Source organism: Anser anser (genome assembly GCF_964211835.1).
Source record: "Anser anser genome assembly, chromosome: 1".
NCBI lineage: Eukaryota > Metazoa > Chordata > Aves > Anseriformes > Anatidae > Anser > Anser anser.
The window spans coordinates 84645394-84761379 of NC_139720.1; the positions used below are offsets into that span (position 1 = coordinate 84645394).

General features: G+C 39.2%; 2 long non-coding RNA genes across 2 annotated transcripts; both read right to left on the reverse strand.

Moving 5' to 3' along the window:
• Positions 1–34346: 34346 nt before the first annotated feature.
• On the reverse strand, positions 34347–39798 carry LOC310885983. The gene is made up of 2 exons (XR_014575058.1): positions 39360–39798; positions 34347–36256 (listed from the first exon to the last, which is right to left on the reverse strand). It is a non-coding gene; the product is annotated as an uncharacterized lncRNA (long non-coding RNA).
• A 14476-nt stretch (positions 39799–54274) lies between these two features.
• Positions 54275–114046, reverse strand: LOC310885987. The gene is made up of 6 exons (XR_014575060.1): positions 113271–114046; positions 111983–112068; positions 97308–97402; positions 93677–93754; positions 85960–86062; positions 54275–54859 (listed from the first exon to the last, which is right to left on the reverse strand). It is a non-coding gene; the product is annotated as an uncharacterized lncRNA (long non-coding RNA).
• Positions 114047–115986: the final 1940 nt, after the last annotated feature.

Here is a 115986-nt window from a genome sequence, read left to right on the forward strand (position 1 = left end):
CTCTTTCTAGGCAGCTCAGAAGTGGTCCCTCTGTTTGAAGAAGACAGCATTTATCTTTTTGGACGTAACAGCAGTTGTGCCACTCTGTGTTTTATCACTAGTTTTGATACATACATTTCTGCTTCCCAAATTCTGAAATAGGTATTCCAGCTCGGAAAATCTTTAGAGAGAAAAGACACTGCAATACGAAAAATTTAAGGCAGAGAGAAGACAGTTGATCTCCAGTTGATCTCTGGTTTGTAGCTACCAATGGTAATTTGGAGCTGGAATAGCTTTGTACATGACAAAGTCCATACTGTTTATGTCTGTGATTCTTTTTCTGTATTCTTGCTAAACCTCACAGATATGACGCGATAACGTGACTGGTCTGTTCCTCTTTTTCCTTATTTTAATACTCAGCAGAGTTCGCTTACACATGACAACAGCTACAATCAAAGCACTGCAATAGTGAACAAACAACTAAAAATCTATGCAAATAATGCTTTACATTTAATTAGGTTAACCCCAGCAAACTAATATCTTCAGTATTATTCAGCATTTACAATATGTAATATCCAAATAAAGATTCTCAGCATGTTAGCTTCTGCCAAAAATTCCTAATACAAGGTCAAATCATATGGTGACTATAAACTGTCACAATCAGTGACTGATCAACGTATCAGTAAAATCAGTATTATATTCATTTTCAGTTCACCATATGGTTATTGTTTTCCTGCAACACAATACTACCTTCACTCAATGTGAATCACAGTCCAACAGCCATACAGTCACAAACCCCGGCATGGAGAAGGAATCAAAAATAAAGGGTAAGAAACCTAATATAACTCTAGCTTTGGTGTAGTCAGACTTCTGGTATTTGAAAATATTTATTCTTCTACTTGGCACTAAAGTGAATTTCTCTGATATCCTTTTACACTCCCATGAAATTAAACTCCCCCCCCCCCCCCCTCCAAATCTAGTCTCTGTGTAACCTACAGCAGCATACACATCTTTCAGATATTATTTATTTCTTTTACTTCGTCTTTTGTTTATACTCAGGCTGGTCCAGTTTATATCTCTGGGAGAAATGGAGAGACTCCCCTAGGTACTACAGCATAGTCTGTCCATAAAGAAAGGGAAGAAAAAATACTTTTATTGCAGGTGGCAGAACAAATGTTGAGAACTAAGGCTGAGAAGGGAATGACCAGGGCTGTTAATTTTTGGGGGGAATCTAAGGCAGATATATGCTGCTTTGACAAACACTGGCGCTGTGGAAAAGGAACTGATACTGAATAGCCGAGAAAGGGATTTAGAGAATTGCATCACAGTTCTGTGACAGCCCTGCCCTAAGAGGCGGGTCAAGAAGAAATGTTAATCAACGAAGAGCTCCCTCACTTGCAAGTTCTGAGGTCCACAACCGAACCTCCTGGTGGCCGTCAGAAGTGCCATTTTTTGCTCAGCTTCCTTGAGGGAGCTCTGAGGAGAGAGGTTGTAAAAACAACAAACAAAACCATTTGTAGCAGTAACTGTAAACCACTTTCTACCTACTTTGCCTTCCATTCAGTGAGCCTCTCCACAAGGAGGCTCCTCTAGCTCTGTGCTCAACTCCTATACTGCAGACCTTCCCTGTTTCCTAGCCCTCCCACTATATAAAATTATTTTGAAAACAGATCAATCTTGACTGTACTCAGTGTATTCAGTTAAATGCCAGATGGTAAGGCAGGGTATCTGGCCTTATAAATAAATCATTTCCATTGGATCTCTGAGATTATGGCTACAGTCCCTTTCTGCAATTGCTGCCTTTTGAAATTGGGATGCAGAATGGAAGTCAATAAGGTCACATTCATCACATAGCATTTGGCACGCAGCTATATGATGTTAGGTTTCTCTCAACAGCTACTTCGACCAAGACAAGTATTATCAAACAAAATGTTTTGAAACATTTTTCCCTGCCCCCAACCCTATCACATAAAAGCTTCTGTTTGAAATAGTTCCTGACAAATGTAAACCAACAAAGAGACAATATCACTGCATCCCAAACATAATGAAATTTGATACAGTTACAAGTTTTGGAAGATTCACATTTAATCCAGCCGTATTAATATTCATTATTTGCAATGGTTGAGACTTGCTATTGGGCCAATTATGACTTTTTTTTTTTTTACCAATACCACTGGAAGCTGATCATATCTTTTGCCATAAAGGATCATCAATCAAGTTTTAGTCTGAGTCTAGGTGCTCATGAAATCAAAGTTGGGACATGCCAGCCATAAGCACACAGAAAGGAGCAGTCCAGCTGCTCTTCCCAGAGTGGTACATGCTGACAAGGCAGTAAATGTAAATATTGTTGTGTTAATGTAAAAAAAGACATGGTTTTAAAGTGAGAAGCTGAACCAGAATGTTTGAGTTTCAAGAGAAATACCTCATTGCTCTTCCTCTAAAATCCTGTCACCTTGGTCACAGCTGTCAACAAACTTAGCAACAGCATTTCTTTGCCTGGGAGATACGCATCTGTCCCAGAGCTCTGCCACACAACCTCTACTATCTTTGCATTCCTTTTGATAACAAACCTTCCAAAAAACCTCACAATTCAATAGCCAAAGCTGAAGGCAGCCTAATAGTCACCAAGACTGCACAGCAGTCAAGTATCAGCACGCTGGGTTCTGCCCTCCAGACCAGGGACACTCTCTGTGAAGCCAGAGGTCTGCAGGTACATAAGAAGGAAGCAGGGAAGTCTGCAACCACTGAATGCCCCGTGATGCCACTAACTACATGAATGCAGTTCTAATGCTGAGGAAGAAAACATCCTGATTCTGAAGTGAACAGTCACTGCCATTTCCTGAGCTGAAATAAACAAATGGTTTTACAGACTCTTTTCAAGTTAACATCTTCCCATTGAAATATTTTATTTGAGGACTATATCTCACCATTCTTAACTGCAAGGTGGCGAACAAGCATCTCCAGAGGACTGCTACCACCACTGTGATGGATGACATGGACCAAAAAGCAAAAAGACAGAAAGCCTGCAGACTTTTTCAAGATAAAACAGACACAAAGTCGTATGCCCCACGGATAGGTGGCATACAACTGGTCAACTCAGGAACAGAATTCAGGTCACCTGAACCCCTGGTGCTGAACAAAGCTTCTGCCTTCAGCTTTTAATTGCCTTTCTGAAAATGTGCAATAATAAATTGTATTTTAGAAAAACAAAGCAGCCTCCTGGACTGGGAAAAAACAACAACAAAAAAGCCATGCCCCATTTACTTTTGAAGAAAAAGGGCAGTGAGGATTTTTGGTTTCATCTGAGTTGATATTACAACAAGCATAAAAGCTCAGCAGTAATTGCACAGTTTTTTGTATTCTCTGTGTGCACTGTGCATGGATTCTTTTTTATTTTATTTCATATATAATTTATAACCTGCTGCACAGAATCTACTGAGTTAATGCATATGTTTAACACAAATAAAAGAGGAAGTTTTAGTTAAAAGGAAAGCTATTTCCCCCTCAGTTGAATAGGTGCTATCCAGTGCATGGCTGGTCACTTTTTCCAGCAAGCTAGCATTTACTTTCCTACCATAAATCTCATCCACAAGGGGGGGGAAACAGAGTATACCATTATACATTATATATATACATATCCTTTCTTTTCTTTATTTTGTGATTGAAAATCTACCCTATTGGGACTCTGAAGATATATTAGAAGTAGAATTCATTTTTTTTCACTGTACTGCTAGCATCTCTTGTAATAAATAAATACGTTACCACAAACTGAAAAAAGAATTAAAATTAAAGACTTATGCATAGGTCACCTTTCCCAGTACATGCTGGATTTGATTGCCGTTACAGCTTTTCATAAAGCCACTCCTGCAGCTGGTGGCTGGCGCAATGACTTGCAGCAAAGAAATTAATTTAGGGACATATTCTTTCAAGTCATTTATACAACCTACAGGGAGGTACCACAGCACCTTTGAGTTACTAACAGATTTTCCTTCACCCGCCTGCGGGTGGCTGAGCTCCTGCCACGTAGCTGCCAGATGGCTGAGGATCAGCAGACCGCCGATCTTGCCCATGGAGACACAGGAGCTAGGAAGCTGCCGTGTGGGCCCCCAAACACTGCCCCTTTGCATACAAATTGGGGACTTTTCACACTACAGAGTGTGAAACAGCCAGACTAGACTTTGTGGGTAACTTGACAGGTTGCAACACGTAGGTGACCTTCAGGTTTGGTTCCAGCTGGGGCATATTTAAGGCCCCAGCAAGGGAAGTCCAAGAGCTAGACTGCGAGAAAAAACATTGGGATTTGATCAGAGAACACTGCAATAAGAAAGCATATGCATAGATAATGATAATATCTTATCTAAGAGGCATTCTTCCGTGCAAGAATAAACATGCTAAGAAGTTTAAGACACTAGAATATCGTGAGTTTTCCATATATGGGATTGGTCAAATCATTTTTCCAAGGTTTCACAGGAAGAAGGTAGCAAAATTAACAACGTAGGCCAAGTTGCTCTACTCTCCTGGCAAGAAAGCCATCTTTTCTTTCCTAAGTGGCAGCTGATTTACTCACAGAGTAGCATTTTATGGGTAAGTCCTTTTGAAGTCCAAGTGAGTACAGACATTAGACTCTGGCTCTTAAATAGCCTCTATAATACATTTAGTCCACAGCGCGTCTCATCTTGCAAGATACCATCACAACATTATTATTACAGTGTTTCACATAATTCCCTTTTTTGTACGCATTATCCCTGTGGGAAACCTTATTTTGCCAGCCCACTGATAGCAGCCAGAAGTCTTTAACAAAGCTCCATTTTCAAAAATGTCAGTGATAATGAAAAAATAAAATGAGGAGTGACCACAGTCATTCCTTTGGGGTTATTACACACATTATTCCATTTCTTCCAGCTCCAATTCCTTGTCTAGGAGAGAAAGGACATGTAACATCCACCACGGATTTACTCATCTCTGCTATGTCATCATTACTTTGACAACAACACGTTATCACTATCATTCTGAGCCATAGGATAGCACAACACTAAACAGCTTAAGGACTTGGGAGAAAATAAAGTCAGGGTGTAAGCTTTGCTAAGGAGAAAAAACAGGAGAAGTGACAACTTACTGATTCTGAAATTTCTTGGCTTGGGACAAAACTGTCATTAAAAGAACAAAAATTGCTAGACCACATCTTAATGTGACTCCAGCAATACCCTGCTTTTTATTATCTGAAATTCCAGCCAGCCTTAGATTACACACTATATAGTATCAAAGCTGGCAGCAAACAGGAAAGGATGAGCCTTTAACATGCAAGGACCATTCCCACAACCTGACACCAGAACACCAAACAAAAGCATTACAGTGACCTTGTCCAATGCTTCCATTCAAGTGATTCTTGCATTATGTCTCCTTTTACAGGTGGGAAGGGGATACGTGGATTCATATGCAGAAACTGAAGTGTATCACACCTTTGAATCCAGTCTATTCATCTATACTTTTCTGTGCTGTATTTCTGTAGAGGTATTTCTAAGGGTTGTTTTCCTTGTTTCAGGTTTTGCCCCCAGACTCTGGTGCAATCTCCAGCAGACACAGGCCTATAAACCTTGCCTCAAACAGGAGCACATCCTCAGCTGGGGAAGTGGCATCGAGGGGCTGCGGTGTGTGAATGTGACCATGGCAGTCTGGATCCTGTGGCCTGTGTTACTCCTGCTGGGAAGAGACACCCCACTAGACCTCAGAGAGGTTGGGAAACAGAAAGGAAACATTTCCTGAGGACTCAGAGAGCACTGCATAGACTTCACTGGCACTCATAATTACCTTACCATAATTCCCAGACTGAGCAGAAACCTTAAGAAGAGTATCTGCTGCCAGGACGCAGTGAGCAGGGAGAAAAAAATTGTATTAATAAACCTGTTTATTTCTGTTCCTCTCACCTTCCATTCTCTCTTTGGAAAGTTCTGCCTTTATAATTTTAGTTTAGTTTATTAACTCAGTAACATTTTAGTTTATTATTGACTCAGTATTTTCCCTGTCTCAGGGACCCATTACCTACCTTCAGATGGATTCCTTTAAATGGTAGACAGAAACAGTACCAACACTGACAAGAAGGAAAAAAAAAAAAAAAGTCCTAGTAAGTGTAACGGTGTAGTTCAGGATTGCCTCAATGGCAAACTATTGTAAAATGTTACTTCATGGGTCCAAAATTCAGACCAAATACGCATCGCAGTCCTGGCCTCACACTTCGTTTACACTAAGGGACATGCTGAAACACACTAAAAACTCTTCATACCTACCCTTCCACTGGAAAATTGGGCTTGAGGGAGGATCAGGGAACACTGGGATGAGACCTTAGGCACCAGGAGGTGCCCAAGATACACAATAGATCCAGGTGCACTCACAAATCCTGGGAGTCCCAGTTTAACTCTATCTAAAGTTAATGCTGTTACAGACAACCATCATCTTATCAGAGAGCACAGATTATCACGTCTGCAGAGAGGCAGTGAGTATAAAATTTCTTCCTAGCGCTATTATCAAAGCATCCAAAATCTTTGTAGATCTATAAGAATGTAAAAATTTCACACTATCGAGGTGAGGATGTGTATACTTTATTTAAAAGAATAATAATAAAAACCACAAGCAACAACAAAACCAGCGATCTTTGGTTCCACAGGAACTTACCAGCATCCATTACCACATATCTCAACTGGGTAAGCTCTATCTACTGGACTATGTAAGCATGAATTCAACAGAAAACAAAAACAAAAACCAGCTTAGTGCTTAGATAATAAAATGCTTTTCATGTCTGTATTTTTCGTGTGAAAATACAAGCATCTGAAAATATAAACAGCTGTACACAAAAAAAACACACAAAGAGCCTGTTGGATGTAGTTTAAGAAACACATTGCTCTCAATGAATAACACAGAGATTGGGCCCAGGGGGAACAAGGACATAAGAAAATGTTTGTTACCCTGACTCCCTGGTACCTGCCTTGGCTAGCTGGAGTTGCATTATAACTTCTTTCATCAGCAGAAGTAGTTATACGGAGATTTGGTTAAAAAATAAGTCTTTCTGCTTCATGAAAATTTTGTCCTGATGTGAAATTCTCAAATATCACAATATTGCAAATTTTAGATGTTGGAGTCTAAACAATATTTTGATTAATGTATTCTGAAATATTTATTATGAGTTTAAATTGTTCATACTAAGAATAAGGTTATTAAACAAAAAAAACACATTGTTCTGTGAAAATTAAAGACTTTTATAAATAAAATATTGAAACAGACTAATTTATTGAAAACATTCAAGCTGTTTTTAGTTCCATTGCTTTTCTGACATTCATTGAAAGCATTTCCCAATCTGTCTTCTACAAAGGTTCTCATTTGGTATTTTTTCCTGGTTGTTACTACTGCAGATCTGTGTGGGTAGCTGCAGGAAACTGCCCAACTTTACACCATAAAAACAGGGGGAGACTGCTTTTATTCAGGGAAGAATAATTAGCTGGACATATAACATGCAGGACTTGGTTACCCTCTACCACCACTGGTATGGTATTAACGTAGACAGACAGTACTATATTGATATACTCGGTGTGCAAAAAACTTCTGGTAACTGACAGTAACTAGCACTCACACAGTGCTTGCCTACTCCCTCAGATATTCCATCTCAGGCTAAAAAAAAACAAAACCACCACCTATTTCTCAATCTGTCTGCCTCTGTCATACAGCCCCATGCCACCACTGCTACCACTGCTTCTGTTGCCCTTTCCCCAACTGACTGCAAGCGAGGCTGGGAGCACCCTAGACTAGGGCACATTTCTCATGGCAAAGTGACATCCCCTTACATGCCCTGAATAGCTGCTTCCTGCGGCTCTGCTGATCCTTTTCTAGACAGGCATCCAATTCTTAGTAGAGCATCACAAAACCCCGTATCTTCATGAATTTTTACCTTTTCAGAAGAGGTGCACCAGTACAAATTAATCTCCAAACCTCTTATTTCAACAACAGTATGAATGGAAGAAATTTGAAGGAGAAAAAAAAAAAAAAAAAACTTTAGCAGAAAAGCATTTCCATGGTTATATGCCAAATAAGCGATATATAAATTGGAAAGAAGAGCGTTCAAGTCTCTGGAAATGTCAGAAATACAACTAAAATAGAACACAAATTAGAGAAGCTACAAAGTTGAAGAATATACAGTATTTACATACTTCACAAAGAGAACAGTAATCGCCATTCTGTGACAAAGAATAGAGCAAATAATGTGAGCTATAAGGGCTTAAAACATAAAAGGAAAATACCTTGAAATCACCTGTGTTCTCTTTCCTCCTTTATCATATAAAAAATTATGTTGCCTTTTCTGTCCCCCTCCTATCCGAAGAGTTATTTTTAAATAAGATTAGTAAATTGAATTAGCAAATTCATTCTATAAAAAAAAAGAGCTAGAGAAATCCCACTTTCTCAGGTTTGTCTCTTCAATTGCAATGTAGAATAGAATTGCTGAAACTACCAAGCTTCCCACTACTTTTAATCACATTACCAACAACACTACTACTGCCCTGAAACCTCAAATCACCAAGTTTTTTTCATTCGATTTTTGTGCTTTGGAAGTTCTGGGAAGCATCAAGAATTACAATCAAAGCCTTCAGAGTAAATAATTATCAGACATACTTCATTTTCTTGTTTTTAACTTCCTGAAAGAAAATTCTAGAATCCTCTTGCAGATTTTCCTTTCAAATACTATTCACAAGGCAACCTAAATCCAGCAGAAAATCTCCACCAAACAACCCTTTAAATGTCAAACAACAGTTTTAATGTTGTATGACTAAAACATTTTAGTTTTCCTAATGTCAATGTTCTTCCATGGAAGAGATTTAGATTCAGCTATCTGATATCTACCTTGGATACTCAGAAAACTCTCTCGAGTAAGCAAGAGAGGTTGTCAGTAGATCAGGTAATCAAGGGAAGAATCTAATAGAAATCACACAGATCAGTTCCCAGTGCTTGGTTTCTGCCTAATATGACAGAAGGAAGAAGAACCACTTGAGTGAAGAGCTAGGAAAGATTACTTGGCCAAGATTGAAATGGTGCCCTTCAAACTGTGTGTGCTCTATGTGGTAGCAGGGTGAAAAACCCTTAGGTATGTTTTTTTTTTTTTTTTTCCCCTATAGAAGTTTAGATTAATTCACAGTACTCATTGAACTCATTGAAGTGGAAGGTAATAAAGACCAGCCATATGAACAAGTAAGAAAAAGACACTTGAAAAACAATGGATACACTTTGTATAACAACTATCTGGTACCACATTTGAATGAATCAAGTACCTTTTGACATCTCTTCACTGTATACAAATAAAGATAAAATATATGTAAAATACAGAGGACATATTACGTGGATCTGAGTCTAAGAAAAAAAGGTTTACATAGATAAGTCACACAATAATAACTTGAACTTTGGAATATATCTTGTAGAAGCACACTTACAAAAAAAAGGAAAAAAAGAAAAAAGAAATTAAATTATTTCACCTGTTTGTTGTAGTAAGGGACACATTCTCTCCCACTATAACCAAGAAAAATTCTGAAGTCAGTTCTTCCGAAGTGACCAAAAGTCTATCTTGTTAGGCATTGGAATAGGCTGCCCAGGGAAGTGGTTGAGTCACCATCCCTGGATGTCTTTAAAAGACGTTTAGATGTAGAGCTTAGTGATATGGTTTAGTGGAGGGCTTGTTAGTGTTAGGTCAGAGGTTGGACTAGGTGATCTTGGAGGTTCCTTCCAACCTAGATGATTCTGTGATTCTGTGACTAACAGACACCGTTGCATCACTGAAGTGCTTTCTGTATGACCACAGAATCACTCCAAATGAATCATCAGCAGGTTTCCCAGACATGGTAAATACTGGAAAGTAGCACCCTTTCTGTTTGACCTGAAATAAGGACATTCTGCAAATGGAAAATGTCAAGTTGGGTTTGAGTACCAAGGGTGCAATGCTACTTCCATTAAAGTTGACTTTGCTGTTGTATGCCAGTCAGGCAGTACTGTGTGAATTTACGGGATATACAGAAATGCTTTGTGTTTGATATTCATCACAACTCCTGTTATGATATTGCCTTCCACTGCTGATATGCTTTATACCGCATTACCAAACACAGTATCTAGAATGTTTTCTTTTCTTTCCTTCTTTTCCTCCTCACTTTTTGGGTCTCAGGTATGCTTGTACTGACACGTACCCCACAGTCACAAGACATAACAGCTTGAATTGTCCTTCTTGTAAAGCTATAAACACACAGCAGCTAGTTTTTGGCACTTACCTTTATTCATTTTTTAAGAATAACAGTTTATGAGAGAATTAGGCAGACATTTTTCTGTGTGCATTGTTACAAAGCTCTGTGCAGTCTGATAATTGTTTCTTCTCTCCACTGTATCTCCTTAGTACTAGGTTTTGTCCTCAAGTTTCCTGTGATACAATGCAGAAGGCGCATAAACAATGATACTAAATTCTACTACTTGCCCAGATAGCAACTGCTTAACTATCTACTCTTTGGGTCAGTTTTACTCCTGTTATGTGGTCTTAGGAATAATAGGGAGACAAGGTATGAGTTACCAGCAGAGCAGCAACAATTGAACAACTCAAAAAGAGAAACATGGTTCTAAAAAGACTCATAACACACTTGAAATCAAACTTTATCCTGAGTTGCCAAAGACACAGCTTCCAGTGTGCCCACAGAAGAACTTTTGGGGAGAGCCTCAGTGCTGGGCTGGATATAACCTCCTTAATCTGATGGGTAACCACTTTTGCTTCTGTATTTACATTAAACACAATATCTTATAATTCTGTATTTCATGTAAATACATTATGTACTCTCTACATTGGTAGGGACTTTTAATTAGACACTTGGCATATACTGTAAATATATACAGAAAGTATATACACATTCTTATTACCTTCTAGGACACAATGACTACTTTTTAACCACTTACAGTATTCCCACTGTTTCCACACTGGAATTATTCCTATCCACAATTATTTAAAGAAATGACACAAAAAGTTCTCTGAAGTAAAAAGCACTGTTTCTCTTACACTTATGTCCTGGTTCCAGTTAGGACAGAGTTAAGTAGCTCATAGTAGCTGGTAGGGTGCTATGTTTTGGATTAGGATGAGAAGAGCGCTGATAACATGCTGATGTTTTAATTGTTGCAGAGCAGTGTTTACACCAGGCCAAGGACTTTTCGGCTTCTTGCTCTGTCCTGCCAGCGAGCAGGCTGGGGGTGCAGCAGGAGCTGGGAGGGGACAGACCCAGGACAGCTGACCCAAACTGGCCAAAGGGGTATTCCATACCATCTGACGTCATGCTAAACAATATATAGGGGTGGCTGGCCGGGGTGGGGGGGGCCGGCTGCTCGGGAATAGGCTGGGCATCGGTCAGCGGGTGGTGAGCAATTGCATTGTGCATCACTTGTTTTCTTACACATTATTATTGTTAATACTATTACCATTATCACTATTATTATTATTATTGTTATTATTATTTTCCTGTCTTAATAAACCGTCTTTATCTCAACTCACAGGCTTCACTTTCCCGTTTCTCTCCCCCCATCCCAGAGAGGGAGGGGGGAGGGTGAGCGAACGGCTGTGTGGTGTTTAGCTGCCAGCCGGGTTAAACCACAACAGTCTTTTTGGCGCCCAACGTGGGGCCCGAAGGGTTGAGATATCGACAAAACTGACCAGAGTGTGTTAAACTAAAATTGGTATAAGTATTGGACCTGCTTAATAGTTGCTAGTCACGATGTTGATTGCCTTAATCTCCAGTCTGCTGTACCTGTATTCCAAATTGAGTTTTATGGTGCGTTACTTTCTGTATGTGCTCCCTGTTGCACTGTTTATCCTTTCCGGACCCTGGTTTAAGATTGTTATGGTACTGTGCGGTGTAGCAATGGCTTATGAAATGATGAAATATCTGGTCACGACTTTAACCTGGTATTTGTACTCAGCACTGACGTCGACTCTATACTTTGGAACCCATATCTCGGAAACTATTAGCAATTACACCTATTGCCTGTTTTCGTTAGGGAGCCAATCTGTGAAGGGGACAGGGGAAGACATGTTTCCCTACCTGTTCACTCTCCCTTTCTCCTTCACCACCACCCTCTTATCCCCCGAGTTAGTTACGGTGGTTCTCCGAGATGTTGAATATCCTTGGGATACTCAGACCAGCCTGCTCTTGTTGTTATGTCTCCTGAATGCGCTTCAGATTTTGTGGAGGGTTAAACAACTACTTAGGAATCTCATCCGGAGATCTGTCTTGAGGCGGGATAGTTGCGAGTGGCAGGGAGTGTGGGAGGATATGGGCAGGTTTCTAGAGCAGTGGTCACCTCCAGTGTTTTGGACATTCACCCCTGAACAACTGCAAAATCCTAAAAAGCTGGCAGAATGCTTGAAAAAAAGGTGTCATGACTCTGGCAGTTCCAAAGTGACACAAATCACTGTAGCGTGCTGGGGTCTGGCTTGTGCCTATCGAGCTGCAATTGATGCTATTAGCAACCTAGCTCCAGCTCCTGCAGCCGTTCCAGCTCCAGCTCCTGCAGCCGCTCCAGCTCCAGCTCCTGCAGCCGCTCCAGTTCCAGCTCCTGCAGCTACTCCAGCTCCAGCTCCTGCAGCCGCTCCAGCTCCTGCAGCCGCTCCAGTTCCAGCTCCTGCAGCTACTCCAGCTCCAGCTCCTGCAGCCGCTCCAGCTCCAGCTCCAGCTCCTGCAGCCGCTCCAGCTCCAGCTCCTGCAGCTACTCCAGCTCCAGCTCCTGCAGCCGCTCCAGTTCCAGCTCCTGCAGCTACTCCAGCTGCAGCTCCTGCAGCCGCTCCAGTTCCAGCTCCTGCAGCTACTCCAGCTGCAGCTCCTGCAGCCGCTCCAGTTCCAGCTCCTGCAGCTACTCCAGCTCCAGCTCCTGCAGCCGCTCCAGCTCCTGCAGCCGCTCCAGTTCCAGCTCCTGCAGCTACTCCAGCTCCAGCTCCTGCAGCCGCTCCAGCTCCAGCTCCAGCTCCTGCAGCCGCTCCAGCTCCAGCTCCTGCAGCTACTCCAGCTCCAGCTCCTGCAGCCGCTCCAGCTCCTGCAGCTGCTCCAGCTCCAGCTCCTGCAGCCGTTCCGGCTCCTGCAGCCGCTCCAGCTCCAGCTCCTGCAGCCGCTCCAGCTCCAGCCCCTGCAGCCGCTCCAGCTCCTGCAGCTGCCCCAGCTCGTGCAGCTGCTCCCACTCCTGTGGCTGGGTCAGAGAAACGAGCTGTAGCAGTGCAAGTTGACCCCGCAGAGGGTATCCCAACCCCTGTGGCAGACCCTGTGTCTGGGTCAGAGAAACGAGCTGTAGCAGTGCAAGTTGACCCCGCAGAGTGTATTCCAAGCCCTGTGGCAGACCCTGTGTCTGGGTCAGAGAAACGAGCTGTAGCAGTGCAAGTTGACCCCGCAGAGGGTATTCCAACCCCTGTGGCAGACCCTGTGGCTGGGTCAGAGAAACGAGCTGTAGCAGTGCAAGTTGCCCCTGTAGACAAGGTGAAAAAATGGTATAGAGGCTCAGGTCGTTTAAAACGCAGACAGTCTTCTGCTAAGTCTGGGCGAAGTGAAGACGAGGCTGGGCCATCAAAGGTGCAGGAGACTGAAGATGAGGATGAGGATGGCGAAAAATCAACAGTAACTACCCGGACTCCATACCAGCCATCAAAGGTGCAGGAGACTGAAGATGAGGATGAGGATGTCGGAAAATCAACAGTAATTACCCGGACTCTATACCAGCGTGAGCTACGAGATGTGCGAAAAGATTTTGGTCGCTGTATAGGCGAGCAGCTTGTCACCTGGCTGCTCCGGTGCTGGGACACGGGAGCCAATTATGTGGAATTGGAGGGCAAGGAAGCCAGGCGGCTGGGATCCCTTGCTAGGGACGCATGCATTGACAAAGCAATTGGAGATGGAGCACAATCTCGCAGCCTCTGGAGGCGTCTCCTGTCAGCTGTGAAGGAAAGGTATCTCTTCAAGGAAGAACTTGTATGTTTACCAAGCAAATGGACCACCATGGAGAAGGGAATTCAGTACCTGAGGGAATTGGCCGTACGGGAAGTAATTTATAAGGACCTAGACGACGCACAAACATCCGCAGATCCAGATGCAGTCCGGTGTACACTACCCATGTGGCGGAAGTTTGTACAGAGTGCCCCATCATCATATGCCAGCTCATTGGCAATGCTAGCCTGGAAAACGGAGGAGAATCCCACAGTGAATGAAGTGACTAAAATACTCCGGCAGTACGAAGGAAATCTCTCCTCTTCCCTAAAGGCCTGTGTCTCAGCTGTGGAGAAACTCTCTGAAGAGGTCCACCAACTTAAAGAGAATTTATCTTCCCCTCCACCTGAACGAACCAGTGTCCACCAGCTAAAAGAGAATGCTTTAGAGAAACTTTCTGAAAAGATCCACCAACTTGAAGAAAGATTATCTTCCCCTTCACCTGAACGAACCAGTGTCCACCAGCTAAAAGAGAATGCTTTGGAGAAACTTTCTGAAAAGATCCACCAACTTGAAGAAAGATTATCTTCCCCTTCACCTGAACGAACCAGTGTCCACCAGCTAAAAGAGAATGCTTTGGAGAAACTTTCTGAAAAGATCCACCAACTTGAAGAAAGATTATCTTCCCCTTCACCTGAACGAACCAGTGTCCACCAGCTAAAAGAGAATACCTTGGAGAAACTTTCTGAAGAGATCCACCAACTTAAAGAGAGTTTATTTTCCTCCCCACCTGTACAAACCAGTGTCTCAGCTATTAGGGGTAAACGTTCATCTATGCAAGGAAGACAATATGGTGGGCACACACACCGCGCCACCCTGTGGTTTTACCTACGTGACCATGGAGAGGACATGAGAAAATGGGATGGAAAATCTACTGCGACCCTAGAGGCACGGGTACGTGAATTGCAAAGGAAAACAATTGGGAAAAAGGAGTTCTCTGAAAGGTTTGCTGCTCCAACTTCCAGCAGGCAGTCCTTTAAACACAGAAATGAAGATTCTGACCAGGACTAGAGGGGCCCTGCCTCCAGCCAGGGGGAGGAAAGGGACAATCGAGTTTATTGGACTGTGTGGATTCGATGGCCTGGCACGTCAGACGCACAGAAGTATAAGGCTTTGGTAGACACCGGTGCACAATGTACTCTAATGCCATCAAGCTATAAAGGGCCAGAGCCCATCTGTATTTATGGTGTGACGGGGGGATCCCAGCAGTTAACTGTATTGGAGGCTGAAGTGAGTCTAACCGGTAATGAGTGGCAAAAGCACCGTATTGTGACTGGCCCAGATGCTCCGTGCATCCTTGGCATAGACTATCTTAGAAGAGGATATTTCAAGGACCCAAAAGGGTTCCGCTGGGCTTTTGGCATAGCTGCTTTGGAGACAGAGGACATTAAACAGTTGTCTACCTTGCCTGGTCTCTCAGAGGACCCTTCTGTTGTGGGGTTGCTGAGGGTTGAAGAACAGCAAGTGCCGATCGCTACCACAACTGTGCACCGGCGGCAATATCGCACCAACCGAGACTCCCTGAGTCCCATCCATAAGCTAATTCGTCAACTGGAGAGCCAAGGAGTGATCAGCAAGACTCATTCACCTTTTAATAGTCCCATATGGCCAGTGCGAAAGTCTAATGGTGAGTGGAGACTAACAGTGGACTATCGTGGCCTGAACGAAGTCACGCCACCACTGAGTGCTGCAGTGCCGGACATGCTAGAACTCCAGTATGAACTGGAATCAAAGGCAGCCAAGTGGTATGCCACAATTGATATCGCTAATGCATTTTTCTCCATCCCTCTAGCAGCACAGTGCAGGCCACAGTTTGCTTTCACTTGGAGGGGAGTCCAATATACTTGGAATCGGCTGCCCCAGGGGTGGAAACACAGCCCTACCATTTGCCATGGACTGATCCAGTCTGCGCTGGAGCAGGGGGAAGCTCCTGAACACCTGCAGTACATCGATGACATCATTGTGTGGGGTGACACTGCAGAAGAAGTTTTCGAGAAAGGGAAGAAAATAGTCCAAATCCTTCTGAAGGCCGGTTTTGCCATAAAACAGAATAAAGTTAAAGGACCTGCACGAGAGATCCAGTTTTTAGGAATAAAATGGCAAGATGGACGCCGTCAAATCCCAATGGATGTGATCAACAAAATAACAGCTATGTCTCCACCAACTAGCAAAAAAGAAACACAAACTTTCCTAGGTGTCGTGGGGTTTTGGAGAATGCATATTCCAAATTACAGTCTGATTGTAAACCCGCTCTACCAAGTAACCCGTAAGAAGAATGCTTTTGAATGGGGCCCTGAGCAACGACAAGCCTTTGAACAAATTAAGCAGGAAATAGTTCATGCAGTAGCCCTCGGGCCAGTCCGAACAGGACCAGATGTAAAGAATGTGCTCTACACCGCAGCCGGAGAGAATGGTCCCACCTGGAGCCTCTGGCAGAAAGAACCTGGGGAAACTCGAGGTCGACCCCTGGGGTTTTGGAGTCGGGGATACAGAGGATCTGAAGCCCGCTATACTCCAACTGAAAAGGAGATATTGGCAGCATATGAAGGAGTTCGATCTGCTTCGGAAGTGGTCGGTACTGAAGCGCAGCTCCTCCTGGCACCCCGACTGCCGGTACTAGGCTGGATGTTCAAAGGAAGGGTCCCCTCTACGCATCATGCAACTGATGCTACATGGAGCAAGTGGGTTGCACTGATTACTCAGCGGGCTCGAATAGGAAACCCCAGTCGCCCAGGAATCTTGGAGGTGATTATGGACTGGCCAGAAGGCAAATACTTTGGGATATCACCAGAGGAGGAGGTGGTTCGTGCTGAAGAAGCCCCCCTGTACAACAAGCTACCGGAAAATGAGAAGAAATATGCCTTGTTCACTGACGGGTCCTGTCGTATTGTGGGAAAGCATCGGAGATGGAAAGCTGCTGTATGGAGTCCTACACGACGAGTTGCAGAAGCTGCTGAGGGAGAAGGTGAATCGAGTCAGTTTGCAGAAGTAAAAGCCATTCAGCTGGCTTTAGATATTGCTGAACGAGAAAAGTGGCCAGTTCTCTATCTCTATACTGATTCATGGATGGTAGCAAACGCCCTGTGGGGGTGGTTACAGCAATGGAAGCAGAACAACTGGCAGCGCAGGGGCAAGCCCATCTGGGCTGCGGCATTGTGGCAAGATATTGCTGCCCGGGTAGAGAACCTGGTTGTAAAGGTACGCCATGTAGATGCTCATGTGCCCAAGAATCGGGCTACTGAAGAACACCAAAACAACCAGCAGGTGGATCAGGCTGCTAAGATTGAAGTGGCTCAGGTGGACCTGGACTGGCAACATAAAGGTGAATTATTTATAGCCCGATGGGCCCATGACACCTCAGGCCATCAAGGTAGAGATGCAACCTACAGATGGGCTCGTGATCGAGGGGTGGACCTGACCATGGACACTATAGCACAGGTTATTCATGACTGTGAAACATGTGCTGCAATCAAGCAAGCCAAACGGTCAAAACCTCTTTGGTATGGAGGACGATGGCTGAAATATAAATATGGAGAGGCCTGGCAGATTGATTACATCACACTCCCTCAAACCCGCAACGGCAAGCGCCACGTACTTACAATGGTGGAAGCAACCACCGGATGGCTGGAAACATATCCTGTGCCCCATGCCACCGCCCGGAACACTATCCTGGGCCTTGAAAAGCAAGTCTTATGGCGACATGGCACCCCAGAGAGAATTGAGTCAGACAACGGGACTCATTTCCGAAACAACCTTATAGACACTTGGGCCAAAGAACATGGTATTGAGTGGGTGTATCACATCCCCTATCATGCACCAGCCTCTGGAAAAGTTGAACGATACAATGGACTGTTGAAGACTACACTGAAAGCAATGGGTGCTGGGACATTCAAAAATTGGGATACACATTTGGCAAAGGCCACCTGGTTAGTCAATACCAGGGGATCTGCCAACCGAGCTGGACCTGCCCAATCAAACCTGTTACGCACTGTAGAAGGGGATAAAGTTCCTGTAGTGCACGTAAGAAACATGCTGGGTAAAACAGTCTGGGCTACTCCTGCCTCAGGAAAAGGCAAACCTATTCGTGGAATTGCTTTTGCTCAGGGACCTGGATGCACTTGGTGGGTAATGCAAAAGAATGGGAAGGTCCGGTGTGTACCTCAAGGGGATTTGATACTGGGTGAGAATAGCCCATGAGTTGAATTGTAGTATGTTAATTATTATATAATAATGTATGTCATCACTACCATGATTGCTATATATCATAGATGAAAATGGTGATTAATTAGAATGTATTGGACAGAGTGTAACCTGAGCATGACATAAATGGTATGGAATAAGGGGTGGATATCTGTCCTGGTTCCAGTTAGGACAGAGTTAAGTAGCTCATAGTAGCTGGTAGGGTGCTATGTTTTGGATTAGGATGAGAAGAGCGCTGATAACATGCTGATGTTTTAATTGTTGCAGAGCAGTGTTTACACCAGGCCAAGGACTTTTCGGCTTCTTGCTCTGTCCTGCCAGCGAGCAGGCTGGGGGTGCAGCAGGAGCTGGGAGGGGACAGACCCAGGACAGCTGACCCAAACTGGCCAAAGGGGTATTCCATACCATCTGACGTCATGCTAAACAATATATAGGGGTGGCTGGCCGGGGTGGGGGGGGCCGGCTGCTCGGGAATAGGCTGGGCATCGGTCAGCGGGTGGTGAGCAATTGCATTGTGCATCACTTGTTTTCTTACACATTATTATTGTTAATACTATTACCATTATCACTATTATTATTATTATTGTTATTATTATTTTCCTGTCTTAATAAACCGTCTTTATCTCAACTCACAGGCTTCACTTTCCCGTTTCTCTCCCCCCATCCCAGAGAGGGAGGGGGGAGGGTGAGCGAACGGCTGTGTGGTGTTTAGCTGCCAGCCGGGTTAAACCACAACAACTTAAAAACTGGAAAAATACATTAAATGCGTTTTTCAAGTGTAATGCAATTACGATTGCAAAGTCTCCTTAAAATCAACATAATTCGTGACTTTATCATCAGGTGCAAGTCAATAAACCGAACATTTGGCAACTGCACCAGGCAATACGGAGGACACTAGTAAGAGCGAAGGCAGTATTAGAAACGCTAGGGCCAAAGGAAGCTTATTACACTGCACAAGTTTTGAGGTTACTGCAGCACCTATGTAGTTGGAGTTTTTGTCACCAGCCCAGAGCAAAGCATAAATACTCTGTCTGCTTAACATAAATGAAATACAGGACAACCACAGCAACTTATTTTGACCTCATGTGTCAGCCTAAACTCCCTTTTTACTGGAAATTTGGACATTCCTTGTGGCTTGTCTGGGAAAATAAAATCTTCAACTGTCTTTTTGTATTATGTACACATTATTAGGTTTGCCCATACTCATGTGTGAGCTGAAAATTTAATTTGCTTAGCATCACAAGGTTAAATGTCCATTGTTTTCTTGCGAATGCACAAGCCCTCCTGGAAAGCATAAATTGCCTCTGTTCTGCAATACGACCAGTTGATGGACTGACAACAAACCAAGCATGAACCTTAGGCTCCGAGGCAGTTAGTAACTAGTGCAGTACAATGAAGAACAGCTTGTTAAACCTTTGCTCAGCTGTAACTGGGAATGTTTACCTTCTGCCAGTGCTGAAAGTGACTTACATTTCATCTCACGCTGAGATGCACTAGGGTTACTGATCAGCAGTTATATCAGTGAGGTACTAGGAAGCTGCTTCTTCACAGCCTTTCATCTGCTAGCTGCTGCCTCCTAGCCAAGATGTGGTTATTGGCCTTGTGAAAGCCCCTTGAGAGTGTGAGATTTTACAGATTAGTTTCGGTAAACCTCAGTGAAGTTTAACTTTCCACTGGAATGGAGAGCAGAGCACCCATCCACTCACAAAGTCTCATCTGACAGACTGATATAATCAAACGCTTAAGATATCAAGTAGTATCTCAAGAAGAGTAAGTTCTTTTATAGATACACTAACTAAAGAGCGCTTTATGCTAGAGGAAAGGCTTAGGAGCAGACCTGCCACGGGCTCTGTGGACATGCACACCGCTCACCTCACACCAACACTCAGGCAACCGACTGCTATTCCTGCATGCCCCCAGTCTTTGGACGCTCCCAGCACACGATGTTTCACTTGTTGCCATTCTGCCAGTAATTGGTCTCTGCTCACCACAGCCTTACTAAGAGTACTCTTCAGCTTGAATACGTACCATAAACTTCAGAAAAACAGATGAGCATGGAGAAAATGTGTGCAAATACACAACCAAATAACTGAGACAGGAGTTCTCCGTTCTGACATAAGGGAGCATTGAGGTCACAGAGAGCAGTAACAGCTACCTTCCCTAGCTGTAGTTCTTCACATAAACTGAGCAATATGTCTTTTGTGGTAGCTTATTTGTTGCCTCTGCAGAACAATGTCCGCTGGTCAATTCACAGGGCAGAACGGCGAATTCCTTACCGAACTCACCAGTCCCGTGAGAGTTGCACAGCTGAGGTGCCTGAGAACAAGACCAAGCCCTGTAGCAGGGAACCTTTTCAGCCCTCCCACAATTTTCTCTGCTTGGGCAAGTTCCAGGTCTGCGCCATCTGCCTTGCATTTCTTCCACAAGGCTGCCAATGACTATGAAGCATGAGGAGGAGACAGACAAACAAAGAGAACATCCCCCCCACCACCAAATCCTCTGCAGCATGAACCCTGTCAGTCACAGACATTTTTTTATTACCTTTCGGAGAGGCTACCTGGCCTAATTCAAACCAAGTTACCTCACCCGCAGATACCCTGACAGCAGTCAATGCAGCCTCTTAGGTCTGGTGTTTTAATACCTGCCTATCTCTAGCTAATAATGCTTGTTGGCAAGTTTTAATTTCATTAGAGATATCACTGTAGTTCATGCTAAATGAACACCACCAAAAAGTAGCAAGAGAGTGCAAGAAGTCATTAAATTATTACTCCCAAAGTCTCATGATGATTATTGTTAATAGGGCAATCAAATCCTGCTGTATTGTTCCCTAACTACATGCCTGCTTAGTGGGTGGCATACATTTCCATTAAATAAAGACTTATGGTTAGAAGAAGAATGTAATCAACATTAATGACCTGAAGAGTAATTGAAAATACAGTCTCAGTCACCACCCCACCCAGCTATTAAAAAGGACAATCATTAAAAAAACTTCTAAACTAATTCCATTTTGTCTCTCTGCATGTTTGTAGAATATCATTCACATTTTCCTGGCACTGTTATCTCTTCTTCCATTCAAATTAATTTAATGTAATTATAATAAAATACATTGTACATGAAAATAAAATTTTGGCATTGACTACTTCCGATAACAAGTACTGCAAGGAAGAACATTATACTTGCAACATACATTCATTACAAGTCACCGTTTGTGCTAACTCAGTCACTTTGGGTGAAACATTTAACCACGGTGTACAACAATTAACACCCCACATACACCAGTTTTTACCAATTCTGTAAATTAGGCAAAAAATGTAGTTTATGTTTAAACAAAAAAAATCTGAGGCAAACAACCACAGTTGCTTCTCTCAAACTCACAAATTACAACATTCTCTTCTGCAATTACACATTTTTTCTTCTTTTTGCTGCTTATTTTACAAGAACTCAGTATAAGTGAGTTGTTTTTATGCAATCATAACCCCCCCCCCACGCAAAACAAAACAGAAAAAAGCTGAACACAATCGAGGGGTCATTTTAATTTCCCCACGAGACAAACGACTAGAGCCTCATGTGTTTCCTCAGTAGTCTATCAGCGGTTTGAAAGATCAACAATTCTGAAATACTTCAAGACTGGGGACCGACACAGCAAGGATTTAAAATACCCAGTAATTTCTCCACATAATGACATCTGAGAAATAGTGTCAATCCACTAATCAACTACTCCTTCTGCATTTCTTTTTCACTATGGGAAAACATTGTTTTTTTAGGGAAGAGCTTCAACACAGTTGCCTTCTTCCCCTGACTCTTATCTGTAAGCAGGCAGATGTTCCTGAATTAATGTGAGTCATTGACCATTTATTCTTTAGTACCGAATGAAATACATTTTGTAGCATTAAGTAAAAGTATTAGCTGGAACGTATAAAACAGTTTAATGATTTTTGTGAAACTGGAAAAGAAAAAGATTTCTATAACTACGCATTTTTCAAATTGGCTTTGTTTTAATGTAGATGGCATTAGTATCAATTCTTCAAAACTTTTCTCTTTTACGTAACTCTACTCGCACTTCAAGGGAGTATTGAAGATAAGAATGAAACATACATAATACAAGCAAAACTCATTCACTCGATTTAAGAAATAAATATACTGATATACCCAACAATCTTAATGATGATCCAGAACAACTTGAACTCAAAACATTAACCTTGCATTAAAAGGATCTAGTCTCATTCCAAAAATCAATGTAATTTTTGTTTTTTTCCCAGTGGTTAAGGATTAAGAATTAAGTGAAGCACTAGTTGAAGATAAATATCTGTGAAGGAAAGGACACCAGGAAAATACTATTTTATTCTGAACTTAACAGGTATGCTCCACTTTTGGAAGAATGTGATTTTTTTTTTTTCTTTAACCTTCCTTTATTTAAAATACGCAAATTTAGAAGTGGTATTCGTGCACTGAAAAATGTGAAAATTGCTCTTAGTTATACAGTATATCTGTCCTGTATAAAATATATTGGTATGTTATTCCACTGATTTTTTAAAAGAGGAAACGATTGCCAAAGCCCCTGAAAGATGCTGATGGCACAATACAGCCTACATTCAAGATTACAAAAAGCATAAACACAATGATGGTAAGGTAAATTTGTAAAAGTTACATGTTGAATAAAAATCCCTTTTGCTATCTGCCTGCACTCAAGAATGGCACTGCTGTGAAATATTCCCATGTCATTCAGAAATCTGGCATCGCATCCAAGCCTTCATCAGCCTTTCTCTGCAGTTGTACTTTTCTGCTGTTCTTTGTGGCTAATGGGACTGAGTATTTGCTCTTTTTTATTATAATCCAGGCAATTCTGTGCAGTAGATTCATTGTTTAGGCTCCTGTCCAGGGCTAGGCTATTTACAGCAAAAAAACAAGAGATCCCACACAGATCCCCTGCTGTGATTCCTAAAGGAAACTGTCACAGGATAAGTGATGAATGTATCAGTATCTCTTCTTTGCGACATAAGTGAGTGTTACCAATGGAATTTGCTTTCCAGCATCTGGAAGCACAAGGAACAGGTTATTGTATGTGTGTATCTAAAGAAGGGCAACACAAGCCACATCAAAGCAAGCAGAGATATGGATTTATAGCATCTACTCGACTTCAAAGGAGTCATCCATATGTGCACTTGTATATATACAACAGCAACAATTGCGTTTATGAAAGTGGAAAAGAGAGGTCAGTCAAACAACTACCATGGCCTAACTAATGCTGAGTCAGTTCAGACACTGGCTTACCTTACAGTAAGACATGTGCATAGCTCTGGTCTCAAAATGTCTCTCTATCCGTTACATCCACTGTCTGGGCATCACAGCACCAGGACTGGGCTGGAAGCTGGTGTTGGCTGCTCGCTTCACACCAGGAGAAGTGCCATCCTGCCCACACAGAGCCCAATGCTGCTGTGTACCACGCTAACACCAAGCTGGCAAAACCACGCAAATTGAGATCCAACACCTGCCCCACGCGCCGTGACATGCAACAAAAAGGTTGTCTTAGCTCCTGTGAAGGGATAGATTGAGCCTTGAGTACAATTAGCAGCTTTCCTCTAGAACTCACTGAAGTCCTATGAGCACGGAATCCAACAAAGACATTTTAATAGCATGCTTTGAAGTGTGAGTGCACTTCACAGGCCTGTTTTATTTGATCATACACTTGCTTTTATGGTTCAGATCAAGCATATACAGCAGGCTTAATATTTGCCATGCTGTCTCTGGGGAGCCCATCACATAAGCACATAACAGAATTTTTCAGTCTTCAGTCATCACCAGCAGAACTTGCAATTGCTAGAGATGGTAAGAATATATCACTGAAAACCTGAGATTTTTTCAAAAAAGTAAATTATTTCTGAACACTTACTGCTTTTCAAAAGTACTCAGTGGAAATATGACAAGAAGATATATATACCTATAGCTTGCTTATTTTTCTCTAAAAACAATCCCCAATACCTGCGCCTTTCATTTTTCTCACCCCAACTTCTGACTGGTCAGCTCTGCCATACACAGCTTGGATCCCTGCACCCCACCCTGGTTAAAAATCTTTTGTTTTAAAAGCTCCCATTTGAAATAAAATATTTGAAAACATTACTGTCATTATTAAACAATGAAAAGTGACACATCATTTCCCCCTGTGCTTGTCAGGGAATGATGAAGTTGAACGGATACTTGTAGGAACTTAATGAAAGCTTAAATTAGCACTTCTTTGCTGGTGTTACTAATATGATCTGACCTGCTGTACCAAAGGCCCATACATAAAGATATATTATAGCTATATAACATATAAATATTTCTGAGATAGCCAAGGGTACTCAGATTCTGTGGTAAGCCATTTTTCCTCCACTAATATTACGTACTGAATAAAAATAATACAAAGGAAAGTCTCTGACAAATTTTCTTTCCAAACGTCTAATTGGATTTCAGACATAGTAATCATAATTATGTACTTATATTAACAGAAGAAATGCATACACAACCCTTAACTGCCACATATTCTATTTTACTATATCCTCAGTACATGCTCATCAAAAATATCCATTTCTTTCCCTTCTCACTTACCATTATAGTTCATCTTATTATTTCTCTTTTAATTCTCTTGCATGTGTCAATTTATGAGACCAATTATGAGTGCTGACAGTATGTAAATTAGATTCAGGAGAATATAAGGAGAGATTTCTCATTTCTCTGTGAGATTTAACAGGGATAAGGAAGAGAGTGAAAAGATCCTTCTGGGTATCTGCAGAACTAAGATAACTTTTATTATGGTTAAAACAGTTTAACCTCTTAATACCAGATATGTTTTATTGCTCACACAGCTGTTCTAACAGATTGTTTTCCTGAGCCAAAGAGGAAAGTAGGTAAGATCCAGATATTTTAAGTGAAATTCCATTTTAATTATTTCTTAATTAAGAGGACATTTTTCAATTAAACAAAATTACACTGTAAAAAAATGGGATCAACTGGCTAAAGAGATCAAAACACAGCACTAAAATGGCTTTTAGAAAGATATGCCAATAAATAGAGTGCACTGAAAGAGTTGTAAAGAGGACAAGACAGAAGACACTTTTTCTCAGGTAGAAAAGTAGTCATTTTGGTTTACTGCTGTTCTGATATTAACTCTAAATGGCAGTTCTGCTCTCAGCCAAGTAATGTACTTTCACCAAGTTAGAGCACGCTACCCGTTATCCAACTCTTTCGTCACAATTTTGCTTTGCAAGACGACAACACAAAGAAGGAACAAACAGAAAACACATAAAACCTTCATCTATAATTCCAGATCAACCATATCAGTTTTTGTGAGCTTATTGAATTTTAACCTGTTTTTTTTTTTTATAATTTTATCATTAAAACTATGTGAAAGTTTGTGAAAATAGCACAAGAATGTTGATTATTGTTTTTTATTTAGTCAAGTGAGAAATACTTGAATTTTGCAAGGAAGTCTATGGTTCTGACTGATTTTCACACGCAGAAAAGTTATGCAAAGTTCATTAGAACCTTACACTGGAAAGCAAACTTCTCTGAACCAAAGCTCTTAATTACTCCTGCATCTCTGGGAAAACGAACGGTGAAGTGAAATCACCCAGCATTTGGGAAAGTGATCGAAGTGCCATTGATCTCAATGAGATTTAGCATTGTCTCAGTCCAACTTACGGAAATCTATTGAGGAAATCAGTTGCTTCTGAGGACTTAATATCCTGACTATATATATATATGTACTTACCTCAAATTAGCTCTAGTCTTGTCCTGTTGACTGAATGCCTGCCAGTGGCCAGTGAATGCTCTTGGAGTGCACCTTCCAATTTATTTTCACCTGACAAATGTGGTCTGCCTACTCCAAGACCACAACATGGGGAAATGATTTTGAGAGATTCACTGCTAACACACATTTCTGATCTGAACCAACGTGCCAATGAAGATATTTTCTGCGTATCCCAGTTGGTACTTAAAAAAGAACGTTAACTATGCTTTGTTGATCCTACTCATAAAATGTACTGGCTTACATTCCAGGCTGTATACGGATGCAAATATGGGCCATGGATATTTGCCCACAATCAAACATACACAAAAAAACAACACACACAAAACTGAAAGATTCGGCAGAAAAGACAGCTGGTCCCATGAGAAAGGAGACTCAAATTACTGAGTATGTTGAAATAATCAAAATTAAGTCATGGAGTTAAATAAGAGGCTTGTGCCTCTGAGGGGAGCAGGAGAGGTTAGCTGTTAATTGTGAAAAGGGAAAACCATTTGGCAGTTGATTTTGAAAATGAAGTTCAGTGGATTTTACTGTACAGGGACTGGTTCATTGCTAGTTACCCCCTGTGGACAGAACCATGGGATTCAATTCATGAGACTTCTCACCAAGTGTTCCTGTAGCTACAGTCACCATACTGTGAAATCCAATGTAGAAAATGCAACTATTCTGATTAAAAATGCAAAGACTGGTCCAGAAAGTTAATTATTTTGCCACTGTATTCTTGCAATTAAATTAAGGACACATATTGTTTAACGTGCAGTAAGGACTTGGAAAGGGAATTAGTGCAGTATAGTGAATAAATAGAATTGTGAAATGATTTCTACAGCTCTAACAGCAAAGCCTCAGTGGAAAGACAGGATTGCAGAGCCCCTTCCATAACAAAAAAGCATTTCAAAACCTGGCTCTAATCCTGCATTGTGGGTGGTGTCCAGTACAGTGATATTCTGCTCAGTGGAAAGCAGAAGGGAAAAAATCTATTTTTCTGCAGCTTTAATTCTTCCTCCTCCATCCCTTCTTTTCAAAGTGCATTGCAAGTGTTAGCTACAACTTTACACAGATTATTGTAGGCAAGTCATTTCAAACCTGTCATGCCTGGACAACAAGTCCACAGGGCCCCTTTTTGCTCGCAGACATGAGGCTGCCAGCGATGGGGGACAGTGGTATGGGCGTGCAACCTACTCACTGCAGCGGGCAAGCGCAAAGGAATGGAGAATAAGGCGTGGGAGAGGCCTAAAACACTGCCAGAGTTACTGGGACAACACCAGTTAAACACACTGCTCCACCAGGTACTCACTCCAAGGGAAGGCTTTTAGTTCTTTATTGCACTGCGCAAACCAACACCACTCAAACACATATTCCTGTCTCAAGTGTAGGAGAAATGTATTCCATATCCTACAGTGTATTCTCCCGTCATTCTTCATTGTTGGCAGCAAAAAAACAAAAGCAAATCCCCCACGTGTTTTAATTCTAATGTCTCACTTTTTACTGTTTTTAGATTGCTTGCATGCACTTACTGTCCTTATGTACAGGGGCTCAGAGACTTGAAAATGCTACATGTGAAAATCATCTAAGAACATTTTTTTTAGACTATAACTCTTCCTAGGTCTTTGAAAGGCCCTTCAATCCAAGCCTCAGGGAATGTATTTAAGGATAAGTGGATACCAAAGAGTGGAAAGAAGTGTACACTGGGGTTTGCACGAGGTCTTGAGCATACTATGTGAAATTAACCACGTTACAGTATCACAGATTTCTAGGTTGGAAGAGACCTCAAGATCATCGAGTCCAACCTCCGACCTAACACTAAGTACTCCACTAAACCATATCGCTAAGCTCTACATCTAAACGTCTTTTAAAGACCTCCAGGGATGGTGACTCCACCACCTCCCTGGGCAGCCCGTTCCAATGCTTAATAACCCTTTCGGTAAAGAAGTACTTCCTAACATCCAACCTAAAACTCCCCTGTTGCAACTTTCGCACATTCCCCCTCGTCCTGTCACCAGGCACGTGGGAGAACAGACCAACCCCCACCTCTCTACAGCCTCCTTTAAGGTAACTGTAGAGAGCGATAAGGTTGCCCCTGAGCCTCCTCTTCTCCAGGCTGAACAACCCCAGCTCCCTCAGCCGCTCCTCGTAAGACTTGTTCTCCAGACCCCTCACCAGCTTGGTCGCCCTTCTCTGGACTCGCTCGAGCACGTCCATGTCCTTCCTGTAGCGAGGGGCCCAAAACTGAACACAGTACTCAAGGTGCGGCCTCACCAGAGCCGAGTACAGGGGCACAATCACTTCCCTAGACCTGCTGGCCACACTGCTTCTTATACAGGCCAGGATGCTGTTGGCCTTCTTGGCCACCTGGGCACACTGCTGGCTCATATTCAGCCGACTATCAACCAATACTCCCAGGTCCTTCTCGGCCAGGCAGCTTTCCAGCCACTCATCTCCCAGCCTGTAGCTCTGCTTGGGGTTGTTGCGCCCCAGGTGCAGGACCCGGCACTTGGCCTTGTTGAACTTCATACAGTTGACCTCAGCCCATCACTCCAGCCTATCCAGATCCTCCTGCAGAGCCTTCCTGCCCTCGAGCAGATCGACACACGCACTTAGCTTGGTGTCGTCTGCAAACTTACTGAGGGTGCACTGGACGCCCTCATCCAGATCATCGATAAAGATATTAAAGAGGACCGGCCCCAGTACCGAGCCCTGGGGGACACCACTAGTGACCGGCCTCCAACCAGATTTGACTCCATTCACCACAACTCTCTGGGCCCGGCTATCCAGCCAGTTTCTAACCCAGCGAAGCGTACGCCAGTCCAAGCCCCGAGCAGCCAGTTTCTTGAGGAGAATGTTGTGGGGAACTGTGTCAAAAGCCTTACTGAGGTCAAGGTAAACCACATCGACAGCCTTTCCCTCATCCACCAAGCGCGTCACTTGGTCATAGAAGGAGATCAGGTTCGTCAAGCAGGACCTGCCTTTCATAAACCCATGCTGACTGGGCCTGATCGCCTGCTTGCCCTGCAAGTGCCGCGTGATGACCCTCAAGATAATCTGCTCCATGAGCTTTCCTGGCACTGAGGTCAAACTGACAGGCCTATAGTTCCCCGGGTCTGCCCTGCAGCCCTTCTTATAGATGGGCGTCACATTGGCTAGCCGCCAGTCAACTGGGACCTCCCCCGATAGCCAGGACTGCCGATAAATGATGGAAAACGTTATACAACTACACATTTTGCTGAGTCGATCTACACACTCAAGGCGAGAAATATTTATGTATTTACATACCATAGATGCCAACATTGGTGTCTCAGTGAGCATTCAAGGTGCAGGTACCCGGGCGTCTGGGGGCCGTTGCATGCAGCGATGCGGGGGCTGCCCTGTGCCAGCCCCAGCTGGCCCCAGTGGCCCCACCGCAGGGCACAGCCAGGCCCCGCAGCCAAGATGGCGGCGCCTCACCTCAGGGGCAGCCTGGGGAAGGGAGGGCAAACACCACACAGCAGGGGGCGGTGATGGGAATGGTGCAAGGAGCAGCCCTGAGGACGCCCAAGGAGAGGAGGAGGAGGGTGAGGAAGTAGGTGCTCCGGGTGCCAGGGCAAAGATTTTCCTGCAGCCCCTGGAGTGGCCACGGCCGAGGAGGGGGAAAGAGCGAGAGGAAGGAGCGGAGGGGAGGAGCCACCGTCCCCGGTCTGGGCTGAAGGGGTTCTCAGCAGCCATCTCTGAGGAGACAGCAGCTCTACCTGCCCCTTTTCCGAGGGTTTTGATGTGCTTACCCAGCGAAGGCAAAGGCTGGACAGGGCCTCTGAGCCTGATGTGGAGCCGTGCAAAAACTAGCACATCATGTACACAACAATTAGGAAACCAAATAAAAGCTAGACGTACATGCATTTGAACTCATCACAAAACACAACCAGCAAACAAACGAGGTTCCTAAAATACATGCCAAAAGTCCGTTCCAAAAGCAGAGGTAACTAGTTGGCAGAACGCATTATATGTTGCATCACATTATCAGTGTGTTATGAAGTCTAAAAATTGCAGTTAATTAATATGGCATTCAAAAAAAAAAAAGGCTCCCTGGTTTTAAATAAAGTTCACACGTGAAAGACGTACATTAATTTTAAATATAGGCAAACCATTTATGGCAGTGATAACAGCTTTAAAAGGCCAGTATGGACTAAATTGCTTTTCAGTGAGAAGAAGTTGTACAGTGAACTGGAAAATCCATGAGCTTTTAACACAACTTTTTACCATTTGATTTGAGAAAATTTCATCTATTTATGGCACCCGGGGCCTCTACGTGATGGAGCAGAATGCAGCTGCTTCAGCTTTTCCTGCTACTGTTATCAGAGCACTGACACAAGGAATTTTGACCTTTTATCCTTCTTCCAGGTAGGGTAAATAGCATGCCTAAATAATGCGTTCATTTCAGGAGGAATAGTACATCATTACTCATGTGGATATATATTTTGCAGAACCTGGTGAATAAGATAGCACCATGAAAATGCCGTTATGCTGCCTTGTTTCTCTGCCAGAATTAGTGCTTCTTGATGTGCCTGGGAATGTTTACAAAACCAAAGCGTCATATTCTAAAGGCTTGCAATAAATCAACGGACCATAATAGTTTTCAACCAGAACATTTAATTATTTAGGCATAGGCGATTCATTCAGTGGGTTTTAAATGATGTTCTAGTGGGTAGAGTGGGTAGAGAACAGATTACGATTGTGAGTGCAGTTAAACGATGCCAGTCTGTCATAAGTTCTTGTGTTACTGCAGACAAATCATTTAGGATTATATTTTCAAAAGTTCTTTGGCACCCAAAGATGCAGTTAAGCACACAGGAGAATTTTCTTCAACTATTGGAACAGTAACAATGAAGTCTCATGGATTTTAACAGATGCTGCAGAAAACACTATTGGCAACCTTTTTGTCAATAAAAGTTCAAGTATCTTAGAAAATAAAGCTCTTCCAACTATGAACATGTAGAAACTATTTTTTTCCAGTGATTTTGCAGCACAATCGCACAGCATAATGGTCAGTCAGTGTGTCAGAGCCCCACAATGAAGTTTTTGAGTGGTTTTACTTCAAAGTTAAAAAAAAAAGCAAACAAAAAAAACTATTTTCTCATCCAACCTACATTTTATTTTATATTGATTAATTACTAGGTCTCAAAAGCCTCCACATTCTATAAACAATATAATATTATACCTCAGAAAAAATCTAGCAAAAAAAAAATACAGTTATAGTAAAACAATACCCTCTAGCTCTTGTCTAATTTCATAATTATATAAAGTTGCAAAAGTCATCTGTCCTGTGGGGCCACCCATAGTGGTAGCAACTATTTCTACAGCTCGTGGCTTGACTGAATTCTCCCGAAACTGATAATTAATTTAGAAAAGAGGAAAGAAATAACAGATTTTGATTTTAGCAACTCCACACACTTTTAATAATCCTGATTTGAGCTCTAATCTTTAATGGGAACTGTTCAAGCTACCCCTCTCTTCCTGACTTTGCACATTTTTCACAGCAGCCCCAGCATTCAGACCAAGACTCTGTTTTGGTCTTCCCGTGGAGTGGAGGAATGGAAAAAAAGAGAGACAGACAGTGATCATTTGGTCATAACCATTTCACTTGGAAAGAGACTCAAGTTTCAGCAAATGAGGTATTTCCCAAAACCTGATCCTTGCGTTCTCCGGAGCAGTCCACATGTTCTCTTCCTTCCTCTTGGGGTCTACAGAACATAGTCTACATGGGTACACTCTTTGCTCTTCACTCCCAGACCTATGACAGTAGCCACTATCTTTTTTCACAATCCTTTTGCCTTTTGGAGAGCTAAAAGTTAAACCACACTCCTTAGGATTTTGAACAAAATAATTGCTTTGTTCAGCAGCAGTTAGGGCCTGCCACCGCCCAGCTCCATACACAGTAGAACCACAAGAAGGACTTGGTGCATAGCTAATAAGATCTCTTTCTGTGTCTTCTGAAGTTTTCCTTACACTAATGGAAATTTGGCTACTTAATTTAAGAAAACTTTTTGAGGTTTTTGTCTTTCAGCAGGGACAAATTGTGAACTAGGATCTGATTACTGAAGTATAACTGCTATTTTTGACTGACAGAGGAACAGCTAAATTATCATTTTAGGAGTTTATCTCAGCTGCAGCATTATAAATTTGAAAATGTTATGGCTTTTCTTTTAGCTTAGTATGATAAAAATGTGAATATCTCCATGTATTAAATGTTATCTTCTACAGAGCATTATTGCTTAATATTTCATCATACTTCATAAATTAAAGCAGAAATGTTAAAGTTAACTTCTTTTTCCTGAAACAAAGCTACCAGTGGACTTTATTAATATACAGTTGCTGTACTCTGCTGGGACTATGTTTTCCTTTTATCAGAGTAATATGTTCTGCTTATGCTTTTGCAGCCACATAGATTTATACATTTTGCATTTTAAGATAATATATGGAACTTAATATTGTTATGCAAAATGTGTGCTTAAAGTAAAGTAACTCTTATTCCAGACTCCAAGAGTAAAATGCACTGAATTTGCATAACATTTAGCAAAGTTAAATTTAGGAGTATCTCTGCATAGCATAGGTGTATGTGGGGAAAAAAACCCACAAACATGCATCTCCAAGCCTCATTTTAAGTTTAAGTAGGTCACAAACCAGGAAATAAAATTATCCACCAAGTTATTCTGCACAGGTCTAATAGTAAGCTGTGCCCGGATATGCATGCTGCTAGAACAGAAGTCTTAAAGTGATTTGGCAGAAAATGCATGTAAAAAATGCATGCCGCATAAAGAACATTAAAAAATGTTAGCGTCTCACATGGCAAGTGTTTTGCTTTCCATGCCTGCAAACAGATACCATGTTTGCTGGGCTACTTACAGAGACCCCAGCACACTCTGGGCACTGTACAGATTTTTTTGCTACATGGTAGATTTGCACTTGTAGCAAAGACTATGGTGAATGTACACAGAAAAAAAAAAATAAGTAGCAAGCCCCAAAAACATAGAGTGAGTCTCTGTAAATACACTATGAGCTTTCTTCTTTTGTGCTCATCTTCCCTTATGTAGCTTTGCATAATTCTGTCCCTATTAAGTAGATGCACTTCTCTCTGCAAATTGTCTTGCTACGTTGCCAGCAGTGCCATCCAAGTTGAGGCCCATTCATCTGTTTCTATTATTTCTTTCCCATCACTTCTATAATTGTTATCTATGAAAGAACAGGCCAGACATAAACATCAGTGATATTATCAGTACGGTTCTTGTGAATATCTTCGCAGAAGGAGTGAGAAGTGAAAAGATGATAGCTACTAACTTGTCTTTATCCTGGAGATGCCCAAAAATGTATCCCTAAATATCTTTCCCAATGTAAAAAATGAAATTCATTTTTTTCTTTATCTTCATTTTTAGAAATGTGTCAAACAAAATTGTTTAAATACATAAAAGTCCCCAATACTTACAGTAAAGAAAGATTTTCCCAATTGCTTGAAATACCTAAAGACATTTAATCTCTTGTCCAATCTCTTTAAGTCAGCCAATGACTTTGTAAATTAGTATAATCAGATACGCAGGCTACACTTTTGAAACAAGCTTCAGGCCAAAAAGAAAACATAAAAATTGAGAAGTAGAGAATACACTGGACACAAGTGAAATTCCTCTAAATTCAGCAAGTATTTCAAGCACTTCTGGGAGGGGATGGGGAAACAAGAAAGAGAACGAATTAAGTAACTTATAGATACAAGGAAGAGTAAGAAAACTGTGAATTACAAAAAAACGAAAGCTTCCATTAGTAAATGACTAGCAGTCATTTACTAATGCAGGTTTACAACCTAACACCCTCACCGATCAAGTTTTGTCAGGCTCAAAGCAACATGTGGATACTATTCAGCCACCATATCACCATCCAGGAGAATCTGTGCTTTGTTTCACTGAAACATAGTTTCCTTGCTTGTGGATGGAACATGTATGCCTTTAGCCACCTACACCGTTAGGAATTCTTTATGGCATCATACAATCAAACTGCCCTGGTGCAGGCTTTGCAGTGTTCATATTAAAGTAGGAAACCATATTGTATCTGTATTGGAATCCTGTGGGACTAAGGGGGATAACATATGATAGGTGCAATACTATGTTCAAATTTTTGATGTTATCCATCATCCTTTGTTTTCAGCTCACTTACAGCAGCAAAGGTACCAAGTACTGTGTTTTGTGAATAAGTATGTATGTTACTGTTTCAGTCTGACAAGGCAGGTTTTGTCAGTACCTTTCAGGACTGCAGATATGTGTGAATTAAGCTTTTTGTATCACTGTAACAAAGCCAATGTGTATACCTGTACATCAGAGTTCCAGTGAGCATTTATGAGCATCTTCAAATTAAAATTTTATAGATTTTTATTTACATATACCATACAGATAGTTAACCTGCAATGAAAAACACAGTGGTAGGAGTAAAGAATGTAATAAATTCAGGTGCCCTACTTCTACATTGCAGGTGGATTTCTTGGTGCTTTTGTTTGTATGTTTGTTTTTGTTGTTGTTGTTTTGTTTCCTGGAATGATAAAAAAAAAAAAAACCAGCATCAGTGCATTGTTAAACAAATGCACACAGCTGTACCTTCCTGATTGTCATTAACATCAACAAAGTTCGAAAATTTACCACAACATGTCCAGATAACACAATGAAACTGAGAACACATGCAAAATTGCATACCAAAATAAATTAAAAAGTAATTGATAGGCTACTTTGCCTGAATTTACAAATTCTTGTTCAGGTAATCAGGTCTTTGAGTTTGAGACATTGTCTTAACTGCAGTCTTTATCGTGATGGATCCTACTACCTCTTTTATTGTTTTTCTTTCTCATTAATCATGGCTGAATCTAGATGTAATCCTTTCTTGGTAGTCTCTGACATAATGGGTCAAATACGCAGTGTTAACTACATTCATCATTTGTTTCTTCAGAAATCACTTAGAAGTGCTAAAAGCATCTTAAAAAAAAATCGCTTTACTAAGGAAGCTAAAACAATCCACGGTTACAACCTTTTGCTGAGGATTTTACATAGCTTCAGTTACCTGTTACATATCATAGTCCTGTTTGATCTCTATTCAGGATCACAGGTTCTTTGAGTGACATAATCAGCCTATTTTCACTGATGTAAATGATACTGGTCTCTGATTTGAAGTCAGAGGAGTGTTTTTCAGATCTGCTGCAAATCTGAGCTGTATCAAGTTTCTCACTGTTACACTGACTTCATAAAAACTTATTAAAACTATTCTGCCTATAACTTGTCTCAGGAGGATAAAAGTAGTTTCAAGTAAGCAAATATTATTGAAGAAATACCAAAACCTAACGTAATGTTTTGGGGTCTTCTTGGAGGATGTAAACATGTAAAAAGCCCTAAACCCATAGGTTTTCTGGATTGTTCTTTTCCCATTTGTGAAAATATCCTACAAAACAAAATAAAACACAGACATGCAAAGAAAGCCAGCTATGTTCTAGCTCACTATTCCCCTTTCCATAGACAGGTTCTGACAGAAAAGGGTTTATGCTGTTATGAGATCTTCATAATTACTTGACCACTCCGAGATGCACTGATAGTGATGGCTGGCTAATCTGTCCTCTCCTCCACTGACCTCTCCTCACAATAAGAATCAACGACAACCATCATGCCCTACTTTTTACTGTCACTCAGCTGCTTATTTCCAGCTCTAGCTGGCTGGATAAATGCCACTTGACCACAGGATAAACGCTCCCAGGAGAATTCAGGGTTACCGATAGAGCAGAAGGAGAACCTATTTTTACTGTTCCACCCACCCTTTTCTTCTACTGTTCAACTCATAGTAGCAGCTAGCATACAATAAAAAGTCAGATTTAGCTACTTTGGACTTGTGTCTTTCCAGCAGAAGCCTGGGCTGCTAGTTCATATTACAGTGAGCACTTCCACCAGTCCGTAATGCACTCAGCCAAGACTAGAGAAGAGTAAGGTACACTGCTCTGAACTTCAGCCGCTGTTGTTTCCTCCTTTACTGACAGTCCCAAGGCTTGCACAGGGGAAACAGAATGATTCTAAGGAGAAAGGTGTAAGGAGGAGCCACTTCTACAGAAAGTGCACACGGCATGCCAATCCTTGTCATCTCTTGGTCCAGCCAAGTAGTCATCATGCGTTGGTCCAGCAAGCCATAGGAACGAGTGTGCCACTGAACGCACTGCTCAGCAAAAATCCCTGGTCAGACTCAGACAGAGCGGGGAAACAACTGCCATTGCATCTCAGGAGCGATACTTCCTCTGGAAGAAAAACAAAAATCAAAATAAAACACAGACAAACAAAAAACTTTAGGTTTAAGACCTTGAAAATGTTTATTTCAGACAATGATATGAAAAACTTCGGGCAGTTTTTGTTTTGCCTGATCAGCTTCACCTCATTCTAATGAAAACGTGGAGCATTGCTGTGAGTTTAATTATAAGGAAAAGCTAGAAAATGAATGATTCAGTTTTAGAAACAGATTTTTTTTTTTACATCCAGCTACTATTTTCAAAATAAATAAATAAATAAAAATAAAAAATCACTAATCTTGTATGTAGTTCGTGATGCATATTCATGGTTGTAAAATACTCAACGATATTTGAGCCCCTAAGTACTCATTAGTGCTTATTAAGCCAGTCTGCTTTTGCAAAAGCCCAAAATGTAAACTTTCATTCCTTAACTTATTATTTTCAATTTACAGTGCCATTAGTTATGCAATTTGGCATGTCTTCATTTATTATTTGATAGGTTAGCACCTGCCTGTATTTGTTTTTTTTAAGCCAACATTAGCAAAGTGACGGAGAATAAACTCTATGGGAACTGTCATTGTCTACCAGCACAATGTAGAAGTAAAAACTATTTTTTATTTTTTTTTTTTCAGTAAAATTAAATTTAGTCTGTTCAGTACAAAATATTGTTCTTTAAACATTTTTTTTTTCTTCTGAAGTTTTACTGCAATCTGTTTTTGTTTATTTAACTGGATTTTAGCCAAAGATTCTATTAGAGGATTTGTTCTTCCTGTCTCAAATACAGATGTACCTTCTGAATTGTGACTATACCTCACCTTTCTGCATGGTTGCTGCTATGGAAAAGATTCTCAAGAGATGGCATAATACTAGTGCAGACTGCTCAGTTAGAGAAAAACAGTCCTATGTTATAACAAACTTGTAAAAATATTCCTCACAGATGAGCAGATTGCTTATGTAAGGACAGTCTGTATTATTAGCCTTGTAAGTACTTTGAAGCCTAGCTAATCTTAGCTAAAAAACAAAGATTTTGCAGTAGGTAAAATTACTAATGCAATGCATATCATAAAAGCTTGAATGACAGACAGAGGATGGATTATTTTCACAGTTTTGCCTATTTTTATCTAAATGAGTGAAGAAAAAGTAAAAAGAAAAGATTGATCAAGTCAGGGAAAAAAGGGAAAAAATGAAATTATATAACAATAAATAATTACTTTTAAACCTTGGCACACTGCAAAGGACACTTTATTATTTCAAAGCTAAACTTTCTTTGTTTGCAATGTATCATTTTAGGAATACTTTGCTACACAGAAATACAGAGAAAAAACAAAACTCACTTTTTTTCCCTCCCCTCTAATTTGATACTTAAATACAGTGGTACGAACTTAAAGGAACAACTTGAATTGTTAGACTTCAGGACACTTTGCTGGAATTTTGAACTCAATGCAGTGGTATAATTTGAGTCCAGTTTTGATAAGGTCTGTCAGGGGAAGAGTCAAGTGGGAGATGAAACTGGAAATGTAAAAACTTTCAAATAGCGAGCTTATTAACTAGGCTGTTTCTACTGTTCATTTCAGTAAATGTTACCGTTTAGGGATTTGCAACCACATCCTGTTATCTTCCATTTTAAAAAGGATGAAAGGAAAGTGTGGTCCCAGGCATGGACGACAGCACCTCAAAGGTGACCTCCATTTATACCTACTGCAAGCACTCTCGTGCACTCCCTATGCCCAACACTCATTTGGTTTGAACTGCAGTGTTATGGTACCATATGCTAATATGGTAACTTTGTGTTGAAAACAGCATAATGGAAAAATGAACTTGCTAAATTCATGCTTGATTACTGCACAGTTTAGACTGTGATTGGGAGGCATTGCAATTTTAATTCTACTACACTACAGATGAGCATTAATAATATACTTATGTAATTGGATGTGTTCCCTTAATCAGAGCCAGGAAAATGGATAGTTCAGTAAATCAGTTTTGGTGTTAGATCTTTTAGAATTGAATATTTCTACATATTATTATAGAACTACCCTGACTTAAGAGGCATTAAAATACAAAACGAAAACACCAGCCACTTAAAATTTCACTCCCTAGGAACCAGATTCTGGCTCCAGATTCAGGTTCATTGGATTTTGAACAATCAATTCCTGTCCCATGAGTAAAACCATTAAAAAATAAATATCTCGACTGTATCCATTGCCCTGGGTAAAAGCTAAGGCAGTCACCGAGTCACTGGAACAGTTCCTGTGTTACTGCAACTCAGACCCCATGCACGAATAGGGCACCTCAATGACCTGGCAAACCCTAAGCTATTAGAGGGTGAATAGTCCAGAGTCCCAAAGTTACCCCGATTAAGCTGTTTGCTTGGATGCTTGCAGAGTGTGCCAGGAAGAATAAACAGAGGAACAAACTGCTTCTCTCCATCCACTGATACCCCGTGCAGTTGTCCAGACATGGTATGAGACAGTGTGTTCATGCAGCAGCTAGAATTAAGCTGTTATGAAGAGGTTTCCTGAGCCACACAGTAATGCTTGCTCTGTAACTTTTTTTTTCCCTGATGCTGAGTCCTTTTCTCAAATAGAATAAAATTGGGCTGCATCATGAAGCTTTTCCAGATACTTTTGTGGTCCACAGCACAGTACTTTCCTAGGATGACACTGTATCTTTTTTTTTTTTTTTAAACCAAGCATTATCTCCTTAAGCCTAGATAACTTAGGCAAAGCTTAATATCTATTTACAAATGCAGCTATAGGTAAAACTGATTCATTTTCAAAATAACTTTTAAATACACTTTTAATTTAAATGTGTATGAAATTTCTTGTGTGTGCCAGCTAGATTTCAACTGACCATTAAGAACATAATTATTGTGAATTACTCATAGCATACAAATGTGTGTTTTTAATAATCTTCTTTCACATTTCACTATAAATAAGTTTTTGAACAAAACAAAACACACACAAAAACAGTATTTAATGAGGACAGAGTATTTTTCTATTTAGCCTGCATTTTAATGTATTCTGTATTTAAATATGCAAAAGATATATTCTTTCCTCCCCCCAAGTAACAACTGAAATAATGGCAAGACAAAAAAATGTAAGTTATATAACATTACCTTTGTCCTTCACAATGCCTATCCTGCTTTTCAGTCACACAGTTTTGACACCCAGTGAAAACGTTATTGTGCACTGAAGCACTTTGCAGTGGTTACACTTAAAATACACTTTAAAAGTGAACGCGCTTCACCTGGAGACTAGACTCGCTATCGATTCCCTCAGTGGCTTTCTAACCAAAGCTTGGAAATGAAGTAATTATCTACTGTGTGTGGAAATGAACTGCAAACCACCATGGTTCACCAGCTTCCCGAATTACTATAGCTCCCTATATCTCCAGCAACAGTACTTCCATCCAGCGTATTTTTTTTATTTCAGTGTTCATTTTAACAAGATTAAGGTTGGTTACCGTAACACCTATCTCAGGCGTTATTGATTGCGAATCCTACTTTCCTCCTCTGGAATTGAGGATTATTGTAGGCATTGCTGAGCTTGAAAGTGTCTCTGCCTTACCCCAAGCTGCAAGCATTCTTTGTGCCAACTGGAACGAAATAAAGCGCCCCATCTGCTCAGCAACGTGGCTTACTGCGAACACACTGTCCCCATGCTTGGATCCCTGCAATCGCTACCCACTGGCAGCAGAGTTCAAGTCATGGTCTCTGCTTTGCAGCTGCAGGCTCTAATGGGAGCTGGGTGGGATTGCTCTGCTAAAAGGTAGCATATGTATATACTCGCTAAAGCCACAGTCTTAAAGGGAAAAACTTCAGGCATTCATGGTGGACCAACATTTTTTTTTTTTTTTGAGGCTTTTCTGTTCTTTCTCCAATTTCTTTCCCAGCCTGACATCACTAATGCAGAATAGAGCAGCAGAGTTCAGACATTTATGTATGAGACAAATTTCTGTTAAATTTCTGCTCAGAGCTTTAAAGTGATGGCTAGTGGAAGCTGCCTAGTGGAGTGCCCTGAAGTCTTCTGCTGATCTAAACATGCTGGGTTTCTTTTCTTCTTAGAAACACCAGTTTTGATTTCTTAGGAACTCTGTTCATTTGCAACCATGATTCTGTTTTGTTTTGTTTTCCAATGGGGAAAAAGAATCCAAAAAAAAACCTGCGAATCTTGTAATTTATACTAATGTCAGAAAAGAATGAGGTCCTCTGGATACAGGAATTAAAAGCTGTGCTCCCATATGAGCTATTCCTGATTAGCACTGAATGCAGCCTGATTATGAAGAATTTTTGCATTGCTGCTCCATACAAATTTGTAACTAGTGCTTTTTGGAGGCACCTTTCCTTTTCTCTTCTCTGAAGTACAAAATAATTGCATTGGCAAAATCCAACAACAAAAAAAAAAAGCTAGTTAGACTTTCTTATAGCTATAGCTATGTAATAATACAAAAGTAACACAGGTTGTATTAGGTAGGTAAAACTAGCGTGATACACATGCACATTAATAATAATAGAAATTATTTTCTTTTCTGTGAGACACTTTAATATTAAGGAAAAATGTGATGTGGCATTAAAATATTTATAGAAGAATATCATAGTCACTTGTCTTCTAAATACTCTTAAAATATTAACATTTTTGCTGCATTGGACTCCTAACAATGTGAAATGCCTAAGAACTTCTTAATTATTAGCATAAATCTATGGCTGGATTGGGATTTAGTCTTACTAGGTTAAAGCATTATTATTGCTGAAATGTTAATAGTTTGAGTTAAGGAAAGACAGTCTCAGCTGCTTACATATGATTATATGGTTTGCATAAGTAAAATATGATAATTATGCTTAATTATAAAAAAAAAACTAGAAGCTTATTCCTCTGTTAAGTTAGGATCCAGACCAAAGTTTAATTAATTCACAGACTGTCTAGGACTTCTTCACAGACAATTTCTAAGACGCTTGTTGTAAGACTGCATGGAATCATGAAATAAGACAAAACGTTATCCTCTTTATTTTAATTTAAACTGTGAAGAAGTTCTTGAAAATATGACCAGATGGCCTTTTGAACCAGTGGACTGCCTTTAGGGGGAGCATTTGCCCCTTTTATCTGAAATGTAGGGCCTACCGCTGGGTCATGGAGCCTCTTTTCCCACTGCTCCGTCTGCCCGTGGTGGGAGAAGAGCTCTTGTGCCTGACCAGCCCAGCGATGTGGCCTCACACCACCAGGGGGAGGGCCAGGTTTCCTCCGCTGTAGCCCCAGCTGTTTCTGGAAGGGTAATTGTTCTCTCTCTTTCCTAGGGGAGAAGCTTTTCACTTTTTTCAACTCAATTTTGCAGAACTATACTTGCCTAAGCAATTAATAACAGCAACAATAGGCCAAAAAAAAAATAAAAATAAAAAATCAATGAAAATGAAAGAAAATGAAAATATTATTGTAGAGGAAACAGGATGTTGAACATAGTGTTCAGACAACATTCAAACACCTCTCATTTTAAAAGTGCAGTGCTATTTTCCCTTAAAGAGCTAGTGAGGCAAATAATCTTGTAAAAATCCTATAAAATTTAGTACCCCAAACAGGGAAAGACCCCGTTGAAAATCAGTGTATGTGCAATGCAAGAAAAAGGAAGGTGACTGTAAAGCATATCAGATTCAAAAGGGTTTAGTGAAAAAAAAAAAAAAGGAGCAAACTTCACAAAAGTTGAACCATGGTTACTTAAGGAAAATGTGTTGGCACCAGCGTATTCCCAAACCAGCTCAAATAATAACTGTTTTTGTGAGATAAAGTGAGAATACTAAAGAAGGAAATGTGTGCACACACACAAAATCCCACTCTGCGTCTCTAGGCAGCTCACAGTATTCCCCTAAGTTTCTGTTCCACGTATGTCCCAGGTAGATGTAGCCCTGATCCTTCACCTTTCTGCAGCAAAACAAATTCATTACTGTTTAGTATTGCTTTGAGCTGTTCAGCCACCTATTGAGTCGATTCCTGCTGTTCCAGCTATGCAAGAACAGATTGTCTTTAATCTGCAGTTTTCAGAGGCGCTGACTGGCCATAAACTGAATGGGTACAATGACCACTGATGTTGGTAGAAAGCTTCCCTCTCTCAATTCTCAAGAAAAGCTGGACCACCAAAACAGCCAGAGCTGGCAAATTGATAATTAAAAAAAAAATGCATGAAGAATGTACTAGAAATTTGACAAGGAATATTTTGAATAATTTATCTGATGAATACCATTTGACTGTCTACTGAGCTCTTCAGGTAATGAGGAAAGCTATTTCAGAGCCGTTACTGGAAACGTTCACAGATGTCATTGGCAAGTATAAGACACCCTGTTGTAGAGGATTGCATTTTCAAATTTAGGTCAGACTTCTAAATTCACAATTAGGCTCTTAAACCACAGCAGCCTTATTTTCAGATATCCTTAGCAGCATTAGTGTCCACTGAAACTCTAAGTTGTGACTAAGTGTGCAGTGTCTGCAAACTGAATGCAGGTTAGCTGATTTTCACTTTGGCAGTCCCATTTAGCTTAGAAGTCCAAGCCATACAGGGCAATTCCTGTGTCCCCTGAATCATTTCTTCTCCTCCTCCTCCTCTTCCTCCTCCTCCTCCTTCTCCTTCTTTTTTTTTTTTTCCTTCTATTTAGCTGTGTCTTCTTAATTTCCCTCTTTAAAAGCAATAAACCTTGTATGATTCTCCTAAACTACATTTTGCATCGACATCCAAACTGCTTTGCCATACAGACTGCCCAGTCCCTGGCACAACTTCTGGCATCATAAGCTTTCATGGATAGTGGGAGAGAAAGCTGGGCCGTGCCACCCAAGCCCTCCCCGCCACTCCCCACATCCCACCTTACAGAGCACACAGCCAGGCGCGCCGTGATCGCTCGCAGTGCCGTGCAACTATCTCGCACTTCCCAGTGTTCAGCAGAGGCCTCATCCCAAGCTCCTTCCAGCATGCCTTCACATCACAAGCAGCAATGAACTTACAGCATAAGTGACTACCTGCATCTCAGAACCGGCGTTGTGGACACAGGGTATGAACCATGTTTCAGCTTTCTGGTGCCTCTGGATCCAACAATGTAGGCACAGCTAGATACATCCAATTGTGCTCCTTTCATCAGTGTTAGTTTGTAAGCTTGCATATCCACATCCACACATCCTGCAGCAATGCCTGCATCTCCCACCGAGACGCTCTTCCTTGGCCATCGTAATCCAGCGGAGGGAGCAATAAAAGAGGAGGCAGCAGCGATGAGTTTAACGCGGCCCACATCTGATTCCTGAAACCGAAAGGCACAGCTGAAGGAAAATTTCTTCAGCCTTCCCACAGCTCAGCCAGATGTGAGAGATCCCTCTGAGGTGCAGAAATGTGTGACGGGACTGCTGAGGTGTGACAGTGACATGAGATGTGTCGCGTTTGCCACCTGGAGACCCTAGCAGGCTGAGCGGCATCTAATTAGCTCCCAGCTGGGAGCACCTTGCCAAACACCCCTACTGCCGGCTGGGAATTAACCTCCTTCAGACCAGGCCATTTTCTGGATCAGCAGATCCTCCTTCTAGGTTTATTACTTATGTTGGGCTGGCAAAGTTTCATATCTCCTGCAGAACGCAGTATAATCCCTGTACATACTTTTCACCCTCAGAAAACAGAAGTATTTCACAAGAGTACTTGCAAAGTACACCTGCTAAAAGTGATTCTTCACACATTTACCACAGGACAACAGTATTAGATACCTACAGGCTGAATGAGGAACAGAATTGTATGTTCTCTTTCTCAAACTCTGAGTAACTTTCAGGCTATAAAAAAGGGAAACCAAATTCAAACCCTGCTTGATTCATGTCGTATTTTAGTCTGATATTAATTACAAGCACAATGAGAAGATCAGGCAGCAACGAACTTGGCTATAGTGGTAAAAGCTGGGTTAAAATACATGTTTAGCCACCAAAGGTTATAAATTGTCTCATTTGTTCACTAAATGGATGTGGCCACTCAGCTGGTTGAATAATGAAAATAAAATTATACAAGCATTAATCCAATCCCCAGCAAGCCTTGCAGCTCAGCTCATCTGTTCCTTACCATGTGCAATTCCGTTATGTGGTTAGCACGTGCAATGCTGGGTACTGATGGCAGATGTTGCTAACAGTGCTTCGACTTAGATACTCATGGCTAAGATTGGCACAAGAATTTGTGGAAGTCAAGAATGATGCCAGAATCACAGGGCAGTAAGTCTAATGATGTGAATAACCGTCCTCAGGCAGTCATTTACAGCCCTTTTTTTTTTTTTTTTTTTTTTCGGTTGGGGGGTTTCAACCTCAAATGCAATTGCTTCCTCCAAGCCTTTGCTAATATTTGCTGCAGGCTCACCACCTGGGTGTCTCAGCAACCCTCCACTAGGACTATGAAGCAAGCAGGGAAGCAGGAGGCTGCGAAATTTTAATTCTTAGGCTCAGTGCACTGTGGCAGTCCAGGCCCCTGGTGCTTCCAGCACTCCTGAGCTGGAGACAGCAGCTTCGGCAGCTCTGCTCCCTCACAAAGAAGGTTCCAAAAGCATTTGTTTTTTCCTGCCAAGAGAGAACCAAATGACCTTCAAAGGAGCCAGAGCCTCTCCAGAGTGGAATATCTATGTCCACCAGCAGTGATGAGCTGCTCTACTTCATCATGAATTAAGTACATTTTTTTTCAGCGCTTTGCAAAATGCCTTGCATTCACACAAAGTCTTACTGAGTTCAGTATAAAGATATCCAGAAACAGCTGGAGATTATATTCATATTCTATTTCATGCCTACTTTGACTTACCTCAACATATTTAGTATGCAAAGTCAATTACTCTGTAGTCCAAACCTTTGTTCAAATCTAGTATTCCATTAACTAAAGCTGACAATAATAAACAGCCATATTTGCACAGTGAAGGCAAGTGTTGATGTGAGTACTTCTGGGGGGCATGTGGGTCACATAGGAAACTTCCCCCGAGAGCTACAATGACAACATCAATTGAAATAAAAATAATAATAATAAACCAAAAAGCTTTTAAACTAAAATAGTAAATTCTGTTAGAAACACAAAGTATGTGTCTGCTTAATAGCAGGGAATAAGAGGACCCACTAAAGAGAATATATACTACTGTCATATACTACTGTCCAGGAAAGTTTATTTCTCAAGCTGCTATTGCAAATAATAGACATCAGCAGCTTGGAGAATGCTCAATAGTGTCCTTTATAGCCTTCAAGAAGAAGAAATGATGGAAGTCAAGCTTGAAGCCCAGCCTGGCAAACAAGGTTTGACTTACCTCATTGCATGACATTAATTAATTGAATCTCATGCCACTGAGAAACATCTAAAATATATGAGCTAAAGGGAAGAAAAAAGCCTACAGCTTTTATTGAAATTGTAATCTTCATGACTCTGTACACATTAGAAATTAGACTTTTAATGAAGCATTATACATAGGCAGGCTAGATATCAGCTGGGTGTAAATACCCTAAAGGACTTGAAAATTTCTTCCTTTCCCTCCCTAAAAAACAATAACTCTATGTTTGCTGGAAATGAAGGCCTTACCTCTCAATTCTTTCTCTCTGCTTGAAGCAGTGAGAGGCATCTGTGTAGTATTTCTGTATTTTCCTTCAGGAGCTCAGACTCTACAAAGTAGAAATAACCACATTCTCTAGACCCAGCTCATTCCCTTCACCCTGTTATCCACTCTCACCCTGACACATCCTTTACATTGTGAGAAGTCCTAAAGAAGATATCTTCACAGTCAAAAATTCCATATGATCCAAGTCTGTTTCTCTGGAAGCAGTTTGTTACCCCATTAATGCCTATTTGCACAGGATACATGGTATAAAGGAGTGTTAATGTACTTCAGAATTTGTCTCCTTCAGTTTTTGTCTGTATGATGACTATTTTGTTCTTAAGACTTAATTAAATATACAAAGTTATTTCTCTTTGTAGCAAGTTTGAACTTTTTTTTTTACAGATTTTTTTCCTTGAGTTTTAAATGAGATACACAGATAACAAAACTCTACCAGAGTGCTAAGGGAGTTTGCTGGACAGCAACCAGTTTTCTGAGGATTTAGCTGAACAGCTCCTGAGAAGACAGATCGACTGTTCCTGAGACTTTAGTATTTCATGGCTCTGGGGAAAACCACCAGGTGGACTGCTTCTGAGCCAGTGACAGAGGGCTCCCAGAGTCCACATTTCCATTTTCTTTCACAGAGAATTAAAAAGATAGATTTTTTTATACCGAATGAAGAAAAGAAATCCAAACCATAAATGTTGAAATTATCTGCAAAATTAAATTACCTTTTTTTTTTTTCCCTACTTTCAGTTTTAGTCTGTTCCCTTTTCATTTATTATCTACATAGTGGAAATAAAAGTATTTTTTTCAAGAAAAATAAATAAATTCGTAAGGTACTTCATAGCTTTTTAACAGTCATTTTTATTTCTATCCTCAGAGAATGATTGTCAGGAAAAAAATATGGGAATAGAATAATAGGATTCTTTACAGATACTTCTGTATGCAAATAAACAGAGTAACACCAGCCATTTCTCTAAATGGATTCTGCCATCAGCATTCACCTGCAGATAGACACTCCCCTGGGATTTAGGTAATGCAATGTACAACATGGATGACTGGGTTTGTCGACAGTAGTCATTTCTCTCTGAAGCTTATCATCATGCAGTGCAGTATCTTGAAAGGCAGAAACCAAGGTGAGCAGAGAAGCTCCCTACAGATATATGGTGGGGAGTTTTTACACAGTAAATCACTAAGAGGGAGGTAAACAGAAGATATATGATTATTGGAAATTACATCCTAGGAAGTGACATCCTATCAATTTCTCGGTCAGGGTGTTACAGTAGTCTGGAGCCACATATTCCACCTCACATATGTTGTAGCTTGAATCTTTTGTGAGTTATTATGAGAAGAAGTGGAAATAGCAAGGTGCAAGCAGGAGTCTCCAAGCCTCCCCCTCCCATCTAACATTTGGAAATGCAGTGAGCCCTAACCATGGCATCGGAGAAGCAGAAGAAGGACTCTGCAAATGCCACATGCCATCAGCATTGCAACTGAAAAGGGTGATCAGTTTAGAGTCAGGTGATGTGAGTTCTGCCCATTGCTTTCCCTAGACACATTGTGTGACTCTGCATAATAAACCTCTTTTCCTTCATTTTTCTTTTGGTAACATGGAGATATTAACCATTCTATTTCTTTTTTGAAAAGCAGAAGTGGGAGCACGAACTGCCTAGAAAGTACAGAAGTGCAAAGTAATACTGTTGATTATTTCCATAAGGGCATTACCTGGAACTTCTAAGTCCTATCATGCTGTATTATGAAGAAATATAAAGAAAATAAAATAGCTCTCACAAAGCTCTTATGAAACAAAATCCCTATGCAAAGGATGCAAAAGTACCACAAAGTAGTTGAGATATTGCAGCTTTCCAAACTCGCCAACCTTGGTGAATGCTGTTGGTGCACCCTGAGTACCATCAGGTGCCCTTCTCTTACTGCATGAAACCAGCTGAGTATCAGCAATACATGGCAGAAATCAGCCCATGAATTGAAAAGAACTGACTTGTAAATGTAGTAGAAGAGCAGAAAACAGAGATTTCTCTGGAAATTGAATTAACTTCTGTGAATTTAGAAGAATTTCTAGCCAGCCTACAGACTCTGATCATAGGGCAGTTTGGGTGGTAGATGATCACCTTGCTCTCGCGTTGCAAAAAAAAGAAAACAAAAATTAAAAAGAGGGATGAGTGAGAAAAAAATAGTACCTGCAAAATATGAGAGGAAAAAAATGTATTTTTATATCACCTTTACTTTACTAGTAGACCTTGTCCTGTCCTAAGAAATGATTGTGACTTGATGCTATTCAGTTCCATCATCTCTGCCAGATTCCCGTAATGTATGTAGCCACAAAGTATTAGTCTTTTAATCTCTTAAAAGTTCCAGTTTATTTCAAGACTTCTCTTCAGCAAAAAAAAACATGTTTTTCTTATGACTTCCCATATAATTTTGCATCTACTTCAAAGATATGAGCCTATATCATATGATATGAGTCACGCATTTAAGGCATGAATTGGGCTAAAAATACCTTAACTAAATACAATACAGTATCTAAAATTCTAGTAGGAATTTGTTCAGTAATAACGCTCCTTAATGACAGTACTCATCATCACTCACCAGCATCAGGTGCTTGAGTAGAGGTAAGCTTATACTGCTCAGTGAGTCTACTTTTAAGCTCTTTTCAGATATATCTGCAATAGCTGCTTACACTTGACTTCCTTCAGCTGGCTTCCAGTAGCAATCCAACATTACTCTAGAAGCAATACAAAACTTCCAGGTAAGCCCTGGATGCTACCACTGTTTGTCTTCTAACCTACCCTCTTCTGAAGTGGGTTTATAACCAAGCTGCCCATGCTGCAGTTTGGCTAAAAATAATTCAGTTATCAACATCATCCAGAAATTCTTAAACCTTTCTTTAAAATGCTGTTTGGGGATTTTTTACAATGGATCCCCTAAGAAAGGAGCAATTTCTATGTCTTTCTGGAGGGTTTTAGCTTACTGAGACTTTTCAAAGGGACACAAAATTAAGGACAGGCAAAACAGATGCCATCTGTCACAACTGATTTTGGCACATTGTGGTCTTATATTTTCTTTCTTTAAAAGATCACTCTTAATTAGCTGAGTTCAATGATCCAGTTTCCTGCTCAGCCCACCACAGAACAGATTCTGTACAGCTGATGATGTAGGTGGGAGGACAAGTTGAACCATCAGGACAGAAGAAATGACCAGAGAAAGAATGTAGGAAATACTTCAACCAATTTTTTGGTTAGTCAGGGAAGCAGGGAGAATGTTTCACTCAGAACAATAAAACTACTTGCTGGAAATCATTGGAGAAAACTTCCTAAGGCACGTATTTGACCCTCTCCTGACTTACATCACAGAGTGACCTGCAAGACGACAAGTGACCTGCAGGACAGCCTGCTCCACCAGGGGCCTCTCCACAGACCGCAGAGGAACTGCTGCTGCATACCTGGAGCACCTCCTGCCCTCCTGCTGCACTCCCCTTGGGGTCTGCAAGGCTGGTTCTCACTTCTCTCTCAACTGCTGTGTCTCAGCATTTTTTTCCCCTTTCTTAACTGCTCTCCCAGAGGCCCAACCAGTGTCGCTCCCTGTCTCGGCTCTGGCCAGCAGCAGGTCCCTTTTGGAGCCGGCCGGAGCAGGCTCTGGTCTGACGTGGGGCAGCTGCTGGGCTCTGCTCACAGAGGCCACCCCTGCAGCCCCCCTACTATCAAAACCTTGCCACGTAAACCTAATACACACACTTTTTAAATCTAATACACACACTAGTTAAGAGGCAAAACCTCAAGGCATCTTGATTTCAATTAGAAGTTGTAGGGATACGGCAAGTTTTGCCTTGTTAGACTGATTACTGTTACTGGACTACCTGGTCTTTTTATGGGGTCAATGTCAGGATTTGGTCTTTACCAAGTTATTGGACCACTTTCATCATCCAGCTCTGATCTGAGAACAAACTCTGTGAAGTCAGTAGAACAGAGCTTCAGCTTTCCACAGATAAAAATCATTTATTGGAGCAGCGTCCTTAGCTTGCTGGACATATTTTAGATCGAAGATCTGTTGAGCTCATGTGGGCTATGCTGATAGAAAGGTGCTGTGCTCTGTAGCAGCTTTATCTTGATTGTCTGCTGCCATGTCAAAGCCCTCATGACATCACTGATACAGACCCTCTGTCACACTGAGTCACGGTGTTGTCATGGGCTTTGGAAGGTTCTGGCTCAACTCCTCTTGATCTCATTGAGCTCAGAGTGATGTCCTTATCATAAAGCATTAAGAAAAATGAAGTGTTGGCTGAATACCAAGCAAAGAGGACACCTCTACTTTGATAAATGCCTTTCCATTCAGAGGGTAAACAGTAGGGGCAATGCTCTTTGAATAGTGCATCTACAGAAAATAAGACAAGATGGCAGGAGGCTTTAGTGATACTTCAAGCATTTGCTGCCCTACTGCCAATAAAAATCAGCAGTAGAACTGCCTGGTTTTCAGATAGATTTTGAACATGGAGGATGATTATATGACTAATAACACTGAAACGGAGGTAATAATAGTGGATGTGAACCAAATAAAATAGAGTCTTGATTTTCTGGGTCAGGTCAGGCAGGCGAACTTGAAAGACTGAAAACAAAAGTTGATATTTTTGTCTGCCAATGTGACAATGGATGAAGTTACAAGAAAAGGTGGTTCTATTCACTCTTTAGAAGAAGCAAATAACTTCCTTTCATACAGCATTAAGAAGTCAGTGGTTAAACTGAATTCACCAAATGGGAAATGTGTCCCACTCACAGGCAGCATGATGTGCATTATTATGGCTTTTTCAGTTCTCCTGAATAGCAGCAGGTAGTTATTTTAATTCTCATTCCAGAATGTTCAGGGTTTTTCAAAATTTCCAATACATATAATAAGCATCCCAAAGAGGATTGCACTATTACTCTGGTTTCTCAGACATTATTCCAGACATCTCTTCCTTTGGCCATGTTTTGAGGTGAAATATCTACCATTACATCTGCTTGACTCTTGATACAAAATTTCATTTTCAAACATTGTGAAGCTGTTCTACTGCATTTCCTTATTTTCACTAGTTATTTCCCTTCTAGCTAATGGGGTGAAGAGATGCCAGGCTCACCTTATAAAAAGCTTCTGCTACTTATGCAGCTCTTCTGTGTTTTTAGTTGTGTTTTCTCCCTCCCTGCATCCGCATGTGGAGATCTGAAAAAAACAGAAGACTAGAGAAACCATAAGCCTCTAACTTATCCATTTCATAAGGCCCTGTATTATCTCAAAGGAGCAAGCATTAGTACTACAGCTTCTCAGTTCTGATTCCTTTTCCACATTCCTTAAATTTAGTACACCAGAAGTGATTGTGATACATGGGGAGAAAACAGATTTGACAACAGCCTTCAGAATAAATAGCTGTTTGTTTGTTGTTGTTGTTTTTTTCCCAGTGGAAAAAATCAAAATTTTGAGGTACATTTTCCAGTTTAAAATTTCTAAGCATCACTAACATCCCAGTTACTAACTTTCTTCCTTGCTAAGCTGCAAAGAAAAATGTATACTGGCATTTATCTATAGTCTGTCTGCAAGCTGGAGAAAATTCCCGTTTCAATCACTGGAAAAAACATATAAAATAAACAGAAGAAAAAGCATTGCACAGTCCAGAAATTTGACCTGTTTTTTTTTTCATCCAGATACACTGCTAACAGAAGGAAAAATACTTTCAAATACCTATATAACTTTCAAGACATTTTAAGTGTATGTGAAAGAACAGCACATAAAAAGTAGAAGCTTACCAAAATCTAAAATGAATTAGGATAGTATTAAATTATTATTCTATGATTCTTTCAACTTATCTCTAGTTCATGAATGAGGGAGGATTTGGTTTTCTCTCCCATGGCTTGGTTAGACTTCTCATGGCTGTAACTTTAGAAAAGAAAAAAATGTTTAGAGGACAGATAGCTGACAAAAAGAGAGATGTTGAATTACAGGAGCATCAAAACCAAAGTCAAAACCTTGAAAAGACCATTTGATCATCACTTCTTGCTAGTGCAGTTGATGCCAAACATAAAGTGTTTAAAATTACTGATTTGGCACTCCTTGCTTACAGCCTGATTCCAAGTCAAAAACGTTCATAAGGACAAACTCATCATCTTTATTTTCCAGTGTCTATATCAAACACTTCAATGAGGTCAATGGATTGATATGTCTCCTATTTGCAGGACCAAAGCTGTGAACAGGTTAGCACCCTAAGCTGAATAGGGTGATGTCAAAGAAAGAACATATATAAATAATTTTCTAAGCAGCCAGCACATCAAGCCTGCTTGGCTATTGCCACAGCAAAGGCTCTGTTACAGAAATATATACCTAGAGCACATCTAGCTTCCTGAATTTATGCCCAGGTACAGGCATGCATAAGGTTACCAAATTAATATTTTAAGCTTTCTGAGTTGATGCCAACTCTCACTCACCTGAAGAAAAGACTTATTTTCTGTTAACTTTGTTGTCCTGAGTAAGAAAGAAGAAAGGAAACATTGCTGAGTAGTTAAATAACTTCAAGTTCCTTAAGTCTTTAAAAGGCTTGATCATTCCAGTCCAACGTGAATGAGGTAGCACTTATATCCCAGCGGTCTGACCACACTTTACAGAGTAGAACGGGAGAAATGAAGAAAGACTGTCTGTGCTGTTAAAAATAATAATAATATATTTATAAGTCTTCAGAGAAGGAAGGATATTCAGGTCATTAGCTCTGTAATCTGAATGCTTCATGTTGCTTTGCAGAAATAGAGTAAGAGATAATCAAATGGGAGTTCCACTAGCCAGCCATATCCTTGCTGCAGACACCTATAATATCCCTGCACCCAGCCCCTTCTTCTAGCACATACTGTGTTTATGGAAGAAAGAAGTAAGCATACCTCCCCCAGGAACTCTGAAGGATGTGCATGTAGGAGAGATGAAGTAGAAAATAGAACAAAAAATAACAGCTAATGTTGTCCTTGGGAGTCCTAACCACCACACCTATATTTATGACTCCCAGATCCTCAGACACTATCACAATGGAAAAGTGACCATACAGAGACAGGCTGGATGTGTAGAAGTCTTTCAAGATGCTCTAGTATATCCACACATCAACACCAACTAGGTAGTAGATTACTTCCAGCTCAGCAGAGTCTTGGGTCTCATCATATGACCACATCCTTTGCTTAAAAATAAAATGTAATCCTGCACCAAAGCCTGAGGCCTTTTCTCTGTGCATTCAGTAATCCCTCCTTGAATATTTAGGTGTCCCTCACAGGAATCAGTGTTATCTCAGGTAGGCTTGTCTCGAATTCAGATGTTTGTCATCAGGATCTCCTGGGTTCCCCCACAACTGAGGATTCTGTGCACCACCCCCTCCCTATTCTGCAACAAGTATGTGCATTTCCCTTTTGGGCAGCTACTGCTACCAGTCACTTCATGCTTCAGCAGTTGCTGTAAAACCAATATTTCCTCTACCAGATGACACCCCTGGCAGTGAGTCTAAGCCCAAAGGATCATTCTCAGCTGATGACAGAGGGACAGATCCAGAAGCCAAAATTCTTGAATCAGTTCCTTGCAGCTGCACTTCTAAACTTCTGTGCTACTGACTTTAATTGATCAGTGTTACCAAGAGAGGTAGGAGATAAAAACAATTTCCTATTAATCTATATAGGAACACACTATTTCTGGCCTTGCTTACTGAACTATCTGACCTTGATTGTCTCCAGGCAACATACCTTACCATTTTGTAGCTAAATAAACAACAGAAAACGTTTGAATAATTTTTGAGTGTTTTCATGAATAAAAGCAGTTATTTCAGTTACTATAATTCAGTTTTATATTTTATCACTAGTTATGGAAAATGTTATATATATATGAAAGCATCTACAAAACCCTGCTAGCATTGCATATTTGGCAGAACAGTTATTTGAACTCTCATCGTGGCCTCACCCCAGGCGGGGCGGTCCCACACTACCTGAACAAGAAGGGCAGAGCAAGTCCAGGGACAGAAGCCAGGCTCAGCCGTGAGTCCAGATCTCCAGGCAAATCCATAGTGATGAGGCAGATCAAACCAGGACGTCAGTCTGCTCAGTCAGTCGGGATCCGGATCAAAGGGGTCATCACGCAGCTGCAACGTAGCTCGGGCAGAGACCAGGGCCCAGACCCTCAGGTTAAACGCAGCTCCTGAGCGATGGGGCTGATGGCCACCAAGGTGTCTTAAGGCTGCTCTAGTGAAGCTGTCCCAAGCAGAGGCAGCAGACCGCTGTGAGAGGAGGTGCACTCATAGCCCTGATGGGAGGAAGGCAGTTCCTCATGTCAGTTAGCTACCTGCTCCTTAGCAGTCTTCTGGTGAGTGCTTTACTCAGGGCATAGCACTAGCAGGAGGACGTGGGGCAATGAAGTTGGCCAGAGAGCTGCATGGGCAAGAGGAGATGTGTCAGGAGGTGCTAAAGTCTTATTTTCTTTAGCCATAGGTACCAGTGTCCTCTGCATTTCCTCCTGGCCCTCGCTGCTAGTATTCGGGGTTGCAAACAGTGTCTGAATGGATCGTGCTGCCCTTTCCAGACAAGACGACTTTTTATTTTTTCTTTTTCTAACCTGAAAGCAGATGGACTTTCAGACGTGCTGAAATGTTCTGCATCTTCACTGCGTCCCTCCCACTGAGAGAGACTCCTGTGTGTGGATGAGGATGCGTAGGACAAATAGCCCCGCAGGAGGAAGGAGGGAGCCTGGCCAGAGGACAGGTCCAAGGGAGCAGGGGTATTATCACCTCAGGCAGGATCTCTCAGGACTACGACATTGAACGGCTGTGGCCTGCAAACAAATTCATGAAGTCTCACAGTAACAGGGCACTGCTGAAGTCAGTGTAATATTAACCAACCTCTGCAATTATTTCCTGGGAAATTAATGATGAGGTTTCAGTCGTCACTGCCTTCTATTTACAGCTTCTATTTGAGAAGGATTTGCTGCATTTACAGAGGTGGTGGCAAGATGATAAAGTCTAATAGGCTTTTTCCATCTCTCAGACTTCTTTGATCCTTAAGCACACACAAGATACAAACTTGAGTCAGATCCCTAAAGTATTTAGTGTCGTATTTCTTTTTCTTCCAAATGGACATAAGAGGCTGCTCAGAGAGCTATAAGGATTTAAATTGATTTTGTATTCTCCTTTCCCATGTCTCTTGGGGATGCAATGATAAACAAAGAAGGGACACTGCAAATTCTCGTGTTTGCAGTAGGGTAAATAATTAAAAACTGTTCAGTGTATAAGGGGAGTTCTCAAGGTTGCTGCTGATAACAATAGAAGCTGGTAATTAGTAGTATTACTTTGTTTTGTGACACAGCTGAATATGACTTACTTGTGGCTTTTTAAGTATTTAATATTCTTTCAGACATGTTAAAATGTTTTTGTTTTGGTTTTGTCTATGTTTTTTATATAGGAAGTTACAGAAGATACATCAAAGAAGCTTGGAAGGAAAAGAAGAGAAGCCGCAGTGATTAAGGAAGCAGCATATAGAGAGCAAACCAAAAATATAAAAACCTCAGAAGCCCACAATGGAGTAAGAGACAAGGGGAAAGAAAAAAAAATAAAAGAAGAAAAAAAAAAAGAATGAATCCTGAGATAGGTAAGCTATATCAAAGCTCAGAAAAGCCACTGTGAGGATAAAAAGATGCTTGTATGAAAGGGTATACATAGCAAATAGCTGTTACCCTAGCTGTGTCATCTCATTGCCCAGGTTCCTTTCCTACACACCCCAGGTTACCGTGAGTAACCTTGTTACTGTAGCAGAACAAGTGATGTATAGGAAAAACAAACAAACAAACAAACAGCTAGAAATAGGAGCTAATGAGAACAATTACACTAACCATGAAGACTACGTGACCAGTTACATCTCCCACAAAAGGACTGGGACTGTGTGTCTAGGAACTGTCATACAGATATATAATTTGTCTAGTGAAGCCTTACTGTGGGAAGCCTGTCTGTACAATACATGGAAGCCCTAAAAATCTTTCCTCTTCTATATTCTTGGCAAAAGGTTAGTTTAGTCTACAATAAGTAGACGTTTAGTCTACAATATGCAGACCTTTTGGTTTAGAAGTTCTTCATGCAGGTAATGAAGCAAATAAGCAATGACATGGCACAATATGTGCCGTCAAGTTTCTCAGCTAAAAGCTTTGAAATTTAAAAATTTTTAAATTCCCCTTCTCTGGAAACCATAAGCTACAACTTTGTTAAAATTTCTTACATTTTGTATTCATATTCAAAACTGAAGGTTAATAACTAAGTCACTGTTTATTTCCCACAAAACTAGGTTTAGGCCTCTGTAAAAGTAATTTTCTTCCACTCGGCTTTATGTTTCTGGTGGATTTCACAGGAGATTTTTTGGAGAGACGACACAAGCGGTGATGTGCAACAATACAGATCTAACAAGTGGTAGTGGGTGGAAATATGCTTTCTGCTTTAGGGAACTTTGAAGTGATCACTGAAGTTGCATTGAATTTGGTTCACAGCATGTTAACCACAATGAAAGAGCACACTTGTACACAATACATTGCAAGGTCGAAGGAGCATATCTCCACCTCAGTCTGAGAGGCCAGGTTCAAAAAGCTGACATCCACCTTTCTCACCCTTTCTCATGGAGAGCAGTTGACCTAGAGCACTATCGAAAACTAGACTGTTACAAACCACTTATCAGAAAAAAAAAACTAGTGGGAATGAATAGGGACTCCTGAGACACTGGAGTATAAAAGCATCTTTACTTAATTGGGGAGGAAGTTGTTCTCTGGTTGTATTGCCACTGCCACCATATTTTTCTTCATATTAAGTCTGCTTCCATGTCTGAAATGTCATTCTGGGAACAGCTGCCAGATGTTGTTTGGATGGAGGTGACAGAAAGTGTTATAATGCTAGATGAGCCTGGCATATGTGCATCACCTATAATAAAGTTCTACCTGCAAGAGCTATGATAATTTACACAGAGTGATGAGCTTTAGCTGAAGAGGAGAAGCTATGGCCAGCACTGGATAAAATGGCATGAAATTCTGTATCCCACCGAGGGCTCACTGTGAGCATGTCTATAAGAGCAAATTTACAAGTAATGATATAAACATATGCTGAAAATATTAAGAAGCGATCACCTTGTGAAAATTTAATTGTGTTTGGTCCAGAACATAGAAACTATTTAACTCTGGTCATAAAACAAAGACTGAATGGATGCTTCATAGTCTTTCCAATGACATACATTTCAAAAGAGAATTTAGTTTGCCCTTTTTTTTTTTTCACAACTGGTCATATCAATAATTTCATTTTTTTTTCTGCATTCCTTTCCCTGCCCTTCTTTTTTGTTTGTTTTCGCTTGTGTTCTTCCCTCTATTTTGCTTTTAAATTTGTTATATGAAAGGAAAACAGAAAATCATGCATTGGATATTTCAAAAAACAAAAATATTTGTTGGCACTATTAAAGATAGGAATCATCATTAGGCCCCTCAGTTTTACTGTTATCTGTACACCACTATGTATTTTACCACATACGTATAACTACATATAATAATACATGGCAAGTGTATGTTCACACACCTACACTTAGAGGTACACACACGCATACATTTGTAGTGAGAGCACATATCACATCATTGTGCACGATACCTGAGGTGTAAAGAGTCCCAGAAGACATTTAAATTACAAATACTCCTATTTTAAGTCCCCAGAGTAATTTCACTTTAAGTGAGATTAAGATCCAGTGTAAGTATTATGAATGGGACTATTATTCAAGTTACATGACAGTTCCCATTACAAAGCCCTGGTTTCGGTGGCTTATCATTTTGCTGAACTTTAATCTTTCAGGCTGATGCGTTCCCCACCGACAGGATGGGGCTGGAGGCTATATGGTTCAGAAGGATGGACCTGCTGCCAGAAATACCGCCTGCTTCCCAAAATAACACTTCACGGTACCTCTTCACAGCATGTTCTTGCTCCCTGCCACCGCCTTCAGCAGCTACTCCAGCAGCCCTAGGGCTCAGTCTCTCCTCGCCGCCAGGACATGAAAGAGCGAGAGTGGCGAGGAGGCTGGAAGGAGGGTTGTCCCCACTCCAGGTGACAACACTGCTGCCAGCCTCTTTGTTTGCTCCCTCCTCCCACTTTCCAGTCCCAGTGGGAGGCCAGAGGAGGAGCAGTCCTGAACTTCTTTGCTGCTCCTCTGTTAGTTAAGAGAACGCGCACATGCATCTATTCTGGCCAATTCTGAGCATGTCGCTAGTGAGAAATGCGATGCGATGTGATGCAACTCACGCTAAACCAATTTGTATTTCTCATTTTCTGGATGCCAGCTCTGGGACCTGAGGATCTCATTTGCAGAACTGCTGTGTATTCGCAGTGTCAGCTGCCATCAAGAGAGCCCGCACAGGTAACTAAATACTGACTGACCAAAAATAGCCTGAAAAGACAAGTCAATCGTGTCTCTGCGAGAAACCAAAACTGAGATACTTTTCACCAACACAACCCCACAGAACTAAATGATACAGGCTTTGCAAGGATTTCAGATGAACAACACAGCAAAATAAATGAAGGTAAAGGTAGTTCTGCCTGCAATTTACAGTAAATAAACATGGCCACATACAGAACAAATAAATGGGAAAAAAAAATACTAATCACTTGGTCCATAAAAGCATCATCCATTCCGTACGCTGCATGGGATAGGAACATACCAGACAAAAATACAGTGGGATCACATAATTAGAGGCTTCTGACTAACAGATATGTATGGGCAACATGAGTAATGTCTTTCTTAACTTCTCCATACTTGACCTGTATTATACCAGCCTTGGTATAACACAAATAACTTGTGTCTCTGTACTTTCCACATGGAAAATCAAGCAATTGAACCAATGCAGACCAAAACAACAATAATTCTGCATTGTACACAGGGGCAGGCAAAAGCAAGATATTTCTATCTGTGCTTGAGTTAATGAGAAATTATAGACCTGTCTTTTTCAACACTACACTGAACAAGAAATGCCTTTTTTTTTTTTTCTTCCACACCATACATCCCTAAATCAGCACTTAGATTACACTTTCAAAGTTTGCTGCTTGAAGTTAAACATGTTCATTCACAGGAAGCACAGAAACAAAATAAATAAGAGCTGCAGATCGTCAGTTCCTCAGTATTCCTGTTAATATCACAGTACTTTGGGACATGTAAAAGATATTGCAGGCTAAATGTTAACAGCTGCCAGGAGTCTGGGGTAACTGCTGGTGACACATATTCATAAAACGAGATTTCCTGAGAAACTTTACTCTTCAGCGAAACAGAGAGGAAGGTATTCCACATACATCTGCTTACTCAGCAGAGTAGTGGACAAGTTGCATGTTGTGAGCCTAATGCAACTTGTTCAATTACAAAAATCTGTAATGTCTGAGGAGTGAGCTTGGCATGATACGCTACTAATTTGAATGCAGATATACAGGCTTTAGAAACTAAGGCTGGCAGAAAATAGAATCCACAAAATGGGGAAAGACAAAAAGAATTAGAATATCCTACATTTTTTGAGTAATGTACATATGATTACTTTTTTTTTCACCCACTATGGTACCATCATATAAGAAAGTTCACATGTATGAAAATGTGATATTACTGACTCCTCACTAGTAATACAAAACTGTTTGAGTGTTGTTACCTACTTGCTGCTTTTCTGACACTCCTGCATGCAAGTGTAGAAGTTTCTTTCCCAGTTTATTACATTTTTCCCCCCACTCTTTTGAAATAACTAGGGAAGTAACCATTGACATTAGCTCATCTTTATTCTAAGCTACACAAATTTTTGCATGCATTAAACAAAGCAAAGAATAGTATCTTAAGCTCAAAATCTCTGGCAGGGATGTGCTACTAGCTGTGTTAGGGCAAGAGTCCCTAAATATGACACCAGTCCATGCCATCATCTGCACTCCCATATAACAAAATAGGATCATGAGCATCTACCCTACTTAAGTATCTCCCTTTCCCTCTCTCCTACCGTGGTTCTTAAGCAATTTAGGGCCAGCCATCCCTACCAATGTCTCCATGAAACGCTCAGCTTCTCAAACCAAGATCCTTTCCCCTCACTTAGCCCAGACACAGCCCAATGCCCCTGGACAAGGAGATTTTTGCTTGCTTCATCCCATTCTAGGTGCAGGTTTCAAACTGGCCGGGTTCCTGCTGTGCTCAGAGCAGTTCCCCTCTGCTGGGAAGGGGCAGCTCCCCAAATCTGCCTGAGAGCTGGGTCTTAGAGCAACTGGAAGCTTACCAGCAGGGTATCAGCAGTGATGACTGGCAATTCTTAGCTCCGAGGCAAATACAGGTCTCTTGCCTGGATGTAGACGTCTGAAACTATTTAAGATAACACGTTTTGCCCCTAACAGGTGTCCATGGGACTGGCATACAGTAGACTAAAGAGGAAGGCAGGAGGCATCCCAGGGCATCTAAACTGGTATCAGAAGCCTGCATGTAGCTGACTAAATGGTGTACTCTTAACCAAGTTTCCAGCATTGACTAGAGACTTCTGTTCACCAATATTCGGATCTCCCATTTTGAGACACACTTGGATGACGGCTATCAGAGGACAAATTGCCAGAAATAAATATAAAGAAATTTTTTTGTCAGAAATAAATACCTGATGCTAAAATTCTGTAAAAGACACTGATTATTTATTTATCTGTCTATGTTCAGACAGCCTTAGGTATTGTTAGGTATTAGGTATTGGAGCTAATATTGTACTTCATATGATCAGTTCTGAAATTAGTACAGTCACCTACATCTGGACTACATTCAACAACACACAAACACACACACATATATATGCATATATATGAATATATAATAGACATATATATATAAATACATATAAGTTTATATATAAATATGCACATAAAAATTATATATTTATATATATACATATATAAAGTAAAAAACAAACCGCCTCTCTCTATATATATACATACATAAATAAAATCAGCCATAAGGAAGAGCTTCAACAGTTCAGAGAAGAGGGAAAGCTTCTAAACTATTTTGGGCTAACCAGTAAATGAAACAGATAAATGTGTTAACTACTTCCCTAGATGGAGTCTCAGGGGATGTTGAGAGGAAACATATGCCAATAATTGTAAAGAGGGACTGCTGCTCACTTTCAATTGCAAAACATATCAGTAGTTGTTGTTGGTGGTTTTGTTTGTTTGTTTTGTTTTTAATACTGTTTCAAAAGTAATACTTTAAAAATATAAAATGCAAATAACTTAGCACTGCGATAATAATAACTATTGTAAATATAAATAGGCTATACCTTTGAGCATTGATATAAAATTTATTTTAGAAAGCTCAGAAACTGTAGTTTGGATAACTATCATTATTTCACAATTCATCAGCCACTGCTTGTAATTACATGTCAGTTTAAGAGTTAATTATCTGCTGATCCTCTTCTTTCCTCTACTCTCTGTCCTTCATACTTTCTATATTAAATTCCCTAATGAGAGCCTAAAATAAATATATTTTTTCCCTGTGGTAATTTCTAGGCAAAGTCTTGCTGTTCTAACTTTTAACTCTTGATTGCTGGGCATGGCTAATATTTAAAAAAAAAAAAAAAAAGAACAGGACAATTCAATAAAAACGTGTTTTTAACCATTTAGTTTACTACAGATCTTATGAATGTGAAAATGTTTATAACCACATTTGTAAAAGAATTTCATAGCCAAAAGTCACACAACTCCCTGGTCTGATTAGTCATAACATTTTTGGCTTATTTTTTATGAATGTACTTCATAGGTTATCTTGTGGAGAAAAGTTAACTGTTATCTTTCTTCCTTTTTTTGTTTGTTGTCCATAATGTAAACAAAAGTTCCATCCAATTTTATCTAGTCATCTTCTTACCACAGGTACTGAAAGGTTTTTCCATTTTCATTGCATTGCATGTATTATATCCTTAAATAACACAGACATGAAATGTTTTCAGAAAATATGTAGAAGTTCTTTCAAGAGTCCTCAAATGCAATGATTTCATGGATGTTTACCTTACTTAGAAATATCACCCTGCATCTATTTCTTTCTATATTAAATAAGTTCCAATATGCCCCTTTTGGATGACAGGATATGTTCATTTTCTGTAGTTATTCTAGTAGCATCCAATATTGTTACACTGCTTCCTATGATTATGTCTGTTCTGCTTTATTAAATTTTGCATAACTGTTGGAAAATTACAAGCACATTTGAAAGTAAATTAGGAGTACAAAAAAAAGTCTTAAAAATGGGTAAACACTGCATCAGTTTCATCATTGAAACAGACTGCAATATCAGCTCAACCATTATGAGATTCTTCAGTGTGTCTATAGGATACTAACATTTTAAAAGCCTTAGGTATGTGAAAAGATTAGATCCTAAAGACACCATCTATGAGACAGAATGGATAGAAATAAGACTTTATTAATTTTACTCTTCATAGGACAAGACCTTTTTCTTGCTCAGTTGCACTAGGATTCAGGTTACTGGTTTAAAATTAGGTAAATCCAAGACAAATTCATTTGGTTGAAAGCTCCCTGAGCAGCAACTTTTGATCATCTATGCATCAGAAGCTCTTGTGATCAAATTTAGCTTCCACAACATTACTGCTATATATCAAACCACAAACACCTGAGATGTTTGTAGCTTACTATAAGAATGATGTAATATAGATCAGAACAAATAGGGATTTTTTTTGTAAAGGTTTCTGCATTCCTTTGAAAATCTGTACTTATTTTCTCCCTCTGTGTTCTCCAGTGTAGGTGGAGTTGGAAGTAAATATGCCTGTAATTTGCACCATACTCCAGGGTTCCAGAATACAGTACAGAATTGAAGAACTCTGGCACATAACAGCAAAAGTTTTTACAAAACAAGTGCTTTGCACAATGATTCATGTCTAATTCTGCATACTTACAGTATCAAGCAGACCATGACTTTTGAGAATTTCTATTGTTCTTCCATACGTCATCCCATAAAACATTTTGTTAGATCTAAAATGCTGACTTAGTTTTATTTGCTTTTGGGATTATGAGTCTAATGGTTAAGCTTCAATTATTTAATTCAGCTTTTCTTAATCAGGGGAGCTAAAAAGCTTCTAACAGAAGATAGCCAATCTAACCATATTCCTCCAAAAGCTGAAGAAAAATGCCAATTTAAAGTGCCAGCTATCAGAAGATTGATAGTACCATAGCAATGGTCCCATGTAAACCACTGCAAGAAACATCACATCTGTAGTGTGATTAAATACCATGAGCTCATCAGCTATATGAGTAATTATAAGAATCTCTCAGCATCCATATCGATTTTATCTAGATCTCATCTTTCCAGATGCTGTTCATGAACAGTCTATCTGAAGACTGAAGATATCATTACCTGTTATTTTGCTAAAATGAAGCTCTTACATACTGTGCGTCTGTCAACAGACCTTGTCTCTGGGTTACCTGGGGTTTGAGTGTGGTCTGGAACAAAATGCTCACTGTTTCCAACAATCTCTATGTAATTGGCTAGCTCCCCTCTAAGACTATAGCTCTGGCTTCTACTGAAATATTTATAAGGTAGCACAATAGAAGTGGAATGCAGTCTATACTCTCCTTGAACTTCAAAGATTTTATTTTTGTCTCGTTATTATTATAAACAGTTAGGCTTCTGGAGTACCAATTAGGTATGTGTCTGCTCTAGAATATATTGTGCCATGAAAATGAATCCACAGGGAATTCATTTTTTATTAATGAAACTAACTGGATAAACTTTTTTTTTTTTTCTTCCTCTTAGTAAGTCCCTTGACCAAAAATTGAATTCTTTAATAAGATACATTTTTCTCTTTCAACTTTAATCACTGGTCTTCAGTGTTATTTCTACACTTACATTGGGCTTGTCCTCAAACCACACATGAATTGAAAAGTCATCCACATTCTTCCCTTTTCTACAAACCTTTCAAAGTCTTGCTTTTTATTTGTTTGTGCAACAATTTACTAGAGTTTGAATTCCAAATACACCATTATCCTGTTATGTTACCATGGAGAAATTTGTTCATACCTCTACACCCATTTTCCTGCCAATTCTTGCTGCTTAGGCAGTAGACTCTCTGTGTCAAAGGGCAGTGTGTTACGGACCATAGATTGTACACAAGACAATATCAAACCCAAGTAGAGATCAGAGATCACTATTCTCACAAAAATGAGTGCTGGAAACTGCAAAAGACTGCATATGAAATGCAGTATTGCTCTTCATTCCAAGTGCATTTACTGAGCTAAACTATGTGCCTGCGCATTTTCAGCTATGGTTTAGGAACCAATTTTGATCTAGTTTCATTCACTGCCTGGCACTCCATCAAGAATTTCTATATTTGGGTCCACTTTAAAAGCATAATAGGAAATCTGATTCTTTAAAAGAGCTATTTCCAAGACAGTAGTAAAGAAGATGGTTGGCAAAGGCCCATTAGTGACAGAAGTATTTAACATTCTCCTTTCCTTTGGTCTTTTAAGGGAATGGGAAATTCCCTGAAATCAATCTCAGATTTAACATGCACCTTGTAAGAGATCAGTCAGCTCAAGCATGTTTTTCAAAGGTTCCCTCTGATGCAGGTTCCAAGTGGTGGACTTGTACATTCCTTGACTAGGCCATGCCACTTTTTGCTGCAGCAGACACAGTCCTAAGGTTAGAGTTTCGGTCTTCTGCTGCTTTATGCATATACAGTTAACAAGAAGCAAGCAGTAAAAAGGAGAAAATAAAGAACAAGATGAATTTGAATAGCCATCTGTAGTAGGCTAAAATAATAAAAATAAATCCATGAAACTGCATGTTAAAACATTTCCTGGGAAAAATCTCAAACCAAGTTAGAATATAGCAAAGTGCAGATTTTTCATTTCAGTGCAAAACAGAGGAAAGATGAAGAACTTAAGAAAACACATAACAAAACGTATATGATGATAACAGCAATAGCAATGACATAAGAAAAGAAATTAGGAAAGTAGTTGGAAGAAGAGTGGGATTTGTTTTATTTTTTCTGAAAAATTATAGTTTTTATTCAACTCATAGCATTCTGGAATTATTTTATCTCAGATTCATACTATTTGAACAATGTAGGTCAATTTTTAAGGAAAAAAATGCCATTTTGAATCAAAAAGTCAAAGTTTCATTTTACAAATGTCAAAATGAAATGGTTTGGCATTTCTGAAATGGAACATTTCATTTTTGAAAGGTCAAAATGATATGTTTTGACATTTTTTAAATTCTTCCCCTCTTTGTTCTTACCAGAACTATTAACCAAATTCAACCTTGATTAGTTTCATGCTCCTCGAAGCTCAGATTTCTATCAGAAATGTTAGGCATAAAATAAATTTCGTCCAGCACTTCTACAACAAAGAAAACAATATGATCTCTAAAGCTATGTGTAACTGCTTCTGCGATGATACTCTCTTCTCCCTCCTGCTCAGACTTGGCCTCCAGCATCCAAGTATCTACCCACACACTTTCACAGCTGTGAGGCTTGGCTTTTCCCTACTGCATGCCTTAAATTAGAAACAGTAACACAGTCAAAGACAGAATGTCTCAATTAAATCAGAAGCTGGACAGAGAATTAACTGCCCTAATGGACGGCTCTCAACATTTTTATAGTGCATGTACATTGCCCAGGTGTTACAATTACAGTCACTATAAAAATGCTTATAGATGAATAAATGCACCCTCTGAATCTAATGCAGAGTAATCTGCCCATTGCCCTTAGCAATAATATATCAGCACTTCTCTTCTATGTCTCATGGGCAGCCCAAGCTAAACGTGGTATTGTTAGTTTAGTATCTTATGAGTAAATAAATCATATTAACCGCTGCAATCAGGACTGAGGTCAAAACAGAGAATAAGAATAACTAAGAGAAGTTATAATGTCTGCTTGCTGGCTTGCTAGAAGGTATGTGTAACAGATTTATAGAACGCCTCAGCACCACTCTGCCAGAGCAGCAAGGGGCAGGCAGAGGACAAGAGCAGTGCTTTTGTGGTGAGTGTGAATGAACGGCACTGGAATTATAACCACATCCTACAGAAAGATCTGTCCATGTGATCAGTGATTCTTCCATGAGTGTTCCCAGAAAGAATGAGAAGGAATTATTCCTTTCACATGCGCTAAGGACAAATCCAAGGAAAACAGGAAGAAGAGAAGTAAAGGGAAGCTGTGACTATTATTTTTCAACCAGACTGTGTAAACCACCTGAGGAATGGTGCAATTTATATCTTTCTATCTGGGCTCTGTCTGAATGAATATTTTTCCTCAAGGCACTTCCTGAAATTCCTCTCTTACAAGTAGGTGCTCACCATCCCAAACAGCCTGAGTAGAAAATCAACAACATAAGAGTTCTAGGCATCCCCAGGAGTTTTTTTTTTTTTTTACCTTTTTTTTTTATTTATTTTTTAATGAAGATTTAAGAGCTTTTGGCAGAAAGCTTTATCCAGAATACCTCAGCAAATAAACAGGCTGCAAACAAAAGGCCCAATCCAAATATATTTCATAATTCCACTCTTACTGGATCTTCTTGAATGTATCTGTACAGAAATTTTCTCTTTTGGTGCAACCCCTGCCTGGCCTATCCTTCCACTCCTGATAATAGTATCCAGCTCCTCTCCACATACTCAGAAAAACCCACAGCGTTTGTGTCCTCTTCGTACCCTCAAAACTGGCTGCTTATCGGTGTGTGCTGGAGTTAGCTCTCCTGCACACTCTCTCCAGGACCCACTGATGACTTTGAAGCTCTTAAGATGGGGTATGCAATTTGTTGTGCATAATGTTATCTGCTGGCAAAATCAAATAGCATGTTATTAAAATTTGAAGGGCTTTATCTATTTTTCATAAGCATTTTAATAGGCACTGAATTCACTTCTGCCTCCCATGTGCTCCATAGCCAAACTGATATCAAACTGGACGTTGTATACCTAGACTTGTATTATGGCATTTATCTCAGAGCTGGTACAAAGTAGAAAAAAGCGCCTAGCTCTAGTGCAACAGCTAGGCTTCAGGGGTTACTAAAGGACTGCTGTCTGAAGGGATTTTATTTTTCTTTCAGATTTTTGGTTTGGTTTGGTTTTGGTACTGTAATGCTGGATTTTGAACCATAACTGCGCTTGTTCTTGCTATTCATACAGCCACTTTCAAGTTTTTCCATTTCTCCATTTTCTGTTTGAGAACATCACTCTTAATGGAAATGTGAATAAACAAGCTCCAGCATTAACGTTGATGGGCCATGAAAACTGTGATGATGTCCAAAGTCCTCCTCCCCAGCTTCATATTATGTTCATATATACAAATACATTCATAATGTATTGTAAAATCATCTAAAGTTGGTGATTTGCAAAATCGCAATAGACCTTTACCTACCAAAATACTCCTTAGACATTCTCCTGGCAAAACCAAAACACTTTAGACTTGGTAGTTCAGTCAATTTTATATATAAAGAGATAATTTGTATTCTCAAAATTTATATATGTATGGTATATATATTAGAATTTTTTAAAAATGTTATTTTTTTTTCCATTCAAATAAAAGTTTTCAAACAGTTATTCTCGCTACTAGTATATGAAGCTGGATCTTAGTAAACAAAGCATATCTTAATAGATCTTTTTAATTCTTTTAGAAAAGGTGACTCTCTTTGTACTTCTAGATAAAACGGTTCCAGGGACAGTTCTGAAATCCAAGGACAAGCAATCTGTAGCAATCCATACCTTATATTCACAAAGAACAGAGACTGCATCTTTAGGTACCTATTGGCCATATCTCTACTGTATATAATTTGGCTTTGGAACTACAGTTGGTGATGTGCCGATAATGCAACAATTATTTTGGTTTGGTTTCCATTCAAGTCTGAAATAACATGAGGCATGCTGGACTCAACAGCATAGTATTTTTATGACATGAAGATGTACGCAGAGATGTTCCTGAGGGCCAGGATCTATGTGTACTCCTAGAGGACTATGTGGAAGGAAGGGAGACAAACCTGGTGTGGTCTCACTAGTACTGTTTTGGGGAGCAATCCTTGTGAACAGTTCCCAGAAGTACACCTGGGCTTTCTTTTACAGTGGCTTATTGGGGCACTCAAAAAAAGAGGCAGGGAGCTGGCTGACCATGATAATGAAAATCAGTGGTGATGACAATCAAAGAGGTGAACTTCCTCAACAGCCTTCTTTTTATTTAGCAGTGTAGCTGTACCTGTAGACATCAGCCCTGTTGTGTGCGCAACATATACATTTCACATAAGTTAGACTGCACTAATTTCATGTACCACCAAAATGAAAGGATACTGAGGAAAAAAAGGATACTGGGGAAAAAAAGGAAAAGGAAAAAAAGAAGAAAAATAGCAATCAAAATGATGACATAGTAAGGCAAAAAGTTTCCTCTCAGAACTAGAGCCATCATTGCTTTCCCTAAGATAAGTATATGCTCTTACCTTATGCTGAGGATTTAGGAGTAACATATCTGGTTTAGTGGCTCATTGTAGTCATTTTTGGCAACAACTTGTGCTCCTTCCACCACCATTTCTTTCCCTTCAAAGGACTCAGGTTCACTTTTTTTTTCCCCCCTGACAACTTTAAGTAAAGATCTACTATATATTATGTAAATGAATGACAAAAAACTACATATGTCTTTTTCTTTGGATAGTACCTTTCACGCTACAATATTTACTGTAAACTCTAAACAAAAATGAAACAATCAAAAAAACGTTTTAAGAAAAGCATAAACCATTCACAGTTGCAATGTTTCCACTTCAGACTGCCAACTTAACCTAAATTTATTTGTATTAACTAGGTCCTTATGCATAAAAAAAAAAAAACAACAACCAACCAACCAACCAAACAAAAGAACTAGTTTCCTATTTCAGCCAGATACATAAAAGAACAGAACAGGAACAAATTTGAAGTAACTGACCTTACATAAAGGAATAGAAGTCTTTGTCCATTTCTCTCATGAAAAAGAAGGCACAATATGCATGCATGGTACATTTACTGAATGCAGGCTGCAAGGACCCTGCAGGAGCAAGCCACTGCAACCTCACAGGAGTGAGGCAGCGCAGTCACAGGGCTGCCAGGAGATTCACATGGGAATCCCACCATGCAAGACAGAGCAGCCAGGATGGGTCCTCCCATTCCTCAGGACAGTGTCAGGATTTGCAGTGCACACGTCACTGTCCTCCAGCTTTGCCAACACTGCCACAGAACAGAAGCCCTGGACCACATGGCATTTTCTTCTGTCAAATGTTTTTTTTCCGTTCATTGGTCCTGTCTTTCCAGGTCTGGTAGAGCTTTTTTTTGCCTGCGCCTGGACCCTCCTTGTACTGACAAAGAGCAGGCAAGAAAAGCCTGTGCTTGCTTCTCCCTTTATGTTTGAGGCCGCCCTGCTATTTCATCAGAATTCATACAAAATTATATGTCTATAAAGCATCTTCACACAGTTGAGTTATGTGAAGACGATAAACTTTCTTTATTTATGAAAAAATCAAAGTTGACTTCAGTGGAAACTGTGTAATAACAAAACAAGCACAGCTTCCTCCTACTCAATGGGTGGATAGGAAGGATTACACCACCAAACAGAAGATAACAGTAGAAAATGGACCTGAAAGAAATCGTAAAGAATACTACAGCCCTGTTTCAGTTGAAATTTAAGAATGTGCATAAGTTTTCTGTTTGATAAAAACATTAAATAACACCAAAAATGAAATATTTTGTTTTCCTGAAATGTAAAGTATTCAAACCTCATGCTGAAGATAGTCTCCGCTTTTTGTTAAGTATCTAAAATGAAGGTTTCACCCAGAACTTATAGGACCACTTTTTATATGTGGAACAAGAGAAGTATGCCCATGCTGACACTTGCATTAGCTACATAAGCTAATTAGTCTGAGATTCATTACCAGACATAATTCTGAGTTATAACAGCACATCATAAGCTCTTCAATTCCTCAACTAACTTGAGCAGATCAGCACAGGTAAGAAAATGGGTATTATGATGTTCACATCAAGAAGTCTTGAATTGCTAATGAAATAAAAAACAAACCCTAACTGAGAAAATCATAACTGAATTTCAGCTTTGTAGTGATGGAAGTGTGCCAGTTATACAAACATTTAACTTATTTGGAAGCCAAAATCATTTAAAGATATAAAAATTTATAGATATTATGTGCCATAGAAACAACTAAAATATTAGTATGAGTATTTAAGCTTACCAAAGGAAAAAAAAAAAGTAGAAAATACAGAGAAATAAGCACTTGCATCTCTTAAAATTAGTATCATCCAATAGCAACTTTTACAGGATGAAAAAGATAAGGTATTAATGGCATGATAATGTCAATCAGTGACAGAAAGTAAATGTAAGTCACAGAGGAGCTTCATTAGAAGATAGGTCTTCATATTCTTGCTCCTACTCACCTGCTGGAAATAAAAAATTCAACAGGCCACATGAAGGGGTTCTGCATTTGGCACCCCTGGATAGGACTGTACCAGTAACTAGTGATGGGCTCAAATTAGTCAGGAGACACTGGTGAAATGGAGTCTAAGTCATTATAAGATAGCAACAAGGTCGAATTTTTATAAGGAGACAAAAAGATTTTTTTATTTTTTTATCTAGCAGTTAGAAATCCCAATTTGCTATCTAAGGGTAAAATTAATAGCCTGAAACATCTTGGGAAAATTTCTATCAAGAATAATAAATGTATGGAAAGGATATATATCTGTCCGTATACCCGCTGAATGTATAATTGCTCTAAATAAATAATGTTTAGGTTTAATATTATGATTTTAATTCATTGATAATACATTTTTTAAAACACTGTTTACCTACATGGGTGTATTTATCAGATATGCACACATACATATGCACAAAGCATGCATTTTCATTGCATACAATATGAAATAAGAACTAGCGTGGGAAGCTCAGTGCTGGCTTTGTTGCACGCTGAGCACTTCAGTGCAGATGTGTGTAGGACAAATTCCACTGGAGAGAGTCTTTTATCATTAGCTGATCCCTGGGTCTCCTGGAGATTGTACTTCATTGACCGGTAGTGTCTTGCCTTGTTCCACTGAGAAGCACAATCTGGTGGTTTCTTCTCTCTTTTTTTTTTTTTTTTTTTCCTCTCTCCAGACAGAAGTCAACTATGTAAGTTAATAACTGGTTTTAAAGGCCTCAAAGGACATGTGTGTGTGAAAAGTTGATCATGGAGGAGCAGGAAGAAAAGAACGAATCAGCACTGCAAAGAATAGCTTTCTGAAGTTGTGCCCAATAGGTCTGCATACTTGGAGTAAAATTTTGGTCCCACTGATGTCAAGTATAATTTTGTCACTGATTTTACTCCTGTGTAATTAAAAGGATTGTAAGGGGGAAGAAAAATAAAATTAAAAAAAAAGTAAAATAAAGCAAAGTATTTTTAAAAACAAGATAAACAGGTGAAGAGAAAAAGGAAGAAAAAAAGGAAAACTCAGTCAGCTAAAGTCACAGAAAGTGAGGAAGGGCACATCATGGGGTTAACATTACAAACTGTTTAGCAATTCAGAAGAACACATGTAGATTCTGCTTAAATAATTCAGTCTCAGCATCACCTCCTCTTCAAGTTAGCTAATTCTTTTTCAACAGGAAAAAAAAGTTACAAACTGAAATGTCTGGCCTGTTCTTGCTCATATACCGTACTTGATTTTCACAACTCATTTATAAAGGAAAATTAAGGCTAACATCTGGGAGGACAAGAACATTCTTTAGATTTTTTTCCTATATGATTTCAGCTTCCTTTCTGCAGCTCTCCTTAAGAGGCTATTTGCTTTGTTTGTTTTAAGATTTACTAAAAGCTAGTTTGCAACTTGAATTATGCAAGAGGCCCATTGAAGACAAGACCACAGTTTCTTCTCTCCCTGGACACACTTGGATCATAACATGAAGGAATAAACCACCCTAAATGTCACCTTCTTCCCAGATCATTCATGGAGGGGAGGTAAGGAACACCAAAGGATCTGTCTCCTTCTTGAGCACTGCAGCTTCCACAGTGGTCTGGTTTGTGGATGTTAGAATATGAAATATCTGAAGCACGCTGCCAGGGAGAAATACAAAGGCTGCTGTGCTCCAGGGAAGATGTGTCAAATGCCATCACCCAGATAAGCTCCCAAAAGGCTGCAATTTAGGCGCAGGCATGGCACGGGGTCTGCAGCAGGACTGACAGGCATAAGAGTCCATTTTCCTTTAGCCCTTGAGGGAGGAATGCTTCCCAGCTTGTGCCACCTCTGAACATCTTACACCTAGATTAGGAGCAAACGGGTGTCCTTGAACACTACCACACCATATTGCTACAGATTAAGCAGCTCTGTGTGAATGAGGGCTGTATTCAGCATCAGAATGCTGCAGTGCTGGTTTTCCTGCTATGGAGAAGCTTCTTAAAGGCAAATTTTATCTGTTTATTTTTGTATCAGATAGTAAAATTAATTAGCTTTATTAAAGAGCAAGCAATCTGATACTCAAGAAAACACAGCAGAGTAGCAGGATTCCAAAAATATGCCTGCCACCTGGTGTTGCCTGTTACATGTGCTTCCTTACAAAACATAGCTGCAGCTGTAAATGTAATTTGTTTCTATAGGCAGAACTGATGCAACACTTTTCTCTGTTTATCTAAAGTATTTGTAGTTCTTGACTCATTAATTAACACATTGATTGGAATATCTGTAAATGGAGCTAAAACTTGGTTTATTTGAACCTTTTTGATGTGAGATAGCTTTCCTCATTTGCTACCTATTCAGATGTCTACCATGCTTCCACAAGAAGCGATTTTATTATCTGCTTTCTAGAGAAGAACCTCCTGTGTGCTTTCACATTGGCTGAATACCATAGACCAAGTCTAGGTTTAGAATGGATAAAACCTCACCATTAAACAACTGGTTTTGACAAAGAGCACCACAAATGTGGTCGTTTGCCCAGACAAACAGTCTAGCAATGGAACGAGAAGACTATTTCTGGACTATTATGCAGATATTGGATGTGTCACTGGATCAGTGATTAAAAATGTATAGCATACTGTATATGACCACTCCTCTCCTTTTATATGATTTCCTGTCAATCACAACCACAAAGAAACAGCTCTAATATTCAGACCAGTTCACTCTTAGGTCATGTTTAACATGTGTGCTTTGAATGTTTCAACTCATTAATAGTTCATATTCAGTTAACTATATCATAAATTTTCCTCAAACAAACTTCTCAGGATGCTCATTTTTCCCGTTTTAGACATGACAGACAACAATAGATGTACCCTGGTTACATTAAAATGTGCATACCTGTTATTCACCATTGCAGAACACGTCCCAGAATCCAAGCATAGCTGTATCTTTCAAATTTTTAGTTTTATATATATATAAAATCCACTAAGAATGGTCAGGAAAGAAGGAGTAGGTGTTAAAGTAAGGACCTCAGGCTCATTGAGGCAAATGTAGCTCTATCACATAGTACTCCAGCCCATTCACACTATTTGCTTATTCATTATTATTCCAATGGTGAGGAAAACATGAAGGTAAGATAGTTCAGCAAATTGCAGCCCTGTATATCCACATAGGGAAGCTACAGCTAATGAGCAACAGCTGAAGGCCTTCCACTGAAAAAAAAAATAATAATAAAAAAGGACTTCTGTGTCAGAAAGGTAAGGTGAGCTGGTAGCATTACCAAACCACAAGCTCATGCTAATTCAGTCCTTCACCTCTCTGATGCCGATACCCTTGAGCTGACTTTGATGTGGCCTCTGCCTAGGCCGCGAGAGAGAGAAATATGCTTTGGACTATGACTCAAAAAAAAATAGTATACATTAGGACAGGACTCAAATGTCATTGCAAAAGTGTTTGTTGTACACTGCACACCTTTTTTAATATGAAATTATGCTAGAAAAATATCCCTTTACCTCATTTAGGCAGAAACATGTAACAGGTAACAAAACCTTTGATTGTAATATGACTAGTTAGATACAGTCAAACATGTTCTGAAACAAACTAGACTATGATCCCAAAACAATAATAGTAGTTTTGAACTTCAAATTAGTCCATATTTGCCTGAAACAAGAACTCTATTAGTTGGATAGTAACGTTGAAATATATTGTTATACAACTCATAGCACTACTCCAGTCTTTTACCTCTTTTCTCCATCTGTCTTATCACTCTTTTTGAAAGTTACTTATATATCAGGGATGTGTTCTACTCAGTCACCTTGGCAACAACAGTTATTTCCTTATGGAACATATTGTATTTTCATATTTTGTATAATAACAATGCTTAGCTGTTATTATCTGAAAGCAGCAAGAGAAGTGGAGCTTTTGTGCCAGAATGTTTCAGGTCATTATCAAAACTGGATGATAACTCTCAAAGACTAGTACCCCTCTTTTTTTTTTTTTTTTAAGTTTATTCTTATTTATTATTTTCTTTAGAAAGATCTTAAAACTATTTAAATATAAACGTGGAATCAAATCCAAAACAGGAAATAAATGCCTAGCACCAGACTTAAATGGCATTTAGGTGCTGAAATCCAAAACTGTAATCTCACATCCCACTCATTCCTCCTCAGCTAGAAGTTATTAAAGGCTACAAAGTGCTTAATTTCTTAAGTTTGAAGTCGGTCCCGGTATGCAATATTTTTTTTTAATGCTGAGCCAGATCAGAAGCCAGCTGCTTGTGTGTGCAGCTCTCACCAGCTGGCCGGGCTGCCTGCCCCCGTTCAGCCACCAACACAGCTGCCCTCGTGGCCTCCCAGTCCTCGCTCAGGCCAGTGTGCTGCCTTCATGCTCACCCCCTGCCGAGCACCCTTCCCTCCTGCCTGACACTTTCCGGAGGAGAGAGCTCGGCTCTCTGTAATTGCTGGGTGCACGAAAGGGCAGATGAGCAGTGACAGCGGACCAGGAGCGAAGCTGGAATACAGCCCAACGTCTGGCTGTGCAGTAGCTGTGGTAGCTTCTGGAGCGACCGTCTTCCAGCTGCTCGTTGCCACCTTACCCTTCAGCTATTAGTAACTGCTCTGCAGTGGAGACCTGTGAGCTGGCTGCGGGGGCACTCACAGTTCACTGCACAGTCAGAGAGGTCATTTTAAATTACTCCTGATGTTATGGTTTCCCAAAACCCTGTCTGCCAAGGCTTTCCTGCTGAGCAGGTTGCCTTCTGGCTGCGTGTGTAGCACCAGGGCTATGCGGGATCCCACTCTGAGATTCCTGCCAGGATGCATGCAGTATGCATGCAGCAGGATTTGGGAACTCCAGAAATGAACTGCCTGAAGTTAGCTACTGCAGTGCTCAGTATCACCAGTATCACCATGTTTAAAATCACTGAGTATTTATCCACCTTTGAGATGGAAAAATAACATTTTAAGAGTGCCCAGGAACATGTCACCATTGCTGAGACAAAAAAAAAAAAAAAAGAAAAAAAAAAAAGAGAGAGAGAGAGATTTTACCTAAAATTTAAGTAAAGATTAAGATTTACTTAAAAGATGGGGAATCTAATATGGAAAAAAAAGTTTAAAACATTATCTAGGCAGACCACAGAGCTAAGGACTCTCGCTGTTAAGTGGAAAAGAAAAGAAGCAAGAGACTTGTAGACACCTAGGCCCTTAGTTCTTTGCCTCATTGAAGAGGAGATTTTGCCATTAGCAAAAGAATTAGGCTCCTATCTTCTGTGACAAGATTTACAGCTATTTTACCAGTTATACCGGTGACCGGCTCCTGTTCTTCAGACTGATTTTGAAGGAGGTCAGGGAGTCCCACCTCCTGCTTGACATCCTGAGAGAGCTGCATCTAATAAGACTGTAACAGGCATGCAACGGTAGAGAAGATAGAAAGAAAGAAAAACACGAACATCAAAATAAAGGGAAAAAATGAGAAAAAGGGAAAGACTGTTAAAGCTTCCTATTCCCCTAATGCCCATCCTTTCTCTCATGTGTTTTATCAAATAATTTTATTGTATGAAGAATTAATAATTGATTAAATAAATATTTTAACAAAAATAACTCCTGTGTTTGAAACAAGTAAACAAACTAATGCTAAATGCACTTAAAATAGAGTTAACACTCAATGTAACAAGATCATAGAGATTATAAAGCTGCTTCATTTTATTCATATTAAAAAACTGCCACATATAATTTGGTAATTTTAGCTGTCTTTGATCATCAGAGGATGAAGATTTATCTATCATAAAGGCTAATTACTGTTATCGTCTTCCATAGACAGTGGTCTCTATAGGCCTTCCTTGTACTTTTTGATGGAAAGAAGAGGGCCAGCCTTTGATGATTTCAGACCTGTTTCATCAAAGAGCCAGTGGGGCACTACCCTTAATGTATTCACTTCTGAAGAGATGGTAGGAGCACCGCCATCTGCTTTGCACCACAAAAATCCACCAAGAAAGCTTTGTTATGATGAAGACATCTTATCCTTCATGGGAGATATGGACACAGACTTGCAAGCATTTCAGAAAAAAATAATAGAAAGGAGTAAGAAAGGGAAGTTATGAATATTGCAATTACCCTGTCTTATCAGAACCTGTCTCTCACTGACTTTATGACCTCTGTGCAAGTAATTAGCATGCTCTGTGACTCTGCCATTAGCAACATTCTCAGCTTGGGAGCCTAATGCTATTAGCATGCTGCTTAAAGGAGAAAAAAAAAAGGGGCGGGGGGGGAAGGAAAAAATATGGAAAGTATAGAGCATTTAACTGCAAAAATAAAACAAGCAGTTTCTCTCATTAAATATAGGCAGAATTCAGGACATCATTGATTGATTTTAAACCTTGCAGATGAAAAGAAATGAGTGAACAAACAAGCTGAACTAAGCTGTTATAAACAAAACATTCAAATGCTCTGAAAAAAAAAAGTAGTTTCTCAAACCTAAATTACCTCTAATTCCTAAAGAAATTAAGTAACTCATTTCATCTTGTTTGGGTTATTTAATTATCTGATAGAAATAAAAAAGCAGGGAGCAAGGCTGAATCAAAGAAAAGAAAGATTGGCTTTTTGTCTCACAGTGAGACATACAGCTAAGTTGTTAACAATACAATGCTATAAGCCATATGTTTCATGTGGTTTTCTTTTAAGCTTGAAATTAGAATGTGCTAATTAGAGTGTGGGCCACATATAAAAATACAGCACTCCATTGCAATTGTGCCTCTATGAGGACTACATTGTTGATGAGTAGAAGACTGGTGCTATAATTATCTCACAATCCAAGGAGTAATTCACCTTAGTAATTTTTGAATATGTCAAGAGCCTGGTTCACAAATCACTTAATTGCTTTTTATGCACTCTTTGTGCTGCAATTTACTGTATATGAGAAAAGTGACTTGTGTACCAATATCATATAATTTGCCTCATATTCTCCAACCTTCCAAATCATAGCATGGTAACTAACAACACATGATTTCAGCTTCATTTCCCAGGACTCTAAAGACCTAAGGAGATATGAAGTAGACAATGTTTCCAGCTGGGAGTAAATAGCATGTTTACAAAAAGGGACCCACAAAAAACTTCTCAGAAAGCCAGTAGGTAAAATAATCTTGTCACTTTGAAGATTATTCCCCCAAACCACATTTTACTTCATTCATTATCAGAGTAGAACCTGTGTTTACCCTTCAGAAAAAAAAAAATTGCAGGGAAGCTGAGATGTGAATTGAACAAGGAAGAGAAAATTCAATAAATACAAAATACTTTCTAATGTGCTTCTTTGCTCGCTCCCTGAAACAACAAGATTATGCTCATTATAGCATATGTATCACCGTCTCTTCTAGTCAGACAGATGCCATCACATGAGACATACTGGCCAACCAATCTGACTGGGAACTTCACACCAGAATATTGATGAAAAAATGAGGTTTGTGTGAAAGAGGGTAACTTTTAGGAAAAAAAAAAAAAAAAAAAAGGCAATTTTTAAGAATTGGCATTGTTCCAAATTGAGTAGATCAAAGATATTTTTTTCTTTGTGAATCCTAAGGTAAATGTTTCCTAGTTCTGCTTGATGTGTAACATGCTACCAAAGATGCTTTGGTGCTTTGTGGGCATTGATGCAAAGAGAACAAAACTGTTAGCAAATACCACATCCACGGCAGAGGTTTGCAGTCACTTTGCACTGATAACACTGTAATCTGCAGGCTAATATAAAATCCAGCCTTTGACCCATGTCATTTCTCTCACCTTTTTCATTTTTTTCATAACATCAAATAGATCTTGTCTTCATTAAGAAAATTTACTTTGAACAGAACTTCCTCAAATATAATTTCTAATGCAGAAATTAGAATTTTCTTCTAGACTATATTTAGCTTCATATTCATACACTTGTCTTCTTTTTCACAGCTGTTCCCCACACTGCAAAAAAATCCTAGCACTGTATCTTTCTCTCCCTTCAAATTCTGTATTTGTTTTGGTGCCTACAATTAGACCAAAAAATAAAAAATCTTGTCCATCTGTTTATTCGTCAATCTACATGGACTAATAGAACATATTTTGTAGGTGTCCTCTATTAATATTTTAACAATTTAATACTGTCAGTGATGGAATGGTCCACTAAAATGTAAATAGAGCACAAATCTATATTTGATACAAAATCTATTCCAATCAATTTATTTTTGGAGAAAGCCTTAGTTTGCAAAAGCTTTCTTGCTACAGACACTAACTACCTGGGCTTAAATGGAACACGTACCAGTTTCAAGAAGATTCATCTCCAATTGTGAGCTGAAGAAGTTCATGCCATGCCAGTTGATGAACTGGCTGAATGGTAGGGCTCAAAGAGTCATGGTTAATGTAGCTACATCTGGCTGGCAACCTGTCACTCCCCAGGGCTCAATTCTATGGCCAGTCTTCTTCAACATTTTTATTAACGATCTGGATGCAGGAGTTGAATGCATCCTTGGGAAGTTTGCTAATGATATTACACTGGGAGAGGTGCTGTTGACTCCCTGGAGGGACAAGAGGCCTTGCAGAGCAATCTAGATACAGTGGTGTGGTGGTTTTACTCGGGTGGGCGGCCAAGCTCCACCACAACCGCTCTCTCACTCCCCCTCCTGAAAGAGGAACGGGGAGAAAATATGATGAAAAGGGCTCAAGGGTTGAGATAAGGACGAGGAGATCGCACGGTAATTATTGTGACGGGCAAAACAGACTCAGCATAGGGAGACAGTAAGATTTATTGCCTATTACTAGCAAGCTAGAGAAGCGAGAAAGAAAAGAAAGAAACCAAAAGCACCTTCACCCCCCATCCACCTTCTTCCACCTCCTCCCCCAGAGCAGCGCAGGGGAACGAGGAAATGGAGGTTATGGTCAGTTCAGTCTATAGCGCTTCTTCGCCACCGCTCCTTCTCGGTCACCCTCGTCCCCTGTGCTGTGGGGTCCCTCCCACAGGATGCAGTCCTTGCCGAACTGATCTGGCGTGGGCTGCCCACAGGCAGCAGCTTGAACTGCTCCAGATATGGGTCCGTACCACAGGTCCATCCCTCAGGAGCAAACTGCTCCAACCTGGATTCCCCACAGGCAGCAGCTCCTGCCAGGTTACCTGCTCCTGCGTGGTCTCCTCTCCACGGACTACAGGTCCGGCCCGGAATCTGCTCCCGCAGGGGTCTTCCACAGGCCGCAGTCTCTGTCGATGCAGGTCCACCTGCTCCACCGTGGTCTCCTCCACGGGCTGCAGCATGGAACCCCATGGGCTGCAGGGGGACAGCCTGTTTCACCATGGTCCTCACCACAGGCCGCAGGGGACTTCTGCTCTGGCGCCTGGAGCACCTCTCCCCCTCCTTCTTCACTGACCTTGGCACCTGCAAGGCTGTTCCTACTCCTCTCACTCTCCCAGCTGCTGTGTGGCACAGTGTTTTTTTTTCCCTGTCTTAAATATGCTCTCACAGAGGCGCAAAACAACATCACTTATTGGCTCAGCTCTGGTCAGCAGTGGGGCCCTTACCTAACATGGGGCAGCTTCTAGATTCTTCTCACAGAAGCCACCCCTATGGCCCCCTGCTACCAAAACCTTGCCACGTAAACCCACTACATGTGGACAATCACCAATGGCATGAAGTTCAACAAGAGTAAATTTATTTACCACGAGGGTGGTCAAACACTCAAACAGGCTTTCTAGAGAGGTGGTTCATGTGCCATGCCTGTCAGTGTTCAAGAGGCATTTGGATAATGCCCTCAACTATATGCTTTAACTTTTGCTTAATCCTGAAGTGGTCAAGCAGTTGTACTCAATTTTATTTTTATTTTTAGGTCCAATGTTATTTTTCCCAACAATTCTACAGATATGTAGGCATCCCCAACCTAGGAAAACAACACTAACAAATACACTAAGATTCAAGATGGGCATATAATCCTTATTGGCATCCATAGGCCTTTGATGTCCTCTTGTTGCTAATGCTCAGTAGGGTAGGGTTAGCACCATGTTAATATGCCCTCAACAGTTATTTGCTATATGGGGCCTTCACTACATGGGAACTTCATATTTTGGAAGTTTTTTCAGTCCCATTAAACAGATACAGTATATTGAATCCTCACTGTAAGCTTGCTATTCAAACTTCATCTGATCAATGCAGTCCATTAACCATAATTTGTAAGTCAACTAGCAAGCATATATATTTCACCTGTACATAATAGCAAGTCTATCTTTTTAACACATTACAGGATATCTTCTAGTTATTTTTTCTGCTCATTTCTTCATACCCAGTCTCATCCTTGCCCATATATCTAACTACTGTTTTTGTTGCTTAATGGTACACCTTCCTTTCAAATAAGAACAAACAATAGGCTGCTGTCTGGTGACACTTAAATATCCTTGTTTGTGGGACTCCTGTAAATTTTTGACTAATTTTTCTTTAATTGTACCGTTTTGCAGATAAAATGGATTTAATTTCCATTTAGCTTCAGAGAACTTTCTTTTTTTTTTTTTTAAATCAATTTCTTCTGATGTAGCTGATTTCCTGTTACTAGAAGTCCGTCCAGACTTCCTTGATCATGTCTGTCTCCTATTTACCTTACAAATCAAGCTTATATTTTCTTAAAGAAAAATGCAAATATAATCAGCCGCACATATATTCTTTCAACTTTTTGGGGGGGAACACCAACACATGAATTCAATGAGATTTGATTATATTCTTTAAGATTACACACTTATATACAGTCCTGCTTCTGGCTGTACATTTCTTCCAACACTTCTTTAATTCATTCTATGTTAAATTACTCATCATATATCTATGCTTTATTTTCATAGCTTTGCTTTTCTTACTGGGCAAAATTTTATTCTTTCTAGTCCTTGTTTCCCTTCAGTGAGGTAGGATTTAAATGCTTTTTGCCCATCTGTGGATTTTGAATAATATATTTGTACATGTTGCAAGAAGTGATGTGTCCATACGCATCAAATAGCAATAGAGAAAATGGGGGGTACTGTGGAGAAGGAAGCCACTAAAAAGACAATGACTGAATAAGGGGTCTCCTTTTGTTTAAGGAGACAAGGTGACATCAGCTAGATAGCTGATAGATAGACCTGTCTACAAGAAGGATAATCCTTAGATCACTTAATAGTGCAGAAAATATAGTTAGCATTTTCTTCTGCAGAACATCACAAAGACAACTGGCTTTGACAGCTACAGTTCAGGTATGACTCAATACCTGCCAAGATTAGCAGCTACAAGTATGCTCCATATCTGTAGTATAAGCCTACAAGGTCTTTTTGGTTGTGCCTTAAAAATAATTCATTTTCTCACTTTATATCCATTATATCCTATAAGCAGTGTTCCTATACTGACATTACTTTCATATATACTTTTCATCCACTCAGAAGAATGATCACTCCTTCCTTAGTAGTGTTTCCTGTAAACTTGCTGGACTATCACATGTTAGAACAAGCACAGATTTTGTATTTTGCTACTGGATAACATACATCATTACATAATATACATCAGTCACCATTACCCTTCTTGATTTGAACAGTCAAATAATAAAACTTGTCTTCTCTGGAGGAGGAGAACTGATAGAATTCAGAATTTCTTTAATTCAGTGTCATTGAAGAACAAAAATGCATTTAAGGGCCTGATTCCATTAATGAATATGTTTCAAACTGCAAGAAGTGTTTTATCTGCTCACAGTTCTGAATATCTTTTCACTAACTTTCTTTTTATTTTTCTTTATTTTATTTTTTTTATTATTACTATTTTTCCCCCCAGGTCTGCAATCTGACAGTACTTTGCTTTAGCTGTTTGCTTGGTTTTCTGGGTTTGCTTACTCAAAAGCAGAAAAAAAGAAAAAGAAAAAAAAAAGGAAATCACTCCCTCTCTTCTACACTCACTCAGATGCAACTCTTAATCAAATGAATTCCAATTTACGCACACATTGTTGAAGTATGATCCTATGAAACACTTTGGGCTGTATCCCTCAGCCACACTTGTCCACCATGTCATCAGTCCCTGGTAGTTACTGTAACAGACCAAACAGATCAGTTGCCAGGTCTCTGCAGTTGTGACCCTGATTCAGAAGGTGGACATTAAATAGAACAACTTGAATGAGATGATACACTTACAAAGCTCCTACTTCATCTCTGAGTACCATATTATGACTAACAGTTCTGTGCCTCATCATCTTAGCAGAGTATAGGAAGCAGTGCAATGAAACATTAAGCAATGCTATTCAGTATCATCACCATACAAGGGCCAAAACAATGTTATTTCAACACAGTTCTGTAGATCAGTGTGCAGTGTGAAGTGCTAACCTTTTGTACATGCAGCTTAATATTTTCAACTCCTGCATGTTTTTTTTTTTTTTTTTTTTTTTTTTTGTGAGAACTCTAAGAAAGGAGAATTTTGTCACTGTGTTTATTACTGATCTTTTTTTTTTTTTCCCCCTCAAAAAAATTTCACTGTTTATTTAGTGCTGGTTAGCACATAACCTTATTATTTGAAATGCTAATTGTTAAGACAAAGTTTACTGAGGCTGCTGAATAATGAGATCTTCAGGTCTTTCTTTGAATGAGCCACAACTGCACAGTCATTTACAAACATAATTTTGTAATAGGGTTCCTGACACTATTCTTGATGCATGTAAATGAATTAGGTTAGATTCTCTGCTTTGGTGGAATCCATCTTTTGCTCTGACTGTGAGTTGTCTCATGTAACCTTATTAGAAGGTGTGAACAACAAATTTGGCTTAAGCTTACTTTACAGCACTTATGGCACTAGAAGGAAAAGGAAGACACAGTATTCTATCCTTCCATTGCAGAGTTGATGGATGACGTTGGCCTTCTTATCTGAACATTCACATTTCCTCAGGAACTTCCAAGGACCACGCAGGCTGACTATAACAAAGGATTTTGTCAGAATGATAAAAATTATATAAGTATCTCTATTTTGCTTCCTAGATATTTCCTGCCATTCTCAAACAGTAAAGATCATGTCAATAGCTCTATGCCGCAATCAAAATTCCACTGTGTTTCCAGGAATGTGGTGTCTATTAAGTTGTACAGTAGACAGCTGAGAAGAGCTCCTGTCAATATTTTGCAGGCAATTGTCAGCTGAGGGAAATCTTTATAATTACAATGTTCCAATGCTCACTTTTTTCTTTTTTCCCTTTTTTTTTTTTTTTTTGTTTAAGCCATTTTGCTTGTAAAAGTGGAAAAATTTGAATTTTGTATGTTGTACTTTGCAGATAGACACTTTAAGGTAGTAAGGCTATATTGTCCCATTATTGCTTCACATCTGTCTAGGAAAGTATTTAAGTTACTCTGCTAGCAGGGTATTATTCAATTCCCTCTCTCTCCCCTTTCTCTTTTGCAAATAGAAGATATAAAAATGTTATTTCTAATAAGGTGCAATTCTACAGGGGTCAGGGCATTTCACATCACAAGATTTGTATGTGAAGTCAGCTAAGGCTACACTATGCTAATAGCTAAAGCTATCCATCAATGAGGGATATTTCTTTCCTAAGCAACTCATTTCCTTTAACTACATGCATTACTACCAGCCTTGTACAGAAGATAATCATAAATACTTTACAGAAAAATTGGTTTTGCAAGCCCAAATGTACTTGTAATTCAATAGTTCATCCCCATAAGAATTATACATGAATTCAAAGTGGATTAGAACTTGGTTTGGTATCAACTCCACACAAAAAATCTGCTTCTGACCTACAGATCATGAGCCAGTCTTTTTTTTTTTTTTAAGCTACTATTTTTAGTTGTGAAATTATTTAAATGAGCACATGATGAAGACTGTGAAAATATATATAAACACCAAATTTTATTTTTTTTATGCCTTAACCTGTTTGTATGCCAGAAACACCTATTTTGGTCCAATACACCCAAAATGTTTTTGAACAATGTATCAGTCACAAATAGCAACATCTTTCAATGCAGTGCTTATTTCACCCTGAACAGAGCAATAGGAACTTCAGGTTGGTTGTCATAGCTGCTGCTCCCTGTAATAAAGTAGCTGTAACTGCTGAGAAAATGCTAAGCTTCTTTCTGAAACTCCAGTAGCATGGCAACCCTCAACATTGTTTTGAGCAACTCTAATAGAAAGATTCCTTGCGTATACCTAGGAGAGTGGCAGGCATGAGACAGTGATGCAAAATGCAACAATAATGATCAGGGAAACAAGAATGAAAATCACTGAAAAGAAAAAGCCAACTGGAAAGATCTATTAAGAGGGCTGGATCTTGTGATTCTCCTGGGTTCAGAGTAACTAGTCTCATCTGTTCCTTCTTTGAGCATAACATCTAAATGAGTGTGGAATAAAACACTTTTTATAAAAGAAACGCGATTATAACATAACTTTTTAATAACTTTCTTAGTGGAACGATTTGGATCTCAGTTCTCAAATTCATATGGTTTCTTACAACTATTTCATCTCTCTCTACGTGAAGCCTGGGACTGCTTCTTCATCCAAAGATATGCATCCTAGTGACCTCGGTCCTGGCATCTTAACAGGCAGACACACAGTTACTGATTTTGTGTGTACCACCAGCACAACCCAACCACAAAAGAGAGCGGCCTTAGCAGGTCTTCATCCACATTTGTTTCAGATCAAAAAAAACGGTGTTTTGAATGCAACTGAATGCAAGTTTAATTCTGGTAAAGTGTGCTGCAAAGCTGCAGGAGCAACTCAGGCAGTGCTAAAGCCCTCAAAGCTCCACAGCTCCCCTACTTTTAGGAGGTACCTGGCAGCTATCCCCAGAACAAGTCTTGCAGGTGCTGGAACTACTGGGTAGGTAGGTAGATCAAAGTGCTCAGTACATGAGGTACTACTACTCAGTGGCGTACATGATATTCTGTGTTCAAACTCCTGCTACACCTGATTTGTAACAAGGACTTGAATCTTCCCATAAAAAAGCCCTGATGATTAGCTTGCTTTGGAATGACTGAGTCTCACTTGTTGAAACAAAACATGTAAGTAAGCTGAAATTAACAGTGGTGTTAAGGTACATAATATCTATCAGTACTATCAATTTTAGTTAAATAGCCCCTACTCTGTCTCATCTTATAGATTTGTCTACAATTAATGAACTACACTTTTATGTTTCCTTACACACTTTTGAATGTTTGCTATGTCAAGATCAACTTTGTTTAAATGATCTCTGACCAATATTTGTCCAATCTTAAAATCTTCTAATAAAGTAGATTCAATTACCTCCTGAGGTAACATAATGCAATACTTCCAGCTTTCTTATGTTTAATCTAAATTTCCATTGTTGCCTGTTACTTCCCCATATTCACTAGCAACAACAAGAAGAGTTTATTCTTTCATTTTTGTAATCTTTTGCAGAAATTGCAAGCTGAGACTAGAGACTGCAGTAAACCCTCCAGCTTCTTAAAATAACCCCAGTTCTTCCACTCTTTGCTAATAGGTCATGTTTTCTAAATGCCTGATCGTTTCCGTTGCTGATTACTCAGAGGAAAGAATAATTGGCATAGAAAACACAAGGGTAGCCAAGAAGTTATAGACAGAATGGCACTAATAGCAGGCATGCACTGAAAGATACAAGTCAATTGTTAAGCTAATTAAAAGTAATGGTATAGAAGCAGACAGAAAGTGTGTACTGGCTCAGTGTTAACTGGTTATGTCACAGACATAATGGAAATCAAGTTTATATTACTTCAAGTGGTCTAAATATCAATGAAATTACCTTTAGATGCATCCAAAGTAAAGTTTGTTATAGAAATTAACTGTAGAGATTTGATTTTCTCCTCATGAATGTGTGGTTACCCATACATAGCCTACAAAGAGGTCTGAAGAAAAGCAAAATTAACAGAGAGCAACAAAGAAGAACTTGTCTTTAAGATGATGGGCATACAATATAGTGTGAGAATAACAGACTTTTCCAGTAATTATTCTCTTGATGATTACTTATGAAAAAGAAAACACTGAAAAATCAAACCATGCAGTTTATGTGAAAAATTGAATTACTACTACAGAAAAACATATTCTAGGATTATCCTGTATTGCTTCATCACAAATCAAATACTTTCTCAAAAACAATCACTAAAAATTTACTGTATATATTAAAACACAATGGCTCTACCTTTTTAGAATGAAAACCTAAACCAGAATTAAATACCAGGGATTTGTTTTTCAAGTTCCTTGCAGAAATGCTAGAAATTTGTAATTGTTTTGTGTAATTACTCTGAAATGGTAAAATCTTCCTAGAATACAATAAAGTATCAGAACTTTCCATATTATCCAGGAAACACCTATCATGGAGGTAAAATATAAAAAGTTCACCATGGAGGCTGTTTTATTTTATTTCTATTTCAAAAAGTTAAAAACCTGCTATGTCACCAGCACACCTAGTATATGGAGACCAACAACAAATGCTTGAAATGCTAAAATGAACTAGGTAGTTTTAGCAGAATGTAATAAATCAAATAGCAGGATAATATATCAAATGGGTTAGTCCTTCGTGCCATTACACATTTGGACTTTAAACACATAACAAGAGGAGTAGCCAGCCAGTCCCTGAGGTAGCTTCCTGTTTGGTATACAAAATGGCTGCATACGTACATTTGTTTTTACAGTCATTCGTATCAAATATACTTACTATTCTGACAGGAATTTACTATTCAAATCCTTTTGAAAAAACACATGTTGGCAATGATCTTAACCAGTTGCCATGAAATGCCATATTTCTTTTCAACAGAGAAAATATTAGCCATCCCCACTGCCAGTTATCAGCATTCAAAATATTGACAACAACGCTGCTGTGAGTTAGAAGTAAAAATACAAGGTGATACACAAGATAAGAAGAACGGTAACAGCAATACACTCACAGTGCTGAACAACTGAGTGGTTTGTGGTGTGGCACGGGCACTGAGTGACACTGTAGTCTTGCATTCAACAAAAAAGAAAAAAAAAAAAGAAAACAGATTTGGTTTTCCAGGTGACCCCCCCACACCGTCCCAGATCTCTTAGCTCGGACACAGGTAGCAGAGAGGCAGAGTTGGACACTAACACCTGGAAAACCCAGAACAAGCACCAAAGCAAAATGGCTGACAGAAAGCTGCACCACCATCCTCTGACTCTACACATCAAGTCCTACATCAGGTCTCATCAGACAGTTGCACTTAAGTCCGAGTAGACAAATTTTAACTCTATGCAAGCATCAAAAGCACTAAGCAGCATTAGCTAACAAAGAGAAATAACTATCAGTACTTTTAGAAACAAGCTTCCACTGTCCAGGCCCTGAGTGTGGGGGAGTTTCTCAGAGCAAATCCACCCATAGCTGCAAAAATTGTCAATAGGTCTCTATTTTTGCAGAGCTCTGACACCCACATAGCTTAAAAAGCTAAGTTAATACACTTACAAAAAAGAAAAAAATATTTTTCAAAATTATTTTTTAAACAGCAAGACTAAACAGACTTTCAGCTACCTATCTCTTGCAGTAGTTACTCCACCAGTTTGAGATCTGCTTCTAAAATTTGTGAATATGATTCTGTCATGTCTGGGGTCATTCTTACCAAAACTTGAAATAGTTAGATCTCATTAGATTTTTTTAAAAAAGCTTATTTTCTCTTTAAGAGGAATGTGTAGGCTTTCATTTTAATATACCAACAGGCTAAGAACGATAGCTATTTCAGAGAGCAGATAAATATTTCAAAATTCTGGTTAATGTCATTTGAAAAAATAATGAGTTTTTAAATTCCTTTCAAAAATATGTCTCCTGAATTCGGCTGGTGCTAAGACAGCCTGTACGATGATTTCCTTGAGAACTATGGACACTTTGATCCCAGGCAACTGAGTACAGCATGTCTGAAAGCTGGGACTCCTGAGGCCTTCTGCTTCCTGTCAGCCCATCAGGATGCCAGCTGGCAGCAAGGCAGAATGCTTTTGCATGATACCCAGTTTCCTTGTGGAAATTTACCCAAAGTAACACATTCCTGTAGAATCTGGGGGCTGACAGTTCCTGACTATTTGAGCAGTGGGGTTTGGGGAGTGCTTGTCAAATGAAGGAGAAATTCTAATAGCTTCTGAGATGCTGATTGCCACTTTATTAAAAAGGGCCTGTAATGTGCCTGCTTGTAGAGGATTAGTTCCTTCCAGGGATGCTTTCTGACCCTACTGTCTGCGGAGGCTGGGTTTCATACTGCATCCTTCGCAGTCACTGGAGCCTGCTTGAACAGTCACAGTGCATCAGAAGTCACACACTCATGATACATTCAGAGAGACCTAGCCTTAGAGGGACATGCTGAGAATGGAAATGAACATGTGGGAAACTTAAACTGCTTTTTGCCTGAGACAGCAGTGCTTGGGTATCCCAATAATTTCATTCTAACTATGAGCAAAACAATTTCTGAAATTTCGAGTTCCACTTCAGGCAGCTTTGCTATAGAGAATGGCTTTCACTCATACTTTGTGCAAGAGACACATCCCCTAGCATTATTTCTCTCACAAATTAGCAAACTGAAGTATGTAGCCATATCTAAATTTGATTCTTTATCATCTAACTGCACCACTCAGAGTAAACAACAGTCTACTAATCAGAAAAATACCTACCCTGTTAGTTCTGCTAAACAGCAATATACCACAAAAACAGCACTGTTGGGGTTGAAGTACTGTCCCCATTCAATCAGCTGGAGTTTTAATATCAGGTTAAAAAGGGTCAGAATTTTGCTTTACATATACTGAGCCATATTTCTTTCTGTACCAGTATACTTTGCAATATTTCTTGTGTTAAAGAAGTTTTCTTGAAACAAACGAACAGATAAAAACCCAGTAAATTTACCTGACTGTTAGGTATGTGGATTATAATGCACCAAATTATGTGTGCTTCTACACAAACGCACACAGTATGAGGAATAAAATGGATGAGCTACAAGTCTTGGCCCAGTCCCACAGCTACGACATCATCGGCATAAGCAAAACCTGGTGGGATGAGTCCTGTGGCTGGTGTATTGCAACAGATGGTTACAGGCTCTTCAGGAGGGACAGGCAGGGTAGGCGAGGTGGCGGGGTAGCAATGTATGTGAAGCATGGGCTGGACTGTGTGGAACTTCAAGTTGGTGATGGCAAAGTTGAGAGCCTCTGGGTAATGATTAAGGGACGAACAAATAAAGGGGATGTCGTTGTGGGAGTCTATTACAGACCACCTGGCCAGGACAACAACGCTGATGAATTATTCTTTGCAGAATTAAGAGATGCCTCAAGATCAACTCCCCTTGTCCTAATGGGGGATTTCAACTTGCCAGACACCAACTGGGATCACCACACGGCTGACACGAGCAAGTCCAGGAGGTTCATAAAGCACCTAGATGATAACTTCTTGGTGCAGGTGCTAAGAAAGCCAACTAGGAAAGGTGCCCTCCTAGATCTGTTGCTGGAGAACAGAGAGGGTCTTGTGGGAGACGTGGCAATTGGCAGCCGTCTTGGTCATAGTGACCATGAAGTGGTTGAGTTTAGAATTTATGGTGACAGAAGGAAAACTGTCACCAAAACTTCAGCCCTGGATATGGGGAAAGCAGACTTCAGGCGGCTCAGGGAACTAATCAGCAAGGTCCCCTGCGAAACCGCTTTTGAAGGCATTGGCGTCCACCAGTGCTGGTCAATCTTTAAGCACTGCCTCCTAAAAGCACAAATCAGGCGATTCCAAAATATTGGAAGTCAGGCAAGCAGGACAGAAGGCCGGCCTGGCTGACCAGGGATCTTCTACTGGAGCTTAGGCGAAAAAAAATGTATGGCTGCTGGAAGGAGGGTCAGGCAATGAGGAAGGAATACAGGGATGCTGTTTGTGTTTGTAAGGAGAAAATTCATGTGGCCAAAGCCCAACTAGAGTTGAAGCTGGCCATGTCTGTGGGAGACAATAAAAAAGGTTTTTTTAGATACGTGAACAGGAAAAGGAGAACCAAAGAAAACATAGGTCCGCTATTAGATGGGGAGGGTCTCCTCACAGACAATGACATAGGCAAAGCAGAGATGTTTAACACCTTCTTCGCCTCTGTCTTCAACACTGATGATGGGCTTCGGGACCGAGGGTACCCTGAGCTGGAGGACCATGACGGTGGGAAGGACAAACTCCCAACCGACCCTGAACGTGTGCGGGATTTGCTGCTCCACCTGGATCCATACAATTCCATGGGTCTGGACGGAATTCATCCCAGGGTGCTCAAAGAGCTGGCTGACGTCATCGCAGGACCTCTCTCAATTATTTTTCAATGATCTTGGGAATCTGGAGAGGTCCCAGTAGACTGGAAGCTGGCAAATGTTGTGCCAATTTTCAAGAAGGGTAAGAAAGAAGACCCTAGCAATTACAGGCCTGTCAGTCTCATGTCAGTGCCTGGTAAAATTATGGAGAGGATGATCCTTGAAGTTATTGAAGCGCACCTGGGGGACAATGCAGTCACTGGTCCCAGCCAACATGGGTTCATGAGGGATAGATCCTGCCTAACAAATCTGATTTCCTTTTATGATAAGATCACCCATCTAGTCGATCAAGGGAAACCAGCTGATGTAATCTTTTTGGACTTCAGCAAAGCTTTTGACATGGTTTCCCATAGGATCCTACTGGACAAAATGTCCAGCATACAGCTAAACAAAAACATCATGCGATGGGTGAGCAATTGGCTGACGGGCAGGGCTCAAAGGATTGTGGTAAATGGGGCCACATCTGGCTGGCGGATGGTCACTAGTGGGGTCCCTCAAGGCTCCATTTTAGGGCCAGTCTTCTTCAATGTTTTTATAAATGATTTGGATGTAGGACTAGAAGGCGTTTTGAGCAAATTTGCCGATGACACCAAACTTGGAGGAGTTGTGGACTTGGATGAGGGTGGAAAGGCCTTGCAGAGAGATCTGGACAGATTGGAGAGCTGGGCGATCACCAACCACATGAAGTTGAACAAAAGCAAGTGCCGGGTCCTGCACCTGGGACGGGGCAACCCTGGCTATACGTACAGACTGGGCAACGAGATGCTGGAGAGCAGCCCCACAGAGAGGGATCTGGGGGTTGTGGTTGACAGCAAGTTGAATATGAGCCAGCAGTGTGCCCTGGCAGCCAGGAGGGCCAACCGTACCCTGGGATGCATCAAGCACGGCATTGCTAGTCGGTCGAGGGAAGGGATTGTCCCGCTCTACTCTGCGCTGGTGCGGCCTCACCTTGAGTACTGTGTGCAGTTCTGGGCACAACAGTACAAAAGGGACATGAAACTGTTGGAGAGTGTCCAGAGGTGGGCGACGAAGATGGTGAAGGGCCTAGAGGGGAAGACATATGAGAAGCGGCTGAGGTCACTGGGCCTGTTCAGCCTGAAGAAGAGGAGGCTGAGGGGGGACCTCATCACAGTCTACAACTTCCTCGCGAAGGGGAGTAGAGAGGCAGGTGACCTATTCTTCGTTATCACCAGTGACAGGACCCACGGGAACGGTGTTAAGCTGAGGCAGGGGAAGTTTAGGCTAGACATCAGGAAGAGGTTCTTCACCGAAAGGGTGGTTGCACACTGGAATAGGCTCCCCAGTGAAGTAGTCACTGCACCAAGCCTGCCTGAATTTAAGAAGTGATTGGACTGTGCGCTTAGTCGCACGGTCTAAACTTTTGGGCAGACCTGTGTGGTGCCAGGAGTTGGACTTGATGATCCTTATGGGTCCCTTCCAGCTGGGGATATTCTATGATTCTATGATAAATTCTATATGAAAGAGAACTCCACTAAATGCAAAATACCAATTCAAGTCGCACATCACATATGTAGCTAGCTGAACATAGCTTATTTGAGTATGCAGTGATGCCGGGATAAAATAAATACACTTATGCATAAAATGCATTTGAATCTCACACTGAATCTTTAGCATATTTAATTTGAATATGTAATTAATCATGAAGCGTTGAAATATTTCTAGTCTTGCTGTCTCTAATTTGTAACAATCAATAGCATTGCAACTCGACAAAAGTATTTGTACCCCAGATCATCGAATTCAAAGGTATTTTCCACACTAACAACATTTATGCCATGTTATAAACATACAGAAGCATAAAGCTAAATAGCAAGTACAGCTCTGTAATAGAATAGTACATATATGAAGGGGATTGATTTAACTTCTGCATGGCACATTTCTCAACTTTAAAAACTCTTATACATATTAATGTAGGTCTTTTTTTTCCTTTTTGCATTGAATTGTAAAGTAGTTTATAATGAGAAAATGACTCAGTTATCCCCACTTGTGCTACATTATCTGGTGTGGGATGGAGAAGGAGTTGATAATGAATATATATATATATATATATATGTAACGTGGAGGATTTGACGTGGGATTTAGATAGAGCATAGGCCTAGTGTTGATCACCTGCCTAAGGCTGAATTTCATCCATAGCACAGATGACAGTATTAAGTATGTGAAAGCAGCAATTCCTTTGAATAATTGATGGATTCTTTGAGTTATTTTTTTATTGAATGTATTTATTGGTGGGTAAGAAGAACCTACATTTTTCTTCCCTCACTACAGATGACTTCAGACAGGTGCTTTGGAAAGATGCCTTAATCTCTACAGATAAAAACTATGATGTTAGCCAGCTGCAAGAGGACAGGCTTTCCTGGGAAACTTTCTTTTTCACACAGACACACACAAACTCCAAGAAGAGCAATCAAACTTAAGGATATCCACTAAAATAATTTGTTTAGCTACAAAGAATTATTTAAAAGATAAAAATGAAGCAAAGATAAAATATTTACTGTGAACATTTTAAAATACACTAAAACAATTAAGTGTTTCATACACAATGTTTTATTTTAGTTATAATGAAATATCATATTTTTGGAGTTCAGAGTTCTTTGCTTCCTCCCTCCCTCAAGAAAAAACACTTTGTTTTTCCCTGAACGATTTTCCTTTCACAGTAAATGGGGAGATAAAATTACTTCCTGATTGATCCAAAACATTTTTCCTACTTTTTGTTGTTGAAATATTACAGGAACAAACACAAAAATGAGTTTTTCCTCACAGTTTCATTTCTTAATGCTTTGTTATTCCAACCTGATAATGTAATTTTCTGTTGATGCAAAATATTCTGCTTTTGTGGCATCACCTCTCTAGTGAAGTATGAGCTTGATTTTCACGCGATGGGACTGGCTACAGGTCTTACAGAAGCAGCTCCCCATAATTTCTATGCCTGGTTTTCTCTATGGTTTCTTGTACTGTGCATTTGCAGTCAACCTAGTTTGTTAATAAGCTTCACCAACATCAACACTGGAAACTCACCAAGACATTAGTTAAACATATAGAAGAAATGACCAGTTATGTTTAGTGGCTTGAAATGGGCTTTTTATGTTTACTGGTTTTTTCTTTTCAAAGCTAAAGCCTCCAGAAACAAACAAAACATCTGCCTTCTCTGGTTTTTGCCACTTACTCTGCAACTCTTTCATCAGTCATACCTTACATGTGGAGAGACTCTCAGCAACTGCAGCCAACAGGAAAGGCTGTTGCTCTTCTGAGTTGACTCTTCAAAGTACCTGGAAAAGATGAAGAAAGAATGGGAGAGATCTGTCACCCACATATTTCCACAATAAAACTAAACAACATGGTGGAGATTACAAGAAACATAGGTAATGTCATCCAAAAAGACCACTCTGCAGTTTTCTGAGCAGAGAGAGAATCAAAACAGACTCTTGTTCAAAGCTTTGCTGCTTAGATGGATCACTTTGGAAATCTTTCAAAAGGGAAACTTCAACCTTATTCAAGTAATTTCCATGAATGTACAAAAACTTGTTTTGCATTCACAGATTTTACCTAAATTCGGGGTGGGATTAGACTCCATAAAAGCAATTTCTTGTGAAGCAGAGACATAAAGTGGCAAATAACAGCTCAAGTAAGAGTTATTTTCTTGTGGAAAACATAGAATACCTGTTCTTGCATACACAAATAAATGACATGAGCGTTTGAAAAGCTTACTAAAAATAGGTACTGTATTGACGACAATTATTTTCATGTAATACAAACACTTTTTTTTTTTTAATTTAATCTCAGTGTTGCTCTTTTAAAGTGATCCAGTTTTAAGTGTTTACTGTATATTTTCCACTTTCTTTGAATTCTCTCACTTGTATTATCTGGCCCGTATCAAAGGAATTAATCTAAATCAAGAAGTCAGCAGTTAGTTTGACAAGTGTCAGTTTTATTTCCATTTTCTTCTCTCTTATCCCACTTTCAATGCATCTTTAAACATATAAACAAATCCTTTATTCTTAACACACAATAGCTTGAATTTTTATTACTGCTGGGTATTTTCCTTCAAAACTCTTCAAAATCACTATTCTTGGAGTGATTTTTTTTTAAATACCATTTTAATCAGCATTTAATGGATAATATATATTTTGAGATTTACGTTACACAATTAAGCATATTCAGTTTTATGAAGTTTCAAAATAGCTACTTTCTATTCACACAAAACATATTTACACTACATTACACCAGATGAAATAAATCTGAAAAATGGGGCATTGTTATGAAGAGATATATATCACTGTATGCCAATTCAGTATACATATGAGGCTACTTCCAAAGTAAATTTTTGTGAATTGTCATTGCATTGGCAGATACCTCCTAAGACCAAAGTTTGTATTTTTGCCCAAGATTTTTGCCCCTGTACTGAAGTCTACGGAGTTATGGGCTAAGAAATGACTGCAGGATCATTATTGCCAGCCTGTTGATAGACATTTTACTGTGCAAGTTTTTTTGTTTACGTGAAGACTAACATAACATTAAAGAATTACAGACACATCACAGTCTACCCTTCAGGTTTGTTTCAATTTATTTCCCTTATTTAACTAAGTATGCCCTGTGTGACCATCTGTGCATTCCATGGAAATGCTTAGTGACTGAGTGATATAATATAACTAAGGAGGCCGCTGTTATTTAGGAAAAAGTTAAGTAAATTCAGTTGGGGAAAGTTTTCTTAAGGTGTAGGGTGATGGGAGGTGCATGACTGAAAAAACTGCTTGTGATCTTATACTGGAGATAGAAGAAGAATTTCTCATCACAGTCATAATAACATGGCAAATTGATTTGCTAATTCTCGATTTTCAAAGGTGTATTTTGGTCTTGGAAATACTATTCACTAGAACGTGATTCTGTCACCTTCTCATTTTCTTTTTTCTTTCCACATGAATGATTAGTTTAAAGATCCCCTACCGGTTTGGTCTTCTGCTTGGTGAGGACTTCTTAAGTCCTTATCATGAGGCTGCAGGTGATATGACATACGGTCATGCCATATACGCGAGTATTTTGACCAGTATTTTGTCCACAAATGAAGCACCACTGACACATTTTGTTGTGTATTAGAATTCCAAGATATAATAGGTTAGCTTTTCTAGGCAAAGCAATCTGTCCCTAAGAAGTTTTCCCTTCCATTAAATTACTTATTTCAGGGAAAGAAGAAAAGGGTTTTCTATGGGGTTATTTTTCTGTGCTCGTCTTCCAAAAGCAAGACTTAAATGAAAAGCAAAGTCAATATTGGATTAGTTTGATGTTTGCTTAAGCAGAATCTCCAATGTTCAAAAAAAGCTGAGTAATTTAGGAACTCAAATCCCGTCACTTTCCAGTGGGATTTAAATTTTTTAAGAGCAGGAAGATGCTTTGGAGATTATGACTGTGCAGAAAAAATGATGGGACTATTTTCAAAAGAAGAAAATAATTAGCCTTGATTTATAAAAGTTCATTCTATGGGAAAAAGCTTAATGACTTTAGCTCTTCCTTTATCTTTCTGCTATTAAAGAAAACAGATTTCTCTCCTTCCTGAGAGCACACACTTCTGTTCTGAGGCAGGATCACTGAACAAAAGGTCTATTATTTAACCTTTTCATGCCAACTTGTAAACACATCAGTGAAAGAGAACTACATTCCACAAAAGTCGTTGTCTATGGGCACAACCTGTGGATATGTAGGGAAGATATTTTCCATCTTCTTGGTATACTATACTCCTCTGCTAAGATTGCAGTAGTAAATCAGCAGTTTTTTTTTTTTTTTTAAGCAAAGTGAAATTAAAGTGAAATAACTTTGCCTTTATGTATGGAAGGACATAGGAAACAACATGAAATCTAGATAGCAGAATGCCCAAGAACACTTGCTGATTTCTTCTAATCTGGATATAAAAATCCCTCATAAAAATCCCTTATCGGTTTTAGGCTGGGATGTTAGAAACAGAAGTAATTGTCTCAATGCTGACAAGTTGCCTTTCTTGTTTACCTTGCTGTACTTTCAGGGGGAAAGGGTGATAAGCAGATTCTATCTTGCTCTTTTCAGACTACCCTAGAAAGAGGCTTGGATTAAGACCCTTGGAGAGAAAACCTATTAGAAATTCACTGTATGGTTTACTTTAGATAATGCAGGAGTTTGGAATGTTCCTCTCATTTCTTCCTGAATCTTTCATAACCAGGAAATAACATAATACCAACTCAATCAAAAGTTTAAAAATACATGTTATAATGAAAAATGTGAGTCTTGGCATTAGGGCTCATCAGAAATATGTATTTATTTAAACCTGACAAGATCTTTTTATGAGAAACGGAGAACAATTTTCCTCTATGTTTAAGCAGAGTATATTTTTAGGATGAAAAGTATGGCAAAAATGCTAAAATGCTTCCTCTTCAAATTTTAATTTGGATTTATCATCTGGTTGGAGACAGAGTAGACTCAAATAATAAAATATTATTCAGACTGGCCTGGCTGAAAAATGTGACCTATGTTAAAACTTGTTTGCAGTAATTTCCATGCTAACATTTGCTGCTGCATGTCATATCATTCTTTAAAGTTAGATATCAGCCACCATAGTTTGATTATCACCCAAATTTCACAACGACCTAAGTCATTGACTGCCCTTGTGTCTATTCTCAATCAGCAGCCAATAATCAGCAGCAGACCTACATTCATTAATCCCAGTTATGGTGTTATATTAAGTAAATCTGTTAATTTACAGTTGATCTAAAATTTCAGGTTTGGGGAATGAAAAGGCTTCATGCATCAATTTATACATTTTTCTTCTCAAATGGAGGTAAAGCTTTCACTTCTTACCTCTGCCCATTGGATAAAGTCAAACGACATATTTCCTGTCACCAGCTGGAGGGCACAGAATAGAATCTAACAAAAATATCTGCATCTCCTGAGAGCTGAAAGGAAATAGAAGAATCTTTTTAGGAAGTTAATCTAGATTGAAGTCCCAAGACAGCCTGGAAATAAATTGATTATGAAATTAAGAATGATAGATGAGACTTGCTAGTGTGACCTGAGCTGTAAGGTAAGTAATTGAACTTAGTCTCTGACGGTATGGAGGAGGTAAACATGACCACACCGTATAGTTGACGTGGTGAGGACAGGCCTTTTGGAGCTGAGGATACTTTCCTTTCATTCTTGAAAACTTTGTATCTGTTTCTTGCCCTCAATCTGGCCTTTGCCTTACACTGGTTCTAATTAAGGTTGATCTCCAGACAGCTGATTCCCATCCATACGTTTGACAATTATATTATTAGTATTGTTGTTGTTGTTTTTACAACACACTGAGGGGCCGGGCTGTTTCTGGGGGCACTGAGCATGCCACTGCAACCCATGATCCCTGGGGTGAAAATTGCTGTTGTGGCCCAGGGCACTTTTCTACCCTCCCTTGTCCATGAGTTTCCTGGCTGCCCTCACAGCTGATGGTGGGCTGACAGAAGCTGCCGCTGTGAAGAAGGGCAGGAGAAGCCTCAGCAAGGATCTCCACTCTCTGCCTGGGGGCTGCTCTGCTCCTGAGGCTCTCACACATGGCTCTACCTGAGCTTTGGATGCGGCCCTGCCCCTGCCTGGCCCTGGGCCCTGCCAACCCAGTCCTATTTGGGGGCTGCCTTTCCAGCCAGGCCCAGGGCCTGTGGCAGCACCTGGCGATGTTGGCTGTGGCTGATCCTGCTCATTGTGCCTGGCCTGGCCCAGCTCGCCTCGCTGGGGTTGCAGGGCAGGCTGGTCAGAGAGGGAGACCCCACACCACCCAGCCCATTGCCAGGTCTCCTAATGCTGGTACTTCACCTCGGGGCCCTCTGCTCACCAGCTCTTTGGCAGCACAGGGGCACAGCATGGTGAGCTGGGCCCTGGGCAGGTGCTGCAGCAAGCCCAGCTCCAGGGCTAAAGGCAGCTGCTGGGAGAGCCGCGCTTCAGGCACCATGGCAAGCACTCTTTGTAGAGAGAGTGGTCCACAAACAGTTCTAGTGCAGGCAGAAGATTCCTGTGCAGGTGTTCCTGAAATATACCTCCCAATATACCTGATTTTAGCTCCCCCCTCCCTTCTGTCCCATCTGGCCTGGACAAGTTATGGTGGGTATGGTCTGTTCTCTCCCTCAGAGACCAACCACGCTACAATACATGCTTCCTACCAGCCAGCCCTACTGTCTGCTTAGTCATGGCTGGGCTGACACCAATGTGAAGGCCTCAGTTGAGATGGGGGTGCCCCATCAGCCACGCCAGCCCAAGCCACCACAGTGTTTGTCTTCCCTCTGCCTCTCTTTAGGTGATAAAGGTTGTCATCTTCCTGGAGGCAGATGCCTAACAACAGTCCTGCACTGAGAAGTTGTTCCCCAGGGTTACATGGCTCAGGTCCTCAGAGAAAAGCTATGAGAAGCTATAGAGACTGTGCACGACCTACAGGGGTGGTGGAGGTCCCCAGTCCACAGAGGCAGTGTGACAGGTGTCTGTCAGGGGGAGGACAGATCCCACAGTAGGCAGAAATGTGATCTCATATGCTCATGATTCAGCCAGAAATCAAAAGTCCTTCTGCCTTCTTTCATCTATCTACTATACAGCCTACATAGATTCCTATTCAAATATCATTAAAGCTCAAATATTGAATTATTCAGTGTAAGCAGCTTTGTGAAACACAAACTTCATGGCTGATTACATATTGACTACCCCTGACTTATGGAAAGAATTTAACTCCATGTGTTCATATACCAAACCACACATGAAACTGAGTTTCATATACCACATTGTAAAAACAGTGTTAAAATGTTTTTCCTCCACTTTCCACACATAGTAAAGTGAGAAAATAAACAAATGCTTAGTACTATATAGCAAAGTTTTCAGTAATATTGGGGGAAAAAAAAAAACACACACACAAAAACATTTAGAAGCATTTCTGTGACAGCACTGAAAATCATGTAGTGACTATCTGGTGGGAAAAAAATAACCAAAGAATATAAATGGTGCCTTTAGGGGAGTAAAATGTGTCCTTTCTTACAAGGAAAAGCACTAGAGTTTTCTGAATTTCCAAACAATGTAGTCATACACATACACAGAAAAAGTCCTTCCCTAATAAAAATCCATGATATGGTATAAGAAAAAAAGACAAACATCATTTTTCAAAGCTTCTACAAAAATATATGTCTAAAAATATTCAAATCAACTGTAACAACTCCTATATTAATACAGCATGCAAAACGAAAGGCTTGCATACTTGGGCATGCTACAGCTGTGTTTTTAACTTGACTAGAATGGATGAAATATTTATGTGGGGCAGCCAATATTTTTTTATTCTTTTACATTGAGTTCAGAGAATATTTATATGAACCAGACCTTAACAGAGTTACAGAGTTGTAAGCTGAACATATGCATCCACAACACTTCATCTAGGTTATACAGACAGTCTTCTATGAACCTACATAGCAGCAGCAAACCTTTGTTTTATTTCACTTGGATTTCTACTGCCACCCAAAAATTGTCAGGCAGTATCTGTTAGGTCCCAGATGTTATACGTGAAAGCAGGTAATACTCCATTTTATTATGCAGGCCTATCCTATAGTTATTTTTTATTTCTACAGCTGTTTCTTAGTAGGTTGAAATACCACAGGTGTAAGTCTTTCTTGAAGCAGTAACAGAATGATTAAAGTATTTCCCCTCAGGTGAATTCACTATTATAAAGCAATACCTTGTTCCAGAGCATGATCTGGACTTAGGTCTGTTATTTTAATGAATAGATCTTTCTCATAAATTATAATGAAACATGTACACACATTTTCTCATAATATATGACAAATACGTGTATTAAAATGTGGCTCTAATGACCAACAGTAAGCAAGAAATATCCTCTTTCATACAGGTAGGCATTTTCTTTATATGAATATTAGTATCCTGTCTCTCCAGTGCTGCTTATAAATGGTGTTCTAAGTAGATGTTATTTTATTGGGAAATAACTTGTCTGCTGAGTAAGAGAAAGAATTACCAGTATTCACTGTCCTGCAGTTAAGAAGTGTTAGCATTACTCTAACAACATTAATCCTTCTTTTGTTATCTAACTGGAAAAAATGACAATGACACAAGAAGAACATGGCTTGTAACTCTTACTGTAACTTTGAAATGGTGCCAACTCTAAAAGGGTGCCATTCAAAGTGAAGAAGTTTGAATGCTTCTCAGAATCTTCTCCCCAAGTCCTCTGACACAAAAATCAGTCTTAGAGCTTCACATCAGAACCTGTTGGCTACCCAAAAACCTGAGTCCCATTGTGCAAGACATAGACCATGTGGTATGAGGCTACATGTGTCAGTTTACAAAACAGTTTATATCACAGGGTGTTAAAAAACACAGCTCAGCAGGCACTTTTAGACCAACACCATTGGAATGAACATTAGTCATTCCAACACCATGGAATGAACAGGACTCTACTACAGACAGACAACAGACAGACAGAGATTTGTCAACTTAGTTTACATCATCCAGAAAAATAAGATACCAGCCCTTTTGGTAAAAACTGCCATTGACTCTGCTTATTTTTGCCTATGAGAAACCTTTGTGAATAATTCACATTTTATCTTGGAAATCTCACAGTCATGTACCATGCAAGGCATGGCTTTCTTAATCTTTGGATCAGTCTGTGATGGAGTAAAGCTATATCCTTTTCTCCTTCTAGATTTTATATATATTATTCCATATATATTTATTAGTTCAGATTGATTAATTTGCTGTCTGATCAAAGTGTTAAAACTGATCTATCCCATAGTAATACAGATGCTGCTCTTGTGCAAGGAAAGTGGCTATGGCTAAGACTGTTTGCTTTGTATCTTGCTTGCAACATAATCTTTCAACATTTTAGGTTAGGTTTTAACATTTTAGCAGGCTCTGTGGACACATTAAAAAGGACCCTGAGGAAAACAGACAGAAGGTGTCAGTGACTGGAATAATACATTATTTGCTATTTCTGCCATGAAACAACAGCAACAACAACAAACACCACAACAAAACAACCTGTGGAATTTCTCGTTCTTTATCTGTATATAGCATTTCCATGGAAGAAATGACAGTCTTGGCCTAATCATGAATGGGATCAGTCCTAAGATATATAGAACCTAAAACTTTGCTGGCTAGTGAGAATGAGAATGGCAAAGAACTTAGAACTGTTATTCAGAAACTCCATATCTTCTTGAACCCAGGTAGAATTTCACTGAAGTCAACTGTGAACTTAAGAGTTAGAAAAATGTAACAGTGATACACAAATTAAAAAAAAAAAACTTGTCTTGATGCATTCCAGGTAAAGTTGAAGGCATAGGAATGAGTTTAAAATTTTCTGAGAAATAACCTATTTAAAGGGAAGAAATATTATGAGAACACTGCTTAGAATTAACAAATTGATTTGCAAATCAACCTGTTTACTTTAACAAAGTTATATTTTTCCAGTGTCCTAAGTGGTGAGGGATGACATGGATTGTAGTTCCCTGTCCTACATGAAGACATAGCACTTTTCTTAGAGTTAAGAACTTACATCAGACATACGGATGTGGAAGTGTAAGTATTAAAATTTCAATTAAAAAAAATTAAATACATACATACACTTAACACAATCAAATTGTGGCAATTTCAGACTCAGCAAAGTAAAGGGAAGCTTTGCTGTTGATTATAATGGGACAATAATTTCTTGACATGTTTTCTACAGTAATTTATATCAAATTTTATTTGAAAAGCTCTCTGCTTTTGCAGGACATAGTGCTTTCCACTAACTGGACTTCACAGAATTAACCAGAAGGTTGTCAGGAGCCATTTCATACAGGTAAACACTGTCCCTTTATGTGGATGAAGCTTCTTCTTGATGTATGACTTTTTCAAGGTTGGAGTGGATGACTCTTCACTTTGGTGAATATAGAAATTAACCTGGACAATTGCAGAGATTTTTCAGACCTATTCACCTGTGCATTTTATAATCACTGTTTATTTTCTGAGTTAATGTTTTCATACATTAGAGCAAATACAGAAGGTTAAATTTAATACTACTGTTGGATAGATCTTGATAAAGTAATATGCTCTTAAGAACCAATCCTAAAAAAAATAAATGTTTTAAAGTCAGAAAGGATAAAGATTTTTTCTAGTATACTCATCTCACAAAGCAGCTGAATGCTGAGAGAATTAATTTTAGTTCTTTCAATGAATTTGGCCATTTTGAGGATTTATTTTTAATATTATTTTGATAGTGTATGTTTGTTGTTGTTTTTAATTGACTATTTCTCTGTATTGCTGGCTGGTACAAGAAGTTATTACCAAGAAACAGTACCACTATAAAGAAGTTATAAAACTTAATATGTTAACAAGATTGATTAGTAGCTCTAGAATAACTGATGTATATTTTAATATAAAGAGGTTTTGATCTAGGTGCTAAGTGTAATGTAGTGAAATGAAATTGATAGTAGACTTTGACAAATATGCCCAGTTATCCGATAGGTCAGAGTATGAAATTTCTGATATCTAAGATCATTCTCTGAGTTAAAAAGAAGTGATGATACTGCATCAGTAATGCAAAATCGTATTCAAGAATGAAGAAATCTCTGTATACATTTTTCTTGTCACTTTCTTTTTGTTTGGATATTATACATTTTTATAAAGTACTTTCCGTACTTTCTGTACTGTTTATACTTAAAAGCCTTTAAAACCTGAAGTTCAGATTTCAACAACATTCCTCATTGCAATATCTTAATAGACTCCACTTGGTCACACAAATAAGCAACATGGATTCAAGACCTGAGTGCAATATACACAGAATTCCTTTTACTCACTAAGTAATTGGGGATGCACTTACGCTGATATACATGGCAGTACTTAAGGGGTGAAGTACAATAGATATGTTCTAGAACTCCATTAAAATTCCCCACTGTAGTACTAACTTGATCGGACCTTTTTTTATGAGTTTGCTCATGGTAGCAGCATCCCTTGTATCAGTTTGCTGTATTTTGAACTAATGAACTATTGACATGTTTGCCATTGCTTTAAGAGAAAGGAAAAAGACCTCTATTTAACTAAAACAAAACAAAACAAAACCACAACACAAAGCTAACAAATGAAATGGGATCATATTTTCAAACGAGTTTCATACAATCTTCTTGAACCAACCCATTTGTTTGTCATATCTGAAAGGTGTATACATTAACTTTAAATGCTGGGACAAGAAGAAACATAAAAATAAGGGAAGTGAGTAGAAAGGGAACGTGGGAAGCAACAATGAGATACAGAAAATGACAACCAGATGTAAATGGTTGCTATAATGAGAGAAACAAAGCTTTTTTATATGTTACTACGTGTTCGTTTCATCAGCTCTAGTATGGGAAAAGAGCACAGGCTAGGCAATATAAAAGGAAAAAAAAACTATTTCCCATACATCTAGTTAAAAACATGCATAAGTCTCAACACTGAAAGAAATCCAAATTATCCTGAGGCTCATCATCTCCATTAGAAATTACAAATTATCGAAGATTACTTTTAAATCATATTTAGACAAATTCCTACTAATTTAAAAATTCATGTAAACCCACATTGATTATGAGAAAATATAGGATTCCTTCTACCATATAAAAAGTTTTGTTTCAGAGACAATAAATTTATGATGTCAAATTATACATGCATTTTAAGTTTAAATAGCTTAGCTTCTCACTCATATTTTTTTTTAATTTGAATATCAGAGGGATAATGAATAAAATAACTTAGAAATTATGAAAAATATCCATGGAGAATTCAGGTTCTTCCACATTTTTCTGTCAGGATGAATTTTAAACACTATGCTCTCGTCAATCCAGGATGTTTAACTGAATAAGAAGACAAACAAGCTCAATTATCTCATCAAAATATGTTACCATTTAGACTTTAGGAGAACTATTTAGTAGCAAGCATATTTAAGCAACAAGGTTGTAGATTATTAATTCAGTAGGAGGGTCAATTATCTTAATAAGGACTGGAGGTGACATAGCGGTTTGTGATTTTAATCTGCAATAGGTTATTGTGAAATTGCCTGAGGGGGAACATAATCAATTTGGAGCATCTAAGCAACATTTACTTTGTACTAAAACTGACAAACAACCGCAGGAAATTCACCAGTGCTGTCAAACAGAACACTAACACACAGAACAATAAAGGTGTTATTCTTCAGAGGTGGGTGAAAGAATGACACTAGGTATAAGATATCTACAGAAGTTTTTGCATGTATTATCATAAACTATCCTATTCTGCATTCAGTTCCTCGAAGAGAAGAAATTGAATTTGCCACCTCCCAACCCACAAATAAATGCCCAAAGTTTTATGGAAAGATGGAAAAATAATGCTTCCCAAATTTAGAACTCAATATAAGAAATCAGCCTGTGCATTCAGAGCAGATATGACAATATACTATAAAAGTATTCAGCCATATTATTTATTAAACTCCTATGCTGAATGTCTCCAAGTCCTTATTCTTACAGATAAATTATTTATTACTGAGCACCACTTAAGGAAGCTGCTGAGGGGTCACTTCTCTGAATTTCTTATGTCTGACAGAAAGAAATTCACATCATTAAAATGCAAGAAAGTATGCACAGCACAAAGCTACCTCTTTTCTCATTTGGTGTAGATGGATAATTGACAAAAGTATCTTGATTGTATTTGAATGCTCTGACTTTTCAAACAGGGAGGGAAATATATTTTAATATCTTGGGCCTACCTAGATAGAATTAATATTATAACTTGACCTTTATGTCTACATTGTTCAAATATATTCTAAATTATTCTGAATATTGACTTACAGAAACCTAAGATCTCAGATTGTGTAATTAGCTTGGCTTATAGCCATTAAACCATACTGGAGTTTCTTGCCATTAAATGTGCTGGTGAAGAAAGGCATGTCATGAATCTAGTAAGAGGGGAAAAAAAGGATTTTTTCATGTTATTCTTTGATTTTCATCATGAAAAACAGATAGATTGGCTTTTTTGCCCTTTTCAGCAGAGAATCAATAAGTTGAGCAAAGTTGTGAACACTGGCAGAATGACTAATATCAGTGTATCTCCTGTGGTGACCCAATCCAGCCTCATTCCCTAAAATGCATCTCTGTGGTTATTTTATAGCTATTAGTACAGCATGTCTTTAATGAGAAATATTTCATAAACTCTGACTATGTTCACAGAGAGATGGCACATTGTTTATCCCAATAATGAAACAATTAGAACGCTTAGCAGGTATAAGAAGGATATGCTCTAAATATCTTCCAAATCTATCATTCTCTGTTGGATTCCTGCAGACTTTCCAATCTGCAGTGCACAATTACAAAAATCTTTTTATTTGGTTTATTTTCTCTAAAATCAAGTGTTTAATTTCTTGATCTAGGAAGTAATGCCACAGTACCATACTCTTTAGAACAATGAAATAAAATGGAGATAAAGGACTACTGTGTCACTCTGACTATCAGACAGTAGGAGAGAAGTGAAAAACAAAGTTCTAGTGTTTGAAGAAGCCTATTTCTGTAATAAATTGAAACTAATTTCAAGAATTAGGGAATGGATTCAAGCCAGGAGAACATTAGCATAATAAGCTTAAATGAAAGACCACTCAGGTAGGACTAATGAGATGGGAGTCTTCAAAGAAAAGAAAAGAAATAAAAACAAATACAATTGCATCATTGCCACTGAAATAAATAAAATGTTAGCTTGAAATAATTGAGCAATAAATGTAATTGATCGAATGATTACAAGAACTTATAGAACACTATAAAAATGATGGACATGGGATTGAGAATGAAAGTGGTAACAGTGTTGCTAGGATAACACCAGTCATCAATAGAGCACCTTAAGCTTTTATAACATTCATCAACAAATCTGTACCTACATTAGCACATCGTTGCTGTTTCTGTGTGAGTTGGGTAATTTTTGTCTCTAGAACTCCTGTCTAGATAGCCCTGTCCATCATAGGAGAACACATACACTGCCTTTTCCCTCCAGGCACCTGTGCAGAGAGGATGTTAGAAAGATATAAGAATTAGAATAAGCATGTCTGCACATTGAGTGCATTAAATGGAATCTTTTAACTCCTTTCTTCTCCCCTTCCTTCCCCGTTTGTACAAAGAAACACAGAATCAAAACATATCGGATACATAAATATATTGTGTGTACAGACCACATAGGTATGCCAAAAATCATGTGTTGGAGTACAAAGTTAGATTACAGTGTAGACATTCCTTAAGAAGATCTGTAAGTATGAATCATTAGAGCATAAAACAGTAGATAAGTAGCATAAAGCACTAAGGAGAAATAGAAATGAAGGAAATGGTACTTGAAAAATCTAATTGAAAAATGAAACTTTATGGACACAAAGATGTAGAACAAATGGGAATCATGTGAGTACCCAATACATGAGAACAGTAGCTGTAATTTGAGGACAAGTGAACAGAAAGACTGCATTATGCAAAGCATCCTGTAAGGATTTTGAAGCAGAGAAGCTAAAAGTGAAGCTGAGCATACTCTTTTCAAAAAATCATCTCAACAGTGTAAAAACAGATGTGAATTTACAGTGCATATAAAATACTGAATCATAAACCAAACAGCTTTTTGTTATAAAAACTGTAGAATCTAAAATCCGATGTCTCACTTGTACCACAACAGATAAAGGAAATAAAATCAATGGGAATGTGGCAAGGTACACAAAATTAGCAATCATTGTCATTGTAGGCTGGAAAGAAGAGAAAAGAATGAAGGTCCTGTTTTGAGTATACAGGGAAGAAAAAATTGGGAACTACTTTTGTAAAGAAAGAACTGAGAATAAACTTGCAAGTCAGACCTTATTGAATGTTATAATACAATTGGGTTCAGGATTTTCAGATTCTTTTTCTCTCTTTTAAGTCTGAGCAATTTATCTTCTACTTTGTGACCTTTCACTATCTCCTTCCTCTTTTCTTTTTGAACAGGCTTCCAGATGGTCTCCCATCCAAGAAACTCCTTTATTACTCAAAGTAGGTAGGGCCCTATTTTTACTGAAATACTTTGGACTAGGTTCTTGTGTTTTCTGCAGTTGTAAGAAATGAAGTGAAGCTTAATTAAGGCCCACATCATAAATACTTAAGCAGTTTATATTCGTCATCCAATCGTTCTTTAACAACATACAATTAAAACAACCTAACAACGATTCTAGTATGGAGAAAATACTGAGACTAAACAAAGCTAGTCTATTTTATTTTATAGAGGATCCATTTTGACAGTTTATAGTTTGAAGCTAATTGTGTAATTTTCATTGGGTTAAGATTTATACAATGTTGAAGAGAGGCTGCCAATTAAAATCATTTCTGACTGAAAACAGTTTACCTGCGATTTCTGCAAAGAGCAAGTGAAACTACACTAACTATAAGAAATTAAACAAGAATTCTTATCTGTTTTTCAGTTTGTTTGACATTTTTGCATTTGGTAGCACACTGTGTATTGACAAAGTAACTGTTTCCAATATACACTCAGTTTGTTAGTCAATTCATGTGTTGCTGGCATTACTCTTCCACACAGCAGTAGAGAAGCAAAATTTGAAAACCCCCAGAAATATGTGACAGCAAGCCCATTAAAATTGGCAGTTATGAAGGAGGTCTAGTATATGAAATAACTGATATTGTAGGCAAATAGATTTCAGTCTTGTTTTATATTGTTTTGTTTCATCTTTGCTTTTCCTTACAAAGTACTTTTAAAAGATTTCCATCCAGAGCTTCAGATAATATTAAATATAAACCTGTTTGTCTGTTTTCCAAATAAAAGCAGAATTTTACTTAAAAATGCTAAATTATGAAAGTTATGGAAACAGATTCAACAATCTTGTGATAACAGGCAAACAGTGTTTCCAGCAGCCTACTCTCATCATACCAGATGAGTGGAGAATGGAGAACTCAGCTCAGTGGTGCCAATGAGACAGTTCTAAGAACTACTGGGCTTCCAAGCTCTTTTTCTTTGGAATGACGTTGTCCCAGAGCCTAAGCTTTCAAGGTATCTCTAAGCACTGTTCTCTGAAGAACAGTTCCATACTGTGGACTGTCCTAGGATTAGAGATCTCAAGGTTTCTTGTCACAAGACCTGAAAACTTGGAGCTGAAAGCTCATGGGAATCCCAGCTGCAGTAAGGGCTCCGTAGAATTGTTAAAGTAACTTTCAGCCTTCCTGAGGAAGAACAGCCACCGGGGCTGCAGGGATGATAGATTGTCCTTGGGTCCCTTTAAAATTTTGTTCTTTCAGCTCCATAATGACTAGAGAAGTATCAGGAAACTAAAACATGGAAATCCTGAGAAACTTCAAAGCTCTCTCTATTTCACTATTTATTTTTTTTCCAAAATATATAATGATTGTGAATACATTTGTTTATACTTGCTTTCTCCTGGGTATTACTTTTATATAAAAAGACAGTTTTAAAAGCAAAAGGAATTTTCTAAGGAATAGATAATCTGACCTTTTTTCCATATAAAGTTAGGATAATTTCCCTCTTCATAGTATAATATATATGTTAAGAAATCTATGCTAGGGAACAGATGGTAAACAAATCAAAAAGCAGAAAACAGAGCACTACAAAAATATATATTTTTCATCTTTTTGATTGTGGCAGACTGCAGATGTAAATGTTCTGACCATGGAGAGTCTTTCACATGAGGTTAGCTTTTCTGAGTTGTCCCATTGACAGCTGTGAAACTGGCACATATACAGCTATGGGGATAGAATCATGGAATAGTCTGAAAAGTACCTCGAAGAGTGTAGTCTGGCACCTTGCCTCAGACAAGGTCAATTTTATCTTTGTCATTCCTGGTTGATGTTTATCTAACCTATTAATGAAGGTGTCCCATGATGGCAGATACAGTTTTCCCTCAACAATTTATTCTGTTGCTTTCAATATCTTTATCATCACAATGTTCTTCATAATATCTAATCTAAGTTCTTTCTTGCTGCAATCTAGTCTAATTAACTTATTTTTTTATTTTTTTTTAATTCACCATGGACATAGTGAACAAGTTATTTTTTTCCTTTTTGCAAAAGATTTTTGTATACTAGAAGGTTTGCAAGTATGTGTAAAGGACAGGGAACAAAGCTAAATTTCTTTAGCAGTCATCAGCTGGAGCTGGTAGAATAAACTAGATTTAGACAAAAAATTGAAAACTTAGCAAAACAGTAGCTATAGGAAAAATATAGGAAGAAATGCTGACATATTTGTGGTGCTAAGGGACATGATTATTAATGGGATTTGGTAGGTCAGCTTGATGGTTGGACTTGATGGTCTTGGAGGTCCTTTCCAACCTAGATGATTTTATGATTCTATGATTCTGTAAGAGAGGATCCTTGACTAAGAACTTACTGCTCTGCAAGTTGCTACGCAAGAAGAATGGGGGAAAAAGGTTTTTTTTTGTTTTGTTTTTTGGTTTTTTTTTTTTGGACACTGATCTTTTTATTGAAACCAAAAGCTTGGGCCCCAGAACATTTAGTAAAATCCATTTTTCTTTCAGAAGTTATGTTCAACAGATCATTTTTGACCAGCCATATTAAAAATATTCAGAAGAGAATCCACCAGTCCTTGAAAATTTTTTAGAACTTCCTCCAGCAACATAACAATGAACTTTAATTTTAGATGGGAATTTCACCACATATTTTAAGTAGCTGCCCAAACACTTACTAAAACTTTAGCAATTTGAGCTAGCTTTGAAACTGCCTTGGAAAATTCAGTTTGTGCCTCTGCTTACAGATGTCTGCTTAGCTGCTTTTTTCATGTAGGGAGCCAAAGCCTTATGTGCTAGGTGGTCTACATTGATGTATATTTCATGCAGGGATACACTGAAAGCACGTGTGTCTGAACAGAGAAAAACTTGACTTAAGAAAATCCAACCCAAAAGTGCAGGTAGGGATTCAAATAAGATTAAAAAGGGGGGGGGGGGGGGGGCAAAATCAGAACTAAACAAAGCAAAACAATGCAAATGAACAACCAACCAACCAACAAAAACAACAGAAAAAACTCAGATGAACATTTTGTCCCTTTCTTAATACATTCTGCTCACTTGTTGTGGTTTTATATGAAACTATCATAAAATAAAAAAAATGCAATCTCAAAATTGTTAATAAAGATAAAAGTATACAGTTTTGCTAAATTCTACATATAGAGCTTGTGCTAAACATATTCTTAAGAATCATAATGTTTGTAAGTCTTAAAATAACAGTGAATTGAAAATATGAAATGTATGTGCCTTGTATAATAAAAATTAAAGCAGCTTAATCCATAGCTATTTTAGGTACTTGTTTTATATATCTAAAGTGTCAAGCTGTCTTGGATCCAGTGCCTGCAGAATTTCATCTAGAGGGTATTCAGAACATCTAGGTTAGTATGGCATAAATGTACTCAGTAGTTTTCGTTATCCCTGTGCTGTAACATCTCTAATGAGCTAGAGGTGCTTGCTTTCTACCATACTTGCCGACCCTGTACATTCTTTATAACATCTACTGTGATTAGCACAACACAAGCAGAAGATGCACACATCAGGTTGACAGCAGTGTGTAGGAGTGTCCCTCATGCCTTACTTACTATTGTTTTGTAATTTAAACAGGCTGATTCTCAAACTAGAGAAATTCAAGGACTGCTTTATTGCAAATTAACTTTCATTAACTACAAAGACCTGTAACAGAGCTCTTACCAGACATTGTCCTTTTTGCTACAGAAAGAAGGAGAGAAGCCAGTTTGGGTTTACATCACTAAAAAAAGCCAGCAAACCCAAATCCCCAGAGTCTAATGCTACTATAGTCAGGTTAACCATCTCAGGGACACCTTAAGCATGCATTACGTCAGAACTGAGTTTGTTGGCCAAAGGGATTTGGAGAATGGCTGCCAAGAAAAACAGAGGTAGTGTTTTTATTGTCAGTATTAACCTTTGAACATTTTAAACCACAAACGTTCTCTTGAATCATCATATGGAATATCTGTATTTTTAATGACTGCCACTATTGATAGGTAGGTTTATAAGCACTGAACAAGCTTCTTTTACAAGTGTGAGTTCTTCTTAACACTCTTTATAAACATTAGAGAACAGTTTTAAATGTCATATTTGATATGTGTTTTATTTGAAATGGAAATAAGCAGCCCACACAGGCTTAATAATTTATATAGTGTTTGGTTTGATACATTAGGGCACACTGTTTAGATGTCAAAATATCCTCTTTGGAACTGAAAAGTCCAGCAAGTCTTAAAAATCAGCTATTCCAATAGTCATTCTAAGGCAAATTGCTTTTTCTCCTGGACATTGCTTGCTATGGGACAATTCCAAATTTTACCTTGTGGCTGGACTGCCTAGATTATTTTTGGTGCAGTCCTTGCACAAGTCTAAAATAAAGGATGTGGAAAAGTGAATTTTCTCCTCCAGTCACTGCATTATTTCCTAATGAAAGACTGCGGCATTTTTTATTAATACTGAATATTGCTTTAAATAGCTAAATGAATACAATAGGTCTCCAACTTACCTTCCCAAAGCACACACATAGTTTGCTAGATAGATAACAACAGCTGAATTCAGTCCTAATCGGATTCCACTGTCAAATGACAAAACCTGTAGAAAGGAGGAGAATTACTCTAATTGCTTCTAGTAATTAGAAAGGAACACAAGTAGCTAGGAGAAAATTGCTAGGGAGGGAAACAATTTAACAAAGAGAAGAAAGTGTGTCAGAAAGCAGTCAGAAAAGAGCAGAAACAAAACAGCACGAAAGCAACGGGGCATGCTGTCTTCCCAGACGCTGTAGTCAGAAGGTTGAGCTGGGTGCACCTCTCCCACGTGAGGGTGCAATGGAAGCTTTCCAGACAGCACAAAGGTGACTTTGTAGTCTGTGGGAGATGTATCACAGCATACTTGGTTGCAGCACTCACAGCAGAACCTGCTGTAAGCTTCGCCGTAGTTCAGCAGAAGGGTCAGTCTGGAGGAACCTTTTGCCCTGCTATTCTATCCTGAGAACAAGGGTTTAGTGCTAAACACTATGAGCAGCAGAAGCAGGTCCAGATGCCAGGGGAATTCAAATGATCCTGGGGAAAGCTGAAAACCATGGTCTATAAATTGCAGCACAAAGGTTATAAAAAATAATTCAGATCGTTCTTTCTTTAATCCCAAACCCAGTCATCAAGTAATAAAGTACAGCAACTGTTTCCTAAAAACAAATTCTGCCATTTGTTTTTGTTTTGCTTTTTTTTTTTTTTTGACATCATTACCTACTTAGTGGATAAAAGGAATTCGATATATATGTATGTATGGAGTCTAGAAAAGTGCTTGACTGATACCTCACAGAATTGTACTTCAAATTATTTCCCAATGACTTGCAGAAGATCATTGTCACGTGGCTTGAGAGCTGACTGTAAAATAAAGGCTTAAAGTATTAAATTTGGAGTGTGTGTGTATGGGGCGGGGGGGGGGGGGGGAATATTTAACAGCATTCTGTGGAGATTCATTCAGTTTAATGTCTTTATTAGTAATGTGGATGTGGGAGTAAAAATATGTTAATGAAATATGCAGGTGAGAATAAATTAGAACTTGAGGTGAACACCAGAGAGCATAAAGGAATAACACAAAGGGGACCAAGTGAGATTAAGGAATCAGTCAGAAAATTAAAAAATGAGATTCAAATAGGAAAAATACAAACTAATATGTTTGAGGAAAATAATATAAAATACAGATATTCAAATAGTCTGAGAAGCTGGGATGAAGTATAATGCTGGAAGAAGACCTTGGAGTAATAGTTTATTGAAAATTGAGTAAAAGCTTACAGCACAGCATGGGCCAGATCATTTTAGTTCTGTTCTAGAATTCCTTCAGACAATGAAGAAGCTATAGCAGCTCTGGCACTGCAACCAACAGTTTCATTGGTATCAGCCACATTGGAACTGTTTAAAGAAAAGAAAAAGGTTGTCAGTGCTCAGTTCCCATAACTGTAAAGATAGTGACAAATGAGTGTATGATTTGTCTTGGAAATGACATAACTATAACCATTATGAAAAATAATAATAATAAACCAACACTACATATTAGGTTGATCCAAGGACCCCGACCTGAGAAACGGAAAGGAGAAGATCCACCACAAGCAAGCCATGGTTTAATTGATTTGTGTAGTCAGACTGTTTTGTATCTTTGGTCCTTTGGATGAAGAAGTGATCGTGTGATTTTAGATTATACTGTGATTATACCACAGTGGTTGTATCACTGTTATTGTGTAATGTGGTTTTAAATTATATTGAATACTATAGAGTATTTGATTTAGATCTCATCTGAGCCTGTTCCCTGACGTGCCACAGATTTGGGACTCTACATGTATTTCTTTGAAGACCATAAAGAAGAGCTGCTTCTGGAAATTTATTGAAAGGTGTCAGAATGTGTGACTAAGACAATGTTGTGCAGGACATGCTAGGAAAGCTGCCTTTCTTGCTTGAAAAAATGCATAGAAGTCAAAATATCTCATCTCTTGAAAAGCTAGCAAACATTTGGGTCAGTGAGGTATTTGAACAGTAGTTGCTTTATTTAGCAAGTTCCACTTCTGCTCCCCCTCTTAAATTGGTGTCAATTCCTATCATCCTTCCTGCACCTATATTAATAATTCTGAATCAGAAGCAGATATTTTCTCAGGTATGATCATTAGCACTTGTTAGAGGCCTCGTTGAGATTATTAAATGAATCTTTCACTTACTCACCTTCTGGTTATTTTTCAATTTGTTTGAAGATGGCTGCAATTAAATCTCTTCCTAGGAAGAGGAATTCCCCTAACAAGGTGCAGTTTGCAGCTAGGCACTCCCAGCTTGCTCCCCATGATCCCAGAGTGGCTGCATCGTGCCAGCTGTGGAGAGGGGAGCTGCCAAACTCCTGCTGTGCTCTTGTCCCAGGGCTTGCCAGCTTCATTTGCCTCCATGAACTCTTCTGTTTCTTTCCACATTCCTACAGATCTTCTGGATGCTGTCTAAGAGTTGCCCATGTATAAACATCTTTAGTTTGGTTGCTCACTGAAAGCATGACTATGAGATAAAGGGGAAAGAAGTGCTTTATGTATGGCCAGCTTTACCAATCCTTTCATCCTCTGCAATCAAAGGGCATTGGGAAAACTGTTCTGAAGCCAACTAGTTCAGGCTTATGGCATGATTCTAGCAAGGTGACAGACAAAATCATGGTAGGCTAGTTGAGAAAGTATTAAATTGATGGAGATGCATCACTGACAACTGCATCACTTCTTTTTTACCACCTTTTGTTTCCATTTGACACAAATAATTTTTCAATTGTAAAATTTCAATTGTAAAATTTCAATTGTAAAATTTCAATTGTAAAATTCAATTGTAAAAGTAAGACTATATAGTAGTTTTGGACAACATAGGAAATGTTGATAGCAGGGTCTGGCTTTTGACATAGCAGGGTTTTAAGAAAAAAATTTGCATGGCTTTTGACTTATAGTTTGTAACATGAAGGAGTTTAGATGCAGGTGATTTACTTAGTATATTTGGAAGCTTGAAAACAGATTGTTACTTTGCATAATCAAGTTATTGATATCCAGTAATGAGTTACTCTATGTGAATCACAGGCAAACATTTCTAAAATAAACCTGTAAACATGCTGAATTGTTATTGCATGGTTTATTGGCACAAATGGCTTTGATTTCCTCTTAAACTCTCTGTCTTCATCTCACAAATGCAACAAATAAATCATGTAATCAGTAACGTGATCATCCTAGGCAGATGTCTTGATACTACCTCAGTAAGGTCAGCTGGGAGTCAAGGCTGTAAGTAGAAACTTACTGTACACTGGTCCTGTGGCTAATATTAAAGTGATTGAAGCTATAAAACACTGTTTAAATGATAAATGGTTATTCTACCTTGAGCTACCTAGGTTGTATGCTACATTTTCTGAGAACTAGTGTTTGTCTTGTTGCTCAGCTCTTGTTTGTCTCTATTAATAAAATTCTCAGAGTGCATACGCACTGTAGGCAGTATGGAAAATTTGCCTAAATCCACCCATTCTATAATTAACACTCAAATTTTTCATTACTTTTCCCAAGATTATCAGCTCTTATTACCATGGTAAATTCTGAATGTTCTAAAGTAGTTCTATGCTTCCATACATTTTCCAAAACAGAAAATTGAAAAAAAAAAATAAAAATCAAGAATGGGGTGCTAGTATTCACCAAACCTAACCAAACAAGCCCAAACAACGACAACAAAAACAAACAAACAAAACTCTGCCTTAAATTTCCAAACATAGAACTAGTTTTTCTGTGTTGCATACATTAGATAGAATTGAGGCATATAAAGAAAAAATAAGTATATGCTTAGGCCCAGCACTGAACCATGTGATACTAAAATCATAAGGCTTTTTTTTTTTTTTTGGGGGGGGGGTGGTGGTTATGAAATATCAAAATGATTGAACTAATTTCTACCAGCCTGATATCTTATTTTATCTTTAATTGTTATTATTATTTTTATGATGTCATTCCTTTCCTACTACTCA